Source organism: Quercus lobata, chromosome 1, assembly GCF_001633185.2.
Source record: "Quercus lobata isolate SW786 chromosome 1, ValleyOak3.0 Primary Assembly, whole genome shotgun sequence".
Classification (NCBI taxonomy): domain Eukaryota; kingdom Viridiplantae; phylum Streptophyta; class Magnoliopsida; order Fagales; family Fagaceae; genus Quercus; species Quercus lobata.
The window spans coordinates 16,097,646-16,232,208 of record NC_044904.1 but is presented as its reverse complement, the minus strand read 5'-3'; the positions used below and the strand labels follow the sequence as shown (position 1 = coordinate 16,232,208).

Below are 134,563 nucleotides of genomic sequence, written 5' to 3'. Positions count from 1 at the left end.
GGTCTAATCTATGATTTTTTTGGTTTGGATCTGAGAACAATTGTTGAACAAAATCTAAAAATCAATAAACTTGTAGCAATTGAAGGGGGTAATTGGGTGATTTTTTTTTCTTTTTCAGATTTAGTACCCATTTGGGTATAGCTGAAATAGACACGCGTTTGTGTTTCAGCGTTTTTATTTATTTTTTTTTTTTTGAGAACGTGCACTGGCGTTTTCAGTGCTTTCCAATGGGTCTTATGCATTGTTCATGAGACTCACAAATCTCTTTTTTCAACAAAACTTTCATTAAAAATAGGTCTCACGGCACTATTCACACATTTAAAAATTATTTTGCTACGGTGTTTTTAGTTTTTAGTTTTCAGCAAAATAAGCGGTATCCAAACGGACCCTTAGTTTCAATTGTGTATAACGTTTTTTATTTTTTATTTCTGGGCTTTTTTTTAATAAAAAATAGAAAAAAATAAAATTAATAGTTAAATATTTAAAAAAACACCAAAATTGCATCATTTTGGGGAGTGTTAACAACATAGATAATTGCATGTTTCATTGATGACTAAATTGAACACTTTTGAAAATCAGAAGACTGATGAAATAAACAAAAACAAAGTTAAAGAGTTGAAATGAATTTTGGTAAAATTTAGAGAAATTTTTTGCATTTGAGCAAACTATTGTTAATATATATATAGCAATTAAGTAGAATCAGGATTTTTTTTATTTTTTTGGGTTTCTCAAAAAAAGAAAAAAGGATTTTTTTTATGAATAAAGGTTAGAAAGAATGATAAAATTTAGAACTTACTAGGAGTTGCGTCCAGGTTAAGTGGTTAACGATTTTTTTTCTTTTTTGAGAAAAAGGTAAGCGAAGTTTTTATTAACGAAACAACTACAAAAAACAACAAAAACTCAGGACAGATCCTTCCCGCCAAACATGTTTTTTTTTTTTAATAAGTAGTTAACGATTTATTAGGAGATGTTATTTTTATTTTTTTATTTAAATTTTAAAACATGTCAAATCCTTCTAGAGAAAAAGCAAAAAGGAGAAAACCCACCGACTCCATATATTTCCGAAACTAATAAATAATATTGTTTAGGAAACTTTCTTCAAAAATCGTACTCCTACTAAGGATCGGTATCAGAAACTAAGGTCGGTTTAGTAAAGCAACAGGGAAATTTTATAAATATAAACATACAAGTGCGTCAGTCCTGAAAATATTTTTACCTGAAAATATTTTACACTCGAAAATTGTAGGGGTCAGTTAATTAGGAAATATTGTTAAAAGCAGTATTAACTGGGCCTATGGCCCTATTCGAGGACGTTAAACCATCCGAGGAGGCCCAAATAAGGCTATGAAAAGAATAAAGTTAAGAGAGGAATAGAGACAATGTGAGATGGGTCCAATAAGCGTCTGAGGACAAAAGCTTTCTCGACAACGTGTGTCCGAGGTAAATCTGAGTGTCATATCATCACAGACTTACTTCAGAGTTACACCACAACTAAAGATGGGACATTGGACCAGGGATAAGAAAAGAAAAGTAAACAAATATCTTCAAAAGTTACTACATTCGCATTAAATGCCTTTTAACCAACTCTCTGGTCGCATTAATGTGAAAATGATGTTTGAATAGTGATCAAGCAGCCTTACAGCTACTGGTTGATGGTTTTAGGAGGTACTGGATGGGACAGGAAGGAGTCCCCCGAATCTAACCTACACGTGTGTGGTAAGGATGACACCAAGATTGCAATATATAACCCAGAAGAATGCACTCGGAAAGGGGATTGGAACTCTTATACAATTTCTGTCTGGAAGAAAACGATATGAAACAAATAACTTAGTTTGTCCGAGGGTAAGTTTGCTAATCTTATTTGTGTCAAACCATCTTGAACCGTTAAGTCTAATTGTTTTTCTTCTAGGATAAATCTAGTTCTTTTAGGATAAATCTAGTTCTTCTATCCACGCTCTACAAATTTATTGTTTGGACCGTTAGCGTTTGAGCCCAATCTGGTTTTGGGACCAATACAATTTCAGTCCTTACAGAAATCACTTTACATTCAACCAAACGCAGCCTAAAAGCCTAAATGTTTTTGGTTTTGTCGGTGGCAGTCCATTGCTCATTTAAAAATAATTTTTCAAACAATTGAAAATGAATTTATTTAGGGTGCGTTTGTATAGATCGTTGAAAAATTGTATTTTGAGTTTAAAATGCTCGTTTGTAAAAAAATCTCTGAGGAGTTGTGTTTACAAAATAGATTTTTGGGTTTTAAATTTTTTTTTTTTTTAATTTTCCAAAACGACTAACCAAACGGACCCTTAGTTTTATTGATGAACAGTAACTTAATAGAGGTACTAAGTTATTGTTCATTTGTTTTTGTTTTTGTTGATGAAGTTTGTAGGGTCAATTTTTGGGGCCTAGGCCCAGCAAGTAGGTGATTCTGGCCCAAAGAGTCCTAGACAATGAATTTGTAAAAAGCGGGTTACAGAATTAGGCCTTAACGAAGTGAGTGCTAGTTAATTTTGGGCCATGCAACGATTGAACGTAAGAATATCTCCTTTATGTTCACTGGATGTTCGGTTTGAGGAGACATGTGGGTGCACTTCTGTTCCTAATAAAAGGCTATGATTTTTCTTTCTCTATCTCTCCTTCTTTCTTTCTCCCCTTTTTCTGATCCCCTCTTCATGGAGATGCCCTTCTCTTATATAACCTCCTTAAAGTAATCAGAGCCTTACACTTGTTGATCATCTGGACCTTTACTTGAGTGCCCGTCCCATCGGACATCTACCCTACCTTTCTGTGAGTTGCAGTGGCCAAGGTAACACTGTTCGCCTGTCCTCTCCACATTAATGCGGCCAGAAAAGTAGCTTCCCTGAATTTAATGCGGCAGTTGTGATCTCCCCCTGGACATCCTATACTCTCTTCCTTCTCTCGACTTTGTGAGGCTCGTCCTTACTACTAGTATTTGTTGGAGTGATTCCTTATTATGGATAGGGTGCACATTTGGTCCATATTTGGCACGTCTGAGGAGACATTCCTCCTTGGACCTCTTTTTAAATAAGTTTGGACTCATCAGAGTTGGGCCGGAAGTCCTTTTGGTGCCCCATTTTCTCCTCGGACGTGGCCGGACTCTGTGTGGGGCCCAAGGCCCATTTTTTGATTTGGGAATTTTACCCCTACAAAGTTCATTTGTTAATTTTTGTAAGTAAGGTATTGAGGCTGATTTATGAGACTTTTTTTTTTTTTGTTGATGAAGTTCATTTCTTAATTTTTATAAGTAAGGTACCGAGACTGATGCATGAGACTTTTTGTTGAAATACTACTTTTAATCATAGTACTTTTGCTTTCAAAAAAATCATAGTACTTTTAAGAGCCTGAAGAGAGTGCCCAACTCATTGGCTAACAATTAAAATAAACTTTAATGTGTACATTTAATCATAGTACTAATATGTTTGAATGATTTAAATTTTCATATTATGAAAACTAGTATGTAGTCCCGTGCTACTGCACGGGAATGGATATATTATTAATCATGAGTTTATTCATGTTTAAAAAACTCAGTTAAGTCTAAATTCATATTATTAACCAGAAAATTTCATTAACAAAACTTAGCAGTATATATATTTTACATAGAAAGATGAACCTTGGTGACAATGTTTATCTAAAAAATCCATTTACGCTTTTGAATCTTCAATCTCTATTGGTGATTGAAATTTTCGCAGCTTAAAAAATTTTAAATTAAAAAAAAAAAAAAAAAAACCTTCAGAGTTGTACTCATTTTGTAGTTTTACAATGGGTTATTTTGTAACATGATGGGTATTTGTGTGAAGAAAAAACCTCTAAAGTTCTATGGCTGATAAAAGAAATTCTCTCCAATCTCTTTTTATAGAGAGAGGGGTTTGTGCGTGTTTTTATACATCCTTCATAGTTGTATTATCACGAAGCAGGTCCAATGGATTTAGATTGGTACTACCGATTTTCAAAGCATAAGTGTTTAATGTGTTATTAATTTCATCTCATTAGCTTCTACACATGACAGCAAAATTAAAAATAATTAGATTGTACACGTGTATAGTAAAATTGGACTCCAATTTCAGATTCTAATTGAACAATTGGAATGATAATATATGATAGTAACAACAATAGGAAAATTCAAATAAAATTTCGAATTAAATTGTAACAATCTGAATAAAAAATTCCAGTAGAAAGACAGAGTGGAGTGATCCACTCCAAGAAGGCGACCAAACTTGCGTCAATATAGAATAATAAATTTCTCTCCGGAAAATTTACATTGTTCATAACCTTTATCTTCACTGAACATTTTAAAAACATAGTGACTCACATCTGCCATCCAGACATCTACAGCCGGGTCCTCTCCAATTCGCGTGAGATTCCATTGATCACTAAGTTCCTTTGCAGCCTGCAAAAAGTATCATCCATCGGTCCACAGCAGTGTTTTCTTCATTGTTATAGGTGCCAAACCTGAACAAAAAGCCAAATATAAGGATAGTGAATTTTAGGCATAATGTGCATCTGATCACATATTAGCAATTTTTAACAAATGTAAAGATGCAAACTTTGTAAGTGAATAGTAAACAAAACTCAGTGTCAGAACCAAGAAGAAAACACTTTAATCTGAAACTCAGTGCAAATGTAAAGATGCAAACTTTGTAAACAATTTATAACAAAGATGCAAACTCTGGCTTTGCTATCTTTTTGGAAATTATGCAATGTATCCAAACCAAGTTCTTATCACCGATATTAATCTCTTTGGTTTTTACGTTTGACTACAAAATCAAGAAAAAACTTAATTAGCACAATAACTCACTTGACCCGATACATAGAAGTGATTTTAATGAGAATGAGTCCACATACATTTAGCCACATGATGCAAAATTCAACTTCAATTTCAGATTCTAGACACATGGCACAAAATTAGAGTTCTAATTTGGAATTCAATTTCACACTCTCTCTGCTTCACCTATTATTTTATATATAGATTTATGTTGTGATTTTTTTTTTTTTTGGAAGATTTATTACATAATGAACGAGAGAGAAATTATTTTAATTTGAATTGGAGGAAATTTTTGTCTTTCTAATAAATTTGGCTATGAAGAATGTTGTTACGTGTGTGCAATCATTTTATTTGTGAGAGCAATACTATTAAAAAGAATAAAAATAAAGAAACGTTTCTACATTTACAATAAGTTTATAAACTTAAAGAGAAGAATAAGGTATGATAATATCTATAAGAATCACAAGACGAATCTAACGAACCAGCCAATCCAATAGTGTCTTTTCCTCTGTTTCATTATACTATTTTTGTAAGCCACCATTCGTGATTTCTTTATTTATTTTTAAAATATTAGAATTAGAAAACATTTCTTAACGTAAACATCAGTCTAAGTCCAAACCTGAAAGCAGCTAGCAAAATTCAGAGTCAAAACGAGTCCATCACATTCATTCACACTCATGCACACACATATATGTCCTTCCTTATTCAAAACCAGTTTCCCAAGTTCAGTCCCTCCATAATAAATCTGAAAATCTCACTCTTTCACACTCCGACTCCAATTAATATCTATATCCCACACCACTTAGATTCAGCAGATAATGTTAGAGAGCTGCAACTTTCCACTTCTCATGGCTCACAGGGATGGAACCGGGATTTGAACCTAGGAGGGCCAAAGCATGAATCAAAAAAATTTCAAATGACATGGTTTATTAAAAAAAAAAAATTCGTGATAGACAAAAAATTGCACTTTATTACCTAAATATTTAAGTCAAGAAGGAAATAATTGAACCAAAAAAGTTGAATGTTACAACATGATATTCTAACCTTTTTCGAAGAAGAGGACTTCGGATCTCCAGAATTTGGGTAATTGAAATTAATATGTTGATTTTATTTCGTTGACCAACTCACCAATATAATAATCCCATACTTTTGGATGCAATTGAAAATTACACTAACGAAGTTTTTCAAAACTTTGTCTGAGGATTTTAAAAAATTGGGATATTAATATTAAGAGTTGGCAATGCTACATCATCAATATTGGCTTCTAAAATAATTTCGCATTTTATCTTTTGAAAAAAGTTAAATATTGCAATTCACTTTCCCATAATTTATAAAACAATTAAAAAAAGTCATATAGATTGTTGTACCCCCGTAACGGAATTTTTTTTTCTATGAGATATTTTTGGTTATGAATTATTGAATTATAATATTGGTGATTTGGGAATTTTTTGTTGCGCTCTATTTGGACTATGGAAGGGCCACAGGCCTAAAGAAAGTCTTAGGTGATTAGTTTCTTTTGGACTATTTGGATCAATCCAAAAATTTGAGGGGGGCCAACTATAACAATTGCACACTCGAACTCTAAAATATGGGTCATCCTATATATTATTTAAATTTTTCAAAAAAAATTTTTTTTTTGGGGGGGTGGGGGGATGGCACCCTAGCCCCTTAGTGGGTCCATCTCTGATGGCTCATGAAAAACTCCTCTGAAGTTCAATAGCAACGATGAAATAAACACTTGGAGATGACAATTGCATTTTGCTGTCTCTCGACCTACATCATTTGGGGTTGCCACCTTGTTCTACCACAATTCTCTCTCTCTATTTCTCATTGGGGATTGACTTACCTCATGTATTTTTTTAACTGGAATTTCCTTTTATTTTAATGAGAAACTGCCATATTACCCACTAACTAAATAAAAGGTAGAGGCAGAAGCCTACTATCACTTGCTATTAAACCTACTATCACTTGCTATTATATATTTAAAACAAAATGAGATATCCAGTTGAAAAAATACTAAAGGTAAGTTAAACCCTTCTCACTGAAAGTTTATATCTTTTTTCAATTTCTATAAAACTTTTGCTTTTTTAATTATTTATTTATTTGCTCTTTGTGAGAATGTGTTTCTCCAATAAGGGTTTTGAATTTTGAGGAGGACTTATATATGAACTGAGGCTATGCCCCAACGCAGGGACAGATTTAGGATTTCAAGTTAGGGGGCGGAAGTATAAGCAAAAAAAAAAATTCAAGAAAATTTAAATAAACATCTATTTAGTATTAACAAAGATAAAGACACAAAATTATTATTTTGTAATGCATTATTATAAAGAGAGCCAATATCATATCAGTAGTCATTTCGATTTGGTTAAGAAAATTAATGAAAATGTTTTGATACAAATTAATACCGCTATATAATTTTCGAATTACTACTAATTATTTAATAATAATACATTTTTTTTAGGTGCTCTACTATTGTACTGATATATATATATATATATATAGCATAATTTACTACATATATATTGTTGTACTGTTTTTTTAAGAGTTAAAAGATGAATGGTACTAATATTGTAATTTGCACCTAGTTAAAGAAAATATAAAGAAAAACACAACACAAGCCACGTGGCTTGTGGCTTGTGGATGGGTGAAAAGTGAAGTAAAAATTAGTCTTTTTTCCTTCACATCACACAGACCCAGACCCAGTCCACTTAAAATTTTGCATAGAGATTTACGGTAGATTAAAAAACAAGGAAAAAAGAGGGAAAGCAAAAGGGGAAAAAAAAAAAAAAAAAAGGAAAGAGAAGATGGTGAGGAGGCGACATGATCAGACATGTGGTGGAAAACTGAGAACTGAAAAAAAGCGGTGGCTTGGTCGATCTGCAATGAAACTACTACTAGTGGTGAGTTTAATTTTTTTTAAAGATTGATTTTTATTTTGTTAAATTTTTTGTTTTGTTTAAAAAAAAAAAGTTAAGTTTTTTTACTTTTTATTCTGAGAATTGATATGTTTGGGTTTGGGCTAGGCTGGATTGGTGATCTTGGAAGAGAGAGGGCCCAAACATATACATATTATTTTTGGGCCAAAATTAAAGTATAACCCAAGCCCGCTCTCCCATAATTTTAAGACCTGTAAAATAAAAATGAAATAAAAGTAAAACTACCGACTCCGTAAATTTCCGAAATTGTTTAGGAAACTTTCTTCAGGAATCCTACTACGGCTCGGTTTTGGAAACTAAGGTCGGTTCGAAATCCGAAAGCAATAGGGAAATTTTATAAATACAAACATACTATCCTATCATTCTCAACAAAAAAAAAAGGGAAAGTTTGTATCCTCTATTTCATAGCTCTAATATTTTCTTTTCTCTACGAAGTCATGGTTTCTGAAGGAATGTTTGAGGCATCAACTGAAGAACATGAAGAGGTGAGAAAAACGCTTTTGGTGAAGTGGTTTAGACCACCATTGGGGTGGTTTAAACTTAATACTGATGGGTCATCTATTCAACACCGAGGGCTTGCGGGAGGAGGAGGAATTATCCGAGATGCTTTCGGAACTTGGGTTATTGGGTTTTCTAGCAGCTTTGATTTTACCAGCAGTATCATGGCAGAGTTGTCAGCCTTACGGCATGGATTGGTTATGGCAAAGAATATTGGGGTTGCGAAGATAGTTGTCGAACTAGACGCAAAAATAGCAGTGAACCTAATCACCAACATGTCTAAGACGAAGAAATCGATGAAGAGCATTGTGATGGAGTGCAAGAATCTTCTTCAACAGTTTCAAGAGTATATAGTACAACATAACTACAGGGAAGGCAATAGAGTAGCTGATGTCCTTGCCAAGATGGGGAGTCATCAAGTTGATACATTCGCTATTCATTATCATTATGCCCCTCCTAATCCCCAGGTCAATTTTCTTTTTGCTTTGGATAACATGAATGTACTTACTGCTCGCGATATGAAGAGTTGAGGTGTATGGATACAATCATAGCTATGCATGTGTCCATAAACCAAGAAAATACGTTTGAAGGCATTATTCTTTTGAGTTCATCTTCTTTCTTAAAGCTTTGTAAAAGGAAGAGATGACATCTAATTGTACAGTTTCATCAAGATTTAGTAAAATCAGTACTTTTGCTCAAGTCTTATATAAGGGTTTTTTTTCATGAAAAGTTATTGTCTTCTTTCTTCATTTTAATCTGTGCACCACTCCCTCACACACACTTTTCAATCTATAATGGCAATTAAATGCAGTGGTATTGTCTAAACTTTGCTTCCCGTGCTTGATTTGTCCTCTTAAAACCTAACTCCCACATTTACGATTTCACATGCTAATATATTAATGGCAAAAATTCAAAACTAACCCTTTAACTTTCAATTTTTATCATTTCAATCTTTTTAACTTTCAGTTTTATCATTTCAATCCTAAAATGTGATTTTTTTTTTTTTAATATTCGGAATTAAAAGAAAAAAAAATTGTAAAAAAAAAAAAAAAAAAACATTTAAAGGGACGACGTCTTTCCCCTTTCCCTGAAATCAAAATTCAAAACCCAAAGTCTATTTTTCATCTTCCGAACATTCAAATTCCCATTTATTTCAGTTCTAGTTTAGAGCAAGAAAGAAGTACGGGTGCAACAAGTAAAACTTCTTGGATGGTGGCAGCAAGTATTGGTGCAGTTGAGGCCTTGAAAGACCAAGGTGTTTGCAGATGGAACTATCCTCTAAGGTCACTTCACTAGCATGCGAAGAACAACATCAGATCATACTATCAAGCCAAGAAACTCTTAGCTCAGTCTTCCACACAGAGCTAACAACCACACATCAAACCAAACAACACAAACAATCACAAAAGCAAAATTAACCACAAAAATCATTGAATCAAACACAATCACCATAATTCAAAATAATTATCCATCCATATCGTCTCATTACCTTGAAATATCTCAAAATTCACCAAAATATCTGATTTTTTTTTTCAAAATTAAAATAGAAGAACCTCTATCTCTCTCACTTAGTCAAGAGGGACTTCCACATCACCATCAGAGATATCCTGCTACAAATCCATAGGGTCTTTCCCATCAACCATTCAACCCACAAAGACGCACATGCCGAGAATCTCCTTGACAGTCCCACTGAGGTCTTTTGCCATGGATCTAGGGCGCGTAACCTTGGCGGTCTCAACGATGTCGTCGAGGCAGATGTTCCCATTGTGCTTGATATTCTTTATCTTCTTTCGGTCACGCTCTGGCTCCTTCAATGCCATGATGAAAAGAGCCGCCGCCAATGGCACCACCGACACCTTGGCCTGACAATTCTGCACAGTCACTACGGACTGATCTTTGGGGCGAATGAACTTGCAGTATCGACTTCACCTCCGGTGACTCGGTCTCTCTCTCAAACCGACCCAGTTTTCCTCAAAATTAGAATTTCATCATGTTTTCTAGTTTTGATTTCAGGGGAAGGGGAACAACATTGCTCCCCTTCAATGTTTTCTTTCTTTTTATTTCTTTTTTCTTTTTTTTCACTTACAGCTCTTTTTTTTAGTTTCTTTTAATTCCAATTTTTTTTTGGTAAACTACATATTTGGTCCCTATCCTTTATAGCATATTTCAATTTGGTCCTTAATATTTTAATTGTATCAATTTGGTCCCCAGCCTTTCAATGTCGTGTCAATTAAGTCCTTATTGTTATTTCTTGGATGAAAATTGATGACATGTCAAATGGTCAAAATAAAATTTTATTGTATTGTCACATCAATGAAAGCTAATTTTTTTATTTTGGCCAATAGACATGTCATCAATTTTCATCCAAAAATTAATAGTAAGGACTAAGTGTATGTTTGTATTCAGCTTTTTCTGCTTTGCGTTTTCTGTTTTGCGTTTTTGTCCTTTTTTTTTTTTTTTTTTTTTTGGTTTTCACGCGTGTTGGAGTTTTGCGGTTACTGTTCAATGAACAGTAACCGCAAATGTTGACTTTGCGGTTACTTTCTGCAGTGAACAGTGCATATATGCACTGTTCACGGACCCACAAATTTCATTTTTTATCAATTTTTTCATTAAAAATGGGTCCCACAGCACTATTCACACATTTAAAAATTATTTTGCTACAGTGTTTTCAGTTTTCAGTTTTCAGTTTCAGCAAAATAAGTTCTATCCAAACACACCCTAAATTGACACGATACTGAAATGTTAAGGACCAAATTGACACAATTAAAAGAATAGGGATCAAATTGAAAAATGTTGTATAGGATAAAGACCAAATACGCAGTTTACTCTTTTTTTTTTAAAAAAAAAAGGGGCCAAAGTGGCGCCGTTTTGGCTCACTTAATGGCAGCAAGTAACTGAGGTTTAACAGAATATTACATTGACAAAAATTGAATACTGAGGTTTAATCGTGTTATCAAAAAAAAAAAAAAATCATTCACTTTTAATCACCATTACTTTATGGAAGACATCGTCACTTAACCAACAACATTATTTATAAGTAAAATTTCAACATCTTTTTTAGGCAAGTAATAAACGGATCAGTTAATAAGCTCTCTTACTACAAGTACAACACTCCCACCCAAAGTGTGAATGAATCAACTTTTCTCTCATTACACAAAAACACAGCAAGCAAAGAAAGAAAGAAAGAAAGACAAGAATTTTGGGTGGTGTTTTGTTTTAAGAAACACTTTAAAAAAATCACAAAACCCATGAACCCTTTTTTTTTTTTTAAATTTATGATTTATCATTTGATGATGAAAATTGAAAACTTGAAAAAGAGAAAGGATAGTATCAAAGATTATGGTTGCGTTTGGGATTTGAGAAAAAGTTAGATTATTTGACTTTTTAGTTTATTTTTGCTCCTAAAGTAGGTCTCATTGCGCTTTTAAGTATGTCCTATTGTTCCAAAAGTTAGCTTTTAGCTTTTTTTTCTACATACTTTTATTATTATCTTTTTTTTTTTTTTTTTTTTTGCTCTCTGTGAGAATGTGTTTCTCTAATAAGGGTTTTCAATTTTGAGGAGTACTTATATATGAACCAAGGCTATGCCCCAATGCAGGGACGGATTTAGGATTTCAAGTTAAGGGGCAGAAGTATAAGCAAAAAAAAAAAATTCAAGAAAATTTAAATAAACATCTATTTAGTATTAACAAAGATAAAGACATAAAATTATTATTTCGTAATGCATTGTTATCAAGAGAGCCAATATCATATCAGTAGTCATTTCAATTTGGTTAAGAAAATTAATGAAAATGTTTTGATACAAATTAATACCGCTATATTATTTTGGAATTACTACTGTAAGGACGCGATTCGTAACAAACCGTAACAGTGTTGGATTCGCACGTAAAAAGGCCCAAACAATATCATTTGTAGAGCGTGGGTTTGAAAGGCTAGGCCTTAGTCACCAGACGGTGGGTTTTTCGTGGTGTTCATACATGGTTTAAATCGTATTCGCCCTGGGAGTCGCTCTCCTGGAGGCGGGCTGGGAGGCTCTAGTTTTTGGCCATTTTTCCCGGCCATTTTTCCTAGCCACTCCTTTGGTGCACTAACTTTTTCATTATATAGTTCTTTTGATTGATCTTAGCCCTCCACGTGTTGGTCAGGCAGGTGCTTGTTTCTGCACCCGTCCCATCAACTGTCCTTTCTTACGGTCTGTTAGTCGCAATGATCGAAGTTACACCGTCCAAGCGTCTTTTCTCATTAACATGATCAGGATGCTCGCGGGTGCATTTAATGCCGAGAGGACGTATTTTCTTTGATCCGATTTTACACCGTACCTCCACGTGGGCCCCATTCCACTCACATCCCCTTCAGGGGGCTATTCGGGGATAGCCCCCATCAAGACGTTGCTATTCCCATTGAAGTCCTAGAGTGCCGAGGATAGGATCGTCCTCAACTGTTCCCCTTAGCACCTCGGCCTTTGATCATTCGTCCTCGGCACACTACCTCCTCGGCATGGGCCCTGAGCCCGGATAGAGCGTGGACCGGATCATAAGCTCCCCGGCCCTACAATAGCCCCTCAAAACCCTGCTATCCGACTCTTCGGACGGATAGGAGGGTTTTGATGACATCAGACATCTGCCAATGCCTGTCCATCCTTGTCACCTATCGGTTTCCGAGACTTTTTACCTGCCCAAGACACGTTCCTAGAGCCCTTGGAAGGCGAAACGTGGCCTCATTAAATACGGGCGGCTTTGTGTTTCCTACGTTCTACGGCATGATGAAGATCGAACGGTGGTGATCCCTTGGTCTTTATGGGCGAGAAAGTTTGTGCTATTACCCTATAAAGTATAAGAGAGTTTTTGGAACGGATCTGTCTCTTCAGTTTTGCACTTAAGAGTTCTAGCGCGTATACTCTGGGTTCATTTGAACTTTCGTCCAAATTCAAGTCTAATTTCAGCACAAAAAGCCTATCCAAAGCGTCTTTCCTCTTTTATGTAAGTTCCCTGCCTCTATTAACTCGTGCTTTTTCTTTTCTGGGTTTATTTTTCTCTGGTTCCCTTCCTTCTCCCGTTGCTGGTTGAGTTTGTTGAGTACATCATAGAAATGGTTAAATCGAGACTAAGGAAATTAGTCGATACTGAGGAGGCGATGAACAAGTTCGTCGTTGATTACAAAATTCCTCCCAACGTAAGTCTGAGGCATTGTAAGATGGGGGAATGGCACTATAAAAAGGCAAAGCGAGGTAGTAATTCCCGTCCTCGCCTTTATAGAGGGGGTATGAGAATCCCTATGGGGCCGGTAACGAGGGGTTACCTCAGGCACTTCCGATTAGCCCCCACCCAGTGCGCCGGCAATGTGTTTAGGATTCTGGGTTGTGTAGACACTTTAAACGAAAAGATGTGGCTAAGACTGACCCACCATGACGTGAATTGGTGCTACAATCTCTAAAATTTGAAGGGGAAATCCTACTACATAAAGACGAGAGACGAGAGGGTTCGACTAATCCAGTGCCTCCCTGATTCCAACAAGGGATTAAACAAGGATTTCCTTATCGTCTCTAGTGAATGGCACGATGGCGACCCGTGCCCCATAGTAGAAGGAGAACCAGGTGGGGTATTGGGAATAGAAGGGTGATGACCCTTTACGCCATTCTAATCTGATGTTTGTTCGGTGACTAACCATGTATACGTGTTTTCTTTTTGTAGATCCACACGCCTATCAACGGCATTTTCACTTAATCAACCGGGCAGACTTGGAGACTATTCTTTAAGCGGCAGTTTTCGTAAATGACGAAGATGGTCAAGTCCGAGCCGTTCACAAAATACTAGGGTACCCTCCTGTTCAGAAGTCATTTGCGGACGCAAGGCATGTGATCAGCGCCAGCCGTCCTTGGCTTCCAAAAATTACCTTGGTCGAGACAGGATTTTTAATCTCCCAGGAACCATCTATCCCCGAGAACATCCCACCGGTGGGCCCCTCCTCGTCTCATCAAGTAGCAGAGGACGAAGACAAGCTAAACCAGCCCAAGGAAGGTTTTGGGGTATTTGACCTGGCCAACCAATCCAAAGATCCCTCTGGTGATATAGGTGACCCAGCCTTGTCCCAGGCGGAATTGTCATTAGTAGGCACCTCTACTCAGGCTGAGATGGGACTCAAGAGAAAGCCCCCGACCCCCCTACTCGAACTCCTCGAGGGTCAACCTGGGAAGGATACGCAGGGAACGCCACAACCCAATGCTCCTTCTCCTCCACCTCAGCCCCAGACTGTCCAGACTAGGTCATCTTCCACCAGGTCACAGCCACAATCCCCCTGACCCAAACTCCCTGCTTCCTCCCAACCAGTTCTGCCTCCTCGGCCGGAAGGCACTAATTCAAAGAGAAAAAGGAGCCCCAAGGGCAAGGAAACCGTGGACGGGGGAAAATCCCAACCTTCTAAGGAGAAGGAGGAGGTTCCGCGCACAAAACAACTGAAGATTGGACACCAAAGCAAGGGCAAAGAAACTGAAGTCCAATCCTCTCAAGGCAAGGGAAAAGGGGTCGAGGCCCAGTCCTCGCCAAGCGCCTGGTTTCCTGCCTCAATGCTTCACGGGGGTCCACTACTAGAAACTGCATCCATGAGGGACCTTGGAGATGGCGAGGGTGGCTACGTGGTAGACGCATTAGGGAGAACCATGCTACTCCCCACTGACATGGATGGACTGAGGAAAATGAGGATGCAGGAGGTCTTCCTCAGTACTAAGAGGTACTTGGGCATGGTAAGGTTTCTTGAAACCTAAAACTTTATTAACTCTCGCCCGTGGTTTGTCATTAACTATGCATTTATCTCCCTTGCCAGGCTCTTCAGGCCACCTATAGGATGGAAAAAGAGGTGAATAATAGGAGTAAGGCGGCCGAGAATGAACGCACCAAGCGCATAACGGCCTCGAAGACTCTCCAAGCCTCTGAGGATGAACTTGCCTAGGCCAAGGTTGACTTAACAATTGCTACCCGTGAGAGGGATAGCGCCTCAGCGGGCCTAGCTAGCGCCCAAAAACAGGCCGAGGACCAAACAAAACGTCTACTTGAAGCCGAGGATCAGTTGCGAATAGCTAAAGATCTGATCGAGGATTTAAGTAAAAAGCTGGCCGCAGCCGAGCATGACAAAGGTGTGGCGGAGTATGCCCGTGACGAAGCCATAAGGGCCAAGCGGGAGGCCGAGTTTGCCAGAAATGAGGCTGAGGTTGCCAAGGAAACGGCCGAGGATGATGGTTATAATGCGGGGGTAGCTGAAACCCAAGCCATCCTTAAAGCCCAGATTCCCGGAGTATGCAGGCTTTACTGCTCTCAGGTTTGGGAAGAGGTGTTGAAGCAAGCTGGGGTGAATGCTTCATCCGATTTGTGGAGGGCGGAGAACATATTCTACCCTACAGCCATCCGCGAGGCCACTTCCTCCAGCTCCGCGGCTATTGGTGACCAACCCAAGGAAGGGGTCACCCAGTCGGAAAACTTACAGGTTGGCGGCTCTCCTGGCAAGACGCTCAAAGAGGGAGAACTCCAGGGTGTGATAGAAATATCTCAGCATACGGATCCTGAGGCACCTAAAAAGGTTACCGAGCCCGTGGTTGGCACTCAGATGCCTAATGCTGAGGAGCCAGCCATACCTGCCCAGCCCCCACAGGCAATTTCCGTTGCTGTGGTCACCAAGAGTACCGATACTGACCATGTTCAGCCTTCCCCAAAAGGGACTATCCTCCAGGACGTCAGAGCTGATTCCGTTCCGCCTTCCCAAGACGTGGCCGACGCAAAACTAAAGAAATAGAAACCCTTGCTAGGCTCCGTATTTGTTTTTAATTTAACGATTAACTTGCTTCTTTTTCATTTTGAAAACTTTGTAATCTATTAGTAGTTTGAACCTGTTTGAACATGTATATGTGATTTTTTTTTTTTTTCCTTTTGGTTACTTGTTAGTTGCCCTTATCGATACTTACTATTGTTTATGAATTCTGAACTAACTTATCTTAACACGTATGAATATTTGTGCATGCAATACATTTAACATCACGTTTCAAAACCCTAGCTTACCTGTAGCCACAGAGTCTTGGACCCATTTCTAACCCTCATTCAACGAAGATATAGGCATCATTTTAGATGTTACGTGTAGTCGCTAAGTCCTGCTTAGTGCCCAGGTTTCTTTAAAGTAGTTGGTTTCCCCATAGGTTTGAGTCCGAGGACCATACAATACATTGGTTCTGTCCAAAACTTGATAAATACTGATAAGTAGTTGGGGGAATTAACCCCTCGGCTGTGACATGAGACATTGGTTTTGGGGTGTTAGCTCCTCGGCCGAGCCCCTAGAACCATCGGTGCGGCTGACGCTACAAAGCGTAGCCCCTAGTAAAGAAACATAGCCCCTAGTGGGACTTTACGTTGGAACACTATAATCGGTCGTTGGAAATGATAAAGGGGCTCTCTTGATCTACCGCCTGTGCCAACACACAAGCCTTCTCCACAGACGGCGCCAATTGTAAGGACGCGATTCGTAACAAACCGTAACAGTGTTGGGTTCGCATGTAAAAAGGCCCAAACAATATCATTTGTAGAGCGTGGGTTTGAAAGGCTAGGCCTTAGTCACCAGACGGTGGGTTTTTCGTGGTGTTCATACATGATTTAAATCGTATTCGCCCTGGGAGTCGCTCTTCTAGAGGCGGGCTGTGAGGCTCTAGTTTTTGGCCATTTTTCTCAGCCACTCCTTTGGTGCACTAACTTTTTCATTATATAGTCCTTTTTGATCGATCTTAACCCTCCACGTGTTGGTCAGGCAGGTGCTTGTTTCTACACCCGTCCCATCAACTGTCCTTTCTTATGGTCTGTTAGTCGCAATGATCGAAGTTACACCGTCCAAGCATCTTTTCTCATTAACATGATTTTCATTATATAGTCCTTTTTGATCGGATGCATTTAATCCACGTGTTGGTCAGGCAGGTGATTGTTTCTACACCCGTCCCATCAACTGTCCTTTCTTATGGTCTGTTAGTCGCAATGATCGAAGTTACACCGTCCAAGCGTCTTTTCTCATTAACATGATCAGGATGCTGGCGGATGCATTTAATGCAGAGGGGGCGTATTTTCCTTGATCCGATTTTACATCGTACCTCCACGTGGGCCCCATTCCACTCACATCCCCTTCAGGGGGCTATTCAGGGATAGCCCCCATCAAGACGTTGCTATTCCCATTGAAGTCTTAGAGTGCCGAGGATAGGATCATCCTCAACTGTTCCCCTTAGCACCTCGGCCTTTGATCATTCGTCCTCGGCACACTACCTCCTCGGCACGGGCCTTGAGCCTGGATAGAGCGTGGGCCGGATCATAAGCTCCCCGGCCCTACAACTACTAGCTATTTAATAATAATAATAATAATAATACATTTTTGGCGTAAATGCACTTTTAGTCTCTACATATTGATTTTTTTCCATTTTGGTCCCTATATTTTAATTTTACCACTTTTAGTTCCTAAACTAATTAACGCGTATTATTTTCGTCCTTTTCGTCAGTCAACCAATAGAAATAGCTGAGGTGGCAGCCGAAGGAATTAAAATATTATAAAAAATGTCACATCACCCATGACACATCAGCATATAAATTTAAAATTTTAATTTATTAATTTTAACTAAATAAAAAAATAAAAATAGAATTAAAAACCAAAATCACTTCACAGTTCACACTAAACCATGAACGCAAAACATTCCAGAAACCCAATTCATTTGAATGATAGAAGCCTCCTTCTATATCACCCACCAAATTGAAAAACCGATCCACTTCAACTATGAACATTCAAATCCAAATGGTACTTATGCCATATTCAGACACAAAGCCATCCCGATTCACCAAACCCACACCCAAATCAACTATCTGTTTCGTTGGTGGCCAGATCTGAAACATCACACCGAGATAGCTCGATCTAGGTTCACCCATTTTGCCTCTTTAAAACAAGCAGTGGTTGTAGTCAGCTGTAACGACGGACTAACGGGTGGGCGTGGAAGAGACATCTTTAGTGAATTTGAACTCACTAATTGCAACCTAGAGCTTGCCCCGCTGTGTGATTGGATAGTGGCGGTTTATGGTTTTTGGGCTTGTTAATGATAGATAGAATTGAGGAGCTGCTTGAGGGTTATATATATAGGTTGTTCATCTAAGTGGGTTTGTTGTTTCATCTCTGTGTTGCTGTTTCTTTCTGGGTTGTAAATTTGTGGGTTTGATGTTCATCTTTATGGGTTTGATTTTAATTTCTGGGTCTTGTTCTTCATTTCTAGGGTTTGGGAGACGAAGGGTGGAAAGTGTTACAAAGATAATAATTTAAAAAAAAAAAAATTAGATGCTTGCCGATCTCGGCCTTCATCCCAATCTTGGCCACAATGGAGCTCACCGATCTTGGCCACTGTCTTGGCGTGGGTTTGTTGATTGATCGGTGGGTTTGGTGACTTTTTCGGTGGCAGTGGTGGTCATGTTCTGGAATTTTTGTGGGTTTTTGAGGTGAAGTTCATGTTATGAAGAAATGTTTTTGATCAGCGGGGTGGTTGTGGCTTGATTGTTTCGATCATTGGTGGTGGGATCTGGGTTTGATTGTGTTGGTTTGGGTTTGATTGTGTTTAATTTTGTTGATCTAGGTTGGTTTGTTAACTGGGTTTATGGGTTTGATTTGCTGAGAATTTGGTGTTGATTGTGTTAGAATTTGGGGAAGAACATGAAGAATTCGATGATCTTGATTTGTGGTAGATCAGATGGTTCTGGGTTTGATGATCTCTGAGGTGTTGAATTTGGGTTTTTTCTTCTTGTTTTCATTTATGTCCAAGTGATCTGGGTTTGAGTTCTTGGGTTGCTGGGTTTGTGTTCATGTGATTGGTTTGAATTCTTGGTTGCTAGGTTTGATTTGGGAAAAATATGAAGAACAAGTTGTAAAATGAAGAACAATCTTCATTCATGTAAATTTTAGTTTTTAATTCTGTTTTTATTTGTATTATTTGGTTAAAATTAATAAATTAATTTTTTTAATTTATATGATGATGTGTCATGGGTGATGTGGAATTTTTTTTATAATATTTTAATTCCTTCGACTACCACCTCATCTATTTCTGTCGGTTGATTAACAGAAAGGATGAAAATAACACGCGTTAATTGGTTTAGGGACTAAAAGTAGTAAAATTAAAATGTAGGGACCAAAATGAAAAAAAAGTCAAAATATAAAGATTAAAAATGCATTTAAACCTACATTTTTTTTTCCAGTGCTCTACTATTGTACTGATATATATAGTATAATTTACTACATATATATTGTTGTACTTTTTTTTAAGAGTTAAAAGATGAATTGTACGCAAAGCGAAAAAGAAAAGAAAAAAGATGAATGGTACTAATATTGTAATTTGCACTTTGTTAAAGAAAATATAAAGTAAAACACAACACAAGCCACGTGGCTTGTGACTTGTGGATGGGTGAGAAGTGAAGTAAGAATTAGTCCTTTTCACTTCACATCACACAGACCCAGACCCAGTTCACTTATTTAAAATTTTGCATAAAGATTTACGGTAGTTAATTTTTTTAAAAGATTTACATACGAAGACCTCGACTATTTCTTTTCTTTCTATTCTTCTTCTAAGTCCTCCCCTTTCAAAGATTGATTTTCATTTTGTTAAATTTTTTGTTTTGTTTTAAAAAAAAAAAAAAATTAGTTAAGTTTTTTTACTTTTTATGCTGAGAATTGATATGTTTGGGTTTGGGCTAGGCTGGATTGATGATCTTGGAAGAGAGAGGGCCCAAACATGTAAATATTATTTTTGGGCCGAAAATATACGTATATTTGCTACATCCAACGGTCTGATTTCTTTGTCGAATTCGAACCGTTAGATGAATGTGAAATCCATCTGATTTCTTTGGAATTTAAGGGGCTTTCCGCTGGGTTTTATGGGCCTCAGGTTAAAGTATAACCCAAGCCCGCTCTCCCATAATTTTAAGACCAGTAAAATAAAAATGAAATAAAAGTAAAACTACCGACTCCGTAAATTTCCGAAATTGTTTAGGAAACTTTCTTCAGGAATCCTTCTACGGCTCGGTTTTGGAAACTAAGGTCGGTTCGAAATCCGAAAGCAATAGGGAAATTTTATAAATACAAACATACTATCCTATCATTCTCAACAAAAAAAAACAAGGGAAAGTTTGTATCCTCTATTTCATAGCTCTAATATTTTCTTTTCTCTACGAAGTCATGGTTTCTGAAGGAATGTTTGAGGCATCAACTGAAGAACATGAAGAGGTGAGAAAAACGCTTTTGGTGAAGTGGTTTAGACCACCATTGGGGTGGTTTAAACTTAATACTGATGGGTCATCTATTCAACACCGAGGACTTGCTGGAGGAGGAGGAATTATCCGAGATGCTTTCGGAAATTGGGTTATTGGGTTTTCTAGCAGCTTTGATTTTACCAGCAGTATCATGGCAGAGTTGTCAGCCTTACGGCATGGATTGGTTATGGCAAAGAATATTGGGGTTGCGAAGATAGTTGTCGAATTAGACGCAAAAATAGCAGTGAACCTAATCACCAACATGTCTAAGACGAAGAAATCGATGAAGAGCATTGTGATGGAGTGCAAGAATCTTCTTCAACATTTTGAAGATTATATAGTACAACATAACTACAGGGAAGGCAATAGAGTCGCTGATGTCCTTGCCAAGATGGGGAGTCATCAAGTTGATACATTCGTTATTCATTATCATTATGCCCCTCCTAATCCCCAGGTCAATTTTCTTTTTGCTTTGGATAACATGAATGTACTTACTGCTCGGAATATGAAGAGTTGAGGTGTATGGATACAATCATAGCTATATGCATGTGTCCATGAACCAAGAAAATACGTTTGAAGGCATTATTCTTTTGAGTTCATCTTCTTTCTTAAAGCTTTGTAAAAGGAAGAGATGACATCTAATTGTACAGTTTCATCAAGATTTAGTAAAATCAGTACTTTTGCTCAAGTCTTATAAATGTAAGGGTTTTTTCACGAAAAGTTATTGTCTTCTTTCTTCATTTTACCATTACTTTATGGAAGACACCGTCACTTAACCAGCAACATTATTTATAAGTAAAATTTCAACATCTTTTTTAGGCAAGTAATAAACGGATCAGTTAATAAGCTCTCTTACTACAAGTACAATACTCCCACCCAAAGTGTGAATGAATCAACTTTTCTCCCATTACACAAAACGCAGCAAGCAAAGAATGAAAGAAAGAAAGACAAGAATTTTGGGTGGAATTTTGTTTTAAGAAACACTTTTAAAAAATCACAAAACCCATGAACCTTTTTTTTTTTTTTTTAAATTTACGATTTATCATTTGATGATGAAAATTGAAAACTTGAAAAAGAGAAAGGATAGTATCAAAGATTATGGTTGCGTTTGGGATTTGAGAAAAAGTTAGCTTATTTGACTTTTTAGTTTATTTTTGCTCTTAAAGTAGGTCTCATTACACTTTTAAGTATTTCTCATTGTTCTAAAAGTTAGCTTTTAGTTTTTTTTCTACATACTTTTAGTAAAAAAATTTCAATTTCAGCAAAATAAATTATTCTCAAATGCACCTTATATATTAGCATGTTTTGGGGAGTGAATTAAGGCACACACACTCTCTCTCACATATAACACAACTGACGAAATTTTGGAGGCATAATTAAGTAAGAAAAAAGCAAAGAGAGAGAGAGAGAGAGAGAGAGCATACGTAGAAAAGAAATTTTGTTTCATGATAAACTGTGTATTTTTCATGGTAAAGAATTTACTAATATAATTTGTCTGGATGAAATTGCAACATTTTAAATTTGTACAATGAAAATTGAAGTTGAACCATGGTTCAAGGACCAAAAATATTATGTTTATATGATAAATTTTTTCTAGTATGAGCAGACCCACAAACCTTTTAGCCTTTAGACTTTAGGTGAGTTCTACATTCACAAGTAGTAAGCCCATATGAAGCCATGTGCCCATGTCACTAACGTGGGAAAGTGCAACGTTATCACCAACCATAAATTGATAACAAGATAAGACTTTTACTATTATTCTATTACAGTATTACAAGAGAGAGAGAGAGATAAAAGTTAGTTATCTTGCTTTCAAAAACAACTTATTTAGGTATTTTACTGAAAATATTTTATTGAAAATGTGTTAAAATATGCTTTTACTTAAAAAAAGTGAGAAAATGTGAAGTTTTAAAATTTTTTATATAAAAATAAAAAACTAAAAACTGAGTTTATAAGTTAAAGTCAAACGAAGAACAATTTGTAAAATGAAGAACAATTTAAAGAACATGAAGAACAATCTTAATTCATGTGAATTTTAGTTTTTAATTTTATTTTTATTTGTATTATTCAGTTAAAATTAATAAATTAATTTTTTAAATTTATATGCTGATGTGTCCTGGGTGATGTGGTATTTTTTTTATAATATTTTAATTCTTCCGGCTGTCACCTCATCTATTTTCGTCGATTAATTGACTGAAATGACGAAAATAAAACGCGTTAATTGGTTTAGAGACTAAAAATAGTAAAATTAAAATGTAGGGACCAAAATGAAAAAAAAAAAAAAAAAGAGTCAAAATATAGGGATTAAAAGTGCATTTAAACCTACAAATTTTTTTTTAAGTGCTCTACTATTGTACTGATATATATAAATATAGTATAATTTACTACATATAATTTGTTTTGCTTTTTTTTTTAAGAGTTAAAAGATGAATTGTACACTCAACCAAAAAGAAAAAAAAAAAAAAGAGATGAATGGTACTAATATTGTACTTTGCACCTAGTTAAAGAAAATATAAAGAAAAACACAACACAAACCACGTGGCTTGCGACTTGTGGATGGGTAAAAAGTGAAGTAAAAATTAGTTCTTTTCACCTCATATCACACAGACCCAAACCTAGACCCAGTCCACTTATTTAAAATTTTGCATAGAGATTTACGGTAGATTAAAAAACAAGGAAAATAGAGGGAAAACAAAAGGTAAAATAGAAAGGGAAAAAAAAAAAAAAAAACGGAAAGAGAAGATGGTGAGGAGGCGACATGATCAGACATGTGGTGGAAAACTGAGAACTGAAAAAAAGCGGTGGCCTGGTCGATGGCTTGGTCGATCTGCGATAAAACTACTACTAGTGGTGAGTTAAATTTTTTTTTAAAGATTTACATACAAAGACCTTGACTGTTTCTTTTCTTTCTATTCTTCTTCTAAGTCCTCCCCTTTCAAAGATTGATTTTCATTTTGTTAAATTTTTTGTTTTGTTTAAAAAAAAAAAAGAATTAGTTAAGTTTTTTTTACTTTTTATGCTGAGAATTGATATGTTTGGGTTTGGGCTAGGCTTGATTGATGATTTTGGAAGAGAGAGGGCCCAAACATATACATATTATTTTTGGGCCGAAAATATACCTATATTTTTCTACATCCAACGGTCTGATTTCTTTGTCGAATTCGAACCGTTAGACGAATGTGAAATCCATCAGATTTCTTTGGAATTTAAGGGGCTTTCCGCTGGGTTTTATGGGCCTCAGGTTAAAGTATAACCCAAGCCCGCTCTCCCATAATTTTTTTTTTTGAGAAACCTCTCCCATAATTTTAAGACGTGGAAAATAAAAATGAAATAAACGTAAAACTACCGACTCCGTAAATTTCCGAAATTGTTTAGGAAACTTTCCTCAGGAATCCTTCTAAGGCTCGGTTTCGGAAACTAAGGTCGGTTTCAAATCCGAAAGCAATAGGGAAATTTTATAAATACAAACATACTATCCTATCATTGTCAACAAAAAAAAAAAAAGGGAAAGTTTGTATCCTCTGTTTCATAGCTCTAATATTTTCTTTTCTCTACAAAGTCATGGTTTCTGAAGGAATGTTTGAGGCATCAACTGAAGAACATGAAGAGGTGAGAAAAACGCTTTTGGTGAAGTGGTTTAGACCACCATTGGGGTGGTTTAAACTTAATACTGATGGGTCATCTATTCAACACCGAGGACTTGCGGGAGGAGGAGGAATTATCCGAGATGCTTTTGGAAATTGGGTTATTGGGTTTTCTAGCAGCTTTGATTTTACCAGCAGTATCATGGCAGAGTTGTCAGCCTTACGGCATGGATTGGTTATGGCAAAGAATATTGGGGTTGCGAAGATAGTTGTCGAATTAGACGCAAAAATAGCAGTGAACCTAATCACCAACATGTCTAAGACGAAGAAATCGATGAAGAGCATTGTGATGGAGTGCAAGAATCTTCTTCAACATTTTGAAGATTATATAGTACAACATAACTACAGGGAAGGTAATAGAGTAGCTGATGTCCTTGCCAAGATGGGGAGTCATCAAGTTGATACATTCGCTGTTCATTATCACTATGGCCCTCCTAATCCCCAGGTCAATTTTCTTTTTGCTTTGGATAACATGAATGTACTTACTGCTCGCGATATGAAGAGTTGAGGTGTATGGATACAATCATAGCTATGCATGTGTCCACAAACCAAGAAAATACGTTTGAAGGCATTATTCTTTTGAGTTCATCGTCTTTCTTAAAGCTTTGTAAAAGGAAGAGATGACATCTAATTGTACAGTTTCATCAAGATTTAGTAAAATCAGTACTTTTGCTCAAGTCTTATATAAGGGTTTTTTTTTTCACGAAAAGTTATTGTCTTCTTTCTTCATTTTAATCTGTGCACCACTCCCTCACACACACTATTCAATCTATAATGGCAATTAAATGCAGTGGTATTGTATAAACTTTGCTTCCCGTGCTTGATTTGTCCTCTTAAAACCTAATTCCCACATACAATGGTATGTTAGAACATTACCATTCACGATTTCATATGTTAATATATTAATCATTCACTTTAATCGTGTTATAAAAAAATAAAAAATAAAATCATTCACTTTTAATCGCCATTACTTTATGGAAGACGCCGTCACTTAACCAGCAACATTATTTATAAGTAAAATTTCAACATCTTTTTAAGGCAAGAAATAAACGGAGGATCAGTTAATAAGCTCTCTTTCTACAAGTACAACACTCCTACCCAAAGTGTGAATGAATCAACTTTTCTCCCATTACACAAAAACACAGCAAGCAAAGAAAGAAAGAAAGAAAGAAAGGAAGACAAGGATTTTGGGTGGTGTTTTGGTTTAAGAAACACTTTTAAAAAATCACAAAACCCATGAACCGTTTTTTTTTTTTTTTTTTTTTTAATTTATGATTTATCATTTGATGATGAAAATTGAAAACTTGAAAAAGAGAAAGGATAGTATGAAAGATTATGGTTACGTTTGGGATTTGAGAAAAAGTTAGCTTATTTGACTTTTTAGTTTATTTTGGTCTTAAAGTAGGTCTCATTGCACTTTTAAGTATGTCCCATTGTTCCAAAAGTTAGCTTTTAGCTTTTTTTCTACATACTCTTAGTAAAAAAAATTTAAATTTCAACAAAATAAGTTATTCCCAAATAGACACTATATATCAGTATGTTTTGGAGAGTGAATTAAGGCACACACACTCTCTCTCACATATAACACAACTGACGAAATCTTGGAGGTATAATTAAGAAAAAAAGCAGAGAGAGAGAGAGAGAGAGAGAGAGAGAGAGAGCATACATTAAAAAAAAAAAAAAAAATTGTTTCATGATAAACTGTGTATTTTTCATGGTAAAGAATTTACTAATATAATTTGTCTGGATGAAATTGCAACATTTTAAATTTGTACAATGAAAATTGAAGTTGAACCATAGTTCAAGGACCAAAAATATTATGTTTATAAGATAAATTTTTTCTAGTGTGAGCAGATCCACAAACCTTTAAGCCTTTAGACTTTAGGTGAGTTCTACATTCACAAGTAGTAAGCCCATATGAAGCCATGTGCCCATGTCATTAACGTGGGAAAGTGCAACATTTTCGCCAACCATAAATTGATAACAAGATTCCCATAAAAAAAAAAATAATAATAAATTGATAACAAGATAAAACTTTTACTATTATTCTATTACAGTAGTACAAGAGAGAGAGAGTAGAGAGAGAGAGAGAGAAAAGTTAGTTATCTGGCTTTCAAAAACAACTTATTAAGTTTTTTTATTAAAAATATGTTAAAATATACTTCTACTTTAAAAAAGTGAGAAAATGTGAAGTTTTACAAATTTTTACATAAAAATAAAAAATTAAAAACTGAGCTTATAAGTTAAAGTCAAATGGACATGTAAGCAAAACAACTCTTTGCAGTGGGTTGGACATGAGCCCACTATGAGTATTACTTTCATGTGGATCTTATTTGGCCCAAAATTAGGTTTTTAGCTTTTTATGAGATGCACGAGAATAGCAATGAAAAAGGTTTAGTTTTAAATTATCTTGGAGTTGTCTTCCTGCAAGTCATTAGGTGATGATTGAAGGGATCACTCATACGTCTCTTTAGTTACTTTTCTTTTTATTTTTATTATTATTGAGTTATGAGATTTGTTTAAATAATCCATATAGATAGTTTTATAAGATAGTTTTATAAACTGTTATGTAGTAGGTTAGAGGAAATTCTTCTGTATTGGTTTGGAGTTATTCTTTGTTTGATAGAAATTGGGTATTGTATAAATTATTTAAATACGCAGTTACAATTAACACTAGGCATGAACTCACGCACACACATACCTTTTTTTAAGAACATAGAGATTGAAAATTTGCATAAATTAATGAATTTATTATTCATAAGATTGAAACACTAAAGATGCTAAAGTAGTTCTGCTTTAGGTGATATGATTTTGATTCTTAAAAAAGAAAAAAAAAGAAGAAAAAAAGGGTAAAAGTGATATGATTTTTCTTGAGTTTTTGACAGATAAGTTCTTAATATGCTCACACAATATTGAATGAATTTTTTGTTAAAATAATATTGAAAAAATCGAAAGTAGCTTATTTTTACATGATCCGATTCTTGGTGAATTTTTGGCATATAGGTTCTTGACATGCTCACAAAAATAAACCTATAATAAATTTACCGTTAATAAGCTTTGAGTGATCCGATTCTTGGTGAAGTTTTGGCAGATAGGTTCTTGACACGGTAGTGATTGTATTGCTTGAAATAGTTGGATTTTTCAATTAAAAAAAAATATTCTTATATTGTAGAAATTATTTAATTTTTTTTTTTTTTTAGTTTTTCTTTTGAACATGAAATGAAAATTAATGATGAAATTGAATAAATTGAAATTAAGGAGATGATGATGAAAACAGGCCAAAATGCTGATTATCAAGAAAGTTTCTTCTAAAAAAATAATTAATTAATTACCAAGAAAGTGAAAGTAAGGGGCTCAGCTTAGCTCTAGTGCTATAGTGCACTAGAGTTGAAACAATTTGGACATATGTTTGACTTTTGCCATGTGTTCAAATCAGCATCAGCAACACCACCACGCAAGGGCCTCCCCGATTCACATCACAAATTTGATGCCATTAGCACTGTCAACGGACTCTCTCTCTCTCTCTCTCTCTCTCTCTCTCTCTCTCTCTCTCTCTCTCTCATTGGAACCCATGTGGTGGTGGTGCTTTAATCTAGATCTCACTGTCAATAAACTCTCTTGTTTTCTTTGCGGCAATGTTGTGGATCGTGGCATGGGTGTTAGATTTTGGATTTGGGCAGTGTTCTTCAAGGGATGATGATGTCAATCTCGTGGCGTGTGGTTTTTTTTTTTTTTTGGTTTTTCTTATGAGGTTTGTAGTGGGGTCTCGGGGGCTTTTTGTGTTGATTTTCTGTGTGTTGTTTGGCTGGAATTTTTGCTAGTTTTTTGGGGTTTCTATTAGGTTTTTCAAGAGATTTCAATTGGGGTTTACAAAGGGATTTTTGATTTTTGAAAGAAAGATTTTTCTGTGCTCTTTTTTGTAGTATTTTCAGGGAGACCTTTAGTGGGATTTTGGTACCATTTTATGGATTTAGAGAGAGTTGGGTATTTTTCGGGTTGTTGTGTTGGTTTTTTTGGTACTTTGGGATTCTTTGAGGTTTTATAGCGGTTTTCTTGGAGGTTTTTCTAGGGTGTATCAATGACCAAGGTTCAATGAGAGAGAGAGAGAGTAATGGCAATTGGTCCTTTTAGGGACCATGTTTTCTTTAGAGACCAAGTTAGTCTATTTTGAAATGTCTTAGATCTGATTAATATTAGCCCAAATCTCATGGTAGGTTACCCTATTTAGTATTTACTAGTGCAAAACGATGAGAGGGTCTTAGGCACCATAGTTTAGGTAACTTAACAATCCCCTACTCCTTTGGCAAGTTGAGGACATCAATTATCAAGCATCATGTCATGGAAGGATATCTTTGAGCTCATGTACTATTATATAACTACAGGCCTAGCTATATATTTGAGAGTTGAGACAATCATTTCCATTAAATTTTCTTCCAAAAGGAACAATACAAAGCCCTTGATGATTAGCAAAAATTAAAAATAAAAGAACTCTCGATGGATGTCCTTTAAAAAGAAAACATCTTTAGAGAAGACCTTATGATTTGTATATGGATTATTACTATTAACATGTGCAAAAATATTGTAAGGAACACATTTTTAGATGTTACCAAAAAACAAATTACAATGATTTTATGATAGAGAAGTATTACATACACAACATTTTCATAACACTTTCAAAAGAAATCATACGTGATAAGTTATTATTAGTTCTAATTTGAACTTATTAGTTATAATTTGAACTTATTAGTTAAATTACTTTTTTATCCACTAATAGCAGTCAGTAATAATCTACCACTTAAGATTTGTTATAAAAATATTATGGACATTACATTTCTCTTTATTATATGGTTAAATATGCAAAGCTAATCTAGCGCTCTCTTTTTTTAGAAGAATAATCCTGTGCTAAATTAATTGTAGAAACTGATTTACTGGTATAGCATGACTAGCTAGCCCATGTGATGAATGATGAATCAAATAATAAACCATGACAAAATAATTAGATGCATTGAAGAGAGAGAGGCTCTCTTGGTCTTTGGAGTCATGAAATCCCAATAAAATAATGGGCTAAATGGAGGGGAGGAGGTCCTCTGTACTTCGAATATAAATCTTTTGTACCATTTTTGTGTGTTTCACAATATGTTATATTAATTATGATATGTTATGTGTTTGATTTTTTTCCCCCAATTTAAACTTTAATTATTTTATAATAAAAAGGTTAAAAAAATACATGACAAATTATGATTTGTGGAATATAAAATGAAACACGCAAAATAAATTTTTTTTTTTTTTTAAATTCGTGTCACCTACTTCAATGGCAAAGCCATAAACCTCGTTTTCCAACCTCTCCTTTTGTCGAACATGATCATGAATGAATAAGAAAGAAAGAGAACGGTGGTCCCTTTGCCTTGCGGACATTGTCAAAGAGCAAATGAAAACCTTGCTTTAAAGGAAAATTAGTTCCATATATAATCATATTGCTAATAATGAGTTTGACTTTTAAAATTAAGAAAATGAAGAATCCAATTCCAAAGATTCGATATAGTATATTAATGAGGGATTATGGAAGTTTTAAGTTTGTTTCCACTCAATTACTTCCTTGTATAACTAAACAATTACCCCATTTTCTCAACCAAAAAAAAAAAACAATTACCCCATTTTAAGAAATAAAAAAAATAATAGAAAACAGAGAGAAATTGAAGGTAACGCTATTAATTAAGAATGGGTAGGGAAATTTGAGAGTGACATTATGATCATGATAGGTTTTATGACAAGCAAGTAAGGTCTTTAATTAGGATCTCATATATGATTGTGTATAAAATTCACATATTTTAGCTGTTATTTTATGTTAACATTTTTTTTTTTTTTTTGAGAACATGATAACATCTTTTGGTCAAGCAAAAAAATGATGACATCTTTTGGGAGAAGATAAGGTATCATGATTGAATTTTTTTTTTTTTTTTTTTTTTTTTTTTTTTTTTGGGGGAGAGTGAGAGAGAGATTGAACTTAGGTCAACTGGTTGGTAGTTTTTGGTGTTTTTAACGGAAACATCCAGTAGTTAACTCCTTCAACTTGATGTATGTATGTGTGGGTCTATATATATATATATATATATATATATATAATTAAAATCTAAATAATTTGTCTTTCTATCTTTTCTAGTTGTCCGTAGGCTAGAAAAGTTGCTAAAGAATTCTGGCTGTCCTCAGGCTATTCAAGATGTGACAGTCAATTTTTTTCGACCCATTTGTGCAACTGGTTGAAGAACAACCTGAATTCTTCTCTGGATTATGGTGAGTTGCCCCTGTCTTGGAATTATTTCTTTGCTTTTGGTATATGGGGATTATGGTAGCACCGAAACAAGGGAATATTTAAGCAAGCTGAGCCTAACAACAATCTTGGCACTAAATTTCTTTCATTATGCTGGCCTTGTTAAACAAGTTATTCCCATAAGTTCAGTGAATATTAGGTGATTTGAATTGGTGCAAACTAAAAACAGATGGTTCAGCTTTTGGCAATTTGGGCATGGTAGGTGCTGGAGGAGTCATCCGAGACCACAATGGTGTTTGTGTTAGGTTTTGCCAGAGCTATAGGAAAAGCAACTAGTGTGGAGGCGGAGCTGTGGGCATTGAGAGATGGCTCAAATATTTGCTTGGCTAAGAACCTTAAGCTATTGAAGTATAATTGGATGCTAAAGTTGTCGTGGAATGGGTCACTAGTTAGTATTGTTGGAAAAATAACATGGAGTGAATAAGAAATTGATATTTTTCTATGTTCACTTGAAGGTATTATAAAAAGTGAAAAAAATTATGAGTCTCACATAAGAAAGGAAAGAGATAATATATGAGTTTATATACTTGTAAGTTGGACATTGGATTGGGCCTTTGGCATATGTGGATTGGGCCTTCTTGTCCAAATAATAATATTTTATTATTTTAATTTTTGAGTCAATTAGTCTGTGCACATCGTGTTGTAGATCATTTTATCTTGGGAGGTCCATAAGTCTCAAAGCACCACAGTGATTGTGTGAGGGGCGAAATCTGCTTTAAGAAGATTGTGTCAAACATAAGACTTGATGTGAATCATTCATCTTTCATGCATTTAGTCTGTAAGTTTTTAATTATTTGCAAATTTATTCTTAAATATATTCAATATTTGTTTATTGCTGTTACCTATCACATTTATTTGTGTTATTTCTTGTTTTTAGATATGTGTGTAGGGGCCTTTTTTGTGTATTGTGTGTTGGGCTGGGTTGTCTCATGCGGTAATGGACCCGAATGTTTCTAAGTAAGGGAGTCGAGATCGGTCGAACTATGACTCAACTTGGGCTGGTTTGTGCACAAACTATGCCTCTTCTGCCAGGAGTAAGCTTACGGCAAGTAGAACTGTTTCAGATGAGTTACGGCAGACAGATATAATAATAACAAAACAGAGTACTCTGACTATTTAATAAAAATGGCCAAGTAATCCCTACTTATAAAACATGATTACAGTCGTGATAATATCATTTACAGAGAAAGTAAAGGAGAAAGAAAATAATATGAACATCATGAGCGGGCATAAAGTCAAGTTTTAAGTTTGGTCCGTATAAGCAAAACCAAAGAGGGGAGAATGTCTCCTCCTAATGCAAATAATCTCCCAGGAAAAGATCCTGTCGTGGGGATTAATGGCTTTGAGAGAGTCAGATCTGAATGGTTAATGCCCAAAAGGAATCCTTGTTATGTTTTGGAAGAGAGCAGGATTTGAAGGGAAAGAGAGGGAAATCGACCTATTGGTGCATGCCCATTATGTTATCTCTCTTTTTTCCTCAATTTCCTCTCTTCTTTCCTCTGTTTTCTCTCTTATCTTTTTCTTTTCTTTCTCTTGTTTTCTTTTACTCTATTTTCTTTTTACTTCGTGAATATACTTTGTTTTTCGATCCCTTTTTCAGGGCACGGCAAGAGTCCTTTTATAATGCCTGTCGTGACCAGTTTTTTACCACTTTGCCCCTTAACCACCTTTGTTTGGTCTGGGCGTACTTGCTGACCACCAAAGGTGTGTGACACTCACCCTTGCCAAACAAAGGCAGGTTTGTTTCATTCCTCAGTTCACTGTAACACTCTTACCTGCTACGGCATAAATGTTTTCTCTCTCTTTCCCTCAAGGCATAACGGTTCCCCCCTCAACCTTACCTCTTTTGGGTGGTCTGTCGTCCCAGCAGGACGTACCTTCCAAAAGGGCTTGGGCAGGAGTGGCAAAATAGGTCTTTTCCCCTCTCCTCACCACCAAACCATACCCCATTTACCTTTTACCTCTGGCCCATGGCCCCACCACGTCCCATATTGGCTGGGTATAGGCTGGTGGTGCCTGGGCCTTGCGCATGCTTTCCTTTCAGATATGTCCAAAAATTTGCCTGCTGCTCATGCGTCTGCTGTGATCTGGAGGCTCGCCGTCCGTGTTTTTTGACCTCTTATGTGGGCTTTTCTTTGTTTTCCTGCTCCATTTTAAGAGTTGGACTGTGTCTGGTGATGGGCCTTACATTTCTTTGGCCTACTCTTGGTTTTCTTTATTTCTTGCAATGTTGTACTGTTATTCCTGCCGTAATAACTTAATCCTGCTGGGCCTCTTTTGGGCCAGCCGTTTATTCCTTATTTCAGTGGCTTGTCATGGCCACTGTTTTGCTTTTACTTATGGGCTCCTATGTCCCTTTAGGCTTTCCTTTGGGCGTCCATGGCCCGTTTACTTTCTTTGAGTTTCCTCAGCCCATTTGCTAATTCCACACTCCCATGGGCTTCTTACTAATTTCATTGGGCTTCCCTGACCCAATAACCTTATTCTCATCTTTGGGGTTCATGGGGGTTCATGAGCCTGCCATAAACCCCTTACTCTCTTAGTTTGCATTGTCTTTGACCTGCGGTGGCCCTTTCTCGCTTTTGTACCTCATACACTGCCCATGGGATGCTATTTTTTTCTTACCGGGTTTCTTTGAGCCCACTTGCCTCTTCAAGACCCATTTGTCTATTTCTTAGGCCTGTAATCCATTATTCTTGCCGCTTGGGCCTATTGGTTTTTTACTATCTATTTTGTCAATTCCTTGTTGCCCTTATTATTGGGTTTTCTTTCTTTCTGCCTAGACTCTCACAAATGGCCCTCAACAATGTGTATAATTTCTTTTTCTTTATCACAAAAGTAAATTGTTAAAATATATCCATCAAGTATTGCATTAACAAGTCCCATTCCCAGTCTCTTCTCAACTCGGATTGTAGGCACCTAATAGGTCTAATTCTAAGGGTGAAGGTTAGTCATTATTTCCGAGAAGCAAATTAATAGACAGTGAAATTGGCAAAGAAGGGGGCATAACGGCAACAAGATTTTATTAGCTTTGATAGTCCTCCTTCGGACTTTGCTATACTGCCATATTTTGATACTATTGGCATGTATTATGAGAGACTTTGCTTTGACTGTTCTATTTGATTTAATATGAACTGTTTATTATTTAAAAAAAAAAAAAAAAAAAACTTTTCTAGAGCATGGTGTGTATATATATATATATATATATATATATTTTTTTTTTTTATGAATAAAAGAGCGTTTCTTGTATTTTGTAATCGATAATCAAATTCACCTTGCTGAAATTATAGGCAAATGTGTCTTGTCAGTTGTCACGGGGGAATAAGTAGACAACTCTTGTGGCAGTAAAGTAATGTTGTCTATTATAATACGCCGGATGCCAACCTAGCGGTGCATGTAAACTCAAAAACATGTGGAGATAGGGACATTAAAATGTCCATTTGTTGGTGGAATTGATAAGGCTTTAAGATTAGATTTACTCTAAAATCTATAGAAGATGTAATCCTACGTACCCCTTTGTTTTGTTTTGTTTGTTTTTGTTTTTTGTTTTTTTTTTTTTTTGTGGTTAATATACAATTAATTTTCTTGATGCTTGGGCTAATGCAAGCCAGTTCTAAGAATTTCCAATCAAGTTTGACTTATCTTCAATACTTTTTTAATTTGAAATATTTTTTTGTTTTAAATAGATAACAGCAAGTGATAGTGGATTTTAATCTTCACATCTTATTTAGTTAGTGGATAATGTGTCAGTTTCTCATTAAAATAAAAAAAAAATCAATTAAAAAAATAATGAAGATAAACCAAATCTTTTTGAAACTAATCAATTTAGTCTCTAAGTGGTCCCTAAGTCGTTACTTATTTTCTTCTCTTTCTCACCGTCATTAGGGACAAAATTGAATAATTTTAAAAAGTTTTAAACTAAGCTGGTATTAGCCTAAAACTATATTTTTTCCTTTCTATTTTATTTTATTTTTTCCTTTTTCTTTTCGGAGTCAAGGAAAATTTTCCTCTTTTTCACGCAAAGGGATCATCACAAAGAAGACTCCGATCCGTGAACCTTTCGGTGATACATACCTACATCAATCATATCAACGAAAATATAAGCCTAAATAAAATAATCCATGTAATTGGACTTTTTGTTGCTCTCATTGGGAACATCACGTGCATAAAAAGCTGGATTATTATTTTATTTTATATTTCTTCTTTTATTACTTTATATTTGCCTTATTCATAATGTCATTATTCTATTTATAAGTAGGTCACATGCATGCGTTTCGGTATCATAATATCACGTGCTATTCCACGCAAAATAGTGTACTACTGCATGATTTCTTTTCTGGCTTTTAAAATTTGAAGGGCATTCACACCGCTTCAATGGAGTTTTTAGTAAATTGAGAGACGAAAAATTATACTTTTATCATTTTAACTAAACTATTATTTATTATTTACATGTATCGTAGACTTTCTATTTATTTCTCTATTCTATTTATATATTTTTTTCTTCAAACATAAACAAATAAACTTTTGTTTAACTATTCCTCACCTTCCATTTCACAGCAACACCACATTTTCCTTCATGACTCAAAAACTATGAAAGAGAATGTGGCTCAATACTACAAAGCAACAACACCTTCTCTAGTGTTGAGACTTGAGCCAAGTGTGAATATCCAGAGCATTCACATTAGACCCAATACATATTTCTAGTCAAATGGATTCTAAAAACTTCATTTTTGTGTTAATTTAGTTTATCTATTCTTCTCAAACAATCTATATTAGTCTCAATGCTCTATTACTCTCTATTTAAATATTATTTGGTCTATTTCCAATTTTTTTTTTCACCCCATCCTTCCCCAATTTAACACTCTTTTCAGAATTACCACCACCAAAGATTAAAAACACCCAAACACAGCCACATCGTAAACACCCAAATACAACCACATCAAACTAATATCAACCCAGCCAAATCCAATATCAAACCCCAACCCAGGCAATTAACAAAACCTTGATATTAAGAAACAAGACCCGTTTGGTAATATTATTCTAGTAATATTATTTGTATTTTTTCGAAATATGTGTAAGTGAAAAAATATGTAATATTGTTTAAAAATTAAAAACTGTTGTTTAAATACATATACCAAACCTCCCTGTAACAAAAATAATCTCTATTAATGGTTGTTAAGAAATCAAGGGTCGGCAAGTTCCAAGATAGTGGATGCAACAATTAATTAACACTAAAAACCAAAATGTTGTTGGTTTTGTTAGTATTGGTCCGTAGATCATTTAAAAATTCATTTTCAAACAATTGAAAATAAATTTATTTAGTTTTGTTGATGAACAATAACTCAATAAAGGTTGTTCATTTGTTAGTTTTTGTAAGTAGGGTGTTGAGATTGGTACATGAAGCTTTTAAAGGTGTTTAGTTATGTTTTTGTTGAAATGCTACTTTAAAGAGCTTGACGAGAGTGCTCAACTCAGTGGCTAACAATTAAAATTAATAAACTTTAATGTATATATTTAATTATATTACTAATATGTTTGGATGATTTAAATTTTCTTTTTTCTTTTTTTTTGATGAACTTAAATTTTCATAGTATGAAAATATATGTAATGAATTACTCCATGATGAATGAGAAAGAATTTATTTAATTTGAATTGGAGGAAAATTTTCTTTATAATAAATTTTTTTTTTTTTTTGAGAAATTCTTTATAATAAATTTGGCTGTGAAGAATGTTGTTACATGTGTGCAATGCGAAGAATGTTGTTATATGTGTGCAATCATTTTATTTGTAAGTACAATACCATTAGGTAAAAAAAAAAAAAAAACTTTTATAGACTTAGGCTTTTTTAAAGCGGTTTTTTGTTGTTGAAGAAGTCACGTATGCTAATCTAGATAAGATGCTTGTCTCGTGGGTCTATAATAATCACAGGACGAATCTAACGCACCATCCAATCCCTTGTCTTTTCCTTTGTTTTATAAAAAGTATTATATTATTTTCACAATAAATTATAAATAATAAATTATTATAAATTTTAATTTAAATTATATTATTAAAATTATTTTTTATTAATAATAAATTATTTATTAGGAAAGTGTAGTGAAATTATTATATACACATCATTCTATACTATTTTTGTAGGCCGCCATTCGTTAGTTTGGTGATCGGTCGTTTTTTGTTTCTTTATTTTGATTTTCAAATATTAGAATTAGAGAACATTTCTTAACGTAAACACTAGTCCAAACCAGCTGTAAATAGTAAATTCAGGGTCAAAACGAGTCCATCACATTCACACTCATATCCTTTCCTTATTCAAGACCAGTCTCCCAAGTTCACAATAAATCTGAAAAGCTCTCTCTCACGCACACTTTCTCACTCTCACACTTGCAACTGCCATTACTATCCACTCACCAGTCACCACTCAGAATCAGCAGATAATGTCAGAGAGCTGCAACTCTCGCCACTTCTCATGGCTCATGAAATCCTGTTTTCCCAATCCGAACCACACCAACAACTCTTTAACCCAAATCCAGACCCAGACTCAGACCCAAACCCAAACCCAAACCCAAATCCACATTCACAGCTATTCGTCTACGCTCTCTTCTCTTCCAGATGATCTTCTTCTGGAATGTCTCTCTCGTGTCCCGCCTCCTTCTCTCCAGTCTCTCTCCTCCGTTTGCCGCCGCTGGGCCCGCCTCCTCGACTCCCCTTCCTTCCTCGATCTCCGCCGCCGCCACGGCCGTATTCACACCACCGTCTTTGCTGTTTCCGCCACCGACTTCGGCCTCTATGCAGCCAGTCTCCGCTTCGAAGATGACGTTGACGGGGTACGTAACTGGAAAGTCTCTTCGTTTCTCGCGAACGACGCAGTTTCGCTTGGTAATTTCCACGGCTTGCTCTCTCACGCGAGGTTATCGGCCGTTGGATCTAAGATTTTCATCATCGGCCGGAACGCCATGGTCCGTTACGACACGTGGCCTGGCACCGTCGTTGCCAGATCTGCTATGCTATTCCCGCGCAAAAAATTCGCTACTGCCGTCGTTTCCGGCAAGATCTACGCGGCGGGCGGTGGTTCAAGAACAGACGCGGTGGAGGAATACGATCCCGACACAGACACGTGGCGTGTGGTGTGCCAAGCCCCGAGGAGGAGGTACGGCTGCATCGGCACTTCGGTTGACGGCGTTTTCTACGTGATCGGCGGACTCAAAATCGGCGGCACCGCGGTCGGGACCGAACCTCCACGAGCCGCGGCGAACGCGGAGGCTCACGTGTACGCGAGCTCGATGGATTTATACGACGTGGAGGCGCGCGTGTGGCTCCGAAGCAGAGCCGTCCCGGGCGGAGGCTGCGTCGTCGCGGCGTGTTCCGCCGCCGGACACGTCTTCGTCCTCGCCAGCCACGCCGTGGAGCTCTCGTTTTGGAAATTCGACGCGCGAAGGAAAAAAACCACAACGCAAAACAACAACAACAACAGCACCGCCGTCACTAACGCCGGATTCGGCGAGTGGTGCAGGTTAAAGAGTCCGCCGCTACCGGCGCAAGTTCGACTAGACAGCACCGTTAGGTTCAGCTGCGTCGGCGTAGAGAACATAGTGGTGTTGGTTCAAGTAACGGGTTGTATCGACGACTTGTTGCGACGGAGTGGGAGGAGTTTGCGGGGTTTGAGAGATGGGCTTGTGTTGGTGTACAATTCCGTTGGTGGAGAGTGGAGTAGAGGAGCAGATTTGCCTGAGGTTATACGACGCGCCGCTTGTGTGTGTGTTGAGTGCTAAAAAAAAAAAAAAAAACGGTGCTGGATTGGATTGGTTTTGGATTTGGAACGTTGTGAAAATGTCGTTACGTGTTTTGCTATAGGATGAGGAAAGTGTCGTTTTGGGCAGATATCTAGAGATTGGGTCCCACTTGTTGTCGTTGTTGTTGATTGGACTATTTTTTTAGCACGAGCGGCGCAATCTAGTTGAAGATTTTTTAAAACTGGGAGTTTCGGTATGGGTATGAACTGGGCTCCATGTTGTTTGGAAAGGATTCTTTGTTAAGTTAGCCCACTTTATTTGGGTAACATCGTTCATAATTATTCTGAAACGTTTTTATTCTTTTGTTGTGTACATCTATAGTTTTGTAACTTTTGTTTTAAAATTCTTTTTACTGATTGGGTCCTTTTTCTTTTTTTCTTTTTGTACTGAACATCTTTGTTAAACTCTTTCTTTTACATTTATTATTTTGCTCGAAACATCACCAATTGGTTGGTAGTGATTATGATATTTAGGGTAAATTATATTGAAGGTAAAGTATATTGACATCCTTAGGATATAGTGAAATTAAATTCGTTATATTCGATTTCAAACAATCTGCTGCCAAATGATCAAAATAATTGCATATTTTTTGAGTGGTAGTTTTCATTTTAACTTATGACAATTTATTTATTTTTCATAAGACCAAGACATCAATTAATTTTTGGTGTAGGTGATGATCGAATCTCAAATTTCTTATTAGAAAACAATAAATTTTATTAGTTGAGCTAACTGAAATTCACAATAATTGTTTTTGGTTATGTTTGGGGCAAGCACAAGAACTTGATCATGGACCTTTAGCTTTTACAAGTGTTCCAAGTTCACTTGTAAAACCCAAGTTTAAGTTCATGAACAGGCCCAAATAAGCCTCTTTTATCTCCAAACCACACTTCCTCAATTACTCGTAAAAATAAATGGATTTGGACCATGTATAAAAAGAAAAATGTCATAAGTAGAAATAATGGGCCCACAAAGAATTTGGGCATTGCTTTGTTAGAGCACTTGTAGCGGTGAAGCTAAATAGCCATATAACTATTTTAGCTCCACCAAAAACAGCCATACGACAGTGGAGCTATAATTTCTTTTTTAACTTCATTGCTATAGTGCACATCTATCTATAGATGTGCACGGTAGCTGAGAGCTAAAAAAAATATAATTTTTTATTCCAACTGGATTAAAATAATATTACTTGGTTTATTTTTTTCCTTTCTTTAATTCTCACCGTGCTCTCTCTTAGTGTCACTCTCAAGCTCTCATCTCTCAAGCTCACTCTCTCAAACTCTCACCTCTCTGTTTACTGCCGTCGGCCCGACCCATCATCTCATCTAAAACTCAAGCTCTCAAGCTCAAGCTCTCATCTCTAATCGTCCCAATCCTCCATCTTCATCTTCATCGCCGTCCCACGTTGGTGTCCCACACCGATCCAAGCTCCATTGCCATCCCACGTCGCTGTCCCAGTCCTCCATGTCCCCGTCCCAGTCCTCCATCTTCATCTCCACCGACATTGCCTTCATCGAACTCAAGAGTGTCGCAGATTTCGTGGCTGTGGCTAGATTTCATGGGTTTTTATGGGTTTTGTGATAATGGTTTACTGGGTTTCATGGTGGCTAAGTTTCATGGGTCAGTGGTGGGGTGGCTGTGTTGGTGGTGGATCGATTTGTGGTGTTTTTATTGTAGTGAGATGGATTATTTTATTATAACAGATATATTATTTTATTGTGATATTTATATTATTTTATTGTGTTGAAAGTTAAAATAAATCCACTGTTGCAGCATGTGTGTAGGCAAAATAGATAAAGTAACTTTTGGTGGAGCTAAATAGCTAAATTTTTAGCTCCATTGCCGTGGATGCTCTTAGAGCATTCGCATCCAGTTTCTTCAAACTATTCTATTTTACCATCTAAAAACCTACTTTATCATTTGTACAAGACCATTCTACATTTACAATACACTTAGCATCTCAACTTTTATTTTCCTATTCTACTCATTAAAATAATATATCTCCACAATAAAATATTTTTTTTCTTTTTTTGTTTTTTTCCTAATTTTCTCTTGCGTATGTACCTTCCCTCAACATCTAGCATTGCACCTCCACTGCCCAGTCACCACCACTGTGCCTCCACCATGCCCAACGTCACAACCAAAAAAAAAAAAAAAAAAAAATGCAGAACCCAAAAGAACTAGAGTCCAACCATGCGGAATCCACCCCATCTCCACAACATCGATCACCCCTAGCTAAAACCCATCACCTACACCGATCCACACCAATCTTGCAACCATTGGACCCACGTCGATTTCGCAACCCACTGACCCATGTCGATTTCGCAACCAAAACCATCAACAACTATCAACCACAGATCAACCCATCAACAAATCATAACGACTGATCAACCTAGAACAAACCAATCCTAAAACCCATTAGACCCGAACCCATCAAACCCAAAACCCAGCCAAACCCACGAACAACCCGTAACCACCGACGGGTCGGCAAAGATTGAAGATGGGTTGGCGAAGATTGAGAAGTGGTGAAGTGATGAAGCCTGAAGATTGAAGAGAGATTGATGAAGAGGCAGAGAAATGAGAGAGAGAGAGATGTGGGAGATGGAGAAGTGGGAGATAGCTAGAGGAGAGAGAAGAAATTAGTAAAAAAATGAATACAAGTTGCTACAGTACCATTTTACATATAGAATAGTACTGTAGCAATATTGTAAAAAAATTTACAATTAGCAGTTTGGATGAAGCTTAGTTTTTGGGTTTTGATGGTAAAATTTGCCAACATATGACATTTGGCCTTCCTAGTGCGGATGCTCTTAGGACCCGTAGGATTATTGTAAAAATGGCCATTAACAATGTTCTAAATAATATAATAATTAAATAAAAAAAATAATGGAACAAATTAGTATAAATTTGCAATTTTGAAAAAAAAAATTAGAGAAATTAACTAATAAACCATAAAAAGGAAATAAATTAAAATTATAATTAATATTTAAACAATAAAACATGATTGTGTAAAACAAGCAAATAAATTTGATGTGTCACACTCATGTGCAGTAATATTAATCATGTATTATAATAATTATAACTAGTCGTTAACCCGTGCAATGCACGAGAAAGCTATTTTGTATAAATTTAATGAAATAGAAATGTATGAAACACAAATTTAAGTTTAAAATAAAATGAAGAATTAAATCTTTAATATCCTCAACTATCCATAAAATGTATGAAACACAAATTTAAAGAATTACTTAATCAATATTTCAAATAGATTGAGAAAAAAAACTTTAAAGTGTTTTTTGTATCTTCTTCCTTTATTGCTTCGTAATAGTCACTGAATATGTTATTTTGTTTTAATTTTAAAACTTAAACTATCAATTAGGGTCTTGCATCTGACTGATTAATAAAATAAAAATTATGCAATGGCAATGGTTGGAATCTTGCTTATAATAACCTAAGAAAAGAAGTGGCACAATTTTATGGGACTTCATACTACATTATTTGATTAATTTTGCTGAAGGTAGCATTATGTATGCAATTAATATACAATTTCTTAAATCATATGCCATGTACACCCAAATCCATGTATGTTCATTTGGTGTGCTCACTTCTATTCCTTTGCCTTTACCTTTACCTGATTTTGTGGACTTGCTAATAATCCTCCAACAAAAGCAAAACTGTGAAGACTTGATTGGCATATGGTGGCCTTAACTATTGATGTTCCCTTTAATATGTTAATGATCAGTTTAGAACCCTGCATTTATGGTTTTCACATTTTTGTTAGTTCCACATGATAAACAAAAGTCATCTTTGATCTACTTGGGAACACTCATTTGCTATTTATCTTTACTGCATTACAGATATGACATGGCTTCAAACCGTTAATATATTGAAAAACACCAAGCCACCTTTAAATCACACTAAAAAAAATTTAAATACAAAAGCTGTTGCTCTTGGCCTAATAAGTGAAACTTTTAAATTACATTAACACTTTTCTTAAAATAAGTAGGTTGCCGAATTAAATAAATTCTACTCATTTTTCATATCATCATGACTTATGATTGATACATAACAAAAATTAGTCAATTACCAATAGCAACTAAAACCAAGAGTCACAAACCATAAAGTGGCTATAAACTAATGCAAGAGTAAGTAAGGCATTTTGTCAAACACATGGTGTGCACAAAATTTCAATGTCTTAGTTATAAACGTTTGTTATTATTAAAAAAAAAAAAATTAAAACAGAAATACACATCCTATTGACAAATTGACAGTTCCTGTAATGCAACAAATAACACAACAAACAGGCAGAACAAACAAATTGAGGAGTATTAAATATATGGAACTACATAACTAATCAAATTCTGTCATGAATAATTTAAAGCTAGAAACCTAACTCTTCCATGGGTTTTTTATTCCTCACCAAAATGTCTAACATTTTTTTTTATGTCGCCAAAGCAAATGTGGTGTAATTTGGAAAATTGACTAAAGTTGTCTAAATCAAAACATACAATGGAAAAACAATATTTCTATCAAATTAGTGGAAGGAACCAAAAAGACAGTAGCGTGACAGTGAAGAATAGATTGAGCAATAACAGTAGTGTGACAGTAAACAATGAAAGGGAACAATGAAAGAAATCAATTTACCGTAGTGATTTTGCTAGCAGACCAGTGGTGCAAGGCTACTCTGTTCTTTCTCCTTAACCTTCGTTGGGTTTCTTTTCGCAGAGAGAAAAGAGAAAGCATAAAATAGAAAAATGAAAAGAAGAAAACAAAAGTCAACAATGTTAGTGAAGAAGAGATTGAGCAATAACAGTAGTGTGACAGTAAACAATGAAAGGGAACAATAAAAGAAATCAATTTACCATAGTGATTTTATTAGCAGACCGATGGTGCAAGGCTACTCTGTTCTTTCTTCTTAACCTTCAATGGGTTTCTTCTCATAGAGGGAAAAGAGAAAATAGAAAACGGAAAAACAATAAGAAGAAAACAAAAAGTCAGCAATGCTATAAACAATAAGTAATTACAAACCTATCTCACCGTCAATACCAATCCCAATATCTGACATATGAATCATACAAAATTCAAACCCATAGCTTTGTTTCCACTAAAATTTCAAATACACAATCCCAAAGAATCAGAATTTAAAATTCCTTATGAATTTCGAATTTGCATCAAGAATTAAAAGGCTTACAAATCAACGCCTACAGAGAAACTCACTAAAATCAAGTTTCTAAGTGGTAGCCACATGAATCCAAATAAGAATTCACAAAATTAAATCCAAAAAAAAAAAAAAAAACCCTAACAATACCCAACAACAGTATTTGCAAAAGAACTGAATAAAAAATCAAAATATTACTTAAGCAACAACAGTAATTCAGTTAAGGAATCAACAAAAAGAAGCAAAGCCAATGAACATTAAAAAACAAATATTTAGAAAGAGAAAGAGAAAGAGAAAGAGAAAGATTAGATACATGATATTAAGACCATCTCACCTGCTTAACTTGGCCTGCGGCATTGGAGATTTTGTGATGGCTATGATGGGTAACGACTCAGTTATGGGTGGGAGAGATGGCTATGGTCATCAGGGATACAGAGAGAACGGCTTGGAGAGGCAGAGAGCACGGCTGCTTTTAGACTTTTAGGGTTTTTTGTTTGAGAGATAGTTGGCTTTTAATTTTATGTTTTTTTTTTAATACTGTGCTGACGTGGAATTATGTTTTTTTTTTAATACTGTGCTGACGTGGAAATTTGTGGTTTTTTTTTAATACTGTGCTGACGTGGAAATTTGTGGGAGTTTCAAAAGCTTCGGTTATATATATATATATATATATATATAGATTATCTAAATAAAATTTCAACCTTTAAAGAAAAATAGAAATTTGGAGTTTTTTTTTTTTAATACTGTGTTGACGTGGAATTATTTTTTTTTTAATACTGTGCTGACGTGGAAATTTGTGGGAGCTTCAAAAGCTTCGGTTTTAGTGGAAATTTGTGGGAGCTTCAAAAGCTTCGGTTTTATATATATATATATATATATAGATTATCTAAATAAAATTTCAACCTTTAAAGAAAAATAGAAATTTGGAGATGCAGGGGATCGAACCCTGTACCTCTCGCATGCAAAGCGAGCGCTCTACCATTTGAGCTACATCCCCGTATGCACAGCACTATTCTCCTGAAGCATTATATTCAATGATTAATATATGACTAATGACTAATCTCGCACACACGGCAACACTGACACTCCTCCAATAACAGAAAAGAGAAAAAAAGAAAAGAAAAAAAAAGAGAAACCCCACGAAACCCCTAATTCTGATTTCTCTTTCTCTCTCTCTCTCTTCGCTCCGATGGATTTTCAAGTGGTAGTTCTCGCCGGCGGAACTTCCAAGAATCTCATCCCTCTCGTCTCCAAGGTTCCAACTTCTTTTCCTCCTCCGAAGAAGAAATATTTCAAATTAAAATCAAACTGTCCAATTCAACAATAACAGTTGCTTTCATTTAATTTTCTCTTTCTCGATTTTCCCGAGAACCAAACAGTTCCCTAAGTAATTTTCTCTTTTTTTTGAATGCAGGAGGTTCCGAAAGCTCTACTTCCGGTGGCGAACCGGCCGGTTCTCTCCTACGTTTTGGAGCACTTGGAACAAAGTAACCTTAAGGATCTCATTGTTGTACGCTTCTTCTGCATCCCTAATTTCGTTTAGTTATATATATATTTTTAAATTCTCTATAAACATGTCAATTTAAAGTTGAATTTAGTAGATTCTTAGGAACCAAACAGAGAATTGCTATGACAATTTTGGAAGAACATTGTGTGGATTGTGGATATTTAGTTTTGTGTTCGGGTTTCAAAGTGTGTGGAGTTGTTGATTTGCTATAGATATCGTTGTGTAGGTTGTTGAAGGGCAAGAGGCGGCTGCTCTGGTTGGTAATTGGATATCGGGGGCTTATGTTGATCGTCTACATGTCGAGGTATTTAATGAATGCTAGAATTTCATATTTAACTGTATTGAATGTATTTTACCTTAATCTTGATGTATAGAAAATTGGTGAATGATTAACATTCTCATGGAAGATGAATTTAGAAGGTTTAAAGTAATTGGATGATCTTTTGGCATTTATTTTGTTTCAATATTAGCTCGTAAATAGTGTAAAGTAGGTTGAATCTAGTGGTATAAAGTACACAAATTGGGGAAATTCTTGCATTTCATCAGCTTAAATCTTGAAATTCTTGCCACTTGGTTGTTTGGTTTCTTAGCTTTAGAAGTTGTGCCTTGTATTTAATTTAGAAATTGGAGGAGTGTGTTTTGAAAAAACTTTAACCAAGGTGGAGCTTGCTGCAAGGTTGAAACTTGAAAGGGATACTTGGATGTAGGATTAGTGATTGCCTAGGATAGGTTGCAATGGTTAAGGGCATATCAATGAATTTCCTTACAACATGAGGTCAATCCTTTTATCAAGATATAAGCAACTTGGTCATCTGAATTCCCCAAGGATAAATAGAGCCAAACTCTGATTTGATTGCTTATGTGCTCTAATTCTTGAGTCAGTTCATATTTCTGACCTGGGGTAGTTGAAAAAGAGAACAAAAATAGCCCAGTTTTTGAGAAGTTTAAAATACCCTAGTGCTTTTATTTGGAAACATCTTTCTGAAAATAGCACATGCACTTGAAAACTTAATCAAGTTTGGAGGATGGGAGAAGAGGATGTTCAAGATGAAGGGGTTAAGAGTTTTGGAGCACAAAGCTCAAGAAAGCAATAAGAATAGTGTTTCTGCCTAGGTGATAAGTACATTTATCCAATGATACAAGAGCTTGCACCACCTTCTGGAGATATACTGATACTTATGGACTATCTTGTAGAAGGAAATGTGGTGGGATGGCTCTAGATGGTCTTTAAAGTGATGGAGGATGGGTAGTGTAAAGTTTTATGAGTTGTGGTGATGCATATTCTTGTTAAATCAGTGGAACAGAGACCTATTGCAGAAATATAATGTCTAAAGAGTAGTAATAAGAGATATCATGCTGATAATAATTGGGAACCATGTCTTGTAAAAGATTCAAATTTTTTTTAATGAAAGCCTTATTATGTTTGAGAAGGAGAAGAAGCTATGTGTAAGATAAATTCAATTGTTATAACTCCGGTACGTTAGGAACACTATTTTATTTACAACCCTAGTGGATTTCAGATGCTTGAAGGCTTCTCTGCCTTGGAGTGATTTAGACTTCTTTATCAATGGTGAACAGTCTTTAGGGATTTCTTTTCATAGGTTAAACATAAGTCCTGCACCTACACAGGACTGAGCTCAATACCTCAGCCTAAATAACCAAACTAAAGACTCAAATTAATTTTAAAAAAAGGGTTTTAAGCTTTGTTTTTTTTTGTAGAGTGTTTGAAATCATATACACCTTGCCTCAATTACTTTTTAAAAGAAACAAAAGAATCATATAACCATGCCTCAATCAGGTACTGCTGCATGAAGGCTTCCAAATTTTATTACCCAAAAATGTTAAGTACTTAAATTTTTTGAAGGAAACAGTACTGCTGTCTCTTTCCATGGGTGGGTCATTTACTTTCTTCTTTTTCCTAGAGTCACTTTGGTCTGAGGATGCTTTGAAGAAGCACTGCACTAGGCCGTCTTTCTGCAGGGTACTAATTTGATACTCCAAATAGATAGAGCTCAAGTATTTTCTAACGTGGCAGGTTGCTGCAGTCCCAGAGGATGTTGGAACAGCTGGTTCACTCCGGGCCATTGCTCACCACCTGACTGCAAAGGACATCATGGTTAGCACATATTCTTTATAGCAATTTTGCTCTAGAAAGTTGCTTCTTTTCAAATATTTGTTTCTTATCTGCAGGTTGTGAGTGGCGATCTTGTTTCTGATGTTCCTCCTGGTGCAGTGGCAGCTGCTCATAGACGGCATGATGCAGTAGTGACTGCAATGCTCAGCTCTGCTCCTGTCAGTGGACCTTCAGAGTCTGGTTCCTCTACTGGAAAAGACAAAACCAAGAAGCCAGGGCGCTACAACATCATAGGGCTGGACCCCACAAGACAGTTCTTGTTATATATAGCTACAGGTTTAGATCTGCAAAATTTTTCTTTTGTTTACGATGTTGCCTTCCATGTTTCTCATGCAGCATCTTGCAATCCTTGCCAGGTGCTGAAGTTGAGAAAGATATTAGAATACAGAAGAGCATACTCCGTGCAGTTGGCCAGGTACCGCTATGTGAATATGTTTTTCATTTTGCTATTGGTAAACCTTTTCCAGTAGTTGAAAACTAGTGGGCTTTTGGTGAACCTGGTTCTACATGTGTTTTGTGGCCTTCTTTTCCTATTTTAAAAGATTAATGTCAAACTTAAAATTTTAAATGCCTAATATTGAAATAATTTTGCTGGATTCTCCTTATTCTAACGTTTTTCTTCTTACTTTCTTTCTTTCTTTGCGTAGATGGAAATCCGAGCTGATCTTATGGATGCTCATTTGTATGCATTCAAGAGGTTTGACCTATTATTGTCTTTGTTTCCCCAATGATATTTTGGTCATATTATTCATGTTGGATGTATTTTAGTATTGAATAAGCTCTTTGATTATTTCTTAGGTCTGTTCTACAAGAAGTTCTAGATCAAAAGGATACATTTCATAGCTTAAAGCAGGATGTCTTGCCTTATCTTGTCCGGAGCCAGCTGGTTAGTTCAATATAGTCCCCGCATATTAAGTTGTTCTTGGAAACTTAGCTTTCTTAAAGTCTCTGAATCAGCTCATTTTTCTTTTATGACCTTTAGAAGTCAGAAGTATTGTTAAATGGTGCACCACAAGCAGAAGAAAATGGAAACCAGAAGGTTAATTCCCAGAGCAACCAAGTAACTCTGTCTGGGATTCTAGCTAATGCATCTACTCCAAGTTTTCATCAACTCTCTGGATTGGGTACCAATGGTTCTACTCGAAGAACCCATAAATGCTGTGTTTATATTGCTGACAACAGCAAGTACTGTTTGCGCTTAAATTCCATTCAAGCATTTAGTGACATTAATCGGGATGTGAGTCAATTACAGTTAAAGCCTTCATTGGGTCTCACCTCTTTCTTTCTTTTTTCTTTTTTTCTTTTTTTTTGAGCTTAATCTGGTTGAACTTATCTTCTGTTTTAAATGGGTCAGGTCATAGGAGAAGCTAGTCGTCTATCAGGGTATTCCTTCTCTCCCCAAAACAACATCATCCATCCTTCAGCAGAGCTTGGCTTAAAAACAACTGTGAGTTGAATGCTTTACAGATTGGAACTACCACCATCAGTTTAGCTTTAATATTTGACTTACATTATATGTCAAATGAAGGTTCAGGCGATTGCTTTATATCCCATGTTAAGGTAATTTCTTGGTGTACTTATCGAGTGGTTTGATGGTTTAGGTGGGACCACATTGCATGCTCGGGGAAGGTTCACAAATGGGTGACAAATGTAGTGTGAAACGGTCTGTTATTGGCCGCCACTGCAGAATAGGTTCTAATGTAAAGGTATGATAACTTTTAATCATTAAGGTTGGAAGAAAAGTATGTAATAATTTTTTTGATAATTGATAGTTGGAGGAGGGGAATTGAACCCTAGATGTCTCCTTTGGAAGTACTAGAAGGTGCCAACCAATTGAGTTACAAGGCTCTTGACTTCAATATATATTATTGGGCTTTTGTTTTGCCTAGGCTTTAGTATAACTGACCGCCTCAATGACATCTCTGGGGTTGTCTTCTGTATAGTGCTAATGATTAAAGAGATTCAACTGAGATATTAGGATTGATACATAGAAGAATACTTTGTTTGATTGATATTCGTGTAAAGCGGTAAATATGATAAACTTTTATTTGTTTCAAAAACTAAAGCTGATAATAAAGGGAGATTTTTATATTATTTTATCATTTATTTTATCACTTAATAAGTATTTTAAGTTTTAACTCTCCCATGAACCAAACTTCCCCTCAAGAAGTGTTTTTTGTGTGTGTGTGTGTGGGATAAAGCCCTCAACAAGTGTTAGAATCGTGGTTTTAAAAACCGGACCGGATTGGCCGGTCAGACCGATTCAATTGGGAACCAGTTTGGTCTGGGAAAACCCCAAAACGGGTCAAAACCGGGTTAAACAGAGAACCGGAGGCAAAAAGGGTTTTGCCCCCAGTCGGTTTTTAAAACCATGGTTAGAATAATGGTTTCACCATTTCTTTTCAGCTCTAATACCATGATAAGTTGCCACTTGTTCCAAAATCTTAAGTTGTTAGGGAATGATGAATTTAATCACTATACCATTATTTTAACAAGATATTTAGTCATTTGCATCAAGCTCAAACTTCTTGCATGTGTGCTTCTCCAGGAATACACATTGAAATAAGAGGTAAAAATGGATTGGTAGCACATTCAGTCAAAAAGGGGGTTCTTGCCTACTATGAATCTGATACTATCATGTACCCCTATTAAACTAAAAATTCATAACCCCAATAAGTATGGGCATTCAGTTTCGTAGACTTGTGCCTATTTGAACAATCCTGTCTTTCTTTGATAAGAATCACCGTGATATATGTAAAGTTCTTCTAAATGAAGTTCAAATGGGATTTGGTTTCTTTTAAAGGAAGCCCAAGTACCTTGATCAATTGAAAGTTTGATTCTAATCGAACTTCTCATTTTCAAATTATGTCCATAATGTTTGTAAATTTTCATTTTTAAATAAGTCAATTGGTTCTAATGTAAAAAAATGATGACTTTTTTATTCATGAACGTTATCAAAAAGAAGAACCAGACTCAGATATTCATCTCAACTCTCCTTTTTCCCCCCTCTTGTATTCAGGTAGCTAATTCAGTTATAATGAATCATGTCACCATTGGGGATGGTTGCTCGATCCAAGGTTCTGTGATTTGTAGCAATGTACAGCTCCAAGAGCGTGTCAATTTGAAAGATTGCCAAGTAATCAATCGCTCTCTCTTTCTCTGATGCTTGTGGTTGGTATCTCAATATTAATTTAAACTTCGATCCAGGTTGGGGCAGGTTTTGTGGTTACTGCTGGCAGCGACTGCAAAGGGGAGGCCTTGGCTAAGAAAGAGAAATGAGTGCTAGGGGAAGTCCCTGGGTGGTATGAGAATTGTTAATCTTTTTTTCTTTTGGCAATTGATTTACTGTAGGTTGGAGCAGATTTTGTGGTGACTGCTGGCAATTGAGTACAGGGCAATACCCTTTGCAAGAAAGGGGGATTGCTTGTCTCCATGAGTGTATTATCAGCTCTCATTGCTCTCTCTCTCTCTCTCTCTCTCTCTCTCTCTCTCTCTCTCTCTCTCTCTCTCTCTCTAGGTGCTCATTCTTGTGTCAATAGAATTCTTGTTTCGTTTGTATCTGTATTTCTAGAGACAGGTCAATAGATAATATCAATTTTGATGAGTTATAGTAGTTATTAAATAAAAAGTCTTTGATCAATTATTGTTGCCTGCCTTTGAAATTTCTTCTCTCATTTTATTTATTTTTGGGTGTCTTTGAGCATGCATGCCTGCACGTGCGTGTGATGTCTTATATTGTTGTATTGTTGAAATAGGATTATTGTGTTGTTTGTATTAGGTTTTCCTGTGACAAATGGAGATTAAGGTACCGTTTGGATTCAGCGTTTTCCGCTGAATCCAAAGCTGCGTTTTTCCACCTTTATTTTTTTATTTTTTATTTTTTATTTTCCTCACTTCATGCGTTCCAGGGGACAACTAGCACTGTAGCAGCACTGTTTAGCACTGTTCACGCACTAAAAAATATTAAAAATGGGTCCCACGATACTATTCACATATTTAAAAAATTATTTTGCTACAGTACTTTTAGTTTTCAGTTTCAGCAACAATAAGTTCAATCCAAACAGACCCTAAATAGATAGAATCAATGTTGATAATTTACAGGAGGTATTGAATAGCCTCTTACTCTCAATGAATGTTGCTTGTCTTCAGTAATTTGTTTTTTCTTTTCAAGAAGTGCTGGCTGTCAGTAGTTCATGCTATGAGTAGCGTTCTGATCATAATATAGTTAAGTAATGAGATGTAGTGTTATCTTATATTTACCATAATATTGTTGAAATAGGATTGCTATATCATTTGTATCTGTGTTTTTGGTGACCAAGAGAGATCAAATAGATAGCATCAGTTTTGATAATTTATAGTCGGTTTTGAATAAATGGGCAAATGCTTTTTGGTACTTTTATTGTAACATTCCTCGCACATGAAGGTGGTGGATCTCGATCTCTTATATTGATGAAATAAGATTGTTGCAGGGTTTCTATTTGCTGTTTTAGTGACCATGGGAGATCAAATGGATGGCATCAATTTTGCTATTTTATAGGTGTTAATAAAAGGCCTTTCACTCAATAAATTATTGCTTTAAATTATTCATTTTTTTATTTAAAAAAAAATTCATTTTTGGGGGAATTACAAAATTCCGCTTAATGTTTGGTCTGGTAATACATTAAACCTCAGAGTTTTTATTTATTTAAAGAAAAGTTTGACCTGTTAAAAATGTTTACATTCATACCTCCGACTTTAATTTTTTGAAACCATATCCAACTTTCATTCATTGCGTAAAAACGATAAATCCAACAACAAGGCCTTAAGAGCTGGTGGATGGGGAATCCTCAATCTAAATAACATCGTCATCTATATGTTTAGCATAGCGAGCTAGTGAATGGGCGACCAGATTTGCTTCTCTTTTGACAAAACTAATAGAGAACCAGGTGAGGCTTCTAGTCAGACATTGAGGGCTCATTTGGTTTGGGCAAGACTCAGTTTTCATAAATTAGTACTCATAATTCAAACTCATAACTCAAATCCAACTATCACTCAAAAACTCCAAAATTTTTGTTTGGTCAGTAAACCCAGTCACAAATCTCAACTAAAAAAACTAAAATATCTACTTTTTGCTAAAATGGTGGAGCCCACCTCACTGACATTCCATAGTGAGTTTATTGTTGCTATTCGCGTCCATTTTCTCTGCCCTTTCTTTCATATTCTCTTTACACAACCCAGAAAAACAGAGTTGCCTATAAGCCAAAAGTAGATCTTTCATCTCCCATTTCGACGCACTTGCACAACCAGTGTAAAGGTTCTCATCTTCTTTAATCTTCTTTCATTTTCTATTTCAATTTCCCTTCATCAATACCCATATAACACCTCTCTTCCCAGAAACCTATTTCATGTCTCTCCCTCGTCTGAACTCAGATCGTCACCTAGGGCCAGTGAGCACAAATCTGGGGTGGAATAACCGTTGCTAACATCGGCCAAACTACCGTATAAGGTAATTTTCTCGTGTGGCTTTGGCTTCGTATCTGTTGCTTTGTTTGGACTTGATTTTGAATAAACCTAAGGAACGGACTTACTCTAACTTGCCTCTGAAAATATTAGGAATTTCTGGGTTTGTAATGTTTAGCCATATTTCCCACAACAATATTCATGCAATCAATGAGTTTTGTTGAGTTTGGGTTCAATGTTATGTATGCTATTTGGGTTAGATAAATTTGGATGGGTATGTTGATTGTTTGAGTTTGGGATTCACCTATGAATATATACATTCTTCACTCTTAAATGGGGGTTAGTTATAGTTCAGACTTTTAGAATATTTAACAAGTTGTGTTCACCCGTGAACTGAAATAAGGATTTGTAACGGTAATATCAAAGGACTAAAACTGATTTAACAATGCACTGAAAATGGGTCCCACAAAATCACTCTATTTATCAAACTGCCACTGAAACTTAGTTTTCGACTTTTGAAAACACAAAGATTTTGTTCCTGGTTTCCATCACCCAAACTCAAATTTTTGAGTTTTGAGTGACGAAAACAACACTCAAAAACCAAGCCAAACACTTTTTTTTGGGTCCCATGATATTTGGATTATGGTTGATGAAAATTGAGTTATATAACTCAGTTTCCATCATATCGAAATAGCCTCTGAGTATCCTACACAATGTGACCAGTCAGTCATAAATTAATGGAGATTATGACAAAGCATAACGATAGCACATTCAACAATAATAAAAAATTATAAGAAAATAATAACAATAAATAGTTTAGATCCTCTAGTCTAGAGTACTTATAGCAACTAAAATGCTATTTATTACCTGAATTTCCAAATACATTTGTTTAAATGCAATATAAATTAAGCCAGTGTATCATATTTTGGCAAATTCAATAGTGTTCTTTCCATCGTGAGCCTTGCTGAAGAAATGCTTGAAGTAATCTGAGAAGACAACATGCTTGTATATTGGTGTCTCTCCACTTGCTAACACTTCAGGTAGAGGTCCAATAGTGGCATCAGATCCTGGGTTCACAAAAAAAGGGATTGAAACTCTATTCTTGCTTCTGTTTGCAATTGCCCTGTGCTCAATGCTTTTGTACTTGTCATTGCTCATTATTTGTAGTACATCCCCAATGTTGATGACTAGTGCTCCATTGACGGGGGGGACATGGATCCAGCTATCCTTACTAGTTCCTCGCACGTAAAGTCCACAGGTATCATCTTGAAGAAGGATTGTTATGGTTGATATGTCGGAGTGGCGGCCTACTCCGGCAGTGAGCTCAGGGTTTGGACAGCAGGGATAGTAATTTAGGCTAAGAATTGGTGAAGCCATTAACTTGTATTCTGTTGTCTTGTCGATTTCTTTCACACCAAGTCTCTTTAATAGCGCCTCTAGCAGCCTTTTGGTCAAAAGTTCAACCTTTTTCACGTATTCTAGCGCTTCTTCCCTACATGGTTTAAAAACAAGATTTCACAATTCTATAATTTTAACCGAAATCATGTTTTGAAAACACGATTTCAATTTATGTGACAGTGTATAATGAGTACGTAATAAGGAGTGTGTGACTATCATTATTCTTTGACTAATCCACAATGAGTGAGGTTTCTCTATTCCAATAAATACCAATGAACTACAAGGCAATTTTTTGGGGTGGTGTTATAAGTGTTGGCTAAAAGACCTGAAGCTAGAACTTCATGAATCATACGAGACCTGAAAACCAAACGACTGGACAAACCCTTGAGATTGTCTTCCTAAAGATCTTATAGCTTGCCAAAAATCAACTCGTTTGAATGAGTCTAAGACATTAGATAAAGTCTCATTTTTTTATTATAATGATCAATCTCCAACCATTGACAACCTTTAACTAAGTTTGGTCAGATTATATTTTAGATTAATTATCAATAACTGAAGTTAAACATATGAAGAAATTTGCCTTCTTCTCGCTAATTAACGTCAAAGATTTTAACAACCATGACTTAAAAAGGGTTTTTTTTTTTTTTTTGAGAAACAACTTAAAAAGGTTTTTAATTCAAGCCGTTGGCGTTATTTTGGGACCAAATATAAAATGATATAGAAAGAGGGGTGCAAAGAGAGGAAAGAATAGTTAAAAATATTATCAAGTTGCCCCTGTTTCCAAATTATACCTTGGGGGAGCTGGTATTTCATGCGCGAGGCGCATGAGAGATTTTTCAATCTTGGGGAATTTTAATTACTGATGAGATTTTTCCATCTTGAGGAATTTTAATTACTAACGATTTATAATTAATCTTATTCCCACCCTCATGCTAGTCATATATCGAAGTGAATAATATTTTTGTCTCAATATGTGTTTCATTTCTTCATTTCTAAACTTAGGTTATTTTATAAGAAAAATAACAAGAAACAATATAACAGGTTTTGATTTATATAATATAAAGTGAAATATCACTTTATTTAAAATTCTAAATAAAGTGATATTTTGTATACCGATCATGGCTTTAATTTAAAAGGCACTAGACTATCCAGTTTAACGAGAAATTAGACTATTTTTCGATTCTTTGACCGTTTCGATTTTTAAAACCATAATACCAAAAAATGAAAACAATAAAATCTTAGCGTGAAATGTAGAGAATCCATAACATTTTTATTTACAAAATCATGAATCTCATATTCATTTCTCATCATATGTACTATATATAAGAGGATTTTTTCTTACAATTGAACTTTTATGTGGTTCAAAAATACCTTTATTAATAAATGTCATAAATGTTAAATAACAAATTTCATATTAAATTAAAAAAAAAACTTCTTAAAATTTAGAATTTTTTTCTCTTTCACGTTTAAAAAAAAAAATTACAATTATAGCTTATTTTTAAGATTTATCATTTTTATTTGTTTAAAAAAAAATCTAAATTATAATAGACATAAAAATTAATTTTTTCCTCAAAAAATAGAAGAGCATAACAGGCTAGTGAATTATGTGTAACTCACTAAATTATGCCTTGATCAAGTTACTTAAATAAAGAAAAGCTAAAGAGCCTTACTTGCATACAGGAGGCCAGAAAGCAGAAGCCTGATCCTCAGAAACCCAAGAGAGTCTAAGGAAATCTTTCCATTCCAGGACCTTCTCTGCTTGAGGACTAAAGCTTGTAAACAAGCACACAGCCTCGGAAGGAGAGTTTTCTTTTAGATACTTCTTTCTTTCTTCAGATGGTAGCTGAAAGAAGCTATGAGCTGCGTTCTTCAAATTTTCTAGAACCTCCAAAGGCACCCCATGATTGACTATCTGGAAGAAACCCCATTTGCTAGCAGCATCACAGATTGAATCTACTACCTTTGGGTCATCCCAGTTTGAGACATCGATGATGGGAATGGAATTCTCCGGTTGGAATTTGGTTGGGTCTAGTCTTTCTTCAAGAGGTTGGATGTAAGGCTCTGGAACAGTTTCTAGGCCTGTATCTACAAGACCCTTTACTCCGTTCCCTTTGTGCACCACAAAATCAATGACATCGGAGGAGGAGGAGGAGATTGGCGGAGACATTGGGTTGTTGATTTGTTGGGAGGAGAGGAAAAGGAGCAAAGGCTATATAAATATTGACAGAAGTGGGTGTAATAGTGTGCATGATACCTGGTTGAAGTATTGACTAGTCAATATTGACAGCAACAGTGGGTGTAATAGTGTGCAATACTTCAACCAGGTGGGTGAAGTATTGACTAGTCAATAGTGTGCAATACTTCAACCAGGTTGAAGTATTGCACTTTGCTCCTTTTCCTCTCCTCCCAACAAATCAACAACCCAATGTCTACTTTAACATTCTAAAACTTATTGGAGCCAATGAAAATAACTTATTGGAGCCTTTTTTTTATTCTACTTTAACATTCTAAAACAATTTTACATGTTCCTCCAACCCAAGACAAGTGTCTTGGTACGAAATAGGAAAAAATAAATAAGGGTTAATTTCACTTAATCCACTTGTGGTTTAAGGTAGTTGTATTTTTTCCACTTGTGATTAGAAAGTATCACTTTATCCACCTGTAATTAATTTTATTGCAAAAAAGTAACTCACCTACCTATTCATCATTGAAAAACCAATTAAAACACATCAAAACATAAAAGAGAAGCTAATAAACCTCTTGAGAAAAACTTTGTCACTATGGAGAAATTCATGTTCAATAGAAGAAAATTCTTCAAAAATTATTTTGATTGAAGTGTTAGGGTTTTAACTTTTAATACTAATACAAGATATTGGGATCTTTGTTGGTGAGGAGTAAGAAGATCCCATTGCTATTCGTCAAAAGTAAGGTTTCTTTGAATTTCAAAAATTGATGTAAGTAAAATTTGAAATTTATGATTTTATTTGTAATTTGTTTTTATTTTGGTAGGCATTTGAATGGTACCGCCTTTTCCGCATTTTCTTCCTATCCCCTAATAGCTATGGATTAGTTAGATACCATATTGATTATGGTCCCTATGGATTATGTTGCTAGGTTAAAGTTTGAAAATTTTAGGGTTTTGTTTTGTTTTAGGAATCTTTTTGTTGTGATTACATGTGCTGATTTTTTTATGAGTGATCAAGCAATAGGGTTTTGCTTGATTATTTAGTTAATAACCTGAATGAATCATTCAATACCATGATATTTACTTTTACTTTCATTGGCAAACGAACTATCAAGAAGTTCATTGTTCATAATTGAGTCTAAAGGGTTAGCTCCTATTATGAAATTGTTAATTATGCAACATGCTAAGACTACGTCCACTTGTGTTGGGAATGACCCATGACCAAATGGTCATTGGTAGTGCATAAAGAAGAATGGCAAAGTGATAGGCCAAAAAACTAATTGACTCTTTGTGATAAATTAATTGATTAATTAGCCAAGTTTATTAATTAATCAAATTAACATGCAAACACATGGTAGCACAAACAAATCATCAATAAACTAAGTATGCAACGGAAAATAAATTTGACACGGTGATTTGTTTACGAATGGGGAAAACCTACAAGGCAAAAACCCCACCGGGTGATTTTCAGGTCATCACTCCCGAAATTCCACTATTATCACAACAAGCGGTTACAAGTAAATGAATCTTAGTACCTTATACCAACCTACAGTTGAACCCTTACCTCAATACCAATTGGACTTGTTCTATAGTGACAATTTCTCCTTTCGATGCACGACTCCCAGTACGTGACTAACCAATTGCATGGATCCTAGTACGCGACTTTAATCACCAACTAGAGAAAGTTGTTGGCTGCAAAGTTCTTCCGTTCATCCCAACGATGAAGATCAAGAAGATGCTTGGTCATAAAACCCTATGGTGCACAAACACAGCAACTTCTTCAAGAACAATGAATTAGGGCAAATTCTATCTTCGGTCACAATTTGCTTTAACAAACTTTGCTCAACATTTGTGTAACTTGTGAACACTTTGATGACCCTTAAAGTAATCATTTTATATGTCTAGGATTGTGAGAAAAGAAAACCTAAAAACATAAAACCGGATTGGAGTCAAAACAGAACTAGAATTCTGTTTTTCATAAAACTCGACAGATACCTGTTTGTCGAGATGCTGTCGAGCCACGGGGCTGGAACAGCTTCTTAAGCTCGATGGATAGCTAGCTGTCAAGCTTTAATGACAGGCACTTCTTCAACTTGTTTCTTGGACAGACTTGCATATCTTCAACACTTGATCTTGAAACACAGTTTCTTGAAATATTAAACACATCCTAGATCTACCCAAATACAAGTAAAGTGCATTTTGTCAAAAGATTAGCCAATTACATAAAATAGTGACATATGTTCCTAACAAGTGAATCACTTATGTCATAACAGATCGAATAATTCTTTGTTATTTTTTCATGGGTTGTCACTAAACTCTTTCAAATGGTAATGAACACCACGATAAGGGGGGATAATTCCTTTTTGAACTCCATAACCATCATCATCAAGATAATATCTACCTACACGTTTATAGTAAAAAAGGAAAAGAAATCACTCCCAAAGCTAGTATCCATAATTAAATAATTTTCTAGTCCTATAATACCATTAGGATTTTTTAATCCCCTTTGCCTAGATAGTGCGTTATTTATGATATGTGAGACATGTGCACTTCCTTCCCAACTAGCTAATACATAAGTGAATTTTAAGTCAAAGGTAGCAGTAGCGAGGATATTTTGTGTTGTTCCATCCCTTCGGCCTCGAAACCTTCCTTGAATTTGAAGTGGAATAAATGCACGAACATGAGTTCCATCAATCGCTCCACACAATCCTAATTGCGATCAATATAAGTTACATTCATTTTACATCTTTATACGTACAAAAAAGGGAAAATGAAGCCTTTAAAACTTACCTTGAAATAGGGGCTAAACCTGTTGCCATTCCTTATCTCCAAAGGTATATCTTGGAGAAAGTAAGAGAGATGAAACACTTTGAATTGGTATAATATATATATATATATATATATATATATATATATAACCAAAGCTTAGAGAAAATCCAGTTAGTTTTTAATTAAATTCTCAATTTTGCGCCACGTGTCCCTTTTTTTTTTTTTTTTTGAGAGAGATTCAACTTATGGCGTCAGCTCCTGATGATAACTCTTTATCATCAGACCAAGATACCAATCAGTTTTTGGTGTAGGTGAGGATTGAACCTGTACGCGCCGGAAATGAGGCTGTTGGGCTTAACCTCACTTGGGCTCACAATTTACTTATAAGGCGGGCTTAAGATTTCCTACTTTGGGTCATTCTCGGCACAGAGACTCAACATAGTTTATTCTCTCTCTTTCTGAATTGCTGTTTTGCTCTCTTCTCTATCTCTTTTGTGAACCTCTCAACCACCCCTTTTCCTTCCCCAACTTCTCCTATTTATAACTCTAAATTAGGGGAGAGATCATGATTACTGCCATAGTTAGTGCAATTGAAGGTCCAATATTATCTGTTGTAAGTGGATGTTTAGGTGAGAGTGGAATGCAGCAATTGTGGCTTTGGAACTTGGTTCCAACTCAAGCGAATATGCCTGGTAGTGATGTTTCCTGGAAACTGCCGAGCATGCTATGGTATGTTCGGATTTCAGTTTTTCTTTATTATTAGGGCATTTTACGCCGAGCAGTGGTTAGGTGACGAGACTTGGACTTGTAGTTTGTGAATGTAGAATAAAAAGGGATTGAAAAATTGGGCTGTGCTACTGGGCTTGAATCCAAGGCCCAATTGGATCTGGGCACCTTGGTGCCGTACATTAGCCCCTCCTTGATTCATGCCCAGCTATCGGGAAGAATCAAGGAACCGAAAAGGCATTCACTTGTTTTGGGAGTTTAACAGTTAGAAACTTGGGTGGTTACGACATCTCATTAATGCTCTTCTCAAAAGCTATTCTGGGGCGCTAGGTTCAGTTGTCATTATTACCTGACGGTTCATGAACCGAGGCAACGTGCGTGTCGGTTATCATTGGCATTCGTAGGGTTTTTGTGAATCGTGCCTATTTATTGCTGATTAAACGTTTCTCTGTCCTCTTTTGCTTCTATAAATAGTTCACCTCAAAACGTTCTTTCACTTTTTTACTTCCTTCTTCCTGTGTTTACTCTCTACCGAGCATTCATCTGAGCGCTTACTCACCAACTCAGAGACCCTTCCTTCCTTAGAGCCCAAAGTAAGTTCTCTACCCCCTCCTTTTACTTCAGCTTCTTTCTTCGAGTTTCTTCTTTCAGTATTAGATTTCGAAATGGGTTATTCTTTTCTTCTGGATACCCCGGCGTCTTTAGCCATCTTTAGGCAAAAGTTTGATATCCCCGGTGATGTGGAAGTGGCTTACTATCACGAGAGCGAGATTGCTCTCCACAGAGGGCATGGTACTGCTTTCTTCCCCCTAATGGAAATTCTAAAGGGCGGGGTTAGGTTTCCCGTGGACCCTTTTTTAGTTGACACACTTAGGTATTATGGGTTGTGCCCTGACCAACTCCCACCCAATTTTTACTGGGTAGTTAGTTGTGTCAGTAAGTTGAACCATACATTTGATTTACAGTTAGATTACCATGACATAAACCACATGTACAGTCTTTGTGGGAATAAGACTACCAATTATTACTTAAAAACTAGGGATACACGGGTACGACTGATATCATGCCTACCTGATTCAAATAGGAACTCAGCTGGGGAGTTCATCCGGGTGCGCGGCAATTGGTTTGCCAGAGAAGTTCCCTGCCCCCTCTCATGGCATGAAGTGGGTTCGTACCCATCTCTAAATTAATCGTATTTCTAATTGCAGTAGTTTTATCTTATTGGTTACTAATATTGTATCTTGTTCTCTTGCATGAACGTGTATATATTCTTTTTGCAGAGGGTAAAGTGTTCGTCCCAGACGTCAGGACAGTTCACGTCAGGGACTTGAATTTTATCCTTTGGTCCAAGATATTCGTGCATTGGGACGGATAGCTCCGAGCATCACATCTGATCCTCGGGGTCGAACCGGTTTATTTCACCTGGCAGTCTTTCAAACAAGCGTTGTTGGTTGACAGCCCCCTTTTGTCATACATAGACGTTCGACACGTGAATTTTCTGCCGCCGAAGCTTACAGTCGGTGAAGCGAGGGAACTGGGTAAGCGATACACTTGCTTAGATGAGCTTGCGCCACTGTGGGATGAGTCTGCGGAGCGTGTGTCCCGGTGTCTCCGAGAGCTCTCCCATGAACTTGTCCAAGAAGAAGTTCTCGTCCAAGAACTTGCTTAGCTCGAGGACCCTGTTGAACTCGAGGCTCCCGTAGAGGAAGCCGAGCAATTTGTAGTTGACATAACTGATCTTTCAGACACCGAGCCCTTCCTCAGCGAAGATATGGTGACCCGGAAGACCATGACCATAGACCGCTTCGTGCCCGGCGCGAGGCAAGCTGCGCAGTAGCCACCCTCCCAAAGCTAAACTCAAGCACCTCCTCCTCCACCTCCTCCTCAAACCAGACGAGTCCAGAAGAGGCAGAGGGCTGCCGAGCAAATGCCTACGGATCCGGGAGAAGCAGCAGCTTGGACTCCTCCCCGACCAACTAGAGGCATTGTCATCCATGAGCCGCAAACCCAAGTTGGGTCGAGCGTAACGTCCTCCTCTCAAGCCTTGCAGGCGTGGAAGCCTAAATTTCTGTTGGACGGCAAGCCACTTCCTGCAACTGCTTGTGTGCAGATGTGGGAGAAAGGTGAAGGGGGCCGCATTGCTCAAACCTTGGCAAAGGGCCTCCTTTTGCCTTATGATGTACACACCTTTGAAGAATGGTCGGAGGAGTCCATGGGGCGTTGGCTACAGTGGCATACTATCGCGGTAACCCTTTACTTACTAATTTTTTATTGTGCTTTACACATTTATTATTTTCCATTTACCTTTCATTTTGTTACTGTACTAATTTTTGTTTTTGTTAGGCTGCTTAACTGGCCCATATTTTGGATGGCCGCGCCAAGGAACTTGCTGAGGAGGCTGACTGGGAGAGGGAGGCACGGGAGACGGCTGTTAAGATAGCTAAGGAGAAAATAAAGGCAGTTGATACTGCTGAGAAAAAAGCTGCTGCCGCGGAGAAGAATAGAGCATTGACGGAGAAAAGGTTTGCGGAACTCTTGGCTAAGCAGAACGAGACGGATGTTAAGCTAGCCGAGGCAATTAGCTTGAACACTGCTCAAGTCGAGGAACTTGCCGACCTGAGGGTGGCTTTGGAGGCTTGCGAGGAGAAATGGTACAATGAAGGGTTCGCTGATGCCGAGAATTCTGCGGAGCCAGTTATGAACCAAGCTTGAAGGTTGGGTCTTGAGGCTGGGTGGTTCGCTACTCTACAGATTTTGGGGGTCCCCGAGGATTCCCCTCTGAGAGATCCCGGCTAGATTCCTTTCCTGAACTCAATCGCTGCAGCCTAGGACCCCCGGTGCCCATTGACGAGGAGGAAATAGCAAGTATGAGGGAACTGGTGGAACAGATTGATGCACATGCAGAGCCGGATGAGATGGAAGCCACCAGCATCACCTGGTGGGGACCTGCATTCTCCCGTGGCTGACCAGCAGCAGACCGAGGCAGCAGATCAGACCGGACCCTCCGTTCCATTAAGTTAATTGCCGAACCGACTCTTTAATGCTTTAATTTCTTTTTATTGCATTTTAATACTATTTCTTTTTCGGTAAATTTGCGTATGTCATCGGGCTGTGGTGACTGAACAATTTATTTATTTCCTAGGGATGACCCATATGCAGTTGCCGGGTTTGGCGATGAGACATTGATTCTACTTTTCTGTTAACTTTATTTGGATGGTGATTTACTTGTCGTGTGTTTGCTTTGATCATGCCCGTGAATGCTTGGTTATTACTTTGTTCCGTATTGTTTTCTTCCCCTCTTTTTTGTTGTTGCCACTTATCTTCTCGCATGTATGGCCGGGAATGACTTGCACAGTGGGATAAATCAAGCCCCCATATATTGTGTGTTTTATACAACACATATTTTCTTTCTTAAGAAGATGAACAACAAGATGCCTCATGCTCTGGCATAAGGTTCCCACCTGCTCGGCGATTTTGATTGAACTGAGAATAAGGTTTCTGCCCTTAGAATTTTTTTTATAAGGATAAGGTTTCCCCTGCTCGGCGATTTTGATCTAACCGAGAATGAGGTTTCTGTCCTTTGAATTTTTTTATATGAATAAGGTTTCCACCTGCTCAGCGATTTTGATTGAACCGAGAATGAGGTTTCTGCCCTTAGAATTTTTTTATATGAATAAGGTTTCCACCTGCTCGGCGATTTCGATCAAACCGAGAATGAGGTTTTTGTCCTTAGAATTTTCTTATATGAATAAGGTTTTCGCCTGCTCGGTGATTTTGATTGAACTGAGAATGAGGTTTTTGTCCTTAACGTAATCCATTAATACTAAATATGCAATTAATTAATACTTAATGCACAATAATGAAATTGAATATAGCTGGAACAAGGAACTTCATCATTATATTGACTAGAGCGGTGTACAAGATTTAGACTTACGTTTCCGTGCACGAATGGTTATTGGTAAAACTTCTTTAGGTTGTGGACATTCCATGGCCGGGGGAGTGGCCTCTCATCAAGGTCTTCTAAATAGTACGCTCCCACGCCTGCAATGGCAGTAACTTTGTATGGTCCCTCCCACGTTTGAGCTAACTTCCCTGCACCTACGTCCCACATGTTTCCCACAACTTTTCTCAACACCAAGTCTCCAGCACTGAATTCCCTAACTTTTACATCTCGGTTGTATCGTTGGGCAAGTCTTTGCTGGTATTCTGTGAGCCATACTGTTGCTGCTTCCCAGCACTCTTTCAACCAATCCAAGTGCTCTAGCATTAAACCATCGTTCTGGATGGGGTCAAATCCTGCGACTTGTGCACTGCACAAGTTTACTTCGGTCAGTATCATGGTTTTTGCTCCATACATTAAGGAGAACGGAGTCTCCCTTGTGGACTTCTGGGGGTTGTACGGTAAGCCCACAAAACGTTAGGTAATTCATCGGCCCATCTTCCTTTTGCCCCATCCAACATTCTCTTCAACCCATTCAAAATGGTCTTGTTTATTGCCTTTGCTTGGCTGTTGCTTTAGGGATACACCAGAGTAGAATACCTGTTTTTGATGCCGAGATCGTTGTAAAAGGTTCAGAAAGCTTTGCTGTCAAACTGTAGCCCATTGTCTGATATCAGTAAGTCTGGCACCCCGAATCTCGTGACTATGTTCTTCCATACAAACTTCTTCACGTCCATATCCCGGATATTTGCCAGGGCCTCGGCTTCTGCCCATTTTGTGAAATAATCAACCGCCACCAACACGAATCGATGGTTACCTGTTGCTCGGGGGAATGGGCCGAGGATGTCTAGCCCCTATTGTGCAAATGGCCATGGACTATTGATGGGGTTTAAACGACTTGCTAGCTGGTGGACCAGAGGAGTGTGTTTTTGGCATTGTTCACATTTCCGCGCATATTTCGCTGCATCCTTCTGCATCTGTGGCCACCAAAACCCTTGAGTCATCGCTCTGTGTTCTAACGAGCACCCCCCAACATGACTTCCACACACCTCGTCATGCAGCTCGGACAGAAGTTCATTTACTTTCTTGGGATGTAAGCATAACAGGTACAGACCTCCAAAAGACATCCGGTACAATTTGCGATCTACTGACAACCAATACCGGGAAGCCACCCGACGAATCTTTTCAGCCTCTTTTTCATCGTCTGGAACTCTATCCTCGGCCAAGAAGTCAATGATCGGGTCCATCCAGCACGGCCTGGTTGTTGAAATCACAACGACGTCGACCCCAACCAAGTACAAATATCTTCCATACCGATACTTGGCTCCCTTATAAATTCTACTTTGATAAGCCAAGGAACCTCATCGGTCATTGATGAGGCTAATGTGGTTAGTGAGTCAGCGTGTCTGTTTTGTGCCCGGTTGACCTGGGCCACCTTTATTGTTCCGAACTTGCTAATGATTTGCTTAGCTGTGCTCAGATAGGATTTCATTTGAGAATCCTGAGCTTCAAAGCTTCCCTAGATTTGATACACAACTAGCCGAGAATCCGAATAAATCTCCACATCCCGTGCGCCCAGGCATAAAACGGTCCTCAATCTGGCACGTAAGGCCTCGTACTCTGCCTCGTTATTAGAGGCTCTGAACCCCAATTTGAAGGAATGCTCCAGTCGTATACCCTTTGGAGTGATTATGACAATTCCGGCTCCGACCCCCATAGCACTTGAAGCGCCGTCCACAAACACCTTCCACGGGCGACTCTCTACATTACAGATTATCTTCCCGTCGTTCTTAGGGGAGAACTCTACAATGAAATCAGCAAGAACCTGCCCCTTCATTGAGCTTCGCGGCCTATACCTTGTGTCGAAGGAACCTAGCCAAGTCCCCCACTTAGCTATTCGGCCCGTGAAGTCTGACATTTTTAACAACGACTACAAGGGATACTCGATCAGGACGAACACAGTATGAGCCTGAAAGTAATGCAGTAGCTTCCTTGTTATGTGCACCAAGGCCAACACTAACTTCTCCAAGGGCAGATATCTCGTCTCAGCATCTACCAAAGTTTTGCTTATGTAATACAACGGTTGCTGTATTCCTCGGTCCTTCAGTAGCACAGCGCTTACGGCGTGATCGGACACCGAGAACTACATGAATAAATTTTCTCCGGAATATGGGGTCATTAACATGGGCGCTTGCGTCAGATACTCCTTCAGATCCTGAAAGGCTTTGTCACACTCCTTATCCCATTGAAATCCTTTCCACTTCTTCATAAGTTGATAAAATGGACTGCAGCGATCATCAAATTTGGAAATGAACCGATTAAGTGTAGCTAACATCCCAGTTAATACTTGCATTTCTTTGGGATTGCTCGGCGGTCTGAGGCAATTCATGGCTTCGATCTGGTCGAGGTTGACCTCTATCTCTCGATTAGAGATCAGATATCCCAAGAACTTACCAGCCCCCACGCTGAAAGTGCACTTCTCAGCATTTGGGCATAGCTTATGTTGTCGAAGTACCTCAAACAATCCCCAAAGATCTTCTACATGTCGTGCTTCCTGTTTACTCTTTACTACCATATTGTCAATGTATACTTCTACTGTGCACCCAATTTTTTCTCAGAACATCCTTGTCATCATCCGTTGGTACGTGGCTCCGACGTTCTTTAACCTAAATGGCATTATGTTATAGTGATAGTTTGCATCCGAGGAAATGAATGCTGTCTTTTCTCGGTCCTCGGGTCCCAGGGCAATCTGATGATACCCCTGAAAGGCGTCCAAGAAGCTCATCCTCGTGTGTCTGTATGTAGCATCTACCAATTGATCGATCTTTGGCAATGGAAACGGGTCTTTAGGGCATGTCCGGTTTAAGTCTGTGAAGTCCACACAAACCCTCCACTTGCCATTCTTTTTCTTCACTACCATTGTATTTGCTAACCATTCCGGGAAGAATATTTCTCTTATCACCCCAACTTCCTTTAGCCTCTAAACTTCTAACTTGACCGCGTCAACATGCTTTTTCGATGCTCTTCTCGGCTTTTGCTTCTTCGGGGGGAATGATGGGTCCACGTTGAGCTTATGGACAATGAACTCGAGGTCTACTCCGGGCACTTCGTACGGACTCTATGCAAAGACATCCACATTCTACAAAAGGAATAACAATATTTCTACCTTATTTCGGTCTTTCATGCTCGTCCTTATTTGGAAATACTTGTCAGTGTTTGGAAAAATTTTGACCTTCAAAACCTCCTTGGCACAACTTGCCCCTACTTTCGGGGCTTCTGTAATTGCTATGAAGATGCTCTTTCGGTGGTTTCCTTTTGTTCAACCTGCTCGCCTTTCCACTTGACCACGGCGACTAGGCACTACCTAGCCACTTGCTGGTTTCCTCGTACCATGGCAACTCCATGCTCGGTGGGAAATTTAACTTTCACATGCAGGGTGGACGGAACAGCCTTCATTGCGTGAATCCAAGGTCTTCCCAGGATTGTCGTGTACGGGGAGAACGATTTGACTACTATGAAGGTCACCATCACTTCCTTGCCCTCCATATTCACCGAAAAAGAAATTTGACCCTCGGGGATCACCACTCTTCCGTCAAATGAGACCAATGGCGTATCATACTTCATCAAGTCTTGATTTATTTATCCGAGCCCCTCGAACAAATCTGGGTACATTACATCGGCTCCGCTTCCCTGGTCTATCATCACCTTTTTCACTAAGAAGCCGCTTATCCGCGTTGTTACTACCAATGCATCATCATAGGGTTGGATCGTTCCCTCCAAATCTTCCTCGTCAAAAGAAATTACCAGCCGGCCAACTTTCATCCTCTTTCCGAGTGATTGTCTTTCTGTACAGGTTTCTTTGGGCATCACTGTTAACAATCCTCTTTTGGTTATGGCTCCACCCTTCGGGGCAGCATGGATGACCTCGATCACTCCCAATGGCAGCGGGAGGGGGTTCCCTTTTTGCTGAGCACCATGGCCGGCATCCCGGTTACCGGAATCCATTACGAACTCTTTCAAATATCCTGCCTTCATTAGTTGCTCCAGATGATCTTTTAATACCCGGCACTGCTCGGTGGTGTGCCCTTTATCTCTGTGGTATGTGCAGTACAAGTTTTGATTCCTCCGAGACGGGTCGCCCCCCATCTTGTTCGGCCACCTAAAGAACGATTCGTTTTTAATCCGGTCTAAAATTTTGTGTACCAGCTCTTTGAACGCCACATTCACCCCTCAAATTTGTGCTTATGGTTCCTGTATCCTGAAATCCTTCTTTGGTCTCGTTGGAAAAACGCCCTGTTGGGAGCAACCAAGCAACGGGGCCTTACCCTTATTCTGCAGCCGATCATCTTCGAGACGTTTATACTTCTCAATATGCCTCATAAGTTGCCTCATATCCTCGAGAGGTCTTTTCGTCAACGACTCCCGTAGTTCAGAATCTTCGGGAAGCCCCATCCTGAAAGTGCTTGCCGCAATCTTCTCATTGCCCCCACTGATTTCATTGTATAGCTCCCAATATCGATTGGCATAACTTTGAAGGGTTTCGTCGACCCTCATTTTTATGGAAAGTAGTGCGTCCACCGGTTGCGGCACCCGGTTACATGTCACGAATCGAGTGCCAAACTCTTGGATCAGCTCGGCAAAACTGCGAATAGAACCTTTTCGTAACCCATCAAACCATCTCAAGGCCGTGGAGCCGAGACTAGAGGGGAACACTTTACACATCAGCGCATCATTGTGTGCATGCAAAGACATCATATGGATATAATGACTGACGTGTACCATCGGGTCCGTTTTCCCATTTTATGAGTTAAACGGTGGCCGTGTAAATTGGCTCGGCAGAGGGGCCTGTTCAATTTCATTTGAGAACGGTGACTGAGTAGCTCTTCGTAAGGCTCGGCTCATTGTGTCCATGGCAACATTGTAGGGTTGTCGTTCCTTCGGGGAATCTGAACCACGGTCGTCATATCTGCGTGAACGTGAACGGTTGCGGCGCTAACGCGTCTCGCGGGAATGCAAGCGGTTCCTATGTCGATGTGATTCTTGGGAAAGTGAACGGTCCCAGAATCATCGGGGATTTTACTAGCTAGAGCTCTCCTCGCCTCGATTTCCCACACTACCATCCCTCCTTTCTCGGTTGTCTTGGTCCCTTCTCTGGCGCCAACCCCTTGCCTCTAACTCCAAATCCCTCTCCAGTCTTCGTAACTACTCTAGCTCTTGGTCTCACCCATCACGTTGCCCGTGCTTTGAGGCACTCGACATTGTTCGGTGAGTCTGGTCTGACCCTTCCCCCAGGCTAGATTCTTCTTCTTCTCGCCCATGCTCCTTATCCTCATGCCTTTTCTACCTTCTTTCCCGCCATGTGGAGTCCCGAGAAGATCCTACCAATTCGTTCTCGGCTTGGCCTCCCGAATGCCCTTCGGACATTTCCCGTGCTTGAGTCTCAATCGAATCACAGCTTCGTAGGATAGCCCCACGGTGGGTGCCAATTGTGCGAGTTGGAAATGAGGCTGTTAGGCTTAACCTCACTTGGGCTCACAACTTACTTATAAGGTGGGTTTAAGATTTCCTATTTTGGGTCGTTCTCGACACAGAGACTCAACGTAGTTTATTCTCTCTCTTTCTGAATCGCTGTTTTGCTCTCTTCTCTATATCTTTTGTGAACCTCTCAACCACCCATTTTCCTTCCCTAACTTCTCCTATTTATAGCTCTAAATTAGTGGAGAGATCATGATTACTGCCATAGTTAGGGCAATTGAAGGTCCAATATTATCTGTTGTAAGTGGATGTTTAGGTGAGAGTAGAATGCAACGATTGTGGCTTTGGAACTTGGTTCCAACTCAAGCGAATATGCTCGGTAGTGATGTTTCTTGGAAACTGCCCAGCATACTATGGTATGTTCGGATTTCAGTCTTTCTTTATTATTCGGACATTTTACATCGAGCAGTGGTTAGGTGACGAGACTTGGACTTGTAGTTTGTGAGGGTAGAATAAAAAGGGATTGAAAAATTGGGTCGTGCTACTGGGCCTGAATCCAAGGCCCAATTGGATCTGGGCACCTCGGTGCCATACAGAACTCTAGATCTCTTATACAACCATCTGAGACTTTACTAGTTGAGCTAACTGAAACCCACCACCACGTGTCCCATTTAATTTTTAATTTTGCGCTAAGTGAATTATTGAGTGTAAAAATCGAAGAGTCCAAATCCAATTAGATTCTAAATTGGATTTTAATTAGAGTCCAATTTTCCGTAACGTATTCATTTAAATTTTTAATTTTTGTGACAATTGAATTATTGGGTGCAAAAATTTAAGAGCGTAAAACCAATTAAATTCTAAATTATAGTTATATATATATATATATATATATAAAATGAGAAATCATTACATATTTTATAAATGTAAGATTTAAAACAAGTGTAAACTTATACTATGTATAATTTGAACATCTTCTAAAAATATATATAATTTTAACAGTATAATTATGATTATTTTTTATTGTATTCATGCATATGCACGGAGTTATTTATTAGTTATTATTTATACAAAGATTTGATCCTATAAATTTAAAAATGATATAATTCACGTGCTTTAAAAAATATATATTAATTACTTGTTTATAAGTTATACAATTTGTAAAATACATCATAAATCAATAGATTTCAATGTCACAAGCAAGTGCTTTTAAAATAAATATTTATTTCATCATTTTCAGTACTATAATAAAATAATTTTTCTTGGAAAAAATAAAATAATGTTTGTGAATATGTCGTTTGAGGTAAGTGCTATATTCTTCTCAAAGAAAGTAAAAAATAAGTGCTATACGACGCACAAGTCATAGCATACTTTATGTGTCTTATATTCTCTCAAGTAATTTGCTCGAGGAGAAACTCTATTACCAAAATTCCAAGAAGTTTAATAACATTCTACTCCGATTAAAAATTTATTAACAAAAGTTTCACAAAATTTAAGGAAAATTATTGTTTAATTTAAATTCATTATCTAGCATAAACTTTTGGTTTTAATAAATAAAAATATGGCCTCACACGATGTGCATTTGCTAAAGTTAAGAAAACAAGAAAGGTAATGATGATGCCGTAAAATCACCAGTGAGCTACACGATCCTTGCACGCTTGAAATAGCGACCTGCAAGAAGAAAGAAGTGATCTAACAGAGGGCACCAGTGTGGTGCCGGCCAAATACCCTCCGAAGGTCAAGTTAGAACTATTCTCAATTCTAGAGTGCTAGAGAGGGGTAAATTATGCGTCTCTTGATTTGTGAGGGTATTGGGGCTTTTATAGTAGTATAAGGTTGGCCTCTCTTCCATGATGTAGAAGTCTTTTCCTTATAGGAATCCTCTTGAATAATCCCAAACGTGATGGACAAGACTTTTCCTTGTAGAGAAGGTCTTTCATTAACGCGCGTATCTTCCGGAATTCTTCTTGTGCTAGGATTCCTATTTCCTTTAGGATTCTACCAGGATTCAAGCGTGTGTAGCAAGTATTTCAAGTCAAGGTTTTTGCTATGCCTTGGGCTTACCCACTATCGGCCTATGGCCTAGGATTCGTCAGGCCCAACATAACGAAGGTCTGTTTATCCCTTCAGTTGCCCCCTTCACCCTATGGTCCGTCATGCTTGAGTGGATAGACCAATAGGGTGACGGTTCAATATTCTTGGGGTTGACGGTTTAAGGTTCCTGGGGTTGACGGTTTAAGGTTCTTGGAGTTGACGGTTTTCAAAGAGGATGACGTGAATTGCGATCATTTGTTGACAGGTTGTCAAGCATTTATGAGGTACGACACATGTCACTTTTTGATTGGATTTTTCCCTGGATCAAAGCGTCGCTTTGTCTTCTGTGCATTTCATATATATATATATATATATATCACACTTCTCCTCTTTCATTTCTCCACTTTTCAGCTAAAATATATTGTCAGAGCGCCATCGTCAACCTTGTCAGAAAGCGATCCGTCGAATAGCTGTACCCGTCATCTATACAACCGTCGACCTTCAGTTATTCAGACTTGGTGAGTATTTTCTTTTCATAAGTCCTGCAAATGCATATCTTATTTTTTTAGAACTTTTTACACACCCGTCATCACTTCTAGATTCGTCAGTCTTAGGTTTTGTCGTCACGTGTAGGCAATGTCTAGTGCGTCAAGTAATCAGTCAGTCGTTCGCGACGGGGCGAATTACGAGGAAGTATACTCGTCTGGTCATAAAGACCAAGAGAGTCCAGGCGAAGAGAGAAGTCCGTCCGCCTCTTCCTCGTCCTCAACAAATGAGGATATGGAGATGGCTAAACCAGAAGATACTTCTGATGACGGCGAGGATGAACCATTGAGATCCGTCATTGGTGCTGATGGACTTAGGGAGTTCATCATGCTACCAGAGTGGACAGTGCATAATTTCACATCTGTCATCAAGGAGAAACACTTCAACACATTTAGGGCTAATTTTCAAATTCCAGATAATATTCCAATCCGTCTACCCTATGTATCAGAGAAATGTTATTATAAGGGGGTAGATGGTGTTAGAGTGTACGAACAGATGCTGAAGGCGGGACTTAGGTTTCCACTAAGTACCCTGCACAGAGAGCTTCTAAAGTATTTGGGTCTGTCCGTCACCCAGATATCCCCTAATGCCTGGAGAGTCTTCATAGCAATGGAGATTCTTTATGGTGCTATGACAGATGGCGCTAGGAGGCTGACGGTGCGTGAATTCCTTCATTACTACCGACCAGACGAAATAGACAGGTCAAGGGGGATGTATAATTTTGCTAGTAGGAGTCCGTTGTTGAAGGTCATATTTGAAACACTCGACTCAAATAGAGACTGGAAGAGTCATTACTTCTTCTTAGAGGGTGACAAGTGGATGGGTTATCCAGGGGAGACAGAATATATGCCCGTCGACACGACCTGGGGAGTACTAAATCCGTCCAGTACGCATCCGTCCTAGTTTTTGATTCTTTTTACATTTGTTTAGTTGAAGTTTCTCCATCTCTTCTTAACCGTCCATTTCTTTTGCAGTTAGACGGCATCCACAAGTTAGTATTGAGGAGTTCAGTGTTCTTGAGAAGATTTTTTCAAAGACCAAGCCGGAGGAAAGGACTTAGGCGAAGTTAGTAAATTCGGACACAATCCACTGGTATTGTGACGGTCTTGAACCTACGCCGGAAGCCATCAAATATAACGCAAAAATTCATAGACGTAAGTCCATTAACCTTATTTTGAATTAATGTCTTTTGGCTTTTTTAGTTAATAATTTCATCCGTCCTTGTTTTCAGAGATGGATGACGCCAAGAGGAGGGCAATGATTAAAACACAGGCTGCAAAGAGAAAGGAGTCCGACGATGTGGCTCCTAAGGGGACGGTTTCGTCCATTAAAAGGAAGCAACAATCGTTGAAAGGGGACCGTCCCCTTAAACAACAAAAAGTCCCATTAGAGCCCGTTGTAGGGTTGGTGGTTGAGGGTGCGAAGATGGTCACCTAAGCAAAGCACGGGTCTGGAAAGGGTTTTATGAAGGCTCCGTCTACTAGCCAAGAGAAGCCACCTTCCCTCCTCTGTGACGACTCCAAATATGCCCTGGAGAAGCTTTCATCTATCATCACGTCGGAAGACTACGAGGATTTGGGCAATCACTCGACGGAGGCCATGGGGGAGACGGGTCTCTTTGCTATAGCACAGGTAATCCTTGTCCGTCGACTTACGTCTGTCCGTTCCACCTTTTTTTTTATCTAACCCCTCAAACTTTTTGTTTCAGTCCATGATTATGATGAAGGGGCTTATGGATCGATGCATCAACCGTGAGACGGCTTTGGACCGTGTGCGAGCAAGGGCAGAGCAGACGGAGGATGAGCTGGGTCGACTTAATAAATAGAAGTCCACTATGGAGGAAAAGTTTAAGCTTTCAGAGCAGGTAAGGAAGGAGCTTTAGCAAAAGATGGATGAGGCGAGGAAGGCCTTGGAGGTCAAAGATAAGGAGATCTAAGACCTGAAGGAAAAACTCTGTCAAGCTAAGGAGGTAGCGGTCCGAGAATACCGTGACTTCGATGCCTTATTGGCCGAGCTGGGAGACTCATTCCTGCAAGGTTTTGATGACGCGCTCCATCAATTTAAGAAAGCCTATCCTGCCCTGGACGTGTCCGTGATAAACGTTGACGATTAAGCCCAGACGTCTGTTATGCCCGCCGCCTCAGAGAATACATATGAACTTTTTGCTGAGGAAGCAGCTCAAGGTGACGGAGAGTCAGCTCAAGCAAATAATGTTCAAGATGTCAACCCTAAAGAGTAGATAGTTTTTTCTTTTTTTGTATATTTGAGAACAATTTGTCGTTAATTTTGTGTATTGAACAATTTCCCTTTGAGGGTTTTATCCGTCAATGTTGCTTTATTTCACAACTTTTTGCTTGCTTTTTCAATCTTTATTTTTATTTGAATGAGATGTACACATCTCCGTCCTCTCCAGTTGTCCATTATATGGAGAACCAGCCATTTTTATGGGCTTGTATCATTTTATTGTGGACTTACCGTCCTCCTCAAATACGATGTAGTTTATCCCGTCCTTGTCTGTGGACTTGGAATTTTCACCTTATGGGATGATTCGTGCAGTTGATGGGTTTGTATCCGTCCACTTATGTTAACTTAGAACTTATCGTTATCTGTCCATTTTATGGATTTGTCGTCATCCGTTTGGGTTGCTTTGTCCAACTAGTGGACTTTGTATATTAACCGCCATTTTTACGGGCTTAGGGATTTCACCCGTCCGGGACTACCCATCCAGTTTGTGGATTTTGTGCTAACCGTCCATTTTTATTGACTTAAGGAGTTTTTACCAGTCAGGGATGATTCACCTACTTTAGTATACTTTATTTGTTATCCGTCCATTTTTATGGACTTTGAATATCACCCGTCTAGGATGATCCATTCATATTGTGGACTTTGAGTAACCGTCCATTTTTATGGACTTTTTAGGAACTTTATCCTTTTTTGGTTGATCCGTTAGTGGACTTTAATAATAGCTTCCAACCTATAGATGGTCCATCCACTTTGTGGGCTTGATAATAAATTCACCCTATGGGTGATCCGTCTACTTTGTGGATTTCATAATAATTTCCACCCAATTGGTGATCAGTCCACTTTGTGGACTTCATAATAATTCCCACCGTATGGGTGATCCGTCCACTTTGTGGAGTTGATAATAATTTCCACCCTATGGGTGATCCGTCCATTTTTTGGACATTTTTTTTCTCTTGTTCACTTTTGAACTTTGTGAGAATTCAAGTAGAAAAACACGGTTGTGTTTGAATATTCCTCTTTAAAAAATAAAAATACGTTTGTAGGAAAAAGTACCTGCCCCCTTGGGCTTAAAAAGGCATAGAATATTGTAGCAAAAATTGTCAAAGAAAAACTAGTAATTGTAGCTAAATTTAAATAAACTGGGAAATTAGGGATTGTCGCTGTTCTTCATATTATCTCTACTGGTAGTATTTTCATAGATGCTCCACGTTCCATGGTTGTTGCAGTTTTTGTCTGTCCAGCGTCTCGAGGTGGTAGGTGCCCTTCCTTTGCCATGATGCGATCTTGTAGGGTCCTTCCCAGTTGGGGCCGAGCTTTCCTTGTGAAGGATCTCTAATGGCACCCATTATCTTCCGTAGTACAAGATCTCCGACCTGAAAGTCCGTATGCCTCACTTTGGAGTTGTAGTATTTCGCCATGAGATTCTGATAACGCGCTAACCTCTGTTTTGCTGCTGCTCTGACTTCGTCCACTAGGTCGAGCTGAAGGCGTATGACCTCTTCGTTCTTATCCTTGTCATAGTTCTCCACCCGGTAGCTTGTGAGCCCCACTTCTACGGGAATGACAGCTTCACTTCCATATGCTAGTCGAAATGGCGTTTCTCCAGTGGTTGTTCTTGCTGTAGTCCGGTATGCCCACAAAACGCTTGGTAGTTCTTCCAGTCAGATACCCTTTGCCCCCTCGAGCCGGGTCTTAATTATCTTGAGCAAGGATCGTTTGTGACTTCGACTTGCCCATTAGCCTGTGGGTGTGCGGGCGATGAGTAGTGTTTCTTGATCCTTAGCTCCGAGCAGAAGAGTCTGAACGCGTTGTTGTCAAATTGCTTACCATTGTTAGAGACCAGCACTCTGGGTATCCCGTACCTGCATATGATATTTCTCCAGATAAAACTTCAGATATTCTTCTCTGTGATGGTGGCTAAGGCCTCTGCTTCTACCCACTTAGTGAGATAGTCTATGCCAACTACCAAAAACTTTAGCTGCCTAACCGCTGTTGGGAACGAGCCCATGATATCTAGTCCCCATTGTGCGAACAACCAAGGTGCCATCATAGGGGTCAATTCTTCAGACAGTTGCTTGATGAAATTGCTGAACCTCTGACACTTGTCGCAGGACCTGACATAAGCTTGCGTGTCCTTCAGCATTGTAGGCCAATAGTATCCTGCTCAGATCAACTTATGTACTAATGACCTTCCCCCTGAGTGGTTTCCGCAGACACCTTCGTGGATTTCTCTCATTATGTAACTTGCTTCCTCGTGGCCTAAACACCTCAGGTATGGTTAAGAGAAACCTCTTTTGTATAAGACATCTTTTATCAGTACAAATCGTGATGCTTGGACGTTCAATTTTCTTGCGGCGTCCTTCCCATTTGGTAACACGCCAGTTTTCAGATAGGATATCAATGGCGTAGTCTAGTTGTATTCAGAATCTACTTCCTGCATATTCGTTTCGTTGTTAATAAGTGAGGAGACTTGAAAGAATGATAATACCTGTTCGGGGACAAGTATAAATTCGGCTGAGGTGGCTTTTGCTAGATGGTCGGCACATTCATTTTCTTCCCTTAGGATTTGAATGAATTTGACTTCGAGGTCGCCGATTCAGTACTTCACTTCTTCTAGATACCTCTTCATCTTTTCGTTCTTACACTCGTAGCCGCCATTAATCTGGCTTGTTACTACCTATGAATCGCAATGTATGACTATGTTTTCCGCACCTGCAGCCTTTGCAAGGTCTAGCCCTGCCACCAAGGCTTCATATTCTGCCTCGTTGTTGGTTGTGGGGAAATCTAGTCGGATCATGCATTGGATCTTATCTCTCTCCGGGGTTTGGATCACTACGCCGGCTCCTCCGGCTCGTTTATTCGAAGATCCGTCAGTATAAATATTCCACTGTCTTTTCTTTTCTGCCCCCTGGCCGTCTCCGAGGGTGAATTCGATGATAAAGTCAGCCACTACTTGCCTTTTTACAGCTGTTCGCGGACGGTACTGGATGTTAAACTCGCTAAGCTCTACTACCCACAAAGCCATCCTTCTTGTTGCATCTGGACTACTCATAACTTTTCTCAAGGGCTTGTCCGTCAAAACAATGATGGTATGTGCTTGGAAGTATGGTTTGTGTCTTCGCGCTACGATTATCAACACAAAAGCCAACTTCTCCATCTGAGGGTACCTCTCTTCTGCCCCTCAGAGTGCTCGGCTCGTGAAGTAGACAGGTCTCTGCGATCCGTCTTCCTCTTTTACCATAGCTGCGCTTACGACGGCGTGTGAGATGGCTAAATACAGGTAAAGCTCTTCTCCTGGCTTGGATGGACTAAGCAATGGTGGAACGGAAAGATATGCCTTTAAGTTGTCAAATGTCGTTTGGTATTCGTCTGTCCACTCGAATGTTTTTCTAAGAGTGCGGAAGAAGGGTAGACATCTGTCTGTCACTCTCGAGACGAACCTATTTAGGGCTGCGATTTTTCCATTAAAACTTTGGACCTCCTTAACCGTCCTTGGTGGTTCCAACTCCATTATGGCCCGTATCTTCTCCGGGTTGACCTCTATTCCTTTTTGGGATACCATGAAGCCCAGGAATTTCCCTGCTGTTACTCCGAATGCACACTTGTTTGGATTGAGCTTCATATTGTATGACCTGAGTGTGTCAAAGGTTTCCCTGAGGTCGTTGAGGTGGTCATCTTCGCGCAGACTCTTTACTAACATGTTGTCAATATAAACTTGTACGTTCCTCTCAATCTGGTGTGCAAACATTTTGTTCATTAACCTCTGGTATGTTGCCCCAGCATTTTTAAGTCCGAATGGCATCACCTTGTAGCAGAATAGTCCTTGGCTTGTAACAAATGAGGTCTTTTCTTGATCAGATTCTTCCATTTTGATCTAGTTGTAGCCCGAGAAGGCGTCCATGAAACTTAAGAGCTAGTGTCTTGCAGTTGAATCTACCAAGGTATCTATTCGCGAGAGTGGGTAGTTGTCTTTAGGACAAGCTTTGTTGAGGTCCATGAAGTTTACACACATCCTCCATTTTCCGTTGGCCTTTTTAACCATGACGACATTTGCCAACCAGTCGGAGTAGTATACTTCTCGGATGAAATTTGCCTCTAGTAATTTTCGAACTTCCTCTGCTATGGCCTTGTCCTGCTCCTGGGCGAACACTCGTTTCTTTTGTCAGATTGGAGGGAATGAGGGCAATGCATTTAACTTGTGGACCATGACTGAGGGGTCAATTCCTGGCATGTCTTCGTGACTCCAGGCGAACATGTCTTGGTTATCTCTGAGGAAAGTCGTGAGCGTTTGGCGCACCGGCCAACTAGTTTATGTGCTAATTCTAGCCGTTCGTTCCGGCTGTGTGTCATCAAGGCTCACCTTTTCCAGTTCCTCAACTGGCTCTGCTAGTGTTCGTTGTTCTCCGATACACATTGTTTGTTGTTGATCCTCCATCTCTAACATGACAATATAGCATTCCCGTGCTGCTACTTGATTTCCATGCAGTTCTCCTACCCCGTACTCCATCGGGAATTTAATTATCAAATGGTATGTTGAAGTTACCACCTTCCAGGAATTGAGAGTAGGCCATCTGAGAATGGCATTGTAAGCAGACGAGCAGTCGACTACGAGAAACATTACATCCCTTGTGATCTGCTGAGGATAGTCACCTGCCGTCACAAATAGTGTAATTGTGCCCAAGGGGAACACCTTCGTTCCTCCAAATCCCACGAGAGGGGCGTTCGTTGGTGTTAACTGTTCTCTGTCAATTCTCATTTGCTGGAACACCAGGTAGTATAGTATGTCTGCTGAACTACCGTTGTCGACAAGGACCCGATGCATGTTATAATCTCCTATTTGCAAGCTGACCACAAGTGCGTCGTCATGCGGATGGTGAAGTCTCCGAGCATCATCTTCTGAAAATCCGATGATGGGGTTGTCTATTCGTGGCATTTTAGGTAGAGACCTTGTAAGTTGGACGCTATGGACCATTCTGAGGTAGGTTTTACGGGCTTTTTTGGAATATTCGGCCACGGCAGTGCCCCCTAGATCATCCTTATGTCCCCTATAAGTGGTCTAGGGCGCTCGTTCTCTTGTTATAGGACCTGCTTTTGGGGCGGATCGGTTCTTTCATTATTGACGAACCTCTGTAGCTTCCCTTGTCTAATAAGAACCTCAATCTGCTGTTTCAGATTGTAGCAGTTGGCTGTGTCGTGCCTGTGGTCTTGGTGGAAGTGACAATACTTGTCCCTTGGCCTCTTGTTGGGATCTCCTTTTAGCTTTCCAAGGACCGCCAGGGCTCCTTCATCTTTGATCTACATTAAGACTTGATTTATCGGGGTAGTTAATGGCATGAAGCTCGTGAACTTCCCAGTGGGGGGTCTAGAGCGTCTTTCATCTCGTTGATCTCCAGTTCTGGCCATCTTTCGCCCCCTATCTTGTCGTGTGTCCTCCTGCCTTTCCCTCTTTCTGGGCTTCTCCTCGCGGGCCAGCAATGCATCTTCCGCGTTCATGTATTTGGTGGCTCTGTAGAGCACGTCCGACATGGTTTTTAGGTCGTTATTGTATAAAGAAAACAAAAACTTACCCTTCCTTAACCCGTTAGTGAATGCTGCTACGAGTATCTTATCATCCGCTTCATCAATTGAAAGGGCCTCCTTGTTGAAATGTGTTATGTAGGATCTCAGCGTCTCATCTTTTCGCTGCATGATGCTCATTAAGCACGCAGTAGACCTCTTGTACCTATGTCCTCCAATAAAGTGCGAGGTGAACTGGGCGCTCAACTCCTTGAAAGTGTTGATGGAGTTCGGCGTTAATCTGCTGAACCAAATTCTTGTCGGACCCTTCAACGTCATAGGAAAAGCCCTACACATGATTTCGTCTGGTACTCCTTGAAGGTACATCAGGGTCTTGAAAGTTTCAAGGTGATCGAAGGGGTCCTTGACCCCGTCGTAGCTTTCGATCTAGGGCATGCAGAATTTCTGTGGCAGGGGGAAAGAGTTGACGGAGGTAGTGAACGGTGAATCGGTCCTGTTTACTAGGTCATCAAGATCATTGGACACTCGTCCCTTGAGGGCATTCATCATGACCTCCATCTATTCCTTCATCGCCTGCATCTCTGTTACAATAGGTGGAGGGGCTGTTTCCATGAGAGATGGAAGGCTCATATTTTGCCACTCTGGTCTGCTTGGGGCGTTACTGCCCTCTGGCCTCTCTTGTTCCCTTCGTTCGGCACTGGTACCTTCTTGGTTTTCCTTTTGAACATTGTGTCCTGCGTCCTTTTGGTGTAGTTGTTCCTCTAAATCATGGTTTTGTTTTGTGAGACGTTCCATTGCTGCCATGAGAGTTTGGACCTGCCTCTCCAATGCCGTGGATCGTGGCGGTTCGTCTCCTTGAACATTGTTGGTTGTAGTCATCGAATGAATGAGTACCATGCAACTCCTATGTCCGGGAAGCGGTAATCTGGCTAAACTCGATGTTCCCCACAGACGGCACCAATTGATGATGCCGTAAAATCACCAGTGAACTAAACGATCCTTGCATGGTTGAAATAGCGACCTGCAAGAAGAAAGAAGTGATCTAACAGAGGGCACCGGTGTGGTGCCGGCCAAATACCCTTTGAAGGTCAAGTTAGAACTATTCTCAACTCTAGAGTGCTAGAGAGGGGTAAATCATGCGTCCCTTGATTTGTGAGGGTATTGGGGTTTTTATAGTAGTAAAAAGTTGGCCTCTCTTCCTTGATGTAGAAGTCTTTTCCTTATAGGAATCCTCTTGAATAATCTCAAACGTGATGGACAAGACTTTTCCTTGTAGAGAAGGTCTTTCATTAACGCATGTATCTTCCGGAATTCTTCTTGTGCTAGGATTCCTATTTCCTTTGGGATTCTACCAGGATTTAGGCGTGTGTAGCAAGTATTTCAAGTCAGGGTTTCTGCTATGCCCTGGGCTTACCCACTGTCGGCACATGGGCTAGGATCCGTCAGGCCCAACATAACGAAGGTTCGTCATGCCAATTTTTACCCCTTCAGGTAACTTGAAACCTTCTTCTTCTTTTTTTAAATATTTTTATTTTATTTTATATATAGAAGAAATTGCGGCTCTTAAAAATGATTTTTTTTTTTTTGCTCTAAAAAAAAGAAAAGAAAGATCATATTGGTCTATGTCTTAATACTAAAAAAATATGAAGAGTAATTTTTCAAAGCAGTGTTGAGATATTTTACAAATTATACAACTTATAGAAAAATCATTAATGCAGCTTATAGAAAAAGCAATAAATTAGATCACTACATAATGTAGCTTCTATTAATGTTACATCACTAAATAAATTATGATTAAAGTATATTTACAAAATTGATAAAGTTTATCAACAAAATTGGTTGTAGTCTAAGGTTGCAACCATACTCAATATCTTTTTATTGGAGGTGAATTTCGATAAATCTACAATTGGATTACATCTTCTTCTTTTATCTTACAAGCTTGCAAAATTTCTAAAAAATTAAGGATCAACAGCTATGTCATCAAGAAATTTTTTAAATTGCAAATTTCTGTAGTTTAAAATTATGAATCAAATATAAGCTTATAGATATATCATATAGTAAATAATATCCGATTGACACAAAATTTGACATGTAAAAAACATGCAATTCAACGATTAAATTTTCAAAATATATAATAATGTTTATTTTGTTGAGTAAGGTTATAGTTTTAAGCTAAAACCAATTTTGTAACTAAACTTTGTCCATAAATTTTTATTAGATGATTATTATGACACACAAGCATGCAAACTCACACACATAAGCAAGTGTGCACACACATGCATGCATACATGCATGAACTCACACGTATACTCAAAGGTTTGATCATATAGGAGGGTGTAGTTTATATATGTGTATGTGCGCGAGCGCGTGTAGTGTGTTATATTTTAACTAAACTAGGTTTCATATTCTGTGATATTGATGTTTTAATATATGTTGCTCGAAAGATTTATTATTTTTAGGAATTGTAATATATATATATACCGAAATTTCTGAAACTCTCACGATTTTCCACGTCAGCACAATATTTAAATAAAATTATTTTTGTTTAATCCAAACTTAACAAAGAGTGAAACTCTATCTCTCTAACAAGTCCAATTTAAACTCAAATTCATCATTTTTTTTAACAAAATTATTTTTGTTTAATCCAAACTTAACAAAGAGTGAAACTCTATCTCTCTAACAAGTCCAATTTAAACTCAAACTCATCATTTTTTTTAACAAAATTATTTTTGTTTAATCCAAACTTAACAAGGAGTGAAATTTTATCTCTCTAACAAGTCCAATTTAAACTCAAACTCAAACACTGATATTATTATTATTATTATTATTATCATCATCATCATCATCATCATCTCTCTACTTCACCAACGTAATATTTTATGATAGGGTGCAAACTTATAGCCATGGATTATTCTTTTGAATGTAATCCAATCTTCTTCTTATATTTTTCTATTTTTTAGTCATTTATATTTTGTTTTGTTTCAATAATTTCTAAGTAGTGAATTATTTGATTCTTTAATATTTTTTGGTATTTCAAAAGTTTTAATATCTGAATTTTTGAGTTATTTTTTTGTAGTATCTAAAATTTTCTGATAAATTTTTTGTAAACCATTACATGTTCAAGCAATGACTTTTTCATTAAATTGTAATACAAATTGAAGTCATACAAGTGTAAATCATGTAATTGTGTAATTTCTTAATCAATTTAAGATTTTATAAAATTATTTTAGTCTATCTCATAAATAGGTAGGTTTCCGTGCATAATATGGGTTAGCAATTAGTTAAATTTTGTTAAATTTACGAGCAATGTTGCAAGATTAATTGTAGAAAGTGGGCAATAGGTTTTTGCATTTCTACGAGAATTAAGTTCTATCATCTATGGCATCATCGATTCCCACTAATATACGTCGTTGACAGTTAGCATATCACACGTAACAATGTCAACTACTTTCACTGCCCTCTTGGATCTCCAAGCAACGAGGTGAATAAACATGCATGCGTGAAGATCCACTCTAGATTTCTCCACATCCTGTCTAGCACAAACGTGATTGTTTGAAGTGGATTCTCTATTTTTTAATAGATATCGAGTGTTCACCTTTAGATAATTCTAGGATTGATATCTAAGTTAGAATTTCTCCTAGAACGGTAAACAAGCTCAGTCGAATATTAAAAGTTCAAATTTTCGTTTATTTAATTTTATTTTGAATATGAATGAAAGTCAAACTTATCACTATATATTTAAGTTTAGTTAATTTCCTTGTCAAACAAGCCCATGACATGAGCTTATTAACTTATTCTTTTTGAATTTATGGTAAAATTATGATTTTTTTTTTTTCATTCGCAAATGAGTAATTTTTAGGTACATCCGGAGCATAAGAAATGATGATCCTTTATCTCACATTTATGATAGAGTCCACTCAACAAATTCATGGTGATGTCTATCATGAATGTGAGATGAGGGAACATCATTTATCTATGTTCCGAGAGTACTTAAGAATGTTTCCTCACAAATCAATGTTAATAATTAATAACTAAATTATACTTAGAATTATATTATTTTTTTTTGAAAAATAATTAGAATTATACTATTCGAGCTAATTATATAAAATTTTTGTGTTTTCAACTTTCAAAAACACAAAAATTTTGTTCCCCCTTTCCATCACCCAAACTCAAATTTTTGAGTTTTTTGAGTGATGGAAACAACACTCATAAACCAAGACAAACACTTTTTATTTTTTTTGGGTGGTTCACACGATATTTGGTTTATGGGTGATGGAAACTGAGTTATCATTTCCCAATAGCCTTGGAGTAACTTAAATAGCCTTGGAGTAACTTGCACAATGTGACCAGTCAGTCATAAATTAATGGAGATTATGACAAAGCATAACGATAGCACGTTCAACAACAATAAAAAATGATAAGAAAATAATAACAATAAATAGTTTAGATCCTCTGGAGTACTTATAGCAACTAGAATGATATTTATTATCTGAATTTCCAAATACATTTGTTCAAATGCAAATATAAATTAAGTCAGTGTATCATATTTTGGCAAATTCAACAGTGTTCTTTCCATCGTGACCCTTGCTGACGAAACGCTTGAAGTAATCTGAGTAGACAACATGCTTGTATATTGGTGTCTCCCCACTTGCTAACACTTCAGGTAGAGGTCCAATAGTGGCATCAGATCCTGGGTTCACAAAAAATGGGATTGAAACTCTATTCTTGCTTCTGTTTGCAATTGCCCTGTGCTCAATGCTTTTGTACTTGTCATTGCTCATTATTTGTAGCACATCCCCAATGTTGATGACTAGTGCTCCAGTGACTGGGGGGACATGGATCCAGCTATCCCTCACTAGTTACTCCATGTAAAGTCCACCGGTCTCATCTTGGAGAAGGAGTGTTATGGTTGATATGTCGGAGTGGCGGCCTACTCCGGCAGTGAGATCAGGGCTTGGACAACAGGGATAGTAATTTAGGCTAAGAATTGGTGAAGCCATTAACTTGATTGCTGTTGTTTTGTCGATTTCTTCCACGCCAAGTCTCTTCAGTAACACCTCTAGGAGCCTTTTGGTCACGAGTTCAACCTTTTTTTAGGTATTCTAGCACTTGTTCTCTATATGATTTGAAAACATGATTTCATGATTCTACAACTTTAACCGAAATCATGTTTTGAAAACACAATTTCAGTCCATGTGAAAGTGTATGATGAGCACGTAATAAGGAGTGTGTGACTATCGTTATTTTTTGACTAATCTCCAATGAGTGAGATTTTTCAATGTCAATAGATGCCAATTAACTACAAGACAAAATCTTTTAGGGTGGTCTATGAGTGTTGGCTAGATGACCTGAAGCTAGAACTTCATGAATCATATAAGACTTGAAAACCACTGGACAAACCCTTGAGATTGTCATCCCAAAGATCTTATAGCTTGCCAAAAATCAACTCATTTGAATGAGTCTAAGACATTATATAAAGTCTCATTTTTATTTATTTATTTATTTATTATAATGATCAATCTCGGACTATTGACAACCTTTATCAAAGTTTGGTCAGATTATATTTTAGATTAATCTTCAGTAACTGAAGTTTTACACATATGAAGAAATTTGCTTTCTTCTTGCTAATTAACGTCACAGATTTTAACAACCATGGCTTTAAAAAGGTTTTTAATTCAAGCAGTTAGCGTTATTTTGGGATCAAATATAAAAAGATATAGAAAGAGGGGTGCAAAAAGAGGAAAGAATAGTTAAAAATATTATCAAGTTGCCCATGTTCCCAGATTATACCCTTGATGGAGCTAGTATGTTATGCGCTTGACGCATGAGAGATTTTTCCATCTTGGAGAATTTCAATTACTAACAATATATATTTAATCTTATTCCCACCCTCATGGTAGTCATATCTGATATCTCGAAGGAGTAATATTTTTGTCTCAGAATGTGTTTCATTTGTTTATTTTTAAACTTTCGTTATTTAATAAGAAAAATAACAAGAAACAATATAACAGGTTTTGATTTATATAATATAAAGTGAACTTAAATATTCAAGGCGGGACAAAAAAATTGTATTATCTACAAGTGTATAGACTTTGATGTCATTTAAAATTCTAAATAAAGTGATATTTTGTATATTGATCATGGCTTTAATTTAAAAAGCATTGGACTATCCAATTTAACGAGAAATTGGACTATTTTTTGATTCTTTGACCATTTCGGTTTTTAAATACTGAAAAATGAAAACAATAAAATCTTAGCATCAAATGTAGAGAATCTATAATATTTTTATTTACAAAATCATAGATTCTATATATATTTCCCATCATCTATACTATATATAAGAGGATTGTCCTCTTTTAACTAAATTTTTATGTGGTTTTAAAATACCCTCATTAATGAAAGATAACTTCATTTAGAACTTATCTCTAAAGTTCATCATTTTTATTTATTTGAAATTTTTTTTTTCTAAATTATAATAGATGCAAATTATTAATCTACAAAAAAAAAAAAAAAAAAAAAAAAAAAAAAAAAAAAAAAAGAAGAAGAAGAAGAAAGAAAGAAAGTAGGAGAGCGTCAGAGGCTAATGTCATATGCGTAAAACACTAAATTGTGCCTTGATCTAGTTACTTAAATAAAGAAAAATTTATACATCACTCTCAGTTTACCTTCTCTTCTGTCTCTATGTGAATATTTAAATACTTTGTATTCTAAATAAATAAAAAAGCTAAAGAGCCTTACTTGCATACGGGAGGCCAGAAAGCAGAAGCCTGATCCTCAGAAACCCAAGAGAGTCTAAGGAAATCTTTCCATTCCAGGACCTTCTCTGCTTGAGGACTAAAGCTTGTACACAAGCACACAGCCTCAGAAGGAGAGTTTTCTTTTAGATACTTCTTTCTTTCTTCAGATGGTAGCTGAAAGAAGCTATGAGCTGCGTTCTTCAAGTTTTCTAGAACCTCCAAAGGCACCCCATGATTGACTATCTGGAAGAAACCCCATTTGCTAGCAGCATCACAGATTGAATCTACTACCTTTGGGTCATCCCAGTTTGAGACATCGATGATGGGAATGGAATTCTCCGGTTGGAATTTGGTTGGGTCTAGTCTTTCTTCAAGAGGTTGGATGTAAGGCTCTGGAACAGTTTCTAGGCCTGTATCTACAAGACCCTTTACTCCGTTCCCTTTGTGCACCACAAAATCAATGACATCGGAGGAGGAGGAGGAGATTGGCGGAGACATTGGGTTGTTGATTTGGTGGGAGGAGAGGAAAAGGAGCAAAGGCTATATAAATATTGACAGCAACAGTTGAGAAGTGGGTGTAATAGTGTGCAATACTTCAGCCAGGTGGGTGAAGTATTGACATCTCAGTGGACACTTGTTTTGCATGCGAATGCACTTTATACCCCCAAAAGCCAACCTCCCTCACACACGTGTGTATATATATTTATATATTTATTCTAAAAACACAACTTTTGTACCACAAAAATGGTGGGTGAAGTATTGACATCTCAGTGGACACTTGTATTGCATGCGAATGCTCTTTATACCCCAAAAGCCAACCTCCCTCACACACGTGTGTGTATATATATATTTATATATTTATTCTAAAAACACAACTTTTGTACCACAAAAATTTGTCTGTGACGGGTCCAATTGAGCGGCATTAAAATTGTGGCAAAATTTGTGTTTATTTTTCTTAATAAATAAATGTTAGCCAACATTTTAAAAAGGATTTTGTCACTAGTCACCATTCACTTTTTTTTTTTTCATAAATTATCCATTGACTACAATTTTTGAAAAATTATCTTATGAAACAATTGTTTGTAGCTACTTTATTACAATATGCGGACTTGGAACTCCGCATATTTATGAGTCCTACATGTTATGATGAGTGACTAAAAATAGTTACTCAAAGGTGCTACCTCCCAATCTTCATGGTTGGCTTCAAAAGTGAGATACAAATATAAATCTAGTTTTTTTATTATTTTTTTTTCTAACTTATTTAAGTAAAAGTTTTAATTTTTTTTTTCTTTTCTAAGTATGGCTAGTTAAAATCTCACAATTTAAAATGAGTTTCATGTTTAGATATGAATTGTCTAAAATAAACAATTTCAAACGAACAATTAGTAAAAATAAATTGGCTGTAACTTCTCTCGTGTAAGTAGAAAAGGTAATATAGTTTTGCACACATTAGCTAGGAGAGCTCAATTCTCCTCAAGTATGATGGTCTGGATGAAGTCTGTTCCACCAAACATTGATGATTTTATAAGTGCTGATTTAGCACGTTCCTAAATAAAACTTTCAGATGAATTTCTCAAAAAAAGGGGAAAAAAATGAAGGTTCATATATAATTTAGTAGTAAAATAAGCTCATGAAAATAACTTATTGGAGCTTTTTATTATTATTATTCTCCTTTAACATTCTAAAACAATTTTACTTGTTCCTCCAACCCAAGACAAGTTTCTTGGTATGAAATAGGAAAAAAAATTAGGGCTAATTTCACTTAATCTACATGTGGTTTAAGGAGGTTGTATTTTTCCCACTTGTGATTAGACAGTATCACTTTATCCGCTTGCGATTAATTTTATTGCAAAAACGTAACCCACCTCCCTATTCATCATTGAAAAACCAATTCAAACACATCAAAACATTAAAGAAAAGCTAAAAACCTCTTGAGAAAAACTCTGTCACTATAGAGAAATTCATGTTCAATAGAAGAAAATTCTTCAAAAATTATTTTGATTGAAGTGTTAGGGTTTTAATACTAATACAAGATATTGGGATCTTTATTGGTTAGGAGTAAGAAGATCTCATCACTATTCGTTAGAAGTAAGGTTTCTTTCCTACCTAGGGATTTTTGAATTTCAAAAATTGATGTAAGTAACATTTGAAATTTACGATTTTGTTTGTAATTTGTTTTGATTTTGGTAGGCATTTGAATGGTACCGCCTTTTCCGAATTTTCTTACTTTTCATTCTATCCCCTAATAGCTATGGATTAGTTAGACACCATATTGATTATGGTCCCTATGAATCATGTTGCTCGGTTAAAGTTTGAAAATTTTAGGGTTTTGTCTTGTTTTGGGAATCTTTTTGTTGTGATTACATGTGCCTTTTTTTTTTTTTTTTTTAATAAGTGATCAAGCAATAGGGTTTTGTTTGATTATTTAGTTAATTAATAACCTAAAAGAATCATTCAATACCATGGTATTACCTACTAGGGACAAGCTTATAATGTCAAATGTTGGAAAATATTATTAATTATAAGAATAAAAATGATAAATATTTTTGAATGTATTGTGGATTAATGAATTTTAATCTTTATATTTAATTCTCTATTTGTTTCAACATTAAAATTTTTTGGAAAATGGGTTATTTTCCAGAGAACATTGTTTTGGAAAACTATCACATTTTCTGGTATTTGGTAAGGACCTTGAAAATGAGTTTGAGAATGTTTTCTAATGTTTGCTATGCACAAATTTTTTTTTTTAAACATTTCTTGTATAATTTAAAATGTGTATAATATGATTTAAACCCAATTAATGTAATCAACATATATAAAAAAAAAGAAAAAAAAGAATGAATTTGGTTTTTAAACTAAAATTTTCACAATAGATATGGACAATATATATATGTGACCTAAATAGTTATCATACATATAAGCTCCACTAGCTCATAATTCAAAATATCCATACTTCTCATAATTCAAAATAACCATAAGCTCCATTTCAAATAGTTCAAAATGCCATATAGGATAAATAGTTTAACCTCCAAAATAATCTGGTACAAATAGTTTGATAAATAAAAAAATGCCAAATTGTCCTAATAGACACATCCGAATTCTAACAGAATGCACCTATATAATCAAATTCGCTTAAATAGTTGTCAAAGAAGTTTTGCAACCATTGTCTACAGAGCTTGTCAATTTTCAACATGAATGACCTAGTTTGTTTTTCATCCCCATTCAATTGTTCAAATGCAGACACAAGTATAATTTCCTCAAACCTGTGCATCTTCATAATTTCTTCGTAAAGACTACCAAAATTTAGCTAATTTTCAGAAATATTTTCTATTGCAGAAGCAACCTTACCAAGTTTTGTAGACAAATCTTGGTAATCAACATCTTCAATCATAGTAGCATGAATTCGTTTCCTATGAGACCTTGTTTCACTTGAGGCCACATGTGAGGGATCAACTTGCTTATTTTTGGATACGTCATCAACATCAGCGTCAACAAGATTCATCCAATGCTTCTACACCTATATCACCAACTCCCTTGGAGAATCTCCTGTAGCAATATCCTTACCAACAACCAAAGTCATCTCATCAAACATCTCAATTTTCTTGTTTAGAAATTATGCATGATTGGGATGTGCCTGTGTAAAAGAAAGGAAAATAAATAATTTAAAACACAAAGGAAAAGAGTCAAAAACTAATATGAAAGCAATAAGAATAATGAAAAGATTTAAACTTTACAATGATACAAGCTAAAAAGTTTCTACCTATAAAATAAAAAATAAAGAAAATTTCTTACCTTAACTTCTTCGTCACACATTGTCCTATCATAGGTGATCATTTTCAAATCATCATTCCATCCAAACCCACTTTTCTTATTATGAAGTAATGCAATAATATTCCAATTGATTTTGAGTATTTTAAACCGATGTTCCACATGCTTTGGGGTACATTTAGTGACAAATTTCTCACTAATTGCTACAACCACTTTAGCAATATGATACATGTTTAAATGTGTTGGATTGCTTATTTCCATTAAGAGCCTCATTTGCAAGTATCTCAAGCAACAAATTTTGCCTGAGTTGTGACCACCTAAAGTTGGTCTTGACATCCTTGTCCTTCTGAGTATCCTTTGTCTTTCCCATTGCTAATCTATTACAACTAGCTGAGTTCCTGCATGATGTGTGGTGCAACTCATTATTAGTTTTCTTCAATATTTCAATAAGATTTAGTTTAACTGGTTGACACCTCAATTTTCAATAGAGACATTCAGATTCAAATCCCTCACCCTTAACTATCAATGTATAAAAAAAAATTTCAATAATTTTCCTTGTAAAAAAAAGGTAATCTTTAGTTATTTTATAAACAAAATAGGACACTAAGAATAGTGTAGTGATTTGATCATATTATATATGTGTTTTTAAATTGAAAATTGCATGATACAGTGACTCATATAGATAGGCATGTTTCATGCCTACAAAAAATGCAAATATCCTTCAATTATTCTGTTAGACACGTTCGAATTCTAATAGAATGTACCTATATAATCAAATTGGCTTAAATAGTTGTCAAAGAAGTTCTGCAACCATTGTCTACGAAGCTTGTCAATTTTCAACATGAATGACCTAGTTTGTTTTTCATCCCCATTCAATTGGTCAAACACAGACGCAAGTATAATTTCCCCAAACCTGTGCATCTTCATAATTTCTTTGTAAAGACTACCAAAATTTAGTTGATTTTCAGAATTTTTTTCTATTGTAGAAGCAACCTTACCAAGTTGTGTAGACAAATCTTGGTAATCAACATCTTCAATTATAGTAGCATGAATTTGTTTCCTGTGAGACCTTGTTTCACTTGAGGCAACATGTGAGGGATCAACTTGTTTATTTTTGAATATGTCATCTACATCAGTGTCAACAAGCGGAGGTGAGTCATCCAATGCTTCTACACCTATATCACTAGCTCCATTGGAAAATCTCCTATAGCAATATCCTTACCAACAACCAAAGTCATCTCATCAAACATCTCAATTTTCTTGTTTAGAAATTATGCATGATTGCGATGTGACTGTGTAAAGAAAGGAAAATAAATCATTTAAAACACAAAGGAAAAGAGTCAAAAACTAATACGTAAGCAATAAGAATAATGAAAAGATTTAAACTTTACAATGATACAAGCTAAAAAGTTTCTACCTATAAAATAAAAAATAAAGAAAGTTTCTTACCTTAACTTCTTTGTCACACATTGTTCTTCGTCACACATTGTCCTATCACATGTAATCATTTTCAAATCATCATTCCATCTAAACCTGCTTTTCTTATTATGAAGTAATGCAATAATATTCCAATTGATTTTGCGTGTTTTAAACTGATGTTCCACATGCTTTAGGGTACATTTAGTGACAAATTTCTCACTAATTGCTACAACCACTTTAGCAATACGATACATGTTTAAATGTGTTGGATTGCTTATTTCCATTAAGAGCCTCACTTGCAAGTATCTCAAGCAACAAATTCTTCATGAGTTGTGACCACCTAAAGTTGGTCTTGACATCCTTGTCCTTCTGAGTATTCTTTGTCTATATTGTTATGACTATGAGAGCGTCATATTGTTACTCAAATTTGAAAATGGGTGTGTCTTCCTCATGGTCTTTGTTTATATATTTGCAGTTTATATTAATTTTGAGTGTGTGTGTATATATAACTATTGGGAGTTTTGCTTTATTAATTTAAGAATTGTAAATTACTTTGTAGGTTTTTGGTAACTATGCACTTGCAACTCAATAACGTTCAATGCTAGACAACACTTCTAAAATATGAAAAAGTATAGAAGTTAAATATTTCTTCATTTAAAAAAAAAAAAAAATACTATCTAGCAAAATGTCTATTTACTCGTTATTGGATTTTTTTTCAAAGTCAATAGCTATTTCGTGTATCGCACGGGTTAGTGACTAGTTTGATATAAATGCAAACTGTTTGAAGTAGAAGCCTATATAAAAAGAACTTCAATGAATGTGCCACATGGCATCTAAAATTTTAAAGGGTTAAGCTTAATTTTTATTAAATTCACAAATATTTAATTTTTTAAATAATTATTGTGTTAATTTTTGTTAAAGCAACTAAACATGAAGAAGAATATCATATTGTAAATCTAATATTATTATTCCAACTAAAAATTATTTCTTAAGTAGACACGTTAGGAAATTTAAAGGGTTAAGATTAATTTTAGTGAATTCACAAGAATTTTATTATTATTATTTTTTTATAGTTTTTGTGTCAATTGTTGAAAAAATAACTAAACATGAGGAAGAATGTCAAATTGTAAATCTATTATTATTATTCCAACAAAATTATTTCTTAAATAGAGTTTATAAAAATAATCTTATAAATTCATTTAATATAAATAATTAATGCATAACTATAGATAATTAGTATATACATTTACTCCATTAGCTAATTCAATGAACTAATAATTTTATATAAATACAAACTCTTTGAGTTAGAAGCCTATGTAAAAATAATTTCAAGGAATGTGCCACATGACACAACCTCATACTCTTCAACATAAGGTCTCTACTTTTATATATCCTAATTAAATTTTTCATTGAATTCACAAATATTTAATTTTTTATATAATTTTTATGTCAATTTTTGTCAAAGCAACTAAACATGAAAAAGAATATCATATTGTAAATCTAATAGTATTATTCCAACTAAAAATTATTTCTTAAATAGATACACTAGGAAATTTAAAGAGTTAAGACTAATTTTAATGAGTCAGTAAGTATTTAATTATTTTTGAAGTTTTTATATTTTTTTAATCTTAACCGTTGATTTAAAATTTTTTAAATCCTGACCATTGCTATAATTTTAAGGCATACTGGTTACTGGCTAAACAGGTTATATATATAAATAAATAAAAAAAACAAAGCAAAAGAACGCATCATCATTCACGCATCAACAAAGCCTCTGGTTTTCCTCTCTACTACTCTGTCTCGTCTTAACGCTAAAGCGTCTCCAGCTCTGTCTCGTTTTCCTCTATCTCGTCTCATAACAATGTCACGTTTGCCTCTCTAGCTCAGCAAACCCATGCCCACAATAGAGGAACCAAACAACGGCGCACCATCGAATCTCAATCCAACTCGGCGGCGCCACCCTCTAGCTTCTTCTATTCCAATCCAACTCAGCGGCGCTTCTTCCGTCTCTCTGCCCTTTTGTTCGAAGTTTCCACTTATTCTTTAATTTTCCATATGGGTTTTTTTAACTGTTGCCGTTTGTTCTTTGTATGGCTGAATTGTTATTAATTTTGTTTACCTTTTGGTTTCGCAGTTTTGCTAGGAACAAAACCAATCTATTATTCCTTTTGGTTCATGGCAGGTGAGAGAATAAGTTATTGTATATACTTGAATTAGTAAAACTTCTAATTGAATGTTTAATACTGATTTCAATTTGGTTTATTTTTCTTTACTTTGTCTGGCTGGGTTTGTTAGCAATGTATTTTTGGCTGATCTCAGGAATATATTATTAGTTCAACAACAGCCATGTCCCTGTTTCGAATTTATAAACTTAAGGCATACCCTTCTTCTTCTGCTAGGCTAAGGGTTCTGCTACTGCTATCCAACCATTCTTTTTATGGACTATTATATGACCCTTTGATTTCCCAGCATTACCGGTTTTGTCCCACTGCTTCAGATGTCCCAAACCGTCCATTTTCCACTTCTGCTTTCTCTTCGTTTCACTTATTAGCTCCTTGTAAATTTCCCTCACAACCTCTCAAATTTAAGGCCTCTGCCACCCTCTATGCAAATCCCTTTTCTTCTTCGTCGGCACCTAATGGTGATGATGATCATGGCGTGTCTAGTTTGACAATGGTTGAATCTGAATCTGAATGTGATTTCGATGCTGATGTTGGGAAAGCAACTGTTGGATTATTGCACAGTCTAGATGATGAGGGTTGTAGCACTGTTGGTGATTCAACCATGGTTGAATTTGGAAACGGTGTCAATGAAGAGGGTATTGTTGTTGATGATTCTATGGTGGCTAGTTATAATAATGATGATGTGGGTTTGGAGAGGTGTGAGGGTCATTTGAATGTTGCCTCGCGGGATCCTGTTGAAGTGTATCGTGAGTTAAGAAATGCCGAGAAGGGTGTGAAGCAGACACGGTGTGATTGGGAGATAATGCAACAAGTGTTTAGTTATTTTGGGAAATCGGGTTGGGCGTCTAATCAGGCTCTTGCAATCTACATTGGGATGTCATTCTTTCCTACTGCAGTGCAAAAGTTCCAGAACTTTTTCTTCAAGAAATGTTCTGCTGATGTTTTTAAGTATGTGGTGTCGCTTGGTCCATCCGATGATGCTGTCAAGTTCTTGTTTCCTATATTCGTGGAGTATTGTTTAGAGGAGTTTCCTGATGAGATTAAGCGGTTTCGGGGTATGATTGAGTCGGCAGACCTTACCAAGCCCCACACTTGGTTTCCATTTGCACGGGCTATGAAACGGAAGATAATATATCATTGTGGCCCAACCAATAGTGGTAAAACTTACAATGCTCTGCAACGGTTTATGGAGGCCAAGAAGGGTATCTATTGTAGTCCTCTCAGATTATTGGCTATGGAAGTCTTTGACAAGGTGAATGCACATGGGGTTTACTGTTCTCTACTTACAGGTCAAGAAAAGAAATATGTCCCTTTTTCAAACCATATTGCCTGTACTGTGGAAATGGTGTCGACGGATGAATTGTATGATGTGGCTGTTATTGATGAAATTCAGGTGATGGCAGACTCATGTAGGGGTTATGCTTGGACGCGGGCATTGCTTGGATTGAAGGCTGATGAGATACATTTATGTGGGGATCCGAGTGTTTTGAGTATTGTTCGAAAGATCTGTGCAGAAACTGGGGATCAGCTGCATGAACAACATTATGACAGGTTTAAGCCATTGGTGGTTGAAGCCAAGACCCTGTTGGGAGATCTTAAAAAAATTCGTTCTGGAGACTGCGTGGTTGCTTTTTCGAGGAGAGAGATATTTGAGGTTAAAATGGCAATTGAGAAACGCACCAATCACCGCTGTTGTGTAATTTATGGTGCTTTGCCACCAGAAACTCGTAGACAGCAAGCTACCTTATTCAATGATCAAGATAATGAATTTGATGTGCTTGTTGCTAGTGATGCTGTTGGAATGGGTTTGAATCTTAATATTAGAAGGGTTATTTTTTATAGCCTTTCGAAATACAATGGAGACAAGATTGTTCCAGTTCCAGCATCACAAGTGAAACAAATTGCTGGAAGAGCTGGCCGAAGAGGAAGCTGCTATCCAGACGGACTCACAACAACCTTGCATTTAGAAGATTTAGACTACTTGATTGAGTGTTTGAAGCAACCTTTTGTAGAAGTAAGGAAAGTAGGTCTCTTTCCATTCTTTGAACAGGTTGAACTATTTGCCGGGCAACTGCCCAATGTTACATTCTGCCATCTACTTGAAAAGTTTGGTGAAAATTGCCGTCTAGATGGGTCATACTTTCTGTGTCGACATGATCACATAAAGAAGGTTGCTAATATGTTGGAGAAGGTACAGGGATTATCTCTTGAAGATCGTTTTAACTTTTGTTTTGCCCCAGTTAATATAAGAGACCCAAAAGCAATGTACCATCTCCTTAGGTTTGCTTCAGCATACAGTCAGAATGTACCTGTCAATATTGCAATGGGCATGCCAAAGGGTTCTGCTCGAAATGATTCAGAGCTCTTGGATCTTGAGACTAAGCATCAAGTGTTGTCTATGTATATGTGGTTATCAAACCACTTCAAGGAGGAAACTTTTCCATATGTGAAGAAGGCTGAGGCAATGGCAACGGACATTGCTGACTTATTAGGTCAGTCTCTGACCAAAGCCAATTGGAAACCAGAATCAAGGCAGGCTGGGAAACCGAAGCCTCAACGGAAGGAAGATTGTTATGAGAGGCCAAGATCACTTATCAAATTATATGAGAAGTAAGTATCTCTAAATGGTAATTTTGTTCGGGTTCTTCTTGAACTGGCAGAGTTTTCATTTTAATATATTTATATTGTTTTACAAGGCATAATTTTAAAGGTTCTTATCTAATAAGCACTATTTGTTGTGGTTTCAATCTGTCCTCTGGTTCTATATCCATATAATCCTGGCACTTTGCCTTTTATGGTTATAAATTATTAAATTTCAATAAAATACTTTCAGGATTTGATGTTCTTTTTTGTACATAGTTTTCCTTCCTTTCGTTGTATGTTTTGGCTACTTTGTGTCTTAAAATTGGCAAATTGGGGGCAATTATGTCAGTTTAGATTATTAGATTAAGATTTGTGGACTTGTCAGTTTAAGTGTTTAATTTTTTTTATGAGCTCTAGAGCAGTTTGAGGGCTTTGACATTTAGAAGAAGTCTTTGTATATTAGGAACGTCAAGCGGCAATGTTTGACAAGTTTGTGAAGGATATTAAGGATTTCAAAGCTTCTGTTTCGCGTTATATATCCCCAGGTGGGGTCATAATGTCTGGAGTAAGTTCATCCTTCCATTTTGACTTTTTTTTAAACAAAATCATCATTTTATTTCTTTAGAAAAGTTTGTCCTTGCGTTGCTAACATGTGAAGTGAATGATGTTATAGGAAGAACCTGTGGACTTGAAACCTGTTATTGATTTGTTGGGAGAGTATTGATCTGCCAATACAATTTTCTTATGTACATATAAATTACCTTGTGTTAGACTTTCTTTTTGAGAGAGGGAAATTAATCTTTGTTTGGTGTTAGGTAATGGATGGCTTCCTTTGGTCAATGAAAGATTTTTACTATTACTAGTGAGTTGGGGGGTAGCGTGGTAATTAGCAAGTTTGTGCTTTAGTTGATTACAACTCATGTATTGCAAATTATGCCATGCCAAGGAAAACTGTCATTGTGGGTGATGAGTTTCTAAATTCTATATAGAAGTGGGAATGAAACTAGCAATGTCTGGGGGATTACAAATTATATATTTATGAGATGATGGAGCTGGAATATTCGCAAGGGACAGAGACAAGTCTAGTGGTATTTATTTTTGTGTTTATTAATTTGTACAGTACTCTTTGTTTTCTTATGTGTCCAATGTGAATTGGTATAACGTTTGCTAACATGGATACCTCTTATATTATTATGAATTAATAGATTTATGGGTAAACTTGGGAAATAAAGATTGATGGTTGTATGAGAGATCTGGGGTTTTAGTCTGATGATAAAAAGCTATCATCAAGAGTGAACGCCATAATTTGAAATTCTCTCCAAAAAAAAAAGAAAAAATGAAAAAAAGAGTAGACGGGTGCTGTGCTTTGTGAAGCTCACCCTTTTCCTATTAATATCTGCCCTCGGTTTTGTTTTTATGTTTCCATTGTTCTTATTATGTTCCTCGATATAAGAGTATTGACTACTACAGTAATATTTGGACATGCTTTTCTATGAGCTCTGGAAAACAGGAGATCACTGCACTTTCAAGATCTTGTTCCAATGAAATAGCTAGTACTCGAAGATCTTTTATGATCTGGTCTTTCGCATTCATAATCTGCAAATGCCTCTCTCTCTTCCTCAAAGGCTTTCTCTGCAGCCTGCCTTCCAAGAACTGCAGCTTCCGCTTCTCTTCTCTTGGACTCTTGTTTCAGGAAAGTAATATCTTTCTGAAGATTTTCTATGCAAATTTCCTTCTCTTTAGCAACTAGGAGAATGCTGTCTTTGTCCTTTATGGAGGCTTCCACTTCCACAGTTTTGGCTGCAATTTTAGCTTCTAGTGAAAAAATCTGTTGTTGAAGACCTTCAATTCTTTTCTCTTGCTCTTTGGCAATGCAAAGTAGGTTTTCTTTCTCATTCTTAAGCATTTGCTCAGGCTTGGCCTGTGCAATGAGAGAAGTCTCCAGTTGTTTATAGGTTTCCTGATTTTCATCAAGGCAGACTTTCGGGCTTTCAGCATCAGACTTCCAATTCTGTAATTCATTTTCTAATAGATTGGCTTCATGAATTTTTTCAGCGAATTCAAGATTCGCCTTCTCTAAAGCCTCAAAGGCACCTCTTTTCTCATTTTCTAGTGCACCTCTTCCTTAAGGATGCCAATTCCTTGTTTTCTGGCCCAAGATCAAGATAAGATTTATTCAAAGTTAATTGCTCTATAAGAAAGAAAAATTTATCTTCCTTCTCTTTGTCACGCAGCTCCATTTCAGATTTTGCATAAAGCATTTTGGAGTAAGCCTCTGAAATTTCTGATTTTAAGGTTGTGCATAGCATAGAAATCTCTTTGCTCAAAACCTTAATTGTAGAATGGCAATTTTTAAGTTCCATCTGAAGCTCCTGTATTTGTTTCTCATTATCTTTCAGTGCAAATTTACAGCTGTCTATATATGTTCTCACGTTTTCCATCAGAAAACTCCATTCTGATTCTTTTGCTTCAAATTATTGGAAAAGTTGCCATGTACCTGCTCCAAGCCTATGAGCTTGTTGAGCAGCTTTGTTAGTGAAGATGTGGCTCCAGCATTCTTCATTTGAGCTTCCTGAAGTTCTTTGAGAGATTCTCCGAGGACCTGATTCTCTTGCTCTAGGTGAACGATTCTAAACTCAATTTCTTTTGCGAGTATTTCTTTTCTTTCAAATGAATTTATTAGCAATGCAATCTCTTCATCCCTCTAAATAGTCAGGCATTGGATCTTTGACTTCTCTTCTTCACACTGGGTGAAGACATCATCAAAACTTGACTTGAATTCAAATACTTGGTTGCACATCTCTAAACGAGTTTGAAGACCTTCCAAGATTCTAGTTCGAGAATCTAAGCTTGTCTGCAATGATGAGATATCTTCTAGCAATGCTGATTTCCCCTTCTCCCACTCTTCCTTGCTCAACAGGAACTGGTCTTGGAACCCTTTATAAGCTTCTTCAAGATGTTTAAACTTCTCACTCTTCCATTTCAACTGATTTTGAACATCTCCATTTGTCTTGTCCAATGTAGTATCATATCATCTCTCTGCCTTCGTTCAATGGCTTTTTGAGCCTTTTGTTTTGCTTCAAAACACTTTCTCTCTGAAACCAGCAAGAGTCTTTTAAGGCCCTCAATCTCCTTATGCCTTTCACAAACATTGAGCTCCAATTCTTTGTTTCTAGCCATCACTTCATTTAAAGCCAACACCCACTCTCTAATATCTCCTTCCAACTGTTGCCATTTCTGCCCACAATCAGCTCAGAGTTTTTCATTCACAGAACTCGAATGCCTATGAGAAAATTCTTTTTGATGCGAAATAGATGTGAAGTCTTCATGAATTTTCCTTGCTTCAGATATCTCCTCAGACTTGGCATTTAATTTTTGAGCTTGCTTCTCAATCTGCTTCTTAGCTTCTTGATATTTGTGTAACAGCTCATTGTGTGCTCTTTTTAAGCTCTCAGAAAGTTCTGTTTTAAATCGGTAATTTGTCTTTAGTTTCTTCATCTCTGCTTTGACTTCATCTAACACTTTATAGATGTCCTTCATTTCCCTTGCTTTTAAATACATATTTCAAACAATTTCTTATACAATTAAAGATGGAATTGAGTCATCCAGTTGAAGCAAACAGCTGAATGTAAAATGTCAACAACCCCTGCTGTCCAATCACACAAAAATAAATGGGGTTCAGGATTGGAGCAAAGTCTTAGCTAATGGTAAAGATTAAAAATCTAACAGAAATTTGTGAAGTAAAAAATTGTCTTTTAAAAATTAGCTTTTCATGTTGGAATCACTCCTTTGTTGATGGGTTCTGTTGACACGCGAAACTATTTAGTCCCTGGCCCTTACTAGAAGGGCAACACATGGATGAATGAGTCATGTCATGATAGATTAGTATGCCATGCTTGAGGTTCTCAAGGGGGCTTGTGGTTTGGTGGTCACAAGACGAGTAATTTGTAGGACCTAAGTGTAAATGTGATCGAAGGCCATTAAGATGCCGGAAGGGACCATATATGTCAACAGAGACTCCTAATTTGGTATGTTGTATACTTTTTCCCTAAGGAAAGAAAGCTAACTACAAGATATGACATTCATTTGTCATTCGACACCTACATGTGTAACATAGGTGTCTAAGCCAAAAGGAAATACTCTTAGCCCTGGGAAATGGGGCCGGTTCATCCCTCATTTGCAGTTGACATTTCAGCAATGTTTGTCTCACACTCTGACTTCAATTATAAGGATAAACCCCATATTATGATGCTCTAAAGAATAATAGTTTTCCACCTCACTATATTTAGGGATAATGGTTGATCCCTCCATATTAGGGGTGGCAAATGGGTGGGTTTGGGGTGGGTATAATTGGATTGGGCATATAAAACCCATTTACCCATTTAAAACCCATTTAACTAATTGTTTTTAACCCAAATCCAACCTAACCCAATTATTATGGGTAAACCCCAACCCACCCAATTACCCAATTATCAAAATTACCAAAATGTCACTAAAGTGAAAATGATTAAAGTATTCTAAAATCTTCGAAAATGACCAAAATACCCCATAAATAAATAAAAATAATAAAAGCCTCAGACCGACCTAGTTCATGAATTTCGACACATAAGCAAGTTTATTATCAACTACATTAAAAAGATCTTCATCATTGGCTATTTTTGAAAAATAAAACATAATGCAAAAAGATAAATAAATAAAAATAAAAGCGATTTTGTAAGGTCAGAATTTAAGAAATATCAGCACCAAATATCAAACAAGGATAACTGTTTATTTCATAAGTATTCGTCATCCACAATGGTATCCAATGAAAAACCAAACACAGAACACAAGAAAAAACAACGTAAGTTTTATTCGATTCGGAAAAGAAAGAGAGGCATTAGATCGTCCTATTCAATGTTTTGAATCACTGTACCCAAAATCAAAGGCTGAGCACTCTAAACAATTCAAAAAAAGATTCGTCATTCGCAAAAAGCTAGGGGGCGAAGAAATTGAGGTTTGAATTAGCGGCAATGAACTTTCCATGTTGAAGTAGTAAATTTCAATTTTGGGGGTTTGAGTTTTGAGAAAATTTCAATGCTGAAGTTGTTGGGTTTCCAACTAAAACGTGATTGGAGGCTGAGAAAATGAGGGAAAGTTCTGGAGATGAGCAGGGAAAGTGGAAACTGACCAACGTGATTGAAAGTTTGAAACCCCGAAACTTCTAAGGTCGGGTTTTTTTTTTTTTTTTTGGTGGGAAGAGTTGGGTTGATTTTGGGTATATTGTTTTTGGGTTAAATGGGGTTCAATGGGCTTTTAGTTAAAACCAAATAATTATTGGGTCTAATTGGGTTGATGCTTATTTAACCCAACTAATAATTGGGTAAGTTTGGGTTTAATTAGAATGGGCGGGTTTGGGTGGACAAATGGGTTTGGGCTTATTTTGCCACCCCTACTCCACATGTATACTTGCTCATAAATACCCATACCTTATGGCTTGTTTGGAAGTTTAAAAATGGAGGGGGAGTAGAGTAAAGGGAGAGAGAGTAATTCAATTACCTTGTTTCTCCCTCGTCTGAACTCAGATCGTCACCTAGGGCCAGTGAGCACAAATCTAGGGTGGAATAGCTATTGCTAACATCGGCCAAACTACTGTATAAGGTAATTTCTCATGTGGCTTTGGCTTCGTCTTTGTTGCTTTGTTTGGACTTGATTTTGAATAAACCTAAGGAACAGACTTACTCTAACTTGCCTATGAAAATATTAGGAAATTTTGGGTCTATAATGTTTAACCCGATTTCCCACAACAATATTCACGCAATCAATGGGTTTTGTTGAGTTTGGGTTTAATGTTATGTATGCTATTTGGGTTAGATAAATTCAGATGGGTATGTTGATTGTTTGAGTTTTGGTGTATGCCTATGAATATATACATTCTTCACTCTTAAATGGGGGTTTAGTCACTGTTCAGACTTTTAGAATATTTAACAAGTTATGTTCACCCGTGAACTGAAATGAGGATTTGCAACGGTAATATCAAAGGACTGAAACTGATTTGACAATGCATAGAAAATGGGTCCCACAAAGTCACTCTATTTACCAAATTGCCACTGAAACTTAGTTTTCAACTTTTGAAAACACAAAGATTTTGTTCCTAGTTTCCATCACCCAAACTCAAATTTTTGAGTTTTGAGTGATGGAAACAACACTCAAAAACCAAGCCAAACACTGTTTTTTGGGTCCCACGATATTTGGGTTATGGGTGATGGAAATTGAGTTATATAACTCAGTTTGAGTATCCTACACAATGTGACCAGTCAGTCATAAATTAATGGAGATTATGACAAAGCATAACAATAGCACGTTCAACAACAATAAAAAATTATAAGAAAATAATAATAATAAATAGTTTAGATCCTCTAGTCTAGAGTACTTACAGCAACTAAAATGCTATTTATTATCTGAATTTCCAAATACATTTATTCAAATGCAATATAAATTAAGTCGGTGTATCATATTTTGGCAAATTCAATAGTGTTATTTCCATCGTGACCCTTGCTGAAGAAATGCTTGAAGTAATCTGAGAAGACAACATGCTTGTATATTGGTGTCTCTCCACTTGCTAACACTTCAGGTAGAGGTCCAATAGTGGCATTAGATCCTGGGTTCACAAAAAAAGGGATTGAAACTCTATTCTTGCTTCTGTTTGCAATTGCCCTGTGCTCAATGCTTTTGTACCTGTCATTGCTCATTATTTGTAGTACATCCCCAATGTTGATGACTAGTGCTCCATTGACTAGAGGGACATGGATCTAGCTATCCTTACTAGTTCCTCGAACGTAAAGTCAACCAGTATCATCTTGAAGAAGGATTGTTATGGTTGATATGTCGAAGTGGCGGCCTACTCTAGCAGTGAGCTCAGGGCTTGGACAGCAGGGATAGTAATTTAGGCTAAGAATTGGTGAAGCCATTAACTTGTATTCTGTTGTCTTGTCAATTTCTTTCACACCAAGTCTCTTCAATAGCGCCTCTAGCAGCCTTTTGGTCACAAGTTCAACCTTTTTCATGTATTCTAGCGCTTCTTCCCTACATGGTTTAAAAACAAGATATCACAATTCCACAATTTTAACCAAAATCATGTTTTGAAAACACGATTTCAGTCCATGTGATAATGTATAGTGAGTATGTAATAAGGAGGGTGTGAGTATCATTACTCTTTGACTAATCCACAATGAGTGAGCTTTTTCTATTCCAATAAATACCAATTAACTACAAGACAATTTTTTGGGGCGGTCTTATAAGTGTTGGCTAAAAGACCTGAAGCTAGAACTTCATGAATCATACGAGACCTGAAAACCAAACCACTGGACAAACCCTTGAGATTGTCATCCTAAAGATCTTATAGCTTGCCAAAAATCAACTCGTTTGAATGAGTCTAAGACATTAGATAAAGTCTCATTTTTTTTTGTTATAATGATCAATCTCGGACCATTGACAACCTTTAACTAAGTTTGGTCAGATTATATTTTAGATTAATTATCAATAACTGAAGTTAAACATATGAAGAAATTTGCCTTCTTCTTGCTAATTAACGTCAAAGATTTTAACAACCATGACTTAAAAAGGTTTTTAATTCAAGCCGTTGGCCTTATTTTGGGACCAAATATAAAATGATATAGAAAGAGGGGTGCAGAGAGAGGAAAGAATAGTTAAAAATATTATCAAGTTGCCATTGTTCCCAAATTATACCTTGGGAGAGCTGATATCTCATGCGCTAGGCACATGATAGATTTTGATAGATTTTTCCATCTTGGAGTGATAGATTTTAGACCTCTTAAAAACAATTGGATTAACCTAGGTAATTAGCCAAGTTGTTACTTAGTCCAATTTAACAAATCTAGGTTATCACAATCATAAAGATCATATCATGCAAAGCAGCGGAAAAATAAATAACACAAGATATAATCACCCAGGAAACCAAACCGGTAAAAACCTAGGGAGGATTTGACCTAACTATCCTCAAGGTAAACTTGAATCCACTATTTTGAAAGAATCAAAGTTCATACAATAAGACTTACAAGCTTTCACGCTCGAGTTCTTATTGCTACCAACCAGTAGAACTTACTGACACGACCACGTGCAAGCTCCGAATCCACGGACTCCTTTCTTGGATTCACCACCAAATACAAGCACACCCGCTTGTGTTTTCTTTAAACTTCAATGGCAGCAACCGAGTTGATCATCAAGGTGTAGATAATATCTCCTCCTTGAAAACCCTAGGTTTGTGTAAAGGAAAGCTCCTCTAGATCTCACAAGAGATTTATACAAACCGCAATATGAGCAACACTAAAACGTGGCTAGGATTTGCCTTTTATACTTAGGACAAATTAGAAAACTCTAAAACGTTTTAAACAATTAGGGTTGAGTTGGAAATCTGCAGAAAAAAACATTCTACCCGAGCTTCGATTGATCGAGCCTAAGCTTCGATCGATCGAGCCAGGCCGAAATGCATTAATCTTTTCTGCATTAGCTCGATTCCAACTTTACATAAAATACACAACTTTGAGCAAGACTAAAACACTTTTAAACACATTGTTTTGATCATGGTTTGCCAACAATACATATTAGAGTTCTAAATACATAAATACCTAAGTCTTTAGAACCTAACATGGAGAATTTCAATTACTGACAATTTATAATTAATCTTATTCCCACTCTCATGCTAGTCATATCTCAAAGTGAATAATATTTTTGTCTCAGTATGTGTTTCATTTCTTCCTTTCTAAACTTTGGTTATTTTATAAGAAAAAGAACAAAAAACAGTATAGCAGATTTTGATTTATATAATATAAAGTGAAATATCCAAGGTGGGACAAAAAATTTGTATTGTCTAGTGTATAGACTTTGACGTCATTTAAAACTCTAAATAAAGTGATATTTTGTATACCGATCATGGCTTTAATTTAAAAAGTACTGGACTATCCAGTTTAACGGGAAATTAGACTATTTTTCGATCCTTTGACTGTTTCGGTTTTTAAAACCATAGTACCAAAAAATGAAAACAATAAAATCTTAGCATAAAATGTAGAGAATTCATAACATTTTTATTTACAAAATCATGGATCCCATATTCATTTCTCATCATTTGTACTATATATAAGATGATTTTCCTCTTTCAATTGAACTCTTTTAATTTCTCATCATTTGTACTATATATAAGATGATTTTCCTCTTTCAATTGAACTCTTTTAATTGGACTTTTACGTGGCTCAAAAGTACTTTTATTAATGAAGAGTAACTTCATTAGGAAATAAGGTCATAAATGTCAAATAACAAATTTCATTTTGAATTAAAAAAGAAAACTCTTAAAATTTAAAATTTTTTCCCTTTACCTTCACGTTCAAAAAGGAAATTACAATTATAGCTTCTCTCTAAAGTTTATCATTTTTATTTGTTTAAAAAAAAATCTAATTTATAATAGACGTAAAAATTAATTTCTACCTCAAAGAATAGAAGAGCATAAGAGGCTAGTGTATTATGTGTAACTCACTAAATTATGCCTTGATCAAGTTAGTTAAATAAAGAAAAGCCAAAGAGCCTTACTGGCATACAGGAGGCCAGAAAGCAGAAGCCTGATCCTCAGAAACCCAAGAGAGTCTAAGGAAATCTTTCCATTCCAGGACCTTCTCTGCTTGAGGACTAAAGCTTGTACACAAGCACACAGCCTCAGAAGGAGAGTTTTCTTTTAGATACTTCTTTCTTTCTTCAGATGGTAGCTGAAAGAAGCTATGACCTGCGTTCTTCAAGTTTTCTAGAACCTCCAAAGGCACCCCATGATTGACTATCTGGAAGAAACCCCATTTGCTAGCAGCATCACAGATTGAATCTACAACCTTTGGGTCATCCCAGTTTGAGACATCGATGATGGGAATGGAATTCTCCGGTTGGAATTTGGTTGGGTCTAGTCTTTCTTCAAGAGGTTGGATGTAAGGCTCTGGAACAGTTTCTAGGCCTGTATCTACAAGACCCTTTACTCCGTTCCCTTTTTGCACCACAAAATCAATGACATCGGAGGAGGAGGAGATTGGCGGAGACATTGGGTTGTTGATTTGTTGGGAGGAGCGGAAAAGGAGCAAAGGCTATATAAATATTGACAGCAACAGTTGAGAAGTGGGTGTAATAGTGTGCAATACTCCAGCCAGGTGGGTGAAGTATTGGCACCTCAGTGGACACTTGTTTTGCATGCGAGTGCTCTTATACCCCAAAAGCCAACCTCCCTCACACACGTGTGTGTATATATATATTTATATATTTATTCTAAAAACACAACTTTTGTACCACAAAAATTTGTCACAATTGTGACGGTCCGATTGAGCGGCATTAAAATTGTGGCAAAATTTGTGTTTATTTTTCTTAATAAATAAATGTTAGCCAACATTTTAAAAATGACTTTGTCACTAGTTACCATTCACTTTTTTTTTTTTTTCATAAATTATCCATTGACTACAATTTTTGAAAAATTATTTTATGAAATGGTTGTTTGTAGCTACTTTATTACAATATGCGGACTTGGGACTCCGCATATTTATGAGTCCTACATGTTATGATGACTGACTAAAAATAGTTACTCAAAGGTGCTACCTCCCAATCTTCATGGTTGGCTTCAAAAGTGAGATACAAATATAAATCTAGTTTATTGTTTTTTTTTTTTTCTAACTTATTTAAGTATAAGTTTTAAAATTTATTTTGTTTCTTTTCTAAGTATGTCTAGTTAAAATCTCACGATTTAAAATGAATTTCATGTTTAAATATGAATTGTCTAAAATAAAAAATCACAAACTACAAATTGGCTGTAACTTCCCTCGTGTAAGTAGAAAAGTAGTAATATAGTTTCCAACACATTAGTTAGGAGAGCTCAATTCTCCTCAAGTATGATGGTGTGGATGAAGTATGTTCTATCAAGCATTGATGATTTTATAAGTGCTAATTTAGCACATCCCTAAATAAAACTTTCGGATGTGTTTCTCAAAAAAAGGAAAGAAAAAAAAATGAAGGTTCATATAAAATTTAGTAGTAAAAGAAGCTAATGAAAATAACTTAATGGAGCCTTTTTTATTCTACTTTAACATTCTAAAACAATTTTACATGTTCCTCCAACCCAAGACAAGTGTCTTGGTACGAAATAAGAAAAAATAAATTAGGGCTAATTTCACTTAATCCACTTGTGGTTTAAGGTGGTTGTATTTTTCACATTTGTGATTAGAAAGTATCACTTTATCCGCCTGCAAGTAATTTTATTGCAAAAAAGTAACTCACCTACCTGTTCATTATTGAAAAACCAATTAAAACACATCAAAACATAAAAGAAAAGCTAATAAACCTCTTGAGAAAAACTTTGTCATTGGAGAAATTCATGTTCAATAGAAGAAAATTCTTCAAAAATTATTTTGATTGAATTGTTAGGGTTTTAATACTAATACAAGATATTGGGATCTTTGTTGGTGAGGAGTTAGAAGATCCTATTGCTATTCGTCAAAAGTAAGGTTTCTTTCCTACCTAGGGATTTTTGAATTTCAAAAATTGATTTAAGTAACATTTGAAATTTATGATTTTATTTGTAATTTGTTTTGATTTTGGTAGGTATTTGAATGGTACCGCCTTTTCCGCCTTTTCTTTCTATCCCCTAATAGCTATGGATTAGTTAGATACCATATTGATTATGGTCCCTATGAATCATGTTGCTAGGTTAAAGTTTGAAAATTTCAGGGTTTTGTTTTGTTTTGGGAATCTTTTTGTTGTGATTACATGTGCTGATTTTTTTATGAGTGATCAAGCAATAGGATTTTGCTTGATTATTTAGTTAATAACCTGAATGAATCATTCAATACCATGATATTTTCTTCTTGGACTTCCCTTTGTAGTTGGAATCTTTTACCTGTACTTACATTGGCAAATGAACCGTCAAGTTCATTGTTCATAATTGAGTTTAAAGGGTCATATCCTATTATGAAATTGTTAATTATGCAACATGCTAAGACTACGTCCACTTGTGTTGGGAATGACCAATGACCAAATGGTCATTGGTGATAGGCCAAGAATGTATTGACCTCTTGTGATGAATTCACAAATTAATTACCCAAGTCAATTAATTAATTCAATTAGCATGCAATACGCGTGATAGCACAAACCAATCAGTAATTAACTAAATGCAGTGGAAATTAAATTGACACGGTGATTTGTTTATGAATGGAGAAAACCTACATGGCAAAAAACCCCACCGGGTGATTTTAAGGTCACCACTCTTGAGAATTCACTATTATCATAACAAGCGGTTACAAGTAAAAGAATCCTAGTACCTTATACCAGCCTACAGTTGAACCCTTACCCCAATATCCAATTGGACTTATTCTATAGTGACAATCTCTCATTGTCAATGCACGGCTCCCAGTACGTGACTAACCAATTCGATGCGTGGATCCCAGTACGCGGCTTACTCACCAACTTGAGAAAGATATTGGCTGCAAATTTCTTCAGTTCATCAACACGATGAAGATCGTGAAGCTCCTTGGTCATAAAACCTTACGGTGTACAAACACAGCAGCTTCTTCAAGAAAAAGTTGAACTAGGGCAAATTCTGTCTCCTGTCACAATTTCCATGAACACAACTTTGCTTCACACTCGTGCAACCTTTTATGGCCCTTAAAATAATCCTTATATATATTTAGGGTTGTGAGAAAAGAAAGCCTAAACATATAGACACGGATTTGATGAAAATCAGTGTTGAAAATCTGTTTTTCATAAACCTCGATAGATAGCTTATTTGTCGAGATAGCTATCGAGCATCGAGCTTCAGCAGTTTTTAAACATTGATAGATACTAGCTGTCAAGTTAGTTGTTGAGTTTTAAAATCCAGCACTTCTTCACTTGTTTCTTGGACAGACTTGCATGACTTTAACACTTATTCTTGAAACCTTGTTTCTTGAAGTATTAAACACATCCTAGATCTATCCAATTACGAGTAAAGTGTGTTTTGTCATAGGATAAGCCAATTCTAATTTGACATATGTTCCTAACATTAAATCACATATGTCCTAGCAATTGGTAATGCATAAAGAAGAATGGCAAAGATTGAATAATTCTTTGTCATTTCTTGGTGGGTTATCACTAAACTCTTTCAAATGGTATCAAACACCACGATAAGGGGAGATAATTCCTTTTTGAACTCCATAACCAACATCATCAAGATAATATCTACCTACACATTAATCCCCTTTGCCTAGATAGTGCGTTATTTAAGACACGTGAGTCATATGCACTTCCTTCCCAACTAGCTAATACATAAGTGAATTTTAAGTCAAAGGTATCAGTAGCGAGGACATTTTGTGTTGTTCCATCCCGTCGGCCTTGAAACCTTCCTTGAATTTGAAGTGGAATAAATGCACGAACATGAGTTCTATCAATTGCCCCACACAATCCTAATTGCGATCAATATAAGTTACATTCATTTTACATCTTTATACGTATAAAAAAAAGAAAATGAAACCTTTAAAACTTACCTTGAAATAAGGGCTAAACCAGTTGCTATTCCTTATCTCCAAGGGTGTATCTTGGAGAAAGCAAGAGAGATGAAACACTTTGAATTGATATAATCTATATATATATATATATATATATATATATAATCAAAGCTCGGAGAAAATCCAATTAGTTTTTAATTAAATTCTCAATTTTGCACCACGCGTCCCATTTAATTTTTAATTTTGTACTAAGCAAATTATTGAGTGTAAAAATCGAAGAGTTCAAATCCAATTAGATTCTAAATTGGATTTTGATTGAAGTCCAATTTTCCGCCACGTATTCATTTAAATTTTTAATTTTTGTGACAATTGAATTATTGGGTGCAAAAATTTAAGAGCGTAAAACCAATTAAATTCTAAATTATAGTTATATATATATAACGAGAAATCATTACATATTTTATAAATGTAAGATTTAAAAAAAGTCTAAACTTATACTATGTATAATTTGAACATCTTTTAAAAATATATATAATTTTAACAGTATAATTATGATTATTTTTAATTGTACTCGTGCATATGCACGGAGTTATACATTAGTTATTGTAAGGACACAATTTGGTTCCTAAGCCCAAAAGGTAAAAGTATCTAGGCCTAAAGAACTCAATACAATGAATTTGTAGAGAGTGGGTTTGAAAACTAGGCTCTAATAAGTTGGGTAACAATTATAACGGATCCAGATCGCAATAAAGTAAAGATAGATTGGTTTTATCTAAAGAAAATCGTCCTTGGCACAATTCGAGGTGATCAGTTCTTGTATATATCTCTTGAATTTGATTACAAACACAGTTCTTGTTGCTACAGTCTTTTTCTCTTTGTTTTTTGATCCCCTTCCCTTAGAGTCTTCTTTCTGTTTTATACTATCTACCTTCTTTCATCTCTACCCTCTACGAGTAGATTAGATTGCTGGTGTTCACCCTTGTCCCATCAGCAGTTTCCTGAAGTCTTTGGGGAGCAACTGTAAGGTTGAAAATTACTATCAAGTATCACTTCCTCATTAATGCGGCTAGAGAGTTAGCTGCAAAGCATTCAATGCAGCGGTAGCAGCTTTCTCTTAGATATTATATGGCTTTCCTCTATCTTGTGCTCCCAGGATGCTCGTCCTTATCAAAAAATCCTCCTAGGACATTGTCTCGAATGGCAGACCACACCTTTGGGCCTCGGCTTTGCTTGGCCGAGGATGCATTCATCCTCGAACCACCTTCTTGGACGCTTATGACCAAACCTTACCTCTTCATTCACTAACACGGACTCCCATGACAGTGTTTTATCCGTCCTCGGACTACTTAATGTCCTCGGATTGGGCCCCCGGCCCAATATATATATAGATACAGACTACTGGGCCTATCACCCCTACAATAACCCCTCGAAATTCTCCTCTCTGGCTCTTCGGGAAGAAAGGAGGATTTTGATGTCACTACAATCGCCCTGCTCTTATCATGCATCATCTCTACCTGTGCTGGTACTTTTTAACTGCCCAACGCATGCTCCTTATGCTTCGGCATCCGAGACGCGCCTTCATTAAATTTCTACAGCTCCATGTTCCCCATTTTCTATGGTGCGATGCGGATCCAACGGCTAAGGATTCCATTGGAACTCGGGCGGGAATTTTCCCGCTCGTCTCTCTCTCTCTCTCATATAAATATCGCTTGAACGCTCCATTCATTCCACTTTTTCACTCATTCACTTCTCTTGCACACTTATTCAATTCACTCGTGCCCTGACAAATACTAAGAGCCAGTCCGAGGAGAGTTTTCTTCTTGCGTAAGTCTTTATAAACCTTTCCATTTACTTTTCCTTCTACTTTTCTTTTCTCCATGTCCTTTTCTCCTCGGCCTTCTTAGTTTCTCCTTTACCGCCTTAGTATCCCCAACCCTCTTTTAAATATGGGTAGATTTGCTTACTTGGTAGACTCCGCGGAAAGTATAGAGAGTTTTAAAGCTCGATATAGAATCTTGCCAGGAGTCTCCATTAGGTACTGTAAGGAAGGGGACTGGCATACTAATAGGCAGGAAGGAGAAGTTGTCATCCCTATGATTGCCTTTTTAGAGGGAGGGATAAGGATCTCTATGGGCACAGTTACTAGGGATTACCTAAGGGCTCATAGATTAGCTCCCACCCAATGTGCCCTGAATATGTTTAGGATTTTAGGAAGTGTAGATGTCCTTACTGAGAAATTGGGCTTAAACCTTACCCACCATGATGTTAACTGGGTTTATAACCTCTACCACCTAAAAGGGCAAGGTTATAACCTAAAAACTAGGTACCCCGAGGTTAGGCTCATTTCATACCTCCCTGACTCCAACAAAGGCATGAACAAGGATTTTTTGATCGTTTCAGGGAAGTGGCATGATGGCCTCCCTTGCTCGACAAGAGAGGGGAATCCAGGTGGGATTTTAGGTCTAGGTTTATTACTTGATAGTCACCTCTTTTCCCTTGACATGTTTTGTACCTATTTGTCTATGTTTATGCTTGCAATTGGATTTTTTCCCTCTTGTTTGTGCCTTTTTTTTTTTTTTTTTTTTTTTTTTTTTTTTTTTTTTTTTTTTCGAATGGTTTTGCAGATAAGCACGCCGCCATTCCGAACTTCAACCTTGTCAATCAGCAGAGCCTAGACAAGGTCCTTAAAGCCGAGATGTTCGTTCACAGTGACAGCCAACTAAGAGCGGCACACCTAATCCTAGGCTACACTCCACTCTTGTCCAACTTTCAAGCACCGAAGTGCGTGATAAAGGCAAAGGACCCACGCTTGTAGCTGATCAACGTCGTCGTGCCTAACTTTCTCAACCAGGTCCGGGACCACAAGGTGTGCTGAAAGTAGAACCAATCTTTTAGTGGAAGGCCGAAGATGAAGCGACCCCCTCACAGCCGACCACCAAAGGGGAAGAAGAAGAAAAAGAAGTAGTTGAAATTTTTGATTCCAAGGACGATTTTAAGGTGTTCAATCAACCTTAATCTCCAAAAGCCTTTATTGGTGACTTTAGTCACCTGCCTTCTGCCGAAGTAAGTCAGATATAAGGAGATTCCCCCGTTCCTGAAGCCATGGGGATACAACACAAGCACAAGACGGGTCTTCTGGAGGTTATGGAATCTCAATTTGGGAGTAAGGCACTAGAGAAGACTACCCAGGCCAAGCTTCCTTCTCCTCTGCCTACTTAACCTCTCCAATTTGACCCTGCCAATCAAAAAAAGGAAGAGGGATCAGAAGATTCAAGAAGTGGTGGAAGGAGGGAAGGCCCCTTCCCCAAAGAGGCTGAGCTATAGAGGGGAGCTAAGCAAGCTAAGGTAGCATAAACCTTGGCGGATAAGAGAGTTGACTCTTAAGTCGGGGTCCCCGTTGGACGCCCGCCCTGGTGCTGAACGGAGCTCCTTTGCTTGCTGATGCTTCAATCAGAAATTTCCAACAAGGAAGGGTTGGATACGTGGCTGATGCCGTGGAGCAGGCCTTACTGCTGCCCGAAGATATGGATGATTTAAGATCAATGAGGAAGCACGAGGTCTTCCTCAGCTTGAAGAGGGACCTCTCCCTGGTGAGCTCCCTAACTGCTCTTTTTTATTTATTTATTTATTTTTTTATTCATAGGTATTCTTGTTTTCTCTAACCTTCACATATATTTTTTTGAAAGGCTGTCCAATCTGCACATAGGGTCGAGGAGATAGTAAACACCTCACACCGGATGATGAAGGATGAGGAAACCCAGCACATAGCTACCGTGGAAGCCTTTAGGGTGGCAACCAAGAAGTCTCAGGAGCTAACTACCAAGCTGATCGAGGCTGAAAAGGATAGGAAAAGTGTTGAGGTAGTCTTGGATGAGGCAGAGAAGCAGGCTGAAGCCCAGCATAAGCAACTCCACTAGGCTGAGGCTGATCTCGCCGCCGCCAGAGACCAAATAAAAGCTCTATCAAAGAAGCTGGAGGAGGCTGAGAAGGCTAAGGATCAAGCAGAGCAAGATGAGTATGAAGTGGGAATGATAGAGACTAAGGAAGCCCTTAGGGCTGAGGTCTTGGAGGTTTGTAGGTACTACTGCCTCCAAGTGTGGAACGAGACCCTCAGCCAAGCTGGGGTTGAGGCCTCCTCTACCCTTAGGAGAGCAGAAAGTATGTACTACCCTCTAGCCATTCGCGCTTCAGGCTTCTTGGGCTCCAAGGCTGACACTCTAAGGAGGCAGATGCTGGCAAGGAGAGCCCAGCCAAAGCTCTTCCTTCAACCCAAAGCCCATCCAAGGAGGCAAGCTGCCTGAGGTAGCTGAGAAGCCAGCCGAGGTGTCTAAGGAAGTGGCCTATGGTGCCATCCAGCCCTCAGCTGGCCCTAAGGATCAATCTAAGGAAAAAGAGGCCTCTCATAACATGGAGATTGTTTTGGCAACTCTCCCAACTCTTACCAAGAAGGACCTCAAGAGTAAGGGTCCAGCATCCTCCACGACAGCCTCCACCCAACCTAGCAAGACTTCGAAATACAAGCTTGTAATAAAAATGAAGCCCTAAGTTGTCTTGTCTTTTCTTACTACTTTTTAAAATTTTTTTTTTTAATGTTATTTCTGTTTCCAAGGTTTGTAATCAGCCTGATCTTTTGTAACTAATCTGCCTTTATCTAAGGCTTAAATTAATGAAAATTATGAACATTTTCTTTACTCTTGTGACACTCATACAAGTTTTGATATAGTTTCTATTTTATTTAACACTTAACAAATATGAAAATGAGACACGGTTCATTTAGCTATCTGTGTAAATGATAATGTATTTGAAATCTCACTTAATATGTCTAACTCCACTTAATCCCCACTTGTTTGTAAGTCTAAAGGACTAGAGGGACAATCAATTCTCAAACAGATAAAAGATATACTTAATATACTTACAAATGCTTTAAGTGATGCCTATGAATGTCCATTTGCTTAAGTTACTACCATGAAGGTCTCTGCCATTTAGCATGGTTGGTTCTATTTGATACTTAAACAAATAATAGAAAGTATTAATTTACCCAAAGTATGTGGTCCAAGGAGTCAGACATAATTAAGGTTCTGTTTAACACTTAGAAAAATGATATGAAGTATTAGTTTACCCAAAGCATGTGGTTCGAGGAGTCATGCATGACTAAAGTTCTGTTTAACACTTAGAAAAATAATAGGAAGTATTAATTTACCCGAATTATGTGGTCCGAGGAGCCAGGCACAACTAAGGTTCCGTTTAACACTTAGAAAAATGATATGAAATATTAATTTATCCAAAGCATGTGGTCCGAGGAGCCAGGTATGACTAAGGTTCTGTTTAACACTTAGAAAAATAATAGGAATCATTAATTTATCCAAAGTATGTGGTCCGAGGAGTCAGGCATAACTAAGATTCTGTTTAACACTAAGAAAAATGATATGAAGTATTAATTTATCCAAAGCATGTGGTCCGAGGAGCCAGGCATGACTAAGGTTCTGTTTAACACTAAGAAAAATGATATGAAGTATTAATTTATCCAAAGCATGTGGTCCGAGGAGCCAGGCATGACTAAGGTTCTGTTTAACACTTAGAAAAATGATATGAAATATTAATTTACCCAAAGTATGTGGTCCGAGGAGCCAGACATGACTAAGTTTCTGTTTAATACTTAGAAAAATAATAGGAAGTATTAATTTACCCAAAGTATGTGGTCCGAAGAGCTAAGCATAACTAAGGTTTTGTTTAACACTTAAAAAAAATGATATGAAGTATAAAGCATAATGTAATAAACAAAAATTATGACAGAAAAGACTTTCATCAGTAATAATACCTTTGCAGGTTATTTACATTCCAGGGGTGTAGTACAACATTTTCATCTAGATTTTCAAGATAATATGCACCTATTTCGGCCACCGAGGTGATGCGATATGACCTTTCTTAGTTGGGCCCTAACTTTCCCCATGTCGGGTTCTTTGCAGTACCCAGAACTTTTCTTAATACCAAGTCTCTAGGCGCTAATGGCCTCAGCCTCACGTTGGCATCATACACTTGCTTGAGCTTATGTTGATAATACACCAATTGAACCATGGCATTTTCCCTTCGCTCTTCAATTAGGTCTAAACTTTTTTCTAACAACCAATTATTGTTGCCCAGAGTGAAAGAACTCGTTCCCAGTGTTAGGAATTCGGTCTTTAAAGGAATCACAACTTCGGCTCCATAAGTCATTGAAAAGGGGGTCTCCCTTATTGACCTACAAGGTGTAGTCCGGTATGTCCAAAGGATGTGTGATAGCTCTTCCATCCATTTTCCCTTTGCATCATTCAATCTCTATTTGAGTCCATTCACTATGAGCTTATTGACAGTCTCGGCCTGTCCATTCCCCTGTGGATAAGCCGGGGTGGAATACCTATTCGTAATGCCCAGGTCACAACAGTACCTCTTGAAGGCTTTACTGTCAAATTGAAGGCCATTGTTCGAGATGAGAGTATGAGGAATCCCAAACCGGGTGACAACATTTTTCCAAACAAATCTCTTAACGCGTCCCTGATATTTGCCAGTGGTTCAACTTCAACCCACTTAGTAAAGTAATCTATGCCGACCAGTAGCCATCTCTTATTCCCTACAGCTTTAGAGAAAGGCCCTACAATATCCAAATCCCATTGAGCAAATGACCAAGGGCTGGACAGAGGATTAAGGACTCCCTCTAGTTGATGCATGTTTGGGGCAAATCTTTGGCATTGGTCACACTTCTTCACGTACTCTTGTGCATCCTTCTGCATGTTCGACCACCAATATCCTTGAGTGAGGGCTCTATGAGATAATAATTTGCCTCCTGTGTGGCTTCCACAAATCCCTTCATGTAACTCCTCTAGAAGTACCTCTAATGCCTCAGGGTGTATGCATAGCAAATATGGCTTATAAAAAAAGCGTTTGTACAACTTTTGGTCCTCGGACAGCCAAAACCGAAGAGCCTTTTTTCACACTTTGTCAGCCTCGGACTTCCCCTCGGGCAAGATATCCTCCTTAAGGAATAGCACGATAGAGTCCATCTAGCTAGGTCCCACTCTAATTTGATAAATTTGGACCATCCCTTTCTTGATTTCAGTAGGTTTGCACAAGTCTTCAACAAGGATAACCCGAGGCAAGCTCTGCGCCGAGGAGGTTGCAAGAGTGGCCAAAGAATCAACATGGGTGTTTCCACTCCTAGGGATGTGCAATAAGCTGAAAGACTCAAACCCTGATTGTAAGTGCCAAACCTGATTTAAGTATTCTTGCATCCTCACATCCTTAACCTCCATTTCCCCCTTCATCTGGCCTACAACGAAGCTTGAATCAGAGAATATCTTCAATGCTTTTCCTCCCATTTTCTAAACCATAGTCATCCCTACCAATAGAGCCTCATATTCAGCCTCATTGTTTGTGGCTGAGAAACCCAATCTTAAGGATTTCTCAATAGTGATCTCCTTAGGAGATATTAAAACTAGCTCCACTCCAGATCCTCTTTGATTTGTTGTACCATCCACATATACCTTCCAGGATAAAGGTTCTCGTAAGGAGACCAAGCCAATTGATGTTCCATCCATGCCTTGCTTGTCTAAATCCTCTTCCAATGGGGGCTTAGCAAACTTGGCCACCAAATCTGCGAGGACCTGGCCCTTGATAGAGGTGCGAGGCATATACTTGATATCAAAAGCTCCTCGGATCGTACCCCATTTGGCAATCCTTCCTGTGTAATCAACACTCCTAAGTAGTGATCGAAGCAGAAGCTGGGTTAAGACAACAACTGTGTGGGATTGAAAGTAGTGAGGAAGCTTACATGTGGCATGTACTATTGCCAAAATGGACTTCTCTAGTGGTAAATAACAAACCTCTGTTTCATGCAACGATTTGCTCACATAGTAAACTGGCCTCTGCTCACCACTGTTAACCCGTATCAGCACCAAGCTCATAGTATGGGAAGCCACAACAATGTAGGCAAACAAAACCTTATCCACCTTGGGTTTGGACATAACGAGTGGCCGAGAAAGATACTCCTTAAGCTGCTGGAAGGCCAGGACACACTCCTCAATCCATTCAAATCCTTTCCATTTATTTAACAACTGGAAGAAAGGCCTGCACCTGTCCGCTAACCGAGAGATAAATCGGTTCAAGGCAGTAGTCATTCCTGTTAATTTCTGTACTTCTTTGGGATTCTAAGGTGGTTGTAAACTGTTAATTGCCTTAACCTGATCAGGGTTGACCTCAATTCCACGATGAGTGACCATATAGCCCATAAATTTTCCTGATCCCACACCAAAAGAGCACTTGGACACATTGAGGCACAGCTTGTGCCTCCTCAATATTTCGAAAATGTTCTTGAGGTCTCCCATGTGCTTGGTCACTACCTTACTCTTCACCACCATATCATTTATATAAACCTCAATATTTTTGCCTAATTGTGGCTCGAACATTCTTGTCATCATCCTTTGATAGGTAGTCCCTGCATTCTTTAGTCTAAAGGTCATCACCTTGTAGTGGTAATTCCCGATAGGAGTGACTAAACCTATCTTCTCCTTATCACCCAGAGCCAGTGGTATTTGGTGGTATCCCTAGAAGGCATCCAAAAAGCTCATTCGAGGATGGCTTACAGTAGCATCCACTAGTTGGTCTATCCGAAGCATGGGAAAAGGGTCTTTTGGATAGGCCTTGTTCAAATCTGTGAAGCCTACACATACTCGCCACTTTCCACTCTTTTTTTTTACCACTACAGTATTGGCTAGCCATTCGGGGTAAAACACCTCTTTAATAGCCCCGACCTGCTTATGTTTGATCACCTCATCTTTGACAACATCAGAATGGTCCTTAGATGAGCGTCGAGGTGGTTGCTTTTTGGGGATGGGGGACAGACTAACATTCAAATGATGGCAAATGAAGTTTAGATCCACTTAGGTGCTTTGTAAGCACTCCATGCGAACACATCAATATTCCTTTTGAGAAACACTATCAGCTCTTTCTTCTCTTGAGGAGTCAACTGAGCTCCGACCTGAAAGAACTTCTCTAAATTATCATCAATAACAATTTTTTCTAACTCCTCACACGTTGCTCGTTCTGACACCATATCCGTAGACAACATTGGAGTCCTTGATTGCTATAAGCCCCTCTCAGCAAAGGTTGAGGACTCCACTCCTGGCTGATGCATTATTGCAGCGACCAAGCATTGCCTAGCCACGGACTGGCTCCCAACCATCTCCTCAATCTGGTCCCCAGACGGATATTTCACGTTCAAGTGCAGAGTGGAAGAAACGGCTTCTAGGGCATGAAGACAAGGTCTTGCTACAAAGGCTGTGTACGAAGAATAAGCATCCACTACAATGAAATCCACCTTTACCACCTCTGATCCTGCTTGTACGGGTAGTTGAATATGACCTCTTGGAATAACAATTTTCCCGTCGAAACTTACCAAAGGTGAATCATAAGCTGCCAGATCCTCAGGTTTCAAGCCTAGTCCGTTGTAGAAATCGGGTTACATAATCTTTGCCCCACTGCTCTGATCTACCAACACCCTCTTCACATTAAACCCCCTATCTTGAGGGTGATCATTAGGGCATCATCATGTGGCTATATGGTTCTAACCTTGTCTTTATTAGAGAAACTCAACGTTGGTCGATTCTCTACTCTAGCCCTCTTCGGCTCAGATTTAGAGTCCTCGGCAGGCGGCCGAACTATAGACATCACTCTAGAGGGGTGAGAACCAGTCCTCCCTAGGGCTGCGAAGATGAAATTGATGGTGACCAAAGGGGCTCTCAAAAAAGCATTTCCCTAGGATCTCAATCTTGCCTGGCCTCTTTGTCCATTGGGTTGATGTACGAATTGTTTTAGCCTCCCCTCTTTGACCAGCTGCTCCAGATGACTCCTCAAAGTTCTACAATCTTCCATGGTGTGTCCTCGTTCTTGGTGGTATTAGTAATGAAGGCGTTGGTTGCGCTTCACAGGGTCTCCTCCCATCTTATATGGCCATTTAAAATATGGCTCATTTTTAATCTTTTCCAGGACTCGATGCACTGGCTCCCAAAACACCATGCTGACCACCTGAGTAGCAGTAGACCCAGATTGCCCAGAAAATCCTTTCGGGGCCAATTATTGTTGTACCTGTCCGACCTGAAATCCCTCCTCTCCTGAGGGATAACCTTAGCCTTCCCTTTTCCCTTGCTGCTGGTCTTCCTCAACTCGTTTATACTCGTCAATATGGTCAATGAGTCGATGCACACTCCTTACAGGCTTCTTGGCCAATGACTTTCTTAAGTCATGCTTAGCAGGTAGGCTGACCTTGAAAGTCCTTATGGCCACATCATCAAAGTCATCATCGATCTCATTGAACATCTCCCAGAATATGTCTAAGCATGTTTTCAGGGTCTCCCTTTCTCGCATGGTCATAGACAACAGGGAGTCTAAGGGCCAAGGAACCCTATTGCACGTCACAAACTAGGCCCCAAATGCCCTAGTGAGCTCCTTAAGGAGTTGATAGAATCTTCTCTCAGAACATCGAACTATCTCATTGCCACAGGCCCCAGACTGGATGGGAACACCTTGCACATCAAGGCCTTGTTCCTGGAGTGAATGGCCATCCTTTGGTTGAAGTGGCAAACATGCTCTACTGGGTTTGTTTAGTTGTTGTACATGGTGAACGTTGGTTGACTAAACTGCCGAGGGAGTTTTCCACTTTCAATCCTACAGGTAAAAGGTGACTTGGAAATTTGATTCAATGCTTTGCGCATAGCGTCATTGCCTAGGCCCTGGCGAGACGGACTCTCCTTTCTCCACCTATAATGACGATCTTGATCACAAGAAAAAGACTCACTGGGAGGAGTCCTGGACCTTCGATGATAGCTAAAATCACTATCATCACCAAAAGAGGGGTTAGAACTTGAAGGGGTTGTCCTACGTCTCTCACGGCGTAACCTTCTTCACAAACGATCAATCTCCAATTGCATACTCCTAGTACTCTCTTCATGAGAGAGGTGACTTCCACCTCGAGACTGACTTCCCCCAGTGTGCGTGGTATGCACACTAAACTCCTGGTCCCTCCTCCGCTCAAGGTTGAGGAATTGATCCTGACACTGGGAACCAATAGATTCCTCTTGGTTTCACCCCGAACCTACCATAGTTGGACGTTGAACTCAAAAGAAGCTCAAGTAATTCCCATAGATGGCACCAATTGTAAGGACACAATTTGGTTCCTAAGCCCAAAAGGTAAAAGGATCAAGGCCTAAAGAGCTCAATACAATGAATTTGTAGAGAGTGAGTTCGAAAACTAAGCTCTAATGAGTTGGGTAACAATTATAATGGATCCAGGTCGTAATAAAGTAAAGATAGACTAGTTTTATCTAAAGAAAATCGTCCTCGGCACAATTTGAGGAGATCGGTTCTTGTATATATCTCTTGAATTTGATTACAAACACAATTCTTGTTGCTACAATCTTTTTCTCTTTATTTTCCGATCCCCTTCCCTTAAGGTCTTCTTTCTGTTTTATACTATCTTCCTCGTTTCATCTCTATCCTCCATGTGTAGATTAGATTGCTGGTGTTCATCCTTATCCCATTAGCAGCTTCCTAAAGTCTTTGGGAAGTAGTTGTAAGGCTGAAAATTACCGTTCAAGTATCACTTTCTCATTAATGTGGTTAGAGAGTTAGCTACAGAGCATTCAATGCGGTGGTAGCAGCTTTCTCTTATATATTATATGGCTTTCCTTTGTCCTGTGCCCCCAGGATGCTTGTCCTTATCAACAAATCCTCCTAGGATGTTGCCCCGGATGGCAGACCACACCTTTGGATCTCGGCTTTGCTCAGCCGAGGATGGACCACCTTCTTGGACTCTTATGACCAAACCTCGCCTCTTCATTCACTAACACAAACTCCCATGACAGTGTTTTACCTATCCTCAGACTATTTAATATCTTCGGATTGGACCTCTGGCCCAATATATACATAGATATAGATTACTGGGCATATCACCCCTACAGTTATTATTTATACAAAGATTTGATCCTATAAATTTAAAAATGATATAATTCGCGTGCTTTAAAAAAAATATTAATTACTTGTTTATAAGTTATACAATTTGTAAAATACATCATAAATCAATAGATTTCACTGTCCAGTAAACATGATCACAACCAAGTGCTTTTAAAATAAATATTTATTTCATCATTTTCAGTACTATAATAAAATAATTTTTCTCGGAAAAAATAAAATAATGTTTGTGAATACGTCGTTTGAGGTAAGTGCTATATTCTTCTCAAAAAAATAAAAAATAAGTGCTATACGACGCACAAGTCACAACATACTTTATGTGCGTTATATTCTCTCAAGTAATTTGCTCGAGTAGAAACTCTATTACCAAAGTTCCAAGAAGTTTAATAACATGCTACTCTAATTAAAAATTTATTAACAAAAGTTTCACAAAATTTAAAGAAAATTATTGTTTAATTTAAATTCATTATCTAACATAAACTTTTGGTTTTAATAAAAATATGGCCTCACACGATGTGCATTTGCTAAAGTTAAGAAAACAAGAAAGGTATCTTGAAACCTTTTTTTATTATTATTATTAATATTTTTGTTTTATTTTATATATAGAAGAAATTGAGGCTCTTAAAAAAGATATATATTTTTTTTGCTCTAAAAAAAGGAAAAGAAAGATCATATTGGTCTATGTCTTAATACTAAAAAAGATGAAGAGTAATTTTTCAAAGCAGTCTCCTATGTATTGAGATATTTTACAAATTATACAACTTATAGAAATATCATTAATGTAGCTAATAGAAAAAGCAATAAATTAGATCACTATATAATGTAGCTTCTATTAATGTTACATCACTAAATAAATTATGATTAAAGTATATTTACAAAATTGATAAAGGTTAGCTACAAAATTGGTTGTAACCTAAAACTATAACCATACTCAATATCTTTTTATTGGAGGTGAATTTTGATAAATCAACAATTGTATTACATCTTCTTCTTGTATCCTACAAGCTTGCAACATAAAGAAATTTTTTAAATTGCAAATTTCTGTAGTTTAAAATTTTGAATCAAATATAAGCTTATAGATATATCATATAGTAAATAATATCCAATTGACACAAAATTTGACATGTAAAAAACATGCAATTCAATGATTAATTTTTCAAAATATATAATAATGTTTATTTTGTTGAGTAAGGTTATAGTTTTAAGCTAAAACCAATTTTGTAACTAAACTTTGTCCATAAATTTTTATTAGATGATTATTATGACACACAAGCATGCAAACACACACACATAAGCACGTGTGTACACACATGCATGCATACATTCATGAACTCACACATATACTCAAAGGTTTGATTATATAGGAGGGTGTAGTTTATATATGTGTGTGCGCGCACATGCAGTGTGTTATATTTTAGCTAAACTAGGTTTCATATTCTGTGATATTGATGTTTTAATACATGTTGCTTGGAAGATTTATTATTTTTAGGAATTGTAATATATATATACCGAAACCTCTGAAACTCTCAAAATTTTCCACGTCAGCACAATATTTAAATAAAATTATCATTTTATTTAAATAAAATTATTTTTGTTTAATCCAAACTTAACAAGAAGTGAAACTCTATCTCTCTAACAAGTCCAATTTAAACTCAAACTCAAACATTGATATTATTATTATTATCATCATCATTATCATCTCTCTACTTCACTAACGTGATATTTTATGATAGGGTGCAAACTTATAGCCATGGATTATTCTTTTGAATATAATCCAATCTTTTTCTTATATTTTTCTATTTTTTAGTCATATATATTTTGTTTTGTTTCAATAATTTCTAAGCATTGAATCATTTGATTCTTTAATATATTTTGGTCTTTCAAAAGTTTTAATATTTGAATTTTTGAGTTATTTTTTGCAGTATCTGAAATTTTCTGATAAATTTTTTGTAAGCCATTTCACGTTTAAGCAATGACTTCTTCATCAAATTGTAACACAAATTGAAGTCATATAAGTGTAAATCATGTAATTGTGTAGTTTCTTAATCAATTTAAGATTTTATAAAATTATTGTAGTCTATCTCATAAATAGATAAGTTCCCATGCATACTACGAGTTAGCGACTAGTTAAATTTACGAACAAGGTTGTAGGATTAATTGTAGAAAGTGGGCAATATGTTTTTGCATTTCTACGAGAAGTTCTGTCATCTATGGCATCAACGATTCCCACTAATATACGTCATTGACAGTTAGCATATCACACGTAACAAGGTCAACTACTTTCACTGCCCTCTTGGATCTCCAAGCATCGAGGTGAATAAACATGCATGCGTGAAGATCCACTCTAGATTTCTCCACATCATGTCTAGCATGGACGTGATTGTTTGAAGTGGATTCTCTATTTTTTAATAGATATCGAGTGTTCACCTTTAGATAATTCTAGGATTGATATCTAAGTTGGAATTTGTCCTAGAATAGTAAACAAGCTAAGTCGAATATTAAAAGTTTAGATTTTTGTTTATTTAATTTTATTTTGAATACAAATGAAACTCAAACTCATCATTAAGTAAGATTATATATTTAAGTTTAGTTAATTTCCTTGTCAAACAAGCTCATGGCATGAGCTTATTAACTTATTCTTTTTGAATTTATGGTAAAATTATGACTTTTTTTTTTCTTTTCCATTTGTAAATGAGTAATTCTTAAGTACACTCGAAGCATAAGAAATGATGCTCCCTTATCTCACATTCATGGTAGAGTCCATTCATCAAATTCATGGAGATGTCTATCATGAATGTGAGATGAGGGAACATCATTTATCTATGTTCGAATAGTACTTAAGAATGTTTCCTCACAAATCAATGCTAATAATTAATAACTAAATTATACTTAGAATTATATTTTTTTTTTTGACAAACAATTAGAATTATACTATTCAAGCTAATTATATAAAATTTTTGTGTTTTCAACTCTTGAAAACAAAAAAATTTTGTTCCCCATTTCCATCACCCAAATTCAAATTTTTGAGTTTTGAGTGATGGAAACAACACTCAAAAACCAAGTCAAACACTTCTTCTTTTTTTGTGGGTCCCACGATATTTGGGTTATGAGTGATGGAAACTGAGTTAGGCTGCGTTTGTTTCAGTGTAAAATATTTTCTGGGTGTAAAATATTTTCAGGTGAAAATATTTTCAAGTGTTTGGTTGCATTTCAAAAAATGCTTTGAAAAATATTTTCTAGTGTTTGGTTGTATTCTTGAAAATACTAGAGAAAACACATTTTTTACTTGTTACTCACATTTTCTCAGCTTCCAAACAAATATATAATACCAAATTTTCTCAATAGATTGGCGGTTGAGATTGAGAAACAAAACCCAACAAAAAAAATTCATCAGCAGATAAACACAAAAGAAACAAAACCCAACAAAAAAAATTCATCAAATCCTGCGGTCGAGAAGATGGAGAGAACGGCAGTGTAGGTGAGCTTTGGGTCGAGAACGAGATCGATTTTGGGTGGATTAGTCTTGGGTGGTGACGATCTAGGCAGTGTTGGGGTGCGACGATCTTCCTGGTGCTAGAGTGCGACTTGTCGGTGCTTGGATGTGGGATCAGAGCTCTCGCCGGTGCTTGGATGTGCGATCGGAGCTCTCGCCAGTGCTTGGAAGTGGTGATCGGAGCTCTCGCTGGTTTTGCTGTTTCTCTCTCTCTTCTATTTTCTTGGGATGGAAATCAATTGTAGGGAAAATAAAAGTGTAAAATATTTTATAGGGTTTTGGGGCATGATTTACAGTCAACGGAAATCATTTTCCGTTTGACTGAATTTTCCGAGACAATCCAAACACGCCCATTGGTGTAAAATATTTTCCGGAAACTGTTTACTACCGAAACAAACGCAGCCTTATATAACTCAGTTTCCATCATATCCAAACAGCCTTTGAGTATCCTGCACAATGTGACTAGTCAGTCATAAATTAATGGAGATTATGACAAAGCATAACGATAGCATGTTCAACAACAATAAAAAATGATAAGAAAATAATAACAATAAATAGTTTAGATCCTCCGGAGTACTTATAGCAACTAGAATGATATTTATTATCTGAATTTCCAAATACATTTGTTCAAATGCAAATATAAATTAAGCTAGTGTATCATATTTTGGCAAATTCAACAGTTTTCTTTCCATCGTGACCCTTGCTGATGAAATGCTTGATGTAATCTGAGTAGACAACATGCTTGTATATTGGTGTCTCCCCACTTGCTAACACTTCAGGTAGAGGTCCAATAGTGGCATCAGATCCTGGGCTCACAAAAAATGGGATTGAAACTCTATTCTTGCTTCTGTTTGCAATTGCCCTGTGCTCAATGCTTTTGTACTTGTCATTGCTCATTATTTGTAGCACATCCCCAATGTTGATGACTAGTGCTCCAGTGACTGGGGGGACATGGATCCAGCTATCCTCACTAGTTCCTCGCATGTAAAGTCCACCAGTCTCATCTTGGAGAAAGATGGTTATGGTTGATATGTCGGAGTGGCGGCCTACTCCGGCAGTGAGCTCAGGGCTTGGACAACAGGGATAGTAATTTAGGCTAAGAATTGGTGAAGCCATTAACTTGATTTCTGTTGTTTTGTCAATTTCTTCCACGCCAAGTCTCTTCAATAACACCTCTAGGAGCCTTTTGGTCACGAGTTCAACCTTTTTCACGTATTCTAGCACTTGTTCCCTATATGGTTTGAAAATTAAACATGATTGCATGATTCCACAATTTTAACCGAAATCATGTTTTGAAAACACAATTTCAGTTCATGTGATAGTGTATGGCGAGTACATAATAAAGAGTGTGTGACTATCATTACTTTTTGACTAATCTCCAATAAGTGAGATTTTTCTATGTCAATACATACCAATTAACTACAAGACAAAATCTTTTGGGGTGGTCTATAAGTGTTGGCTAGAAGACCTGAAGCTAGAACTTCATGAATCATACTAGACTTGAAAACCATTGGACAAACCCTTGAGATTGTCATCCCAAAGATCTTGTAGCTTGCCAAAAATCAACTCATTTGAATGAGTCTAAGAAATTATACAAAGTCTCATATTTGTTTATTTATTTATTAATTATAATGATCAATCTCGGACCATTGACAACCTTTAACAAAGTTTGGTCAGATTACATTTTAGATTAATCATCAATAACTGAAGTTTTACACATATGAAGAAATTTGCTTTCTTCTTGCTAATTAACGTCATAGATTTTAACAACCATGGCTTTAAAAAGGTTTTTAATTCAAGCAGTTAGCGTTATTTTGGGATCAAATATAAAATGATATAGAAAGAAGGGTACAAAGAGGAAAGAATAGTTAAAAATATTATCAAGTTGCCCCTGTTCCCAGATTATACTCTTGAGGGAGCTAGTATCTTATGCGCTTGACGCATGAGAGATTTTTCCATCTAGGAGAATTTCAATTACTGACAATATATAATTAATCTTATTCCCATTCTCATGGTAGTCATATCTAATATCTCGAAGGAGTAATATTTTTGTCTCAGAATGTGTTTCATTTGTTTATTTTTAAACTTTGGTTATTTAATAAGAAAAATAACAAGAAACAATATAACAGGTTTTGATTTATATAATATAAAGTGAACTGAAATATCCAAGGCAGGATAAAAAAGTTGTATTATCTAGAAGTGTATAGACTTTGATGTCATTTAAAATTCTAAATAAAGTGATATTTTGTATATCGATCATGGCTTTAATTTAAAAAGCATTGGACTATCCAATTTAACGAGAAATTAGACTATTTTCCGATTTTTTGACCGTTTCGATTTTTAAAACCATAATACTAACAAATGAAAACAATAAAATCTTAGCATAAAATGTAGAGAATCCATAACATTTTTATTTACAAAATCATAGATTTCATATATATTTCTCATTATCTATACTATATATAAGAGGATTACCCTCTTTTAACTAAATTTTTGTGTAGTTTAAATATACTCTCATTAATGAAAGGTAATTTCATTTAGAAATAATGTCATAAATGTCAAGTAACAAATTTCATTTTAAATTTAAAAAGAGAACTCCTAAATTTAGAATTTTTTTTTCCTTCACGTTCGAAAAAAATAATTATAGTTACAACTTATCTCTAAAGTGATTCTTTAAAAAAAAAACTTATCTCTAAAGTTCATCATTTTTATTTGTTTAAAAAAAAAATTCTAAATTTTAATTTTTACCCAAAAAAAAAATTGAAGAGCCTCAGATGCTGGTGTCGTATGTGTAAATCCCTAAATTGTGCCTTGATCTATTTACTTAAATAAAGAAAAACTTATACATTCCTGTCAGTTTATTTAAAACTCTCTCTCTCTCTCTCTCTCTCTCTCTCTCTCTCTCTCTCTCTCTCTCTCAATGTTTAAATACTTAGTATTCTCCACAAAGGAGAAAAAAAAAAAAAAAAAAGGCCTTACTTGCATACGGGAGGCCAGTAAGCAGAAGCCTGATCCTCAGAAACCCAATAGAGTCTAAGGAAATCTTTCCATTCCAGGATCTTCTCTGCTTGAGGACTAAAGCTTGTACCCAAGCACACAGCCTCAGAAGGAGAGTTTTTTTTAAGATACTTCTTTCTTTCTTCAGATGGTAGCTGAAAGAAGCTATGAGCTGCGTTCTTCAAGTTTTCTAGAACCACCAAAGGCACCCCATGATTGACTATCTGGAAGAAACCCCATTTGCTAGCAGCATCACAGATTGAATCTACAACCTTTGGGTCATCCCAGTTTGAGATATCGATGATGGGAATGGTATTCTCGGGTTGGAATTTGGTTGGGTCTAGTCTTTCTTCTAAAGGTTGGATGTAAGGCTCTGGAACAATTTCTAGGCCTGTATCTACAAGACCCTTTACTCCGTTCCCTTTGTGCACCACAAAGTCAAAGACATCGGAGGAGGAGGAGGAGATTGGCGGAGACATTGGGTTGTTGATTTGTTGGGAGGAGAGGAAAAGGAGCAAAGGCTATATAAATATAAAATATTGAAAACAACAGTAGAGAAGTGGGTGTAATAGTCTGTAATAAGGTTTTCAGACTCGGACCGTTAAAAGGGAAAGGTTTAAGATTTTTGAGGTCGAATCGAGGTCTAACTGTGATGATGTCATAATTAATTTAATAATTATTTTAAATATATATAAAACATTAAATTAATAAAAAAATAGAAAAATTAACTAAAATAATCCAAAATAAGTATAGATAGTATTTTTTATAACATAACTTTCATAATACAAATAAAAATTATTAAATTCTAAAAAAACATAAATAACTATTGAGTTTTTAAATTATTTTTAAGTCATGACAAAGCATTCTTTAGTACCCAATAATTTTTATTTTATGAAATCCAATAAAATAGTTAAGAGGCAAATTAGTTTATTTACTCATGACTAAGCCCATTTGATCGGGGTTCTTTTTTTTTTTTTTTTTTCCCAAGCCCATTTGAATAGTTACTGTTCACCATTTATCAAGAATTAAGAAAAAAAATATATCAAAAGTTAGATTTGACTCCATGCATTTATGTTAAAGTTAAATAAATAACAAAACCCAAGAGGAAGTGCTTGACAGCATGCAAGCATTATATTGTGACAGCAAATAACTGAAGCACACAGCAGCAAAGAAGGCTCCGGATGCAGTGAAAAAGTATACAACAATTTTAGTAATATTTTCACAATAAAATTTATATAAAAAATTATTACTAGTTTTAATTTAAATTTACCATTAAAATTATTTTTTTACTTACCAATATTAACTAATAACAACCTATTACTTAAAATTTATTGTGAAATATTGTGAAAAATTATAGTACCTGTGGGGCCCGACAATTCGTGGACCAGGCCCATTTGCCCTTAGAGATTCTGAAGGCCCAATCCGAGGAGAGCTGTGGCCCAAACTCTACAATGCCGAGCACGAAATAATTTTTGGGAGGCAGCCGAGGACAGTTTAGTCCTCGGCATATCCATAATCCCACCGGAACAAAGGGGTAAAACTGGCGTAGGGGCGAATTTGTAAGATCCAAAATACCTTGGGGAAGTTATCCTTACTACCCTTCAAGATAAGACCCAGCGCTTGACAGAGCTGTACTCTGCAGCTTTATCAAACCATACCCAACAATTCCGGGATTGGACTGATGGGACAAATGTCAGTGTTTGTAAAGATTGACCCTACACGTGGACGAAGGACAACGAATGCAAGCTAGTATAAAATAAGGAAATAAGTGAAGTCTTTGGGGAGGCCACCCCCAAAAGAAAAAGGAAGGCGATATGGGGAAACCCCTTAACAGCTCCGGACTTCATGGAAGAAAGTCCGTCGTGGGGCAACTGGAATAAGGCCTCAAGAGGTCCTCGGATCAGCTCCGAGGAGTTCCACCCCACGGGGTACGACGCCTTAGGGCTTCCTCTAAAGCCATAACCGGGCATCATCACTTGACCAGCGGCTAGCTTTTCAAGCCCACACTTTACAAATTGTATTGTGAGGGACCTTTATTGTGTGAGCCCAAAAATGTTAGTGGGCCGCGAAGGAATTGTGTCCTTACAGTAACATTTAATTGTGATTTTTTATTCTTTTTACTTTCTTTCCGTCCATACGTTTCTTTTCCTTTTCTTTTCTTTTTTTCTCTTGTTTTTTTTCATCCACACACGTATCCCCATCCCCACTGACCCACTCCTCTCAAGTCTCATGATGGTTTTATTTTTCTAGACTCTTCCTCCACTGTCTACAGACTCTGCAATACTTCAGCCAAGTGGGTGTAACATTGACAACAACCTTTGCCTTTTACATCACTGGATGCGAATGCTCTTGTAGTCAAGCCTACACACACGTGTATATATATATATATATATATATATATATATATATATTTACTAGGGACGTAACTTTCGTACCATAAAATTTTGTCATAATTGTGGAGGGTTAGACTTAGTGGCATTAAAATTGTGGCAAAATTTGTGTTTATAGATTTTCTTAATAAATAAATGTTAGCCAACATTTTAAAAATTACTTTGTCACTTGTCACCATTCACTTTTTTTTTTTTCTTAAATTATCCATTGACTACAATTTTTGAAAAATTATCTTATGAAACGGTTGTTTATAGTTACTTTACTACAATATGCGGACTTGGGACTCCACATATTTATGCGTCCTACATGCTATGATGAGTGACTAAAAATAGTTACTCAAAGGTACTACCTCCCAATCTTCATGGTTGGCTTCAAAAGTGAGATACAAATATAAATCTAGTTCATTGTTATTTTTTTCCTAACTTATTTAAGTATAAGTTTTAAAATTTATTTTGTTTCTTTTCTAAGTACAGCTAGTTAAAATATCACAATTTAAAATGAATTTCATGTTTAAATATGAATTATCTAAAATAAACAATCTCAAACGAACAATTAGTAAATATAAATTGGCTGTAACTTCCCTTGTGTAAGTAGAAAAGCAATATAGTTTCCCACACATTAGCTAGGAGTGCTCAATTCTCCTCAAGTATGATGGTGTGGATAGAGTCTGTTCCACCAAGTATTGATGATTTTATAAATACTGATTTAGCACATCTTTAAATAAAACTTTCGGATGAGTTTCTCAAAAAAGGAAAAAAAAAAAAATGAAGGTTCATATATAATTTGATAGTAAAAGAAGCTGATGAAAATAACTTATAGGAGCCTTTTTTATTCTACTTTAACATTCTAAAACAATTTTACATGTTCCTCCAACCCAAGACAAGTGTCTTGAAAACAAATTAGAGCTAATTTCATTTAATTCACATGTGGTTTAAGGTAGTTTTATTTTTCCCACTTGTGATTAGAAAGTATCACTTTATCCACTTGCGATTAATTTTATTGCAAAAAAGTAACCCACCTCCTTGTTCATCATTGAAAAACCAATTAAAACGCATCAAAACATAAAAGAAAAGCTAATAAACCTCTTGAGAAAAACTGCCACTATGGAGAAATTCATGTTCAATAGAAGAAAATTCGTCAAAAATTATTTTGATTGGAGTGTTAGGGTTTTAACTTTTAATACTTGTGGGAGGACTTTCGTCTTGGCCCCCAATTAGGTATTGTTCACTTTGGGATGGGCAAGGATTGACCCACGTCCCAATCGCATGAATTTGCTCAATCCCATATCGAGGAGAGACGCCTCCCACCCTTGCCTTATAAGCCTTTGACTTAAGGAAGGGTGTACCGTAGTGTGTGTGATCGTGTAGTAGTGGTACACCCTTCCTTAGGCCAAAGGCTTATAAGGCAAGGGTGGGAGGCATCTCTCTCGATGTGGGATTGAGCAAATTCGTGTGGGTGGGACGTAGGTCGATCCTTACCCATCCCAAAGCGAACAATACTTGATTGGGGGCCGAGACGAAAGTCCTCCCACAATACTAATACAAGATATCAGGATATTCAATGGTAAGGAGTAAGAAGATCCTATTGCTATTTATTAGAAGTAAGGTTTCTTTCCTACCTAGGGGTTTTCGAATTTCAAAAATTGATGTAAGTAATATTTGAAATTTACGATTTTGTTTGTAATTTGTTTTGATTTTGGTAGGCATTTGAATGGTACCACATTTTTTGCATTTTCTTTCTATCCCCTAATAGCTATGGATTAGTTAGATCTTAGATTCCATATTGATTATGGTCCCTATGAATCATGTTGCTTGGTTAAAGTTTGAAAATTTTAGGGTTTTGTTTTGTTTTGGGAATCTTTTTGTTGTGACATGTTCTGATTTTTTTTATGAGTGATCAAGCAATAGGGTTTTGCTTGATTATTTAGTTAATAACCTAAATGAATCATTCAATACCATGATATTACCTACTAGGGACAAGCTTATAATGTCAAATGTTGGAAAATATTATTAATTATAAGAATAAAAATAATAAATATTTTTGAATGTATTGTGGATTAATGAATTTTAATCTTTATATTTAATGTTTTGTTTGTTTCAGCATTAATGTTTTTTCGAAAATAGGTTATTTTCTGGAGAACATTGTTTTAATTTGGAAAACTATCTCACTTTCCAGTGTTTGATAACAATCTTGAAAATGAACTTGAGAATGTTTTTTAGTGTTTGCCATGCACAAATTTTTTTTAACATTTCTTGTATAATTTAAAACATGTATAATATGATTTAAACCCAACTAATGTAATCAACATACATTAAAAAAATAATAATAAAATAAAATAAAAAAAGACAAAAAGAATGAATTTGGTTTTCAAACTAAAATCTTCACAATAGATATGGATGGTATCATATATATATATGACCTAAATAGTTATCATACATATAAGCTCCATAACCTCATAATTCCATATATCTATACTTCTCATAATTCAAAATAACCATAAGCTGCATTTCAAATAGTTCAAAATGCCATCTAGGCTAAATAGTTTAACCTCCAAAATAATCTAGTCCAAATAGTTTGATAAATACCAAAATGCCAAATTATCCTAATAGACACGTCCAAATTCTAATAGAATGCACTTACATAATCAAAATTGACATAAATAGTTGTCAAAGAAGTTTTGCAGCTATTGTCTACGGAGCTTGTCAATTTTCAACATGAATAACCTAGCTTGTTTTTCATCCCCAATCAACATTAGCATCAACGAGCGGAGGTGAGTCATCCAATGCTTCTACACTTATATCACCAACTCCCTTGGAAAAATCTGTTGTGACAATATCCTTACCCACAACCAAAGTCATCTCATCAAACATCTCAATTTTCTTATTTAGAAATTGTGCATGATTGGGATGTGCTTGTGTAAAGAAAGGAAAATAAATAATTTAAAACACAAAGGAAAAGAATCAAAAACTAATACGAGAGCAATAAGAATAATGAAAAGATTTAAACTTTACAATGATACAAACTAAAAATTTTTTACCTATAAAATAAAAAATAAATATAGTTTCTTAACTTAACTTCTTCGTCATACATTGTCCTATCATTAATGATCATTTTCAAATCATCATTCCATCCAAACCCGCTTTTCTTATTATGAAGTAATGCAATAATATTCCAATTGGTTTTGAGTGTTTTAAATCTATGTTCCACATGCTTTGGGGTACATTCAGTGACAAATTTCTCACTAATTGCTACAACCACTTTAGCATACAATGCATGTTTAAATGTGTTGGATTGCTTATTTCCATTAAGAGCCTCATTTGCAAGTATCTCAAGTAACAAATTCTGCATGAGTTGTGACCACCTAAAGTCAGTCTTGACATCCTTGTCCTTCTGAGTATCCTTTGTCTTTCCCATTGCTATTCTATTACAATGATATTCACAAGAAAATATGAGACAAGATGAAAGAAGAAAATAAATAATATTCAATACAAAACATTAATTCGGGGTGTCCATGACAAACAAAATAGTTATAACATAGAAGTCTTGAAAATATGAAAAAAAAAAAAATCCATTAAACAATCAGCTAATATAAAGAGTATTTAATCACTCCATAGCATTATAATCCTCCCACATTTCATGACAAATATCATCCCCTTTTTTAACCCATTCTCTTATTTTCTTCTTGAACTTCCCTTTGTGATTGTTGGACTCTTGTACTTGTACTTTCATTTGCAAACAGACTATCATGAAGCTCATTGTTCATAATTGAGTCTAAAGGGTTAGCTCCTATTATGATATTGTGAATTATGCAACATGCTAAGACTATGTCCACTTGTGTTGGGAATGACCAAAAAAGTTATGCATCTAACACATGGAAACGTTTCTTCAAAACTCCAAAACAATGTTAATTGGTAGTGTGTAAAGAAGAATGACAAAGATTGAATAATTCTTGGTCATTTCTTGGTGGGTTATCACTAAACTCTTTCAAATGGTAACGAACACCACGATATGGGGAGATAATTCTTTTTCGAACTCCATAAACGGCATCACCAAGATAATATTTACCTACACGTTTATAGTCAAAAAGGAAAAGAAATCACTCCCAAAGCTAGTATCCATAATAAAATAACTTTCTAGTCCTATAATACCTTCAAAAATTTTTAA

General features: G+C 36.7%; 9 protein-coding genes, 1 long non-coding RNA gene, 3 other non-coding genes and 2 pseudogenes across 20 annotated transcripts; 3 read left to right on the top strand and 12 right to left on the bottom strand.

Annotated features, from left to right (window-relative positions):
• The first annotated feature begins 36,760 nt into the window (after positions 1 to 36,760).
• On the top strand, positions 36,761 to 38,293 carry LOC115981041 (F-box/kelch-repeat protein At5g26960). Its single transcript, XM_031103234.1, has one exon. The coding sequence runs from the start codon at positions 36,920 to 36,922 to the stop codon at positions 38,252 to 38,254; it is 1,335 nt and encodes a 444-aa protein (XP_030959094.1). The 5' UTR covers positions 36,761 to 36,919; the 3' UTR covers positions 38,255 to 38,293.
• Positions 38,294 to 41,741: 3,448 nt separating this feature from the next.
• On the bottom strand, positions 41,742 to 43,918 carry LOC115982167. The gene is made up of 4 exons (XR_004089532.1): positions 43,762 to 43,918; positions 43,132 to 43,202; positions 42,914 to 42,984; positions 41,742 to 42,020 (listed from the first exon to the last, which is right to left on the bottom strand). It is a non-coding gene; the product is annotated as an uncharacterized LOC115982167 (long non-coding RNA).
• Positions 43,919 to 44,351: 433 nt separating this feature from the next.
• On the bottom strand, positions 44,352 to 44,424 carry TRNAA-UGC. Its single transcript has one exon. It is a non-coding gene; the product is annotated as a tRNA-Ala (tRNA).
• An 84-nt stretch (positions 44,425 to 44,508) lies between these two features.
• On the top strand, positions 44,509 to 50,730 carry LOC115981033 (translation initiation factor eIF-2B subunit gamma). The gene is made up of 13 exons (XM_031103225.1): positions 44,509 to 44,682; positions 44,842 to 44,937; positions 45,161 to 45,238; positions 46,970 to 47,050; positions 47,125 to 47,344; positions 47,425 to 47,483; positions 47,716 to 47,765; positions 47,867 to 47,954; positions 48,051 to 48,305; positions 48,423 to 48,515; positions 48,670 to 48,774; positions 50,088 to 50,204; positions 50,276 to 50,730. Exons 1-13 carry the CDS (start codon positions 44,617 to 44,619, stop codon positions 50,345 to 50,347), a joined length of 1,380 nt encoding a protein of 459 aa, XP_030959085.1. The 5' UTR covers positions 44,509 to 44,616; the 3' UTR covers positions 50,348 to 50,730.
• A 2,538-nt stretch (positions 50,731 to 53,268) lies between these two features.
• Positions 53,269 to 56,155, bottom strand: LOC115981027 (feruloyl CoA ortho-hydroxylase F6H1-3-like). The gene is made up of 2 exons (XM_031103219.1): positions 55,576 to 56,155; positions 53,269 to 53,999 (listed from the first exon to the last, which is right to left on the bottom strand). Exons 1-2 carry the CDS (start codon positions 56,070 to 56,072, stop codon positions 53,426 to 53,428), a joined length of 1,071 nt encoding a protein of 356 aa, XP_030959079.1. The 5' UTR covers positions 56,073 to 56,155; the 3' UTR covers positions 53,269 to 53,425.
• Positions 56,156 to 67,164: 11,009 nt separating this feature from the next.
• On the bottom strand, positions 67,165 to 67,671 carry LOC115949779. Its single transcript, XM_031067059.1, has one exon. It carries the CDS (start codon positions 67,669 to 67,671, stop codon positions 67,165 to 67,167), a length of 507 nt encoding a protein of 168 aa, XP_030922919.1.
• Positions 67,672 to 67,767: 96 nt separating this feature from the next.
• On the bottom strand, positions 67,768 to 68,277 carry LOC115949772. Its single transcript, XM_031067054.1, has one exon. It carries the CDS (start codon positions 68,275 to 68,277, stop codon positions 67,768 to 67,770), a length of 510 nt encoding a protein of 169 aa, XP_030922914.1.
• A 10,839-nt stretch (positions 68,278 to 79,116) lies between these two features.
• Positions 79,117 to 79,674, bottom strand: LOC115949755. The gene has a single exon (XM_031067042.1). The coding sequence runs from the start codon at positions 79,672 to 79,674 to the stop codon at positions 79,117 to 79,119; it is 558 nt and encodes a 185-aa protein (XP_030922902.1).
• A 4,125-nt stretch (positions 79,675 to 83,799) lies between these two features.
• Positions 83,800 to 86,687, bottom strand: LOC115981021 (annotated as a pseudogene).
• A 6,331-nt stretch (positions 86,688 to 93,018) lies between these two features.
• Positions 93,019 to 97,251, top strand: LOC115980981 (DExH-box ATP-dependent RNA helicase DExH18, mitochondrial-like). 8 transcript variants are annotated; one of them, XM_031103199.1, is made up of 4 exons: positions 93,019 to 93,283; positions 93,397 to 93,444; positions 93,582 to 96,055; positions 96,492 to 96,837. In XM_031103199.1, exons 3-4 carry the CDS (start codon positions 93,609 to 93,611, stop codon positions 96,523 to 96,525), a joined length of 2,481 nt encoding a protein of 826 aa, XP_030959059.1. In that variant the 5' UTR covers positions 93,019 to 93,283; positions 93,397 to 93,444; positions 93,582 to 93,608; the 3' UTR covers positions 96,526 to 96,837. The 8 variants fall into 8 exon arrangements, 7 of the variants coding, with proteins under 7 accessions (XP_030959059.1, XP_030959054.1, XP_030959048.1 ...); XM_031103194.1 differs by having other exon boundaries at positions 93,558 to 96,055; XR_004089351.1 differs by having other exon boundaries at positions 93,019 to 96,055; positions 96,492 to 96,593; positions 96,702 to 96,837.
• A 241-nt stretch (positions 97,252 to 97,492) lies between these two features.
• Positions 97,493 to 99,568, bottom strand: LOC115949746 (annotated as a pseudogene).
• A 1,031-nt stretch (positions 99,569 to 100,599) lies between these two features.
• Positions 100,600 to 100,681, bottom strand: LOC115956248. The gene has a single exon (XR_004084285.1). It is a non-coding gene; the product is annotated as a small nucleolar RNA snoR20a (small nucleolar RNA).
• Positions 100,682 to 100,901: 220 nt separating this feature from the next.
• On the bottom strand, positions 100,902 to 100,983 carry LOC115956243. The gene has a single exon (XR_004084284.1). It is a non-coding gene; the product is annotated as a small nucleolar RNA snoR64a (small nucleolar RNA).
• Positions 100,984 to 102,386: 1,403 nt separating this feature from the next.
• On the bottom strand, positions 102,387 to 106,211 carry LOC115981013 (feruloyl CoA ortho-hydroxylase F6H1-2-like). The gene is made up of 2 exons (XM_031103207.1): positions 105,608 to 106,211; positions 102,387 to 103,090 (listed from the first exon to the last, which is right to left on the bottom strand). The coding sequence occupies exons 1-2, from the start codon at positions 106,099 to 106,101 to the stop codon at positions 102,850 to 102,852; spliced, it is 735 nt and encodes a 244-aa protein (XP_030959067.1). The 5' UTR covers positions 106,102 to 106,211; the 3' UTR covers positions 102,387 to 102,849.
• A 19,377-nt stretch (positions 106,212 to 125,588) lies between these two features.
• LOC115982079 (feruloyl CoA ortho-hydroxylase F6H1-2-like) lies at positions 125,589 to 128,487 on the bottom strand. Its single transcript, XM_031104623.1, has 2 exons — positions 127,991 to 128,487; positions 125,589 to 126,242 (listed from the first exon to the last, which is right to left on the bottom strand). Exons 1-2 carry the CDS (start codon positions 128,485 to 128,487, stop codon positions 125,669 to 125,671), a joined length of 1,071 nt encoding a protein of 356 aa, XP_030960483.1. The 3' UTR covers positions 125,589 to 125,668.
• Positions 128,488 to 134,563: the final 6,076 nt, after the last annotated feature.

Bases quoted from the DNA above. Each gene is read 5' to 3' on its own strand.
- LOC115981027 (XM_031103219.1), bottom strand. From the start codon at position 56,072: ATGTCTCCGCCAATCTCCTCCTCCTCCTCCGATGTCATTGATTTTGTG. The intron at 54,000-55,575 runs GTAAGGCTCTTT...TAAACCATGTAG, and splicing joins TTCTGGCCTCCTGTATGCAA to GGAAGAAGCGCTAGAATACG.
- LOC115981041 (XM_031103234.1), top strand. From the start codon at position 36,920: ATGTCAGAGAGCTGCAACTCTCGCCACTTCTCATGGCTCATGAAATCC.
- LOC115982079 (XM_031104623.1), bottom strand. From the start codon at position 128,487: ATGTCTCCGCCAATCTCCTCCTCCTCCTCCGATGTCTTTGACTTTGTG. The intron at 126,243-127,990 runs GTAAGGCCTTTT...CAAACCATATAG, and splicing joins TACTGGCCTCCCGTATGCAA to GGAACAAGTGCTAGAATACG.
- LOC115949772 (XM_031067054.1), bottom strand. From the start codon at position 68,277: ATGTCTTTGCATGCACACAATGATGCGCTGATGTGTAAAGTGTTCCCC.
- LOC115981013 (XM_031103207.1), bottom strand. From the start codon at position 106,101: ATGTCTCCGCCAATCTCCTCCTCCTCCGATGTCATTGATTTTGTGGTG. The intron at 103,091-105,607 runs GTAAGGCTCTTT...TAAACCATGTAG, and splicing joins TTCTGGCCTCCTGTATGCCA to GGAAGAAGCGCTAGAATACA.
- LOC115949755 (XM_031067042.1), bottom strand. From the start codon at position 79,674: ATGTGTAGGGCTTTTCCTATGACGTTGAAGGGTCCGACAAGAATTTGG.
- LOC115980981 (XM_031103199.1), top strand. From the start codon at position 93,609: ATGTCCCTGTTTCGAATTTATAAACTTAAGGCATACCCTTCTTCTTCT. The intron at 96,056-96,491 runs GTAAGTATCTCT...TTTGTATATTAG, and splicing joins CTTATCAAATTATATGAGAA to GAACGTCAAGCGGCAATGTT.
- LOC115949779 (XM_031067059.1), bottom strand. From the start codon at position 67,671: ATGGGGGGCGACCCGTCTCGGAGGAATCAAAACTTGTACTGCACATAC.
- LOC115981033 (XM_031103225.1), top strand. From the start codon at position 44,617: ATGGATTTTCAAGTGGTAGTTCTCGCCGGCGGAACTTCCAAGAATCTC. The intron at 44,938-45,160 runs GTACGCTTCTTC...ATCGTTGTGTAG, and splicing joins ACCTTAAGGATCTCATTGTT to GTTGTTGAAGGGCAAGAGGC. The intron at 47,051-47,124 runs GTTAGCACATAT...TCTTATCTGCAG, and splicing joins TGACTGCAAAGGACATCATG to GTTGTGAGTGGCGATCTTGT.